Genomic DNA, 138,881 nt, shown 5'->3' with positions numbered 1-138,881 from the left:
TGTAGAATGCCTGAATTTGGCAGCAGCATCAAGGTGATGAAAGATAATGTCTTTATTCTTAGGAAACACACATGCAAGCATTTAGTCCCCAACTCACTTTCACGTGGTTCAGGAAAGAAAGAATTTGCACTCCCAGTCCTACCGGGGTGCTGGACGTAGAGGGATGCAAGATGATAAGGTTTTCGTTCATTTGGGGTCTGGCCCTTGGAGAGAAAGGAATGTTCCTTACCACACTACCCAGTCTTTTCTTGCTCTGGACTCTGCGATGTCTCCTGAGATGACAGCTCAGAGACCACGTTCAGGAGAAGGATGGGGAGTTCAGTTCCCAGATCACTGGGATCCTATCTTGGAGTTAAGATCAGCCATGATGCCAACCAACGTGGCCACCACGCAAGGAAGAGCAAAAAAGCTGAACGTGTGAGAAAGGAACCATGGAAACAAGGTGGGGCTCACTAGGTTCTGCAGAAAACACCCAGGGCTGGCCAGGCTGCTGTAGCCAACCTTCTGTTCTTTTAGATGACCTGAAAGCACCCAGGGTTGGCCGGGGTGCCCTGGGATCCCCTGTGGGGCAGTTTATGAGCTGCTGATTGCTTGGAGCATCAAGTACCAGCATGCAGTGTGGAAGTGTGACACACACAACAGCTGCTTGTCACTGCCGTCCACCCCAGAGGCCGCCTCCAGGAGCACCTAACAGAGCATGCAGCCCCGGATCCCTGGGCTCCACGCAGCTCATCAAAACTTACCTGGACAGGACAATGCAAAGGGAAGGCTATGGATGTCGCAAAAGCGGGTTAGACTTTTGGAAGATGGAAACACAAAGAGGGCTTATGGTGGTTTCCAGGAACATGGCAAATTAAGAGCAAGGAGACCACTGGGGATCCTGGGAGACATGGGTCATTCCAGGTCCCAGGGCAGGAAAGGACCAGTATGAGCCCGGAGCATCTGGTCCGACAGAGAAGCGCTCAGAGCTTAACGGGTGGGCCAGTGAGACATGGGGGCTACTGTTGGCCACAGAGGACACCCCTAGAGGCTCCAAAAGAATAATGATGTCATGCGGTGTCCTGGATGGGATTCTGGAACATGAAAACGGACGTTAAGTGAAAACTAAGAAAATCTGGATGAAGTGTGGACTGTGTTGGATAATAACGCATCAGATGAGTTTATTAATTATAATAAGTGTATCCCCTAATACAGAATGTTCATGAGAGGAGACCCTTGGTGTCGGGTATCTGGGAACCCTGTCCCATCGCCTCAATTTCTCTGCAAATCTGAAACTATCCTAGAAATAACAACAAAAAAAGTAAATACACAGAGGGGCACCTGGGTGGCTCGGTGGGTTAAAGCCTCTGCCTTCGGCTCAGGTCATGATCTCAGGGTCCTGGGATCGAGCCCCGCATCGGGCTCTCTGCTCAGCAGGGAACCTGCTTTCCTTCCTCTCTCTCTGCCTGCCTCTCTGCCTGCTTGTGATCTCGCTCTGTCAAATAAATTTTTTTTTAAACCTTTAAAAAAATAAATACGCAGAAACACAAGAATGCTGGCCACGGTGGATGGAGACACATCCAAGACGCAGGAACCATTGAGCAGTGAGAAAGGGAGAGAACGCTTAGCGGGGGAGGAGGCCAGGATGTCACAGCAGACACAGAAGGCAGGAAAACAGACAAAAGATCTTCTTGGTACTTAGAGGACAGAGAAAAGTGAACCAAAGAAAGACTTTCCAATAAGAATAACTTTTGTTTACCTGTTGGGTCTCTGAAGACTTTCTTCTCCCCTAAAAACAGAGAGAGAAGACAGCATTTGCTGTCCAGTTGTTGGAATTGTCATGAACCTTCCTTGTAATTCAGCATTCCCCTGACACTCTTTAAAATGATTTTGACGACTGCGTGTGACGTCGTCGTCATAAACACAAGCCGCAGGAAAAACTGGGCTATCGTGGCGGGTAGGGGGCAGTTACAAGACCCTGTAGGTGTGAGGACCAAGCCAGCATTGCCTGTTTCCACCTGCGCTGTGACAGCTGAAGGAGAGGGAGCCTTTCCCGCCCAGGGAGGGAGTCCCTGGGATTTTACAAGCAATGCGTTTACAGGCGGTTTCTGGCTGGTATGACACTTTCTGAGATAAATTGTATCTTTGTGGAATGAATGTTTTAAATAATAACCAAAGCCGGTTTCCAGATACTCCAGTTCCCAGGAACCAACTGAAAACCTCCCCAGCAGAAGTTACATTGAATCTAGGTATCCGAATTAAAAATAAAATAGCTTTTCCAAATATTTTGGTGAAAATAGAAACTTTCCGTTTTATGAGCTATTATTTTTGTCTTCCATCTGTACTCAAAGTAAAACAAAATATTAACGCTTAATTCCATTTTATTTCAACTGTTTAACTTTGCCCCTGAACTTTTAGATAAACATTTACCCGATGGACGAACTGGTGGACTTGAATTTTTGAGACATAGTAAACATTTTCCTATTTAATAATCTATCTAGTTTCTATAAACTGAATCGATTTATTAGATGTTTTAGCTTCTTTTAAGGTTGAATAAAGTTTAAGGTTCATGCAGAATTTTTTTTTTTAAGATACCCATTGCTGTTTTCTTCCCCATCTTGCTTCCAAAATGGCCATGGGAGTGTGTATCTTGTGTCTAAAAAAAAAAAAAAAAAAAAAAATGTGTATAATCAAGTTTTCGAGGTGAAGCAATGAGCTGGGTGTGGCTTATTGATTACAGGTGAGATTAAAGGTCAGGAAATCCAAGACTGGAAATAAACTTTGCCCTTGGATCTGGTCCCCTCCCTCTCCTTCCCGCCCTCCGTCCCTCCCTCTCTTATCCTCTCCCCACCCCCAGAAGTGGGCACCAACAGGTGGCCCAGTCCCATCTCCCACTGCCAGGCGCTGTGTAGCCCCTGCTGGAGGTGACCTCCAAACTGGCCGTCAGTTCCTGCTCACCAGGAAATGATACACCCGGGGGCCTTGCTGCCACCAGAAAGTGGACGGACGGGATTCTGGGCACCATGCTTGCCAGTGGAAACAGGTTCTACTTGAATGTCGAGGGCTCTGCCTTGTTCCTTCGTGTTTTGATGTGTGTCCTGTGAACACTTGGGCATTCGCTTCCCGGGTGAGCAGGATGTTTTCTTCCTGAACCATGACTCTGCTTCACAGTCGTCGCCACTGGTCATGGCTTCTGACTGATTCCTGGTGGCTTATCTTGAGGATCGGCTATGACACCCGGGAGGTGGAAATCCTAGGTCCGAAAGGTGCCAAAAGTCCAGCTCAGCCGAGGAAGCCAGGACCTGGCATGAAATGAGATCGGGGAGGTCAGATCACTGCCTGCACCTTCCCAGGTCTCCCCATTGTCACCAGCGGAGGCAGCAGGCGTCTTGGGGGCCTCACACGTTGGAACTCTGGCTTGGCGGTTTCGTGCTTGGACACCTTGGCTCTTTACAGCTTGGCTGAGTCACTCTGCCTCCCTCCGCTTTGGTTTCCTCATCCATCAAATGGGGATAATAGTCCCTGCCTATAGGTTTTCTTGACGAGAACCAGAAGAGTGGGTGTGACACGCGACTCCTCTCACCTAGTTGGTGTTGAATGAATGGTGGTTTGTTCCTTCATTCAGTAGGTGGTGCTTGGAACACCTGCCATGTTCCAGGCACTGTTATGGGCACTGGGGATGGGTTTTAAATTATTTATGTTGAATGATCCTCACCGGACCAAAGCTAAAAGGGAGTGATGGGGATAGCTAGTCCAGGGAGTGAATGAATGAAAAAGGAATCGATGTGCCCACCTCGTCTTCTACAAATACCTACCTACCTGTGCTTTAAGCAACAGATGCGGCTCCTGGGCTATTTGAGGTGTGGCCCCTCCCTCTCTCCCTCCCTGCAGAGGACAGACCTGCTGGGGTGAAGTTGCATCATGACAGAACTAGCCCAAAGCTCGCATCTGTAGCAGGTGTGAGCACACAGCTGTTTCTGCACCTGGGACAGGATCAGAGTTGTGGTGGCTGACCCAGTAGGGCTGGTGACATCCGGGAGCATGGCTCCTTCTTGCCCCCACCCCCGGTCCCTAGTCAGCCCCGAGCCCAGCCCCATGTCTCCTTGTTCCGGGGCCTTCTTTGACCCTCCCCAGCCCTGGTGCTTCTCCCCTTTCTTGGTGACCTCCGCCCATGCCCCCCCACCCTCAGGGTGCAGTGGTCCCCTCCTTCCTGGGGAATTACTGCCCCACAGCTATGGGTCTGGGTCCTCTCTCTCCCAGGAAGCTCCTCAGGGTGAGGCCCACACTCTGCACCTTCTCCACCCATCTGGAACATTCCAGAACAACGCACCCGAAGGCGCCTTACAGATGACGAGTACTTACATGAGCATATGCCTGAGGTTCTTGGCTCTGCTTCCCCTCGGGGGTGGTTAAATTTGGAAGGCAGAAAGGACGTGGTGTTTGTAGGTAGGAGACCGGGGCTCGAATCCCCCTCTGCCATTCACCGCTGCGTGAGCCCCAGTGAGTTCATTGGCGCCTCTGACCTGGATCTCGTCTGTCACACGGGGATACTAGCAGGGTTAGGGGAAACTAGGAGGGGTGTCGGGAGGCTCTTAGGATGGAGAAGTACCACATAGCTAATTACCAGCACCGGCGTGCTGGTAATTCTCCGTTTTCTCCGTTCTCCTGCCTCTCATGGTGTCTTCTAGAAGCTTTGTCATTTTACTTCCCACATCTGGACTCCGCTTTGTGTGAAGCGGGAGATCATCGGCTCATCTCTCTTCCTGTGACAGTCCCCCCCCTTTGCTGGCTTCAGACCGTTTACTGGCAACATGGCCCTCTTCTCCAGCGGCGACTTCACAGTCAATCAAAGAACCGTGTACTGTAGGTCTGTCCCTGGATTCCCCTTTGCTCCGTGTGTGGCTGTGTCAGTGCTTCTAGCCTGAAGCCTTCCGGGCACAGAGAATACGTCCCCGGCCTGAACCCCAAATGGTTTTTACTGTTGTCGACTCTTTGCATTTCCAGATGGATGTTAGTATCTGCTCCCCAGTCTTCTCTGCCCTACACACACCTCCCAACTGTGGGATCTCACTGAACCTACAGATCAGTCGGGGAACAACCGATAGCTTCCCGTTGGAAACCGGACGTTTCCAGATTGGAGTCTTCCAATCCACGAACACAGACCGTTACCCACTCACGTACGATCCCCTGGTTTTCTTTGGTGAAAGTAAGTATGTCTTTTGCCTGTTCTTAACTGTCTAATTTTTTATGCTATTTCAAAAGGCCTAAGTTTTTCAGATTCTGTTTGTTCCTAGTTTACGGAAGAATGTTTGACTTTTTAACGTTAATCTCGTGTTCAGAGATCTTGCCCAGTTTATTTATTAATTCTGATCATCTGTATGTCTATACTTCTGGGTTTTCTCCATCCAAGTTACGTCGCCTGTGGGTGATGTCAGTCCTGTTTCTTCCTTTCCAAACCGTGGCTTCTTATTCACAGCTCTGGCCTCTCCGCACTCCCGGGACCTCCTGGACGACGCTGAGTCGGAGGGGAGGCAGACCTCCACGCTTCTGTTCCAGCCTCCGTTTTCCACCTGTTCTCATGCAAACTGTTGTGGTGGGTTCGGCCCTTTACCTTGAGTTTGCTACGAGCTTTTCTTGTAAACAGGTGTGACATTTTACCAAAGGCTTTTCCAACACCTGTGGGGAGGATCACTTGGTTCCCTCTTTATTTTGTTAATTTTTAAGTGTGACACCGCTCTTATGTGCCTGTGATAAATTTCATCTGGCTGTAATATATTAGCTTCGTGAGTGGAATTAGGGTGGTAAGATTTTTGCTTTGGGGTTTGCGTTTGTGCTTATGGGGGGTAAAGTCCCTTTTCATAATGCCTTTTTTTCTCAGTTAAAATGAATTGGACAAAAGCCCCTTTTTACTCCTGGTTGAGTTTGTGGAAGATGGGGATTGTTTCTTCCTGAAATGTTTAGAAAGTTTCACCAGTGGAGCCTCATGGATCTAGAATCGTCTTAGTGGACAGGATTCTAATCACACATCAAGTATAGATAAAAGACTGTTTGGATGATTTCTTCTTAGGAAAATTTTGGGAAGTTGCGTTCCTCTAGAAAACCATCTGTCTCATCTGAACTTTCCCATTTATTTGCATAAAGTTATTCGTGATGAGCTCATGTTAGCTTTCTAATGTCTACGGCAATAGGAGTGATGTTGCCTCCTCATTCCTGCGGCTGACAATTCGTGTCTCCTTCCTCCTCCCCACAAAGAAGGGCCCTGATCGCGACCCTCCCCTGACCTTCCTTTTTCTCATCTCTCCCCGTGGGTAAGATCTGTGGGGCCCAGGGGGCCGCCCACCTGAGCGCACACTTCCCTTCTGAGACCATGCTTGGACACTCAGCCTCCAAAGATGCCACATGGCCCCAGCTGACTTCCACAGCCTGCACAGCTGTCGTCCCGGGACTACCCTCTCAAAGGCAGACCTCGGGCACGCCTCGTGGGCCCCAGGGGCCACTGCAGGGCAGCTGTGTGTGGGAGCTGAGACAGGCAGGCTCCTCATGGCATGGGATGGTGTTGGGGTGGTGGGCAGGCACCGTGTCCCCATCACCCCATCTTCTGGCACCGATCTTCTGTATTTGAATCTCACCTTCTTTGTTGTGAGAAGGTACGTTTCTCAAAGGAGGGGAAGAGAATACACTTAAAAGTTAATAACTTAATAGTTAACTTAATAGTTAAGCTTGACTCTTAACATAGATACTAGATATTTGTCACACAGTCTACTCTCGTTAGGGGCAGGCCTGCGTCTTGAAAGAGGTTCATCAAAATCATCAGTCTTTCCCAAGAGCTGACTTTTAGGTTGGTTAATTTCTCCAATACATGTTAATTTTCTAAATCACCGATGTCCACGTTGATCAGCATTATTTGCCTCCTTCTGCATTATGCTGTCCTGTTGTTTTGTTCTGGTTTCTTGCTATGCACACTTAGATAATAGATTTTCAGCATTCTTTCCGATTGTGTGCATTTTAGGGCCGTCCAGCTGCCTTCACCTGACGGCCCAGCTGTGTATGATTATATGGGATAGCGTATCTTCATATCTCAGTCCTTACTCTGACGTCTTCTTTGGTCTGCAGATTATCTAGAAGAGTATCACTTGATTTCCAAACATTGGGGCATTTTTTTAGTTATGTTTTTGTTATCAGTCTCTGTTTGTTTCCACTGACCTCTGAGGACAAGAGCTCAAGAGCTCGGTACTCTAAAATGTGTCAAGACTATCTTTAAGGCCCAGCACAGGCCACAGGGCAGATGGTCTCCGAGCACTTGGGGAGTCCATACCCCGTAGTTCCAAGGATTCTTCTGTCTGTGGTCCTACCATTTGTGGAAGGTGTTAAAGTTCCACGGTGACTGAGGATTTATTCCTTATTTCAACTCTGTCGGGTTTGGTTTCACCTAGTAGGAGAAGAATATAATTGACAATGGTTCTGTCTTTCTGCTGAGTTGGTGTGCTGTTACGAAACCTCCATTTTCATCTCTAGGAAAGTTTCTTGCTTTGAAGTCTACAGTGTTCGATGTTAGGACAGCTGCACCAGCTTTCCTTAATTGTACTTCCGTGGTCTGCACTTTATCCATCGTTCAACATGTGAGCATTTGGGGTCTTTATATTAAAGTGTGTCCATTGCAGGTAGTAGAGAGCTGAAGTTAAAAAAAAAAAACTAGCATGATAATGTCATTTAATTGGAGTATTTGGCCCATTATACTTAATATAATTATTAATATACATCTGGATTTACACCCACCACTTACTCTTTCTTCTTTGTCTCATTTGGTTTTGGGACTTTTTTTTTTACCTCCTTCTTTTTGATTAATAAAATCTTGTTGGAGTCCACTTGCTTTTCGATTAGCTGGCTAGGTGTACATTCTTTTATTCTTCCTCTGGTGGTTGCATCAGAAATTGTGAAATGCATTCCTGGCTTTTTAGAGTCTGTCTTAAAATTGTGCTTTTGCCATTTTTGAACACAGTACAACCTTAAATGCCTTTCACTTCATTTATTCCTCTTCCCTTTTGTTTCTTTTTTGTCATGTATCAGTTCTATTTATAGCTTAATCCCACAGGACATTATTCTTGCTGGGTTAAGCGGAGGTTTGCTTACACATTTGCTCTTTCCGATGCCCATCCATGACGCTTCCGATGGGGATTACTTCCCTCCTGTCTGAAAAAAAATCCCTGTACTGTTTCTTTCAGTGTGGGCTGGCTGGCCGCAAATCCTTGTAGATGTTGTTCATCTGAAAACATCTTTATTTCACCTTCGTTTTTGAAAGGTATTTTCTCTCCACACAGAATCCTAAGTGGGTGGTTGTTTTTTCCAGCAATTTAAATATGCCCTTTTATTATCTCTGGCTTCCACCGTTTCTCGGGAAAGTCAGCTATTAGCCTTATGATTGATCTTTTCAAAACATGCTTTTTTTCCTCTGGCTGATTTTAAGGATTTTTTTCCTTGTCCTTCATTTTCACCAGTTTCCACGTGAGATGCCTACGTGTGGTTTTCTCTGTCCATCTCCACTTGAAGACTGGACTGCCCCTCGTGTCCATGAGGAAGGAGACCTCCCCTCCCTCTCTTCCTCCAGAACTCCGACCACACCTGTGGGAGGCATGGTCCCCAAAACTTGTGTGTCTCTGTTGGTCTTCTCTGCCCTCCAATTTGAGGATTGTCTACCGGCCTCTAAGTTCACTGACCTTGTCCACTCTCCAACTTGCTGATCTCCCCACCTTCTGAATTCTTGTTTGGGCTTTAGAATTCCCGTCCGATGCCCTCTGTGGATTCCAGCTCTCATACTGAAGTTCTCCTTGTTTTCATTTGGATCCTCTAGCGGTTTAGCGTACGAGTCTGAACCTCCAACACCTGGGTCTGCCGTTGGTCCATTTCTCTTGTCATTTGTTTGTTTCGCTTGAGTTTTGATTACTTGACCTGGCCTCCTGACACTTGCCGTGATTTTTCATGGAAATCTGGATGTGTACATGATAAAGGGGATGGCTCTGGCTGATGCCCACGTATTCCAAAGAAGATTTTTGTGCCTTTTGTGGGCAGAAATGGACAAACCTCGTTTCTCTAGGGGTTGGAGATGATTTGAGGCTAGACTTTGGATTTGGGGAGGCTGGGCTCCTGAAACATAGCCTTTCAGGGCTCTCATTTGAGAGCTGGCAAGTTTACAAGGACCCCCACCCCTCCCGAGGGGTCCCGGACCCCAGACTTAGTGTCATCAGGCGGGAGTGCGGCAGGGCGGACGGCCCGGGAGTGGCCATCTCTCTGCTGCCTTGTCCAGCATCCCTTCCTCAGGGCTTGCATGGACTCTGTGCCCTTATCAGTCAGGAGTTACTGGTCCAGCAGCGTCATGGTAAGCTGTGTGCACGTCTGTCCTCCTGAGATTAGGGGGCCCCAGACCCAGCTGCCCTCCCAGCCCCTCGGAACGGGAAATCTCTGAATGTGAGGACCTACACCTGTATTTTGTAAGGCTCCCAGGTGAAGCAGTGGCTGTGTAGACCTCCACTTTGTAAATATTGGCCAAGACACTGAACTTTGCTGAGGTAGGGAGGTGCGGGAGGCTGGAGTGCACCTGGGACTTGCTGTGCATTTGTTGAAAGAAAGAGGGGAGGGAAGCATTCCACAGGAAAGTGGATCCCAGCTCTTGGGGCCCAGCCCCTGATCCCATGGGAGCCAGCCCAGCAGCAGCCGAGCTCTGGTGACCAGCGGCCTTGCAGACATCCCTCTAGCTGAGTGATGTCTGCCTTTCTTCAAGATAAGAGCAAATTTATGTTAATGCCTGTCTTATCACTCAGGCATTACCCTCTGCCTGGAAGCCCAGCTTTCCCGACATCTCACCCTGTTTTCTCGGTGTCTCCTTACCCGTGATAAGGAGGCGGCCTTCACGCCATTGTGATTCCGTTACCCACCCACCCACTTCCCCAGAGCCCTGTTTGTTCTGGGGAAACACGACCGGGTCCTATCAGGTCATTTTCCCCGCTTTGGGTCATTTTTTTTTTAATCGAAATCGGGCCACTGCCAGGATGAAGGTGTGACCTTGGCTGGCTCTGGGCTGGCCCCTGCGCTTTCCCCAGCCTCCGGTCCCTCTGTGAGCCGGCTCCGGTTTCTCTCCTCCCTCTTCTTTCTTTCTCTTCTTTTCTGTTCCCTTCTTTGATTCCTCTTTTTTCTTAATCTGGAAGCAAAAGCCTTCCCACTTTGGAGGAGGATGGATGAAAGCGGTGGGCGTGGCCCTTTGGCGTCACCCCCCAGGGGTGTGACGTCAGAGGCTGTTTCTACGGTGGGCGTGGCCCAGAGGGGTCTCCGGCCACAAGGGCAGGTTCATGGCTCCTCCATAGCACCTGGGGTCCTCCCTGCTGCCTCGCAGGCTCCCTGCATCAGGTTAATGGGACTGAAGCCCCAGCCCCCAGCGGCAGGACTGAGCACTCAGCAGAGCCTGTGCCCGCGCAGCTGGAGCGGGGTTGCGGCGGGGGGGGGCGGTGGCGTGGTGCCGCGCTCAGGCACCGACTGTGGGGAAGGAGCCCACGACCCGCCCTCCCCACAGTGCTGGTTCCCTGGCCTCGGCCCACAGATGAGGATATCGTCTCCAAAGGCCAGATGCTTATCTGAGAAACAAGTTTCTCCATCCCTGTGTTGCCCGTTTTTGCTCTGAACCCTTTTTCCTCTTTTGTTCTCCGTTCTGTTTTTGCGTGGAGAAATTTTTCAGATGGACACCCTGGACTGAGATGAACTTTAAAATTGCCCCCAGGGATCAGCCAGATGCTGGCCCCTTCCCTGCTTGTGCTGGTGGCCAAAGTCAAGGCACTGGGCAGTGAAGGGCTGGCCTCGTTGCCGCCAGCCCAGTAGGCGATAAAGGTTTTCCTTGTCTCCTTCCCCTAAGCCCCTTCCTCCTTCCCTTTCCCTTTGCTGTAGGAAAGTTCTTTCCCTTTCTCCACATCCTTCATCCCCACCAGTCCGTGGGCTGGGGTGCCATTTGCCCAGTTTGCCTATTAAAATTATTTGGAAGAGAGTAGTCATTTACACCTTAGTATGAATTTGATCAGTAGTTTCCCTTTTCTCAGGATGTTTGCTTTCTGGGTCAGTGAAGAGCTTAGTGCCGCTGTGTAGACGTTCAGAGTAGTTACAGGAAACAAGGGTTAGGAACGGAGGGGCTCCCCGGAGGCCAGGCATTCACGCTCATGGACTGCTACCCCTGAGTCCTGGCTGAGGCAGCCTACTGCCCATGTTCCAGAACAAACGACACGGTGGAGAGGGATTTGCGATATAACCAAGGGCAGGGTGTGGAGAGAGCTGGGGCTGGGCCGGGCGAGGAGGGGATGTGCAGGACAGCTGACTCTCGTCTGCAGTGTGTTGCTGCGAAGGAGTCACCGTGTGGGGCCCAAAGCTGGAAGTGGCTGGTTTTGGGGAACAGGTTCCCTCTGAGACACGCAGGGCTGCCCCAGAGGCAATCAGCCGCCTCCGGAGTCCTCGAGAGCTCTGCGCTCGGCATTCTTAGAGGAGACCCTGCACATTGTTGGGGGTCCCTGGCGGAAATGCACAGCCTGCACCCCACTTCTAAGCTCCTCTCCAACCCAGCAGGCTCGGGGCCCCTGTAGCCCGGCCCGCCCCTCAAAGCTCCTCCCAGCCCCCCGGGGCTGTAGCCTCCATCTGGAATGTTCCTCCCTGAACCTTCTTTCTGAAGGCTGCTCCTCTCAGCCTGCGGGCCCCGGCTGGGCTGTACCTTCCCCAGAGGGGCCTTCCTGATCACCCCTACTCTCCGTGCCCTGTCACCACCACCACCGCCGGCCGATGTTCCTGTTTATTCTCTGTCTGCCTCCCCCGCTGTCGTGCAGGGCCAGCGGGAGCAGGGCTCCTCTGCCGGGTTCGCTCCACATCTCCAGCCTGGTGCTCAGAGACGCTCGGCGCATGAATGAATGTGCATCGTGTGAATGAGTGCGTGGTGAGAGACAGGGGCCCCAGATGGCTGAGCGCTGGTCCTGTTCAGCCCCGCGAGAATCTGGGACATCTGTGATGTTTAGTGGCTGTCACAGCAGACAGGCGCTGAGCTCCACACATGCCATCGCAGTGGTGACCAGTGGGGTCCAGGCACCGAGCTTGCGTTACCTGTGGGACCCATGCTGGGTGACCTTGGCCTACCCCACCACCCCAACAGCCTGCCTGTTGTTCAGCCCCCAGAGCCTGTGTGATTTGTCCAAGGTCACCCTGTAGGCATACAGGAACCTGGAGGGATTCTCTGGAAAGTTCCATTCCAATAGATGCGTGAACACTTCTAAAAGTCCCCTGGGAGGGTCTCTTCCATAGGCATTTACGGAGCACCTGCATCCTCCTGTCCTTGGGGATTCAAAGCGGGTCTGTCAGGGGCATCCTGACCTTGGCCTTGCCCCTGGTGGTGGCCCAGTGAAGGCTTCTGCCCTCCTGGGGAGTTTAAAATGCCTCTAGGTGCCGAGATGCAGGACAGGCCACCGTGGTGACATTTCTCTCCCCGGGGGGGGGGGTCAGGGGGCCCCAGGGGTCGCCCATGGCACAGTCTCACCCTGGTGAGGCATGAGGAGGTGCTGACACCCCAGGGGCCAGCCCAGCCCTGTCGTCCAGCATGGATGCACCTGCTCAGCCCGAGGAACGTGCAGAAGGACCCAGAGGCAAGGAAGGACCATCTGATGCCCAATGGGGGCTGGCCCGCTGCCCATGCCAGTCACCCCGGTCGTCCATCGGCAGGGGTGCCCCTTCCTTGTGAAAAGAGAGCACCAACGCACATCATTCCTGGGAGCTGGGAGCTGGGAGCAAGGTCTCTCCTGAGTGGCTCTAACACCGCCTCGCAGCGAGGCCCACGAAAGCCACCTGCGGGAAAGTGCCTGCCCCACTCTCTGGACGCTCCTGTGCCCCTGCAGCCTGCCCCAGGGCACCCCATTATCACCTCCCCTGCTCTGGGGCAGCCATGTCACACCTGGTCGTGGGTGGCAGTGCCCCAGAGGCAGCCATCTGATGGATGAAGCCACAGCCTTGCCCTCCCCTCCCGGGCCCTCCGGCTCCCCACCCCCTGCCCAGCCCCCTCACGCCTCCTCCTCCTGCGGTGTCCCCTCCCCTGCAGCTTCCTGGCTCCCGGGGACTTCCTGGGGCTCAGCTGAGAAGTCAGTCCCTCTGCAGAACCTTCAAGATCTTTCTTTCCCAGACCCTTCAGTACTTCCGTAGCCCAGGCCGCTGTGAGCTCTGTGTCTGTGTCCCTTTGTGTCTGTGGCTCACAGCTCAGTGGCAGCTCTTGGGAGGACCTTAGGAAACACACTGATGGCCCCAGCAGAGGGGGAGGGTGCCATCCCCCCCCCCACCCGGAGAGCCCGGCCCTGCAACTCTCCGGGCTGGGGCTTGTCCACGGTGCTTGGCCCTCAGTGCTTTTGTGGCAGCTGGACCAGTGGCCTCCCGAGCTTTCCCTAGTTGCTCCACCAGCTTGAAAATGTTAAGACAACAACTTTGTCCTCCCAGCTCCCAGGAAGAACCCTTGCATGGAGACCTCACAGCCCTCCTGTGACAAAGGCAGGCGGCGCAGGGGTTGTCTGAGTCTGACAGAAATTGGCCTGTCAGTACCAGTCCTCGCCCCTGCCCCCCGGGGCTTGGATCTGGGGACCCTGAGAAGTACACGTTCTTCATTCCTTCCTGTTTTTGACAAATACTTTTGCTAGGCTCCAGTAGGTGCTGAGAATGCTGCAGAAAGGAAGATGGACAGAAGTCCCCTCTCCTAGCACAGAGAGAAAAATGACAAGGTGACAGGGTGGCGAGGGACAGGTGACAAGGGACAGAAGCAAAAGAGGGGGCTTGGGAGCTAGGGCCAGGGAAGGCTCTCTGGAAAGACAACCTCACTCTTGTGAGGCCATTAGCCAATGTGTGCTCCGTGCTGAAGGAGCCCCCTGGACAGCAGGATGTACCCCCACCCCCCGACAGACTTGCCTTACGGAATGATTCATCACCGGACTGGTCCATCTCCGGGGCAACGATCCCGAGTTTCTCATTCCCTTTGTCTTCCTTTTGGAAGGAACTAGGCACTCTGATGGCCACCCCACCCCCCGCCCCGAGGAAGATAGGACGGGCTCTCTCTTCAGAGAGACGGCAGGAAGGAGCCCCCGGAGCAAGAAGGGGTCTTGGGCTTCAAACTCAGTGCTGAGGTCAGAGGTCAGGCTCGCCCCCAGCGGGGAGGAAAGCGGAGACGAGGAGCGGTGGTTAAGAAAGTTGCAAGGTGCTTGCCCTGAGAATCCAATCATGGAGTTAAAGACAAGCACATTCCCCGTCCAAGGGGTTCCCGTGCTGCTTAGGGGGTGGGTGGAAGGGACAAGGGGAAAAAACCAAAACGGAGACAGAGGGTTTTCCAGAAAGTCTGATTTCAGCTGTAGCAGTTCTCACACAGGAAACAGGGGAGCTGAGCAGTGCCGGGGGCGCGGGCACCCGGGGAGGCGCGGGGGAGGGGGTCTGACCCCAGGTCCTGGAGGGTCCGGGCCGCGCGGAGCCGTAGCTGTTGTAAGCCGCTTGCTGTGTGGATCAGAGTCACTCGTCATGTCTACGTGAGGGAGGGGGCCCCGCGCTCTGGGTCTGTCGCCCTGCGGGGACGCCTTGGTCCCTGCTTGTCTGTGTCCGGGTGCGAGGGTGAGTGCGTGTGTGTGCACGTGCGTGTGTCCTGCCTCACCGCCCACGAGGGGAGCTTAGAGCAGAAGGATGCACTGCCCTCCCGAAGGCATTCTGCGAGACAGACCTCGGTCCTAGAGGGGACGCTTTCGCTCGCTGTCCCCGGCTCCCAGCAGTTTGCTTCTTAAGGGAGAGTGCTGGGGGCCCACGCTCCTTGACTGACTGGCTCCGGGCTGTTCCTTGCTTCTAAATCCCGAGATTTTCAGGCAGGAAGAATAGAGCTGGTGACTCATGGCAGGTTAGCCTGAAGCTGACAGCCTAGGCAAGGGGTGATCTGTGCCGGTGACAGGGGACGATAACATCTGGGGAGGGAAACAAAGCTGGGAAAGGTATGAGCAGGGTAGAGGTACTAGGAGGTCGGGGGTGGGGCAGGGAGCGCGCGTGAACGTAAGTGAACAGACGCGTCTCCCTCTGCCTCTGCCCCTCACCCGTGCTCGTGCTCGCTCTCTCACTCTTTTGCACGTGCATGAGTGAATGAATGAGGGAGTGAATGAATCATGGGTAAACCAGCAGACGCGGGGCTCGCACAAAAGCGGCAGGCGCGAGCCCGAGACTCCTCCTCCGGGGTGCCCACCTCCTTGAGTGAGAAGATTCAAGAAGTTGGCCATTGGCCCTTGAACAACGGAGGAGCCCAGAGCGAGCCTGTGGGGTCTGGGTGCGTCCATGGGATCCGTGTAGGAGTCACGCTTCTCCTGCTGATGAGACTCGCTCGGGTTCATCGCAGAAACCTCGGGAAGATGTAGGGCAGAAAGGGGCAGCCGTGCAGCACGGGTTTTCTAAAGCCATCCTGGCAGGCTTTGGAGCTTCGCCGTCCAGTGCGCCGTCCCCGGCCCCACGCGGCTCTGAGCCCCGGGGGCCCGGCTTGTCTGAGCGCCGACGAGCTGTCAGTGCTAGCCTTACCCCAGATTGCAGCCACCTGGGAGGGCATGAAAGGTAACAGATCTTGGTAGTCATTTTGGAGCGGTGACACGCGGAAAACACAGTATTTTTGCACAAGAGGTGCCATTAAATATATTCAATAATTGGACCTCATTATGTTAGTCTTGCAATGCGGCTATGGGCACCGCCCAGGTTCCCTGCATGGCTCGCTTCGTGCTGCTCGTGGCCAGCGCTGTCCCATGGGGTCCAGGAGCCTCCTCCTTCTGGGCGGAGATGTTCCCGCAGGAGGATGAGGTCTGGAGACCTGCTGACTTCCTGGGGAGGCCCCTGCTTTGTTTGCTCATTTGTGTGTCCCACGAACGTCGTGCCATCGTGCCCGGCTGGGCAGGCCCTGGGTGCACGGTCCACCCCAGAGAAGCTTGCAGCCCAACAGCTCCACGGCGGGACAGAGACCCCAAACCAAGCATAGCCCCAGACACACACAGAATACAGCGCGGAGTCACGTGCCCTTGGAGGCACAACCAAATTGCACAGTTTCCTGGGAAAGGCCATTCCAAGACCCACGAAACCCCGGAAGAGCTTTCATTCCCGTCCGGGGTGCCGCCTCGCAGGACGGTAGCAGGATCAGTCCATCAAACAACTGAGCCCTGAGCTCCAGCTCATTTGGTCCTTGGGCGAACCATCGGCCACCACTTGTGCCCAAGAGGTAGCCAGAGCCCGGGACGTCGGGGTCCAGCCTCCCTACAGATGCAGGGCAGGTGCAACGCACTTACAGTCCCAACACACACACACACACACACACACACACACACACACTCACTCACTCATAGAGGACTCAGGGCTGTGGGGACACATGGGGGAGATGTTCACACTCTCCATGGCGTGGGGATCCTGATGCCCATCCCCGCCCCCCCAGCCTGGAGGCCTTGCCACCTTCACCCCGAGCACCCCGTCCTTGTCTGTCCGGGGGGGGACAGCCCTCGAGTTCACTGCAGGGAGATGGGCGTCCTTTGTTCTTGCTGGAGCTCTGGGGGAAGGGAATCCCTGCTGCTTGGAGCCAGGGCGGCGGGAGCTCTCCTCTCCTCTCCAGCCCCGGGAAGAAGAGTTAAAGCAGCAAAAGGAGGTTTTGAGACTTTCCTTTTGAGAAGCTGGAGCCATGACGTGGAGTTTCCACACAGCTGGGCAGGGTGGTCTGGCGGCTGGCTTGGCCTCCGCCTGCGGCGGGGTCGGGGGGGACCGTCTCCGTTTCAAGCCCCCAGAGCGGGCAGGGTTTCCGATGTCCGGGCATCTGTCGGGGGATTAATGCCGTGACGCCCAAAGGGGCGCTGGGGAGGGGGGAGCGGTTTGGGACTCGGGCTGGACCACCTCCCCACACACTTGCGCAGGCGGGAGCTGGGATGGAGGGACATCCGCGCGAGGCTGCTTTGCAGAGCGTTGTAATCACCAGAACTCGAGTCAATATTTGTACAGAGCTTAGCACGACGCTGGTTTATAGCAAGCGTCGTACCATTGCTTGTTAAATAAATAAACACAAACAGGGAAATCTGTGGTGTGCCAAGCACCGGAAGGGGGTGGAGGGTAGAAATAAAGCAGAAGATGGGACCGTAGAGCAGAAATGAGCCTGAGTGCCGGGACGGAGCCGGGAGCGGGGCCAGCGGAGCAGAGCTGGACCAGAGAGGCTTCCGGGAGGAGGTGGCGGCTGGCCGGGGTGGCCAGCTTCTAATCCTGCGGGGGTTGCTTTTCGGGTTCTTAGGAATTCTCAGAAGGCAAGCCTGGGTTAGCAAAACACATGAGGCATCTGAAAAAGCTGAGAAGGAAATAATGTCCAGGGATTCCGTTGGAGGGGGCTGGGGGGGGAGAAAGTCCCCAGACAGAACTTCATGCTTTGGCAGCGCTCCAGAACTTTGGGCTGGTGGTTTCCGTGCCCACGGAGTCTCCCTGCCTGCTGCTCAGGGTTCTGACGTCATGCGAGGGAAGGAAGTGACAGGAGTCCCGTCTTGGTTAGGACCCCCCTCCCCCAGGCGTGTCTTCCCCCCGGGGAAGTTACACCCCAAAGCGCTTTTAGCACATGAGCTCATGGACCTGTTTGGCTTCGTGTCTCCCCCACGCAGGATGCCCAGTGGACCCCCACGGGGGTGCAGAGGGAGCGCGGGAGCCGGACGGGCCGTTGAGCTCAGAACAGGCCTGAGTCATGAGTGCATCACTCCTTCCGTGCGGTCTCCCCCGTCCGGCTGCCCGCGTGAGTCAACAGCGTGCACTGAGCACCTCTGAGCGCACAGACCTGTGCTGGGGAGACAGCTGGCCTGTGGCGGGGATGGCCAGAGCCTGGGGACAGCACAGCTCACCCCTCCACCCAGGGCCAGAGTAGCCAGGGCCATCTACGCACTTTGTAAAGACCGAACGTCCTACCTCGTATCCCTCTGTGTGTGCGTGCGTGCACGCATGTGTGTGTTGAATTCATGGAACGAGCCTGTTTTGGACGGTCTGGAGACCCGGATGGAAAGCCAGATCTGCCTCTTGGCTATGCCTGAAGCCAAGCACATCACCTCTCCCGGCCTCTGCGCTCCCATCTGAGGACTCGAGATAAGATCAGCCTCCCAGCCTCCCGGGCCTCCCCGCTCTTCCTGGACGGTGTAGGCAGGGGCCGACGGTAAGCCGAGAACAGTGGCTTTCCCCTGGAGGCCATCTTGCCCTTGGGGACGTCTGATGGTGTCTGGAGATGTTTGTAGCTGTCACACTGGGAGGAGATGCCACTGGCTTCGAGTGGGTAGAGCCCAGGGAAGCCGCTGACCATCCTACAGGGCACGGCCTGGCCCCCAGGACAGACAGAGATCCAGCCCCAGACGGCAGCAGCACTGCGGAGAAGCCCAGCCGCAGGGCATTATTCAAGGCCGTGACTCGAATAATCCCTGACCCGGGGCTCACCCCACCTTGCTCTCTAAAGCTTGGTTTGTTCACCTTTTCCCTAAGGCTGAGAAGCCTGGGGAGTGCTCTGGCCCACGCAGCTGGGCAGGGCACAGAGCAAGACGTTCCTTCTTGTGGGCAGGGTCAAGGAGGGGAAACTGATGTTGTCTGCTAGGGTCCTCCAAGCCTCTTACAAGGGAGACTGTCTTGCGGCTCAGTCCCCTCTGGTGTCCCTTGTCACCCCGGTGCTCGTACTCCTGGAGATTATTACAACGTCAGCAGAGACACGAGAGCATGATGGCGGCTGACGTCACAACAGCACGAGAGGGCGGCACGGTGGCAAGTAGGGTGAGCTGAGAAGCCCAGAACTTCCCATAATAAAATGCCCCATTTAGACTAATGAGGCTGGGTTTTACTCATTCATGAGCGGGGAATTAATCCTGCCCGTGAGCTCTGTCCCTTTGGATTTTTAATGATGAGAATTACCGACTCCAAAAGAGAGAGCAAAGCTGATGGGAGAGTATTTCTAGAGGGCCAGTTCAGAAGCAATTAGCGACTCGGAGTGGAGACACGGTCCCGGCGGGCTGGCCCACAGGAGACGGTGTGAGGCAGGAAACCAGCTCAGCGCCAGGCAGGGAGGCTGCAGTGTCTCAACCTGGGGGAGAGCTCAGCGGAGTAGAACCCCACTTCCCTCCCTGGTTTGGGGAAATGTTGTTCTTACTTTTTGGTCCCTGAAATCCCAAGACCCATGCTGTCCCAGCCCAGGCCACTGTGGCCCTGGGGACAGGATCAGTCCCTACTGGTCCCCTCCGCCCGCCAAAAGCATTTCCATGCTGTTCACTGGGAGCCTGGGGGGCGGCAGGAGGATACACAATGCAGGGAGAGGGGCAGCGCAAGGAGATGTACTCATATGTAGCAGGAAACTGATGCTTTATGAGCAAGCAGGTGTGCGGACCGGTTAAGTCCTACATCACAGAAGTGGGTACAACCCGGCTTCTTGGGGAAAGCCAGAGCAGGGAGGCGGGCACCGCCCTGCCTGAGAGATTGTCCCCCTCTCTGCAGCAGCTCCCAGAGGGGCTCGGGCACCCCGCCCCCGAGCCCTCTCCGTCCACGGTCCAGGCATTGGGGAGTGTCAGGGCACCTGGAATGGAGGAATCATGGTTCTGCTCCCCTTTCACAGTCGTACCTGGTAGACTCTGCAAGATCTTTCGTCACTTGAAAATAAAGTCAGTGCTTTACGGTTACACAATCTTGGTTATTTACCAACAAGGGTAAGAGAATGAAGTTACATAATTCTGCGTGTGTGCGTGCGTGTGCGTGTGCGTGTGCGTGTCTGTGTGTGTGAAAGAGAGAGAGAGAGAGCGAGCTTCTTCCCAGGCTGGAAAGCTCGAATTCTTCTCAGCTCGAACTGTTCTCAGAGCCGTGGAGGGCTGTTTGTGGTGAGGACAGGTCCAGTCTGGCACACTTTCTCCAAACCTGTGCTCACCGTCCAAGATGCAAACCAAAGGTCCTGGAGGGCTGCTCGGCGCCCACAGGCAAGGCGCGCCCCAGGACAGACAGATCTTGCTACACAAGGGTCAAGAGGGTCACAAACTTGAGCCTACACGGAGGGGAGGGAGAAGGGGAGGTCATGAGAATGACGAGATGGCAGTAGTAACGGCAGCCCCCACTGCCCACCCCCCCCACCCCCACCGTGCTGAGCCCCAGCTTCACGCACACCAGACGCTCCTGGGAGGACATGCTGGCTCTGTGAGGCCAAGGACACCTGACCCAGGTCACGGGGCTGGAAGGTGTCAGAGCTGGAGCGAGACCCCACCCCACCTCCCCCAACCGCATCCTGATTCCAGAATCCACCCTTGGACCCAAGGCATGCCCAAAACGCCTTGCAAGGCAGCTTTATGATCCCTTCCGCAGGCCTGGAATGCTCCTCAGTGGCCCTTTGACAAGCAACCATTGGGCATCAAGTATATGAACATAGTGTAAAACGAGGTGGAGTAAAGGGAGGTCTGTGGCCAAGGTACAGACTGGTCCTTGGGCTTCTTGGGTGAGAGGCAATCCAGGATGACTGCCTGGAGAAGGCGGCTTTCAGGGCACACCCCAAAGAACTAACAAGATATAGGGAGGCAGAGGAAAAGGAGCTTGATTCCCACCGGGCAGGGTGGCCAGGGTGGACCCTGGGAGCTACACCTGGGCATGGCTACTCCTGGAGACCCATGTCATCCTCCATTAGGGATGGTTTAAAAACCCGTCCAGAGGAGCACCTACCACGTGCCAGGTCCATGGTCATCTGGGGTGAAAGCGATTCAAGTCACCGTCCCTCCCTCAGGGAGGCAGTAGAGGCTCGCACAAGGAGTGCAGGCAGCTCCGCCTGAACCCCAGGCCCCTTCCTCGCGCCCCCCTGCGAAGTGAGGCGCAGGCTCCCCTGTGAGGGGCTGCCCCTTCCCGGTCACAGAAGAGGAAGCCTTCCATACCCGGGACTCAGACAGCTGCAGAGGGAGCAGAGCCGGGGAGGGTGGGCCCTGGCAAGCAGGGGAGGCTCCCTGGAGGAGGTCAGGTCTGAAGGGCAGCAGAAGTCCCCCAGGGTGAGGAGGAGGAGGAGGAAGGGGCAGGGAGGGCATTCCCACGACGACCTCCGAAGCCTCTCTCCCCTGCAAGGTGGCCTGACAGACGTTTGGAGACTTTTCTTAGAGGTGGGAAGTTCCGCCCCTGGTAGGAAACCTTGGCCACCCCCAAAACTCCAAGGGGGCCCTTCCCCGGATAAATACACAGCTCGGAGGGGCGGCGGGCATGCGGCGCTTTCTTCCTGTGTTTAAATTTCCTCGGAAAGTCTGAGCGCGCGGCCGCCGCCCCTGCCCCAGCACGCAGCAGCGCGGGGCCGCCCCGGGCCGCAGGGGGGCGGCCGCAGCGCGCGGGGCGCAGGGCCGGGCGGGCGGGCGGGCGGGCGGGGCGGGAGGCCCGGCCCCCAGCGAGCGCGCCAACGCTGCCCCGTCCGCCCGCAGAGGCCGCCGCGGCCGTGGATGCGGAGGGCGCGCCGCCCCGCCTGCCCGGCGCCCAGGCGGCCGCGATGAGGGTCAACGAGAAGTACTCGACGCTCCCGGCGGAGGACCGCAGCGTCCACATCATCAACATCTGCGCCATCGAGGACATCGGCTACCTGCCGTCCGAGGGCACGGTGAGTGCGGGCGCCGCGCCCGGAGGGAGGCCGCTCACCTGCGCCGCGCGCGCTCGCGGGGAGGCCCGGGGCTCTCGGGGCTCGGAGCGCGCGGGGGGCGCCCACCCGCGGACGCGGCGTGTCCGCACCCTGGGGCCAGAGCCCGAGCCCGAGCGAGCGCCAGGCTGGGCCCCGGGTGGGACGCCCCCTTCCGTGGGTGCCGGGGGGCAGCGGGCTGGGGGTTGGGGGAGCCGCGGGAGGGTGGCAGCCTCGGGGCCCCACCGCGCTGCCACCGTCTGGCGACAGCCGCGCCCTTTTGGGGCTGGACCCGCCAGCGACTGCCTCACCTGCCCTGGGAGCACGGAGTTCCCGGGACTCCGTGTCCCCGCCCGGGAACGCCTAGCCCTCCCCGCCAACTCCGGGCAGCAGGGGGATGCTGGTGGGTCCGGACTTGTTTCTGGGCAGGTCCAGCCCCCAGCGGGCGCCCTGCCTGGTGCTAGTGGAAGAGGGAGGCAGCTGGCCACGTGGTTGGGGACCCCTGTATCCGGGGTCTGCTACCCCCACCATTCTCCTGGGGACCAGATCCAGAAGTCAGAGGGGTCCTTGGAGGGCAGAAGTCACCAGTGAGGGATTTGGCTCAGAGTTAGAACCAAGTTTGCCCCAAGAGGGAGGGGCTGAGAAGGGCCTTCTGCTGAAGCAGGGGGCACCCCAGGCTGCTCAGTCTTGACCAGAGAAAAGTCTCCTTTCTCTCCCCCACCCCCCCACAGCAGCTGCCTGAGGCCCCCGCCTTGTTTCTTTGCTCTGTCCCCCGGGATCCAGGCCTGCCGCTGCAGCCTCCCTAGGGCAGAGCCTGGCCTTTGTGGAGGTGTCTGGGGGATGGGCTCCTGGTGGGGCGGCTAGCTGCGTTCTGAGAAAGGTGAGGACCCTCAGGCCCTGCACCCCTTCTGCCGCTGAGCTCACGCAGAGATGCTGGGGTGGGGGGCACTGGGAGCCAGTGTGGATCAAAAGGGGTGTCTGCCTGTGATAAACCCCGTTGGCCTGAGCCGCTCAGAGCCATCGTTTCAGCAAAGGCTGTGTAAACGCTGTGTGCCTGCTGTGGGCCAGGCCGTGGGCATCCACGGCTAACGAGACAGGGAGGCGTGCCCATCTGGGGCTTGAGGAGTGGTGATGGAAGGGGGCCCGGGCCAGCCACTAGGGACACTTCCTTAGCAGCCTAGCAGCCGGCCTGAGGCTGAGGATAACCTCGCTTAATTTCCATGACCCGATAGGGTCGGTGCTGTTTCTTCTGGTGAGGATACTGAGGCGGAGAGGGGAGCCATCCATCGGCTGGGAGGAGAGGTAGCAAGGGGCCAAGACCGGAGCAGGTGACCACGGGCAGCCTGCAGAGGAACGGACATCCTGGACAAGGAGCTGGTTCTACCCATAGTGGAGGCTGGGTGGGGCGTCTCAGACAAGGAAATCTCCCATGGGAAGACCCAGAGGTGGGAATGCAGGGACACCAGTTAGAAGGCATAAGAGACAGTCACACCCAAGGAGATGGAGAGGAGTGGACATTCCAGAGGTAGCCGGCATTCAACGTGATGATGGGTTAGACCCGAAATAAGGATGGGAGCCCTTATCGGTGGTCTCTGGACCTGTAGTTCAGGGACCTGTTGTTTACGTGGACCCAGAAACTCTGCCTTCCCCAAACCCTGGTGAGGGCCACGAGGTCTGCCAAGACTTGGCCCTCCATTCGAGGTCTCCACAGTCTGGAAACACACAGACGAGACCTGACTGAGACGGCTGACTTTGATTTTGCACATAGCTTTTACTAGGGGCAGTTTTGGAGCTGTGAGTCGGGGGGCACTGACCGCAGGAGGGACGGGGGGCACTGACCGCAGGAGGGACAGGTGGCCAGGCAGTGTCCCGCCAGACAGACAGGAAGCAGCGGCCCTAGGAGCAGGGGGCCCTGGGAAAGCCTCCAAGGGCATCCCCAGCACGGTTCAAGCCAATAATTGTTGCACAGTCATTACCCTGAGTCACCGGGGGAAGGTGGCTCTGTGCAGGCAGAGGCCAGAGGGCGTGGGCTGCACTGCAAGGAGTTCCCAGACAGGCGTCCATACGTGCCGCTGCTGTGTCGATGGAGTCGCAGCCAGCCGTCCCGAGTCCCGTCCCAGGCAGGCTACACTAGCCAGCCAGCGCCAGGGGCCTCTCCTCATCCTGTCATTCCCAAGTTCAAGGATAAAAATCACCTCATTGTTTCTGCACAGCAGGGTGCAAGAAATGACTTCAAAGGCCAGGGGCCAGGTTGAACACAGTTTATTTCACTGAGTTTTCTTTGTGTTTATCTTTGAAAATTTCTACTTTCTTCCTGACGGTTGTCAGTGGCCCTGATCCGCACACTCCAGCAAGCTCAGACACCCCGGAGGGGAGGGCTGGGTGCTGGCTTCGGCCGGCCTGCAAAGGAAGAGCCCCTCTGTGTTGATCGGCAAGCGGGGGGGCGACCTGTCTATAGGATGTGGGGGGTGCCCGAGGATCCTACATTGACTTGTAGTGCCCATGATTTGATTTTAAAATTTGGGGGATGAGAGTGCAGTTCCCAAATGTTTTCAAAGAGTCCCCAAACCGAAAGAAACGTCGCAGGTTCCTGATTTCATTTTCCCCATTTTAGGAACAAGGGAATGTCACAGATTCTCTGAACGTGATCATGTAGACTTGTCCCGGCTCTGGCTATTTCATACACACGTGTGACTTCGGCTCCTGGAGCTCCAGCTCCAAGCGAGAAGCCAGATAAACAAGTGCTGGTCACAGTCCAGCATCCACGGTGTGGACACGGGGTTCCTTCCCCTCCCCTCTTCTGCCCTCTTCTCAGAGTTGGGGAAGGGAGTCTGGAGAGGCAGGTGTGGACCCGATGTAGACGGCCCTCTCGCTGCCTGTGAAGTGTTGGGGGCAGTCCCGCTGCGGCGTGGACCTCTGTCCCCGACGCCCTCCTCCAAGAGCCATTTCTCTTCTATCACCTTTACCGTCTTTCTCAGGGACGCTCCTCCTGGGAGTACATCCCACCAACACTCCGGGTGTGATCCTCAAAACACTTTCAGATCTCCCGTGACTCCCGTCCATGCGAGTCGAGGAGACGTTTTTGTCCCCACCTACCAGATGGAACAAGGGAGGCTCAGAGCCAGGGAACGCTGTGTTTAAGGTGCCAGCCGGGCTGCGTCTCGGCCCTGGTGTCCTTGATCGGGTGACCCCCGCCGGCCGCCGTGCAGAGCCCAAGCTCCTGTCGTTCATGCATGTGTACACGCCTTCATTCATTCCAAAGCTGCGTAAAAAGATGAGCGACAGGCCCCCTGCCTTCAGGAAGGATGCGCTGCGTAAGGGCGCGGAGAGGACGTTGTGAAGGTTTTCTCAAGCTTTTGAACAGTAAAGCTCTACATAGAGTCTAACTTGCATCTTCCCTGCTGTAAGTTAAATCTTGATCTCTTTTCCCCTCCTGCACAAGAACAGCACCCACTCCACTGCTCTGTGGAAGGGCCCCGGAGAGATACACGGCCACCGGGGAGACTGCCTCTCCAGCTGCCCCGAAACCTAGCCCAGACTCCCTCTCCAGACTCTGGGCTCCGCCTCGCCCGTGTACAGTATTGTAGAAACGGACCCCACTCTTTCTGCTTAAAGGTTGCTAGCCCCTTATGCTTACCGAGAGAGGATCACCCCCATTTTATAAAACTAAGACCCAGACGGAGAAGCACCTGGTCCGGAATCACAGAGCGAATCAGCGACAGGGCCAGGCCAGGGAGGGAAACGGGGGACTCTCACACTAGGGCAGCAGAGCTTTGCACTTCCTCCTGCTGGCCCCAGCCATGCCTCCAGCTCCCTTGGTAAATTAACAGTCTGGCTCCGGTGCTGCCACCCTCTTTCACTTGTGGTCCACTCTGGCCAGGAGATTGTCCTCCCCTAGTTCTTCATTTGTGTTTTCTCGATTCCCAGTTAGAGCAGACTTCTCCTGGGGGTTCATCACATGCCAGGCCCAGCTGTGAACTCCACATACAGGGCATGTTTTATCCTCCAGTAACCCTGGGAGGGAAGTCGCGTTGAACGGGGAGGTCGGTTATCCCCCCTGACCCTGACGTTACAAGAAGGGCTCCAGAAGAACCAAGAGATTGTGCTGTGCACCTGGGAGAGCACAGCGGGTCTTGGAAGGCAGGTGGAAGGACAGTCATTGCAGATGAGGCCTCTGGGCCACCTCCAGGCCTCCAGGTGGAGGGAGAGGTTTAGGGCATATGTCTGCTCTCCCCCAGGCTGTCAGGCCCCCAAGGTTCCCGATCAGGCCCCAGCAGACCAGTGGTTATTGTTCATTTTTGAACCTGGTAACCATTTTCCTATCTCACGATGGTGGAGGAGTTTCGGCTGTCCCCCGGAGTAACTGCCCTGCTCTCTGACCTGCTGGGCTCACTCTGAACTTCCTTCCCTCTACTGGGGGGCTTTTGCCCATTTTGTTCAATATCAGCCAATATTCCCGCCAACCAGGGGCACGTATGGGGCCCCCACCAGGTACCAAGTCCTCCGTGTGCATGTGTGTGTGGCAGGTTCTAGATGGAGGTGAGTTAGGGACAGTCCCTGGCCTGCCTGGGGACCCCCACACCCTGCTTCGAGGCCCCTGTGAGCAAGAGCTTGAGAACAGATGTTTTCAGGGTGGCCCTGGCCCAAGACACCTGCATGGCCGGAGGGCTCGGGAACCTCCAGAGCACGGAGGCTGGGGATCTGCTGCCCGCCTGGGAGGGCAGGTAGGGTTACAAAGCACAGAGAAGGGAGGCAAGGCACACAGGTAGGGAGTGGACCGTGTGCAAAGGCGGAGAGCAGGGGACAAGGATGTCCTGAGTCCAGGCAGCCCCAGGGCTGTGGGGAAAGGAAGCCGGCGAAGGTGGCTCAGGCAGGACCTATACGTGGCGCCTGGCTCGGCTCGCAAGGTCCCAGTTCCCCATTTGGAAACCGGGATGAGCCCCTCGCAGAGGCCGTGGGAGTCGGAGTGCCCGGGAGGCAGGCGTGCCCTTGCACCGCGCCCACCAGGAGACCCTGCGTCCGCCCCGTCTGACGGCCTCCTGAGGGCTTGCCCTGCCCTGCTGCGGCTTCTTTCCCTGCGCCTCACGCAGCCCCGGGTCCGGCTTTCCTGTCCACTCCCCCCGGAGGAGGGATACCTTAGCCAGCCCCCTTCTCTGACCCTCCTGTGGTCTTGAGGAGAACCAGCCCTTGTTGCTGCTGGGATTGGTTGCGGGGGTGGGGGGGGAGGGGCAGCATGGCCCCCAGGGGCTGGGCCTGCTAGTTAGAGGGAGAACCCATCCCACACGGGCGTCCTGTGCCTCCGACAGTCGTCCTGGCCACCAGAGGGACACGTATATCGCCCTCCCATCTTATAGAGGAGGATGGCGAGGCCCAGAGCAGGTGCAGAATCTCTCCCAGGCCTCGTAGCTGGAATGGGACCAAGCCCAGACTTATCTGAGGCGTCCCACTGCCCCACACGTCTCTTCCACCCTGACCCGACCTCCTGGCTCTGGGAACAGCTGGGGCAGGACCTCCCTCGCTGTGTCCTTGGGCACAAAGCTTGGAGACGGCTCCTGGGGTCAGCCGGAGGGCATCTGGCCCTGACAGCTCGGGCTGAGTGCTTTGCAGGTGTGAGCCCCGCTCTCTCGGGGTCAAGCAGACCCAAACCACCTCGCCCCCGCATCAGGTCAGGGCTCAGGGAGAGGACATGCCACCTGGAAGACTGTTACTCACGTCCCTGTTACTGTGGGGGGTTGGGCAGTGCCCTGGGTGTGCAGACAGGACTCAGGGCTGGGCTCAGCCTCCCACCTGTGCTGTGACCCCCCTCACCGACCCTCCGTGTCCTCGCTGACAAACAGAGGAGAACCCCTCTTTCCTGCCTTTCCTGCAACAGGATCCTGGAAAAGACGCTGGGGTATTCTGTAGACGCTCTCCTGGGCTAGGCTGGGCCTTCCTTTCCCCTCTCCCCTACCCTGCCTGCCCTTCTACACCCGGAGGCTCTGGACAGACACCTGTAAGAGCCGGCTAGTGGGGTGTCTACACCGTGGGGTCCCGTGAAGGCGGCCGAAGCGGCGCTGGATCCCGTGGTACCATGGGTGAGCGTGGACGGCATACATCCAGCCGCCTGCCGGCTCCGGGGACCTGTCAGGCTGTGCGCGTCCTGGGACCGACCAGGGACCCTGAGATTCAGGAGCGTGACTCTCCCTCCCCTGCCAGGGGTGAAGGAATCCAGACCCTACAAAAGGCCCAGCCCAGAAGCCCGTCTCCCTCCTTCCCTGGGCAGCTGCCATATTCTAGGCGCACTCACCCCCCCCCCCACTTTGCCTCTTTCCCTCTCCTCTCTTCCCCTGCCCCTGAGCTGGGCATTGGGAAAGACACCTGCCCCCATGGGGTCCGCCACCCTCCGGGCGTCCTGGCCCTGGAGTAGGGAACTCTTGCTGCTTCTCCCAACCGTCGCTACAGCCCTTAGGAGCCCCCCACAGTGGGTGCAGCCATTCCAGGGCTCCAGGCGACCTTGTGGGGAGACCCTCCAGGCACAGCTCTGTCCTCCAGCCGTGGGGCTCAGGGCCTGCCTTTAGCCACAGGCCAGCCTCACGCTCCGTGTGGGAGGGCCTCGTTCTCAGGCGACCGCGCGTGTCTCGGGCTGTTAGCGGGAGTGGGGTGGAAGCCAGGAGATCAGGGGCAGGACGGGTGAGGCTCGGCTCTGAGGACTGTCCCTGGTGCGGGGTTGCTCGTTGGAATACTTCCCGCACGATGTTACTTGTTTCTCTTACTGCCGCAGACCAGCTCGCCGACTAACCTCCGCCCTCGGTAACCAGCAAAATCCCACAGGAGTTCCAGCAACAGGTTTAGCGTTAGCAACAGCCGCGCAGGGGTCCCAAATTTTAATTCGCAGGCCCACATTTCTATCTCACTGCCCCCGCCAGAAGCCCCCAGGCAGATAAGGAGACCAGGCCCCACCCCACCTCTCCGCGCCCACCCCCAGGGCACCCTCTGGCGCAGGAGCAGGTGGAAGCCACGCCCAGGACAGGGAGCTCACATCCAGGTGTGGGTGGTTAGCCTTACCCAGCTTCCTCACCCTCTGGCACCAGCACCTGGGAGCCCAGCTGTCCAAGGCAGTGACCCTTTGTCAGCCCCTCCCTTGTGCTTGTCCGCCCCCCAATCCGGCCCCTGAGACCACCTCTCAGGTAAACCGCTGAACCCAGACGCTCAACTCGGGGACTGCTTTGGGGGGAACCCAAGCTAACAGGCAGCTAGCTAGTGGCCGAGCTGGAACCAGGCCAGGTGAGGGCCGTCGTGGGCCGTGGCCATTTCGACATGACCTTGCCCTGCACACTGCACGCTGGCCCTCAAAGGCTGGGAGTCGCTGGTGCAGACCGTGGGCTCGGCCCGCGCTGCCCCAGACCCTGCGGGAGAGAATAAGGAGCACTTCTGGTGGGGGGGCGGGGGTAGGTGTGGGGGGGAGTGGCCTGGCAGCCTTTCCCACTGTCTCTGCGAGCAGCTTGGCCCCTCCCGGGAAGCCTGCTCCGGCTCCACAGAACCGGGGGCCCGTCCGAGCTCTGAGGGCCCGGCTTGGCCTACCTGTGTGATTATGTGCATGTCTCCTTCTCAGGTGTCACCCCCACGAAGACAGGGCCACCGTGTGCGTGGCTGCCCCAGCTGCAGACGGCGCTCGCGTGGGACGGGCGTGCAGCGCAGCTCTGCTGAAGGCGGGCGGGCGGGTGGAGGAGGCCGTCCGGCTTGGTCCCTGCTCCCCCCGCGAGCCCAGCCTGACGGCCAGCGATCTCTCTTTCCCACGGCAGCTACTGAACTCGCTTTCTGTGGACCCCGACGCCGAGTGCAAACACGGCCTCTACTTCCGGGACGGCAGGCGCAAGGTGGACTACGTCCTGGTGTACCATCCCAAGAGGCCCTCGGGCGGCAGGACCCTGGCCAGGAGGGTGCAGCACGGCGATGTCACCCCGGCCGCCCGCGGCGCCCGCCAGGACCAGCCCCTGCCCGGCAAGGGGAGCGTGGGGGCGGCAGGGGGCCCCGAGCCCCCGATGGACTACCACGAGGACGACAAGCGATTCCGCAGGGAGGAGTACGAGGGGAACCTCCTGGAGGCCGGCCTGGAGTTGGAGCGAGACGAGGACGTAACTATCCCTGCATCTTGAGGGCTCGTGGGCTGGGCGCGCCGCCCGTTTCCAGAAGGTGGTGTGGGGAGGGGCCCTTCTGGCTCTAGCCCGGGCTCCCAGGACGGCGGGTGTGAAGGCCGCTTCTGTTGAGATTGCGGGAGCAATCGCGTGTTAAGTTTTGGGGTTTGGGGAGCCCCAAAGTAGCGCCCCCAACCCTGATGACATCTGCTCTGGGGGAGGGGTAAGGTCTTCTTGGCGATGACCTCCAGAGTCACGGCACTTCCTGCTCCGGTCAGTCCCTCTCCTGGGAAGACGCGCCCCTCCAGAGGGGCCAAGGACCGAGCTCTCCTTGGAGCCCTCCTGGTGCTGACCTTGGCTCTTCTTGGGGCCTCAGTTTCTCAATCTGTCAAGTGGGGAGGTGGGTCTGGCTCGATCCCTGGGGGGGCTCTGGTGCTCGGAAATCCCTGACCCTCACTGTTTCCCGGAGCAGCTGTCCCTGGCAAAGCCTGAGAATCTTTTGAAGGAAAGTTTTCTGGGGAGAGTAAAGGGCTGACTCACCGGCACACAGGGCGGCCCAGGTGGCAGGCGGGGGCCTGGATAGCCCATGGGACGGGGGTGCTTCTCTCAGCCTCTCAGCACGCTCGCTGTGTGCACCCCTGCCTGCTCCTTAACCTCTCTGGGCACAGGGCGGGGGGCGGGGCTTCCTCCCGTGAGCATTGCAGGGCTCACCCGCAGCCCGCCACAGGGTCCCTGTGTGGACTAACCGAGAATCCGGGAGTCTCTAAACTGCGGATACAGGGTCAGTGGGCTGCCTGGGGGAGCCGTGAGCCGGCGGGGGTGTTTAAAGGAAGCATTGGCCTGTTCGCCGTTTCATCCTTGAGAACCACGGTGCCCTTAAGTAATGAACACTTTGGGTCCGGTGGTAAGGATGCCCCGGGGTGCTTGGGCCGGCCAGCTGGTCCGCAGAGGAGCAGGTGTGAGCTCCCTTCTGCGCCACGTCGTTAGTGTCGGCCCTGAGTACCCCGGACCTGCTCCGTGGGGCCCCTCTCTCCGCAGACCTGGCGGCCAGGGGGCCTCGTGTTCTGTTGCACACACAGTGTTTCTCTGGGTGGCTGTCTCCTGCCAGGGTTCGGCTGTCTGGCAGGTGTGCACTTCTGCCGCAGGAGGGGTCGCCGTCGGAGTGGCGAGGGTGTGCAAGCGTCGAGTCCTGCTGCGGCTCTGGGGTCTCTCCCGGGCGGGGCAGCCACCTCGACTGCAGATGCGCTGGGCCTTTCGGGTTTTCCGTGACCAGAGCCCGGGCCCCTCGGGAGAGGGGAGCAGTCGGGTCGCTGACTTAGGGCATGGTTCTGGTTCCCTGTCCCTGCCAGCCCCCCGGCTTCTCATGTAAATGCTGTGGCCACTATGTAGACCTCGCCCTGATGTGGCCATTCACAGCTGGAGGGACAGACGGGCTCCGTTGGAGTCGGGAGAGCCCGCGGCGCCTGCGTGCAGAGCTGGGAGCTGGGGCTGCGGTCTGCACCTGCCCGGTCTGCACCTGCCCGGTCCGTTCCGTGAGCGACGCACTCTCCGCTCCCTCGTTTCTTCCCCACGACGGCTTCAGAGCCTTGTACTCGGAAGGCTCCCGGGAGTCTGGGAGGGAACACTGGCCCCGACAGATCCCAGAGCCTCTGCCTGTCCTTCCCGAGGCTCACTGGCTGCTCGGCCCGAGCTTCCCGTGCCACAGCACGGAGATAGCAGTAGTGTGATGCCAGTGGGTGATCCTGAGTCAAGGGCAAGGCGCTTGACGTGGCCGAGTCTCCTGGGCTGTTGTTAATACCACACCGAGAATCATGGTTCCTGCGGAGGGTGAGAGAAAGGGGCCTTTCCAAGTCCAGCCGACTGGGACATCCCACGTATCCTTCTTGAAACTCGATCTTCTCAATCGTGACTTTGAAATAAAAAGCCAACATAGAGACAGTGGTCACTGTCACCAAAGAAGACCCCCTTTTCCCCATAAGTGACCCACGAATTTCACTGATGGTTTGGCTCTGTAGCTACAGGAGGCTTTCCCACGGCTGACTGGGGCCATTTTAAAAATGAAAGATGTACACGGCACCACTGCAGTGTCCAAGGTGGCTGAAGCCAGGGCTGGGCCGTGCCCACCGGAGGCTCTTGCGTCAGGAACGGGGCTTTACGAGGGCCCCTGTGCTTCCTGACCTTTCCTGGGACACGAACAAGGCCCAAGGCTGTTGGAAAAACCCTCCGTCTGCGGCAGCCCGGTGCTCTCCCCCACCCTCCGAGAGGCAGGCAGGACCAGAACCCGGGTCAGAGGCGGCCTCCGAGGTCTGTGCGTGGACCGCTGCCAGTGCGATGAACAGCTCGTGGCCGTCTCCTTTATTCTGGGGAGAGACGCCCTGGCTAGTGAGTCATTCCCGGGGGTGTGCTGTGGTTACAAGGAGCGAAGGGCTTGCAGTTCAGGAAATAGGAGAGCCCCCAGGAGAGCCCCCAGGAGAATCCAGTTGTGTAGTCTTACCTGGTTTGCAGCGGGATCGGGGCTTATGTGCACATTCATGGGGAGAAAAATCCGTGCCTTCCATCAGATACGCCAACGCTGGGTGAGGCAAAGAATCGGCCTTTAAAGGGGCTGCTTCTCCCCGGTGCCATTGCTGTTGGAAAGTCCAGAGCAGCCCTTCCCAGAAGCGTCCCCAGGGGTGGGATAACCAAAAATGCTCCCAGATATTGCCAGCTGTCCCTGGGAGCCAAGCTCGCTCCTGATAGAGAAATCCTGTTTCAAAAGCAGGATGGGGAGGCAGGAGCAAAGAAGGAGGGAGAGGGAGCCTTATGGGGAGTTGGCAAATAAACCGTAAGACTTCCTGGGCCGAGGGGGGGCCCTCTTGAACTCTGCTGGCCCAGCCTTCTGCGACCATGGGCAGCTGCCCGCAGGCCACCAGGGCACAGAGATGACCCGCCTTCGCTCCTTGAGAGGCCAGTGGGTGCACGAGGCTGCGTGGCTCCTGGACACAGTTGGCCGCCAGCCCCACGCAGACGGGGCATCTGTGTGCTGGCCTCTGTCCTGGGTCCAGAGGTTTGCTGTGGTGAAGACGTCCTGTGATGACCCGTGGAAGACCTTCCAGTCTGAGGGCACAGGGAGACATGGAACGGGTAGTACCCCGGGGCAGCCATAACTAGAGACCACCAGCCGAGGGCTTAAAGCAACCCAGATGGGGTCTCGCATAGGTCTGGAGACCTGAAGTCCCAATTCCAGATCTCAGCGGGGCTGGGCTCCCTCTCAAGGTTTCCAGGCTGGATCCTTCCAGCTTCTCTCAGCTTCTGGGGGGCTCCAGGCGCCCCTCCACGCTCTGCCTCTGTCCCTATGCGGCCGCCTTCTGTATGTCCTTCTGCATCTCCCTTCTTCCTGCAAGGACGCCAGACATTGGACTTAGGGCCTGCCCTTCTACCATGTGACCTTGTCTTAATTTGGTTACACCTGCCAAGTCCCGTGTCCAAATAAGGTCTCGTTCTGAGGTTCTGGGGTTAGGACACGGATGTCTCTTTTGGGGAACCCCCTTCACCCCACCACAGCAGCTGAGAGTCCCCCAGAGTGGCTGGTTCCCTCAGGAGTGGGGTGGCTCACGCAGGGGCCCCTGGAGGCGCCCATAGGGGTCCAGGTGGTAACTCGTGGTTGGGGCACATCAGCACAGGTGGTCTGGAGGGTGGGGTCCAGCCTCGGGCCGGCTGTCCTGCTGCGGGGCCCGGATGTGTCCCGTAACCCACAGGGGTCCTGTCCAAGTGCAGGCTCTGACTCAGCGGGCCTGGGCTGGGCCTGAGCTGTGTTCCTAACCGGCTGGCAGGGTGTGTGGTGGCTGCTGAGCCCAGACCATCCTTGGAGGGGTGAGAAAGGTGCAGGTCTCTTCTCCCACGAGCCAGCAGAGGCACCTGCAGAGATGGGCCCACCAGTGTCCACGCAAGCCTTGATCCGCTGTTTGGTACCCCAGAGGTAGCCCCACATGGAGACTAGGCCAAGAGCCCACAGAGCCAGGGAGACCCACTCTCACTCATAACCCCAGTGTACAGGACAGACAGAGGATGAGCCTATGCCCGTGGGTCCTCCATCCTCCCTCCCTGCTCCCCTCCCCAGGCACTGTGGGCTCAGAGGAACCCAGTTTGAAAACTGCTTCCCACACTCCCCGAAGAGAGACCTTGAGGTGTCAAGACAGGCTTTGGTGCCTCCATCCAGGGGCTGGCCCTGAATGTCCATCTCACGCATGAGAGTCTAAGAGGGGTCCCGTGTCAGAGACCCCAGGACAGCATGACCGGAAGTGGCAGGAAGGGAGAGGAGCGTCTCTACTTCCGTCCCTCCTTCTGTCCGACAGCCGTGGGGTCAGCTGCCGGGCTCCCCATTAGAAGGAGGAGAGCACGCTTGCTTACAACTGAAACCCATCCGTATTTTTCAAGTCTGGCCTCAAAGCCTGCTGGACATTATTTATGTCCGTGGGTCACTGCCGAGAAGGCCACACACCAGAATCCCGGCCATGCCCCGAGGTTGAACTTGACCCCGGCTCTGGCGGAACTGTTGAGGTTCCGGACGCGGGAACCCTACAGTCTTCTTTGCTTTCATGCTGCCGCTCGGGGCTCACCCCTGCACGCAGGCTCCCCACATTCCTGCCCCGTGGCTGGCGTGGGCCTCGGGCAGCAAGAGTTTCCCATCTTTGTTAGAGTGGAGGCTGCTTTTCCAACGCCGAGGAGGAGCAGTTGTTTCCAGACCGAGCTTTGGGGTGCACAGTGGGGCCGTGAGGCCGGCCTCCGAGCCCCCTGTGTGCTTCAGACCCTCTGGGCCACTTCCTGGTGGGACGGCCTGGGCGCGAGTGGCTTCCTCTCTCTGGACCTCAGCTTCCCCGGCTGTGAAATGAACGTGATGGTACTTCTGTCCTCCGGAAGTGCTGGGAGAATCCAGGGGACGTGAATACAACCTCCCCTGTAGCTCTCCGGCATAGGCTGCTGTCCCCAGCTTCCCACCGGCTGGACGAGAATCAGAAGGCAAATCTGGGCGGGGCAGGGGCCCCCAGGGCATGGAGACCCTTCATCACCAGGCAGACGCCAGGTGACCGTGGCCGGTGGTGGGAGGGGTTGCCGTGGGCACGGAGAGGGCGGAGCCAGGCTTCCTGCCATCTCCAGCAGGTGTCCCAGGCGGGAGTCCGAGGCGGCTCTGGGGTTTGGCCAACTGTGACGACAGGCACGGCCCTGAGCATTGCAGGGGTGGGGGCAGACCCTCGTCAGCGCCCCGGGGCCTTATGGGTGGAGGTCCTCGACTTGAGAAGCCTGAGGTCCAATCCTGGCATCTCCACGTGTGAAAACAAACGATGGCAGATGGCCCCGGGGGCCTCACGGGTTTGGGAGCAAACCCCCACCCTGCGCTGTGTGGGCTCCCCTGCCCCCGCCGTGAGAAGGCGGTTGCAGCCCAGGAACGAGACCCCCTGCACAAGTGGCAGGAACGGGCCTGGGCTCTGAGCGGCCGAGCGCACAGACCAGGGCCGCGGGGCCCTGCGGGGGTGGTCCTGCCTCACGCGGTTCGCCCTGAAGCACGTGGCGTGAACCAGCCCCAGCCCCCGCCTCTGGGCTGAGCCCCTCTCCCGTGGGCCTTCCGCACAGTGGGGTGGCAGGGACCCTAGTCTAGTCCTGAAGGTATGATTTCTCCATTCATAATGGCACCATTTCACATTCCTTTCTTTGGCCTTAAAGGTACTATGTCTTCGTGCATGTTCTGTGGAGGCTTTTGCGTACCCTGCCCGGCTTCCCTTGGGCGTCCCTTGGGCGTCCCTTGGCTTTGCCGACGCACACTTTTAAAGGGAATTCTGGACATTCTTCTCAGAACTGCGTCTTTAAAGCACCCCCGAGACCATCACACGTTCCCCTTGGGTGCTGGGGTTTGGGGGTGAAAGCTTCGGCCCCAGGCTGCAGCTCTGATGTCCTCTCGTATCCCCAGGCCTGTGGTGCCCAAGTAGGCTCTTTCCGGCTCATCGAGAACTCTGCCAGCTGGCTGTTAACCCTTTGGGGGCTTGGCAGAGTGAACCCCAGAGGTCACAGAGGTCGACAGATGCTCCAGCAGCAGCTGGGGCCGGATTTGTTCCCTCCCCGGAGCCCCCGGGGCAAGGCTCACCAGCGTCCGCGGCCCCCTCCCTCGGAGGGGCGGAGGACCTTCAAACACCGCTCGTTGGGTTTTTAATGTTCCTTACGGTTCTTTTTTATTTCTGGAAGTTCTGTTTGGTCTTTTTCCAAAGTGGCTGTGTCATTTTCTTAGTGGCTTCCTGTCCTTGGCAGGACCTTTCTGTCCTGACGTTTCTTTCTTAAGAACAGTAAGCATCGCTGGTCTGTGATCCCAGTAACCCGCTCAGAGTCCCCCAGCGGAGGGGGCCCCTTGTGCAGGCTCTCCTCCCGGTGGGGCTGCCCTGCCCAGGGGTCCCTGAGGCCCGGGCAGAAGCCCTTGTCTGGAGAGGCTTGGGGCTTTGTCGGTCACACGTCCAAGGGCATTAGAGCCAGAACCACCTTGAAGCAAGGTCACAGGCTGTGGTTCCCAGACCTGCTGGGGCCGAGGAGTTTGGAGGCCAGGACCCTGCACGCAGGGGATAGAAGTCCCCTCCCTCCCCACCCTTGTCCAGCTCTGCTCGGCACTAGCAACCCAGGGTGGGGGGGGCCTTTCTGGGGGGATCCGGCTCCCCAGGGGCAGGTCTGGTGCTGCCCTGGAACGACCCCACCTTGGTCCCCGTTCTGAACGCAGCAGCGCCAGGCCCTTCCCTCTGGAGCCGCTCTGCCGCCGCGATCCTTATTTTCTTCTACTCTCTGTCCCACGCGCTGTACTGTTTCCCGTGGAGGGCGGGTGAGTCCTCCACCGGCTTGTCGCAGAGCAGGACCCTGAGTGACTGTTTTCGGTGACTCACCTGTCGTGTCTTCCTTCAGCACGCTGGGCTTGGGCCGGACCCGTGCCAGCACCGGGGCACAGATGCCCCTGCCCGGTCCTCCCACAGCTTCTCGGCCACCCGCAGGGGCAGCGTCGGCTGGTCCCACGCGTGCCTGAGCCTCGACCCCGGTGCATCGCCCCGATGATGCACGAGGCCCCGTCACCCCTGCGTACGATGGGACGGTCCCTGAGTGACTGAAGCCCCTCCTCCCGGGCGGCGTGGGTGGGGTCCACAGAAGCCGTGACAAGACGTGGGTCATGCGAGTCCGTGGGCCACCTCTCCACGCCAACACATGCCTGGTGCCGGGAACACGGGCCCTCCTCCCCCAGGGCAGCCCCAACATCCCGAGGCCAGGGTCCGGAGGGGGCTCTGGGCCCTCCTGCTCACGACTCCCACCGGGGGTGGCAGGGTCCCTGTCGGAAGCTGAGGACATCGAGGCCCCGTGGCCGTCAGGGTCGGGGCCCAAGCCCCTCGTGGGCTTCCCCTTCCAGAAGGAGCTCAGGCAAAGTCTCTGAGTCCCTGCTGGCACATGGCACCATGCCCGTGGCTCGGGCACACACACACCGGGCGTGGCTGCGGAGACTCCCCTGGTGGCAGTGGCAGCCAGGGGTCCCCTAGTTCCCTCTGTCTGCCCTGCGAGGTGCCCAGGGCAGGAAGCGGCCTGTGGGTCCGCAGGGCAGGAAGAGGAGACGGTACTGCCGGGAGCTCTCCGGGGATCTGAGGGCAAGCAGAACTGGCCGAGGGAGGTCCTCCCTGATGCGAACCTCCCAGCGATCCCCAGCCCGTGCCTCAGCCACCACGGGGGGCCGTGGCCAGATGGCGGAAACACGTGATCCGGCCCGCCGACTTGGAACGTCCAGGCCCGCAGGTGGCCATGGGGACGTGGGGGGAGCCCCAGGGGTGCTCAACCACCACCACTGTTATGTTGGCTTCGTTTGTGCCTTTCTTCTTGCTTTGGAAAGGAAAATGCCAGAAACAGTTCTGGTCAGGTCACAGTGTCTGCGAGCTGGGCTCTGAATGGAGGCTTGAACACACTCTGTTTGCGCCGGGAGAGCTCCCGGCCTGGTGGGCATGTCCAGTGGGCACCCGGGGGCCCTGCCCCTGCCTCAAGCTCGCCTGGTGCTCCCGGGCCGCACCCCGGCAGGTCTGTGGCCTCCCAGGTAATTCCACATCATTGGCCTGGCTGGGGCAAGGGGGACCCAGCCATCTCATGCTTTCTTCCCGCTGGGGCCGGGCGACGGTCAGGCTGGGCACCACGTTTGAGAACATCCCGTATGTGCTTTTCCCGAACTGGTCCCACGACCCCTTTCCCAAATCCCGCCAGATGTTTCCTGGGAGAGACCTCGTTGCTCACGTCAACAGAGGAGCACGTTTTCCCAGGCAGGCTGGCCGCAAGCACCAGCTCCGTGACCACTGGCGAGAGAACTCTCCATGGGACTGGGAAGAATATATTTTGGGTCTGTGTGTGGGTGAGCTGTGCCCAGAAATAGACCCGGGTCTGGAAGGGGAAAGACAGGCTCTGCCGTGCGCGGGCTCCCGACAGTCATTTCTCCCTGCTCCAGGCGCCCCATGAGATTGTCCCCACGTGCATGAGCCATCTGGGCCGGGGGCGCTGCTGCCTCTCAGGTTCTGTTGTCCTCCGGGTCTTCCCCGAGCTGGGGAGGCGGCCTCGAGCTTGTTGGACAAGGGTGAACGCACACGTAAGCCAGTGTGGCCTCGGCTGCCTGCTGGCCACGGAGAGATGGTCCAGAGCAGAAGCAGTAACCATTCACTGTATGGACCCTTCCCGCCAGCTGGGGGGCCGGGCCAGAATGCTAAGAACCCCAGGCTGCCTCTGACTGTGAAGCAAACTTTACGCTGCAGAGATTTGCAGATGAGGAAATGGGCTCAGAGAGGTCACGCCACTTGCCAGAGGCACACAGGGATGGAGCCAGATGCCAACTCAGGCCCCCGATCTCACGGGCTTATCTGGTGCCTGCTGGACTGGCCCCCCGAGGACAGCAGGAGGATCTGGGCTGCCCCCTCCCACGGCCCCCGGGCTGGGTCCTCCAGCTCTCGCTGACATAGGTCTGTTCACAAGCCTGTGCACTCTGTGCCCCGCCCTGGGCCATGCCAGGACTTCAGGCTCTTCCCAGGCTGTCCCGCACAGACCCACTTCTGAGCGCTCGCTCCTCGGGTCTCCGCACTCAGCACCCTGGTCCTGGCTGGTTCCTCAGAGGCAGCTCCAGGCCCCAGCTCCTGGGCCCGTGCTTCCTGGAAACGCCTCTCACTGTGTAGACAGGCTCCCTGCACAAAGCCCCGTGGGGCTCTCAGTGGCATATTCAGGGCCAGCACAGTCAGCGGGAAGCCATGTCTACCTGGCACCTGCAGACGTGCCCTTATTTGGAAGAAGCGTCCTTGCAGGTGTAAGTCAAGGATCTCTGGGCTGAGGAGGGCTCTCGGTGCACTAACAGGTGTCCTTAGCAGAGAAAGCAGAGAGAGATTGGAAACAGACCCACGGGAGAGGCCACATGGTAGCAGAGGTGGCCGGAGGGGTGTGGTCACAACCCAGGATACTCGGAGCCCCCAGCAGCAGGAAGATCCTCCAGAGGGAACGTGACCCCAAGGACACCTCGGTTTAGGACTTCCGGCTCCAGAGCCATGAAGGAATGAGTCTGCATTGTCTTAAGCCCGGTGGTCACTTGTTAGAGCCGAACTAGGACACGGAACCAGGACAGTCGTCTGATGAGCTGGCGGAGTGTGTCTCGGCGTCCTCGCTCTAGAACGAGGACAGCAGTAGGGCCCATTCCATAGGCTTGTGGTGAGGACTGAATGAGCAAACACACAGCAGGGCACGGAGGGGGACTGATGCGTCACAAGCTCCCATGGGTCTTGGCCTCCTCACCATCCCGGTTCCCGTGTGTGGCTTTCGTCCAGGTGTGGTGCACGTGCACCGTGCGGACAGACACGTGTGGGGCACACGCATGTGCTGCTGCGGGCAGTGGGGCTGGGGAGCGGAGGCCCTGAGCAGGACTGGGCCCAGGACAGGACAGCTCCCCTGGGCCCCAGCGGTGGTCCCCTTCCCCAGGTGGGGTGCTGCTGGGGTCCGTCTGTCGCTCTGTCTGCGGGCCTGACCCAGGGTATTCTGCCCGCTGCCCAGCTGCCTGCCTTCTCCTGGACGGCTGCGAGCTTCATCGTCACGGGCTGATGGGTGAATGTGTTTGGCCCACAAGGAGGTTTTTCTTAAAATTCACCCTCAAGTGACACTGGTTCCATTGCTTTCCCCCCCAAAACCTGCAGTGAATCCACGGGCCATACCCATTCCCGGACAAGTGACGTGACTTGGGGTCTGGAAGCCAGAGGCAGGCCCTGAGTCAGCCGACCCCAGTGCCCAGGGCCGGGCCCGCGCTGGCGACACCCTCCCTCCCGTAGCTTGATTCCCTTCCCCCGGGACTCCCGGCCAGTCCCTTACACCTCAGGATGGTGGAAGGGAGAGCTGGGTGGGCCCTCCATCTGGGGCAGCCTGGGCTCTAAGCCGTGGGTCCCCTTGAGGAGTCTGCTGGACCGCGGGCCCCTCCGCCGTGGACGGCTCTGGCTCAGGGACAAGCCCTGTTTCTTCACTTTTTGTTGTGTTGGCACTAATGCCATGGGGCACCCAGTTATCTTGGGGTGCTTAGAAAGTCTGCTGATGCTACGTGCCTCGTATCCCCTCCCTGCTGCTGTGGGCGCCTCCAGACAGTCTCCCCTAAACACGAAATTCGGGGAACGGGGGACAGAGAAGAATGGAGAGTCATCGGGGGCTCGTGCCTGTGGCCCACAAGCAGGAGCGTGGCCGGCGTTCTCTGGAGTGCGGTCCCCACTCCCGCCAGTACAACGCGCTGCGGGCCCCGCACCGCCCAGACCTTGTGCAGGAAAAATCAAGCACGGTCACAGCTCCCGTGGAAGGTCCCCACGCAGTGACCTGATGGGCCCGTGCATCGTGGAAACGTTACCAGGATGAGGTCGCAAACACAGCTACCGGGCCTCAGAGCCGACTCCCATTCTTTTGTTGCGGAGGGCACGCGTGAGGTGACACGGCAGTGCCTGGGCGGGAGGCCTGGGTCCATCCGCGTCACGGCACATGGCTGCGTTTCGTCCTTTCCCGCGGCTGGAGGGTACCCCATGCTGCACACACACATCTTTCCCTGTTCTCCTGTCTATCCAGACCCGCTGGCCCGGGGAGTGTGGGAGCGACTCCTCCAAGCTCCCAGCAGTTCCGGGGGTGGGGGGTTCCTGGCTTGAACAGGCCCACCCTCGAGCCCCTGCCCCGGGCTGCCCAGGGACCCCAGGGGATGGCTGGGTGCCTGACCCCACAGAGGGAAGGTGTCCAGAGGGGGTCACCTTCACTTCCTCAGCCCTGCCTGGGGACAAGGGGCACCGAGTGCACCCACTGGGGACAAGGGCCCGGGCTCTCGGTTGTGAAAGGTCCTCTTTCGTGGACGTGCTGCTTTGAGCTCCTCAAAGCTCCTCGGGAGTTTTGGACCCTGGGACCCCCTCCGGGCCCTGCTGGCCCCTCACCACGCACAAGGGGGAGATTCTGGGAGCAGATCGAGGCGGTGCCCGGAGGGGTGACCGAGGGGCCGCTGACCTCTCAACCCGGCTCATGCCGATGTTTTCCTGCCTGGAGCTGTCCATGCTCACGGAGGCTTTCTCTCCCCCCAGACCAAGATTCACGGGGTCGGATTCATAAAGATCCACGCGCCCTGGAACGTGCTGTGCAGGGAGGCCGAGTTCCTGAAGCTGAAGATGCCCACAAAGAAGGTGGGTGCTGGGGCGCGGCCCCCCAGGTCCGCAGGTGCCCGCGAGAACCTCATCGGGCGGGGCTCTGCGGCGGGAAACCGAGCGACCTTCGGTGACACCCAGGGGGCGGGCAGTGGGCGCCCACGTCCTGATTTCCAAGCCTGGGGCGGGGTGTTCGGAGACCCCAGACCACACCCACCAAGAGCTGGCGCGGGAGGGGCGTCGGGGGCATCTGTTACAGACACAGACGTGCTGAGCCTTCCCGCTCGGTGTTTCCTCCCCGTGGTGTCGTGGCCGACCCACCAGCCCCCTCTAATCACGCTGCCCAGCCTGCAGGGACTTTCTTTTTCATCTCTGGACACCAAGGGCTGAGGCGTGTCCGACAGCGGGCTCCTGAGCTCAACGAGGCGGCCGTGTTCTCCTTCCTGTGCAGAAAGGAAAGCGGGGGGTGGGGGTGAAGCTGTTCTCGGGGGTCCGTCAGCCCCTGGCCTCCCAAATCCACTGAGACCCTATGGGCTACCTCTTTCTAGACAAAGCAGAGACCAGAGGCAGGTTTTCTGGGATGTGTTGTGATTGTACTTTGCGGGGACAGTCTTCAAAGTCAGAGCTTGGAGGGTTTATCTGGAAACCGGGTGCAGTGGGGGCTACTCTGCCTCCCCGAGTTCTGTTCCCAGGACATGCCATCTCAGTGGGGTTGGGGGGGGACAGTCCTGTGACTGTCTGAGAATAGATTCCAAGGGTCACGGCCCACAGATGACGCGGACGCCCCCTCCCAATCCGGTCTGCAGCTCTACCACATTAACGAGCCCCGGGGCCTCCTGAAGAAGATCAGCTCCGTGCTCCAGAAAATCACGGACCCCATCCAGCCCAAGGTGGCCGAGCACAGACCCCAGACCACAAAGAGACTCTCCTACCCCTTCTCCCGGGAGAAGCAGCACCTGTAAGTGGGAATCTCCCCCCTCCCCCATCCCACCTATGTTGCCCCTTCCTGGGGGGCCCTGCTGTGTGGACCCCACAGCGTGGTACATGACAGGGGAGATGCAGGTTGTAGGACAGTCCCCTGAGGCCAGAGAAGCTCTCCGTCCTCCCAAAGCAGTGGGGTTTCAGCCCCTGAAGCACTTTCTCTGAACAGTTTATAGGTCTTGAGTACAGAAGAGATTCAAGGATGTTCTCCAAGATCACTGTTAACTAAGGAATGGAGGGGTGACGAGTCTTGTCCTCCTGTCGGGGGACATTCAGGAAAACACACGGGCTCAAGGGAGGGCGTGTATGCGGCTTGGCTCAAAGCCCCAAAGCAGGGACCTGGGCATCTCTCCGCTCCCCTACAGCCCCGTCCCTCTGGGGTCCATGTTCCTGTGAGAGGGTCTGGCTAACCAGGCCTCCCGAAGGGGCCAAGCTCTGGGAGGCAGGGACAAAGCCAGCCACAGCTGGAGGCTGGAGGCTCAGGGGACATGCTGCCAGCAGGGTTGCCTGGCAGGGCTGCACCTGTTCTGGAACCTTCCATCGTACCCTGCTCCCGAGGGGCAGTGGGGCATCGCCCTCTGGGTGGGTGGGGCCTCGATGCTTAGAGCTGGAGCGTGGGCAGTGGTGGGAACAGAGAGAACTTGGGCTCTAGGACCCACAGGGACGTGGATGACAAGCAGGGGCAGGGGGCTCTCCAGGATGCCACTGGTCTCATGGGACATGGAGAGCTGTTTCTCAGCTCAGAGCTGGGGCTTCAGCTCTGGCAAATGTGTGAGTCACGGGGAAGGGCCAAGCGGTGGCCTCCGCGGTTCTTTCTCCAACCTCCTGATCGTCCCTGGGATCCCAAATAAGACATTTGTAAAAAGTGGCCCCAAGCCCAGCTCCTTACACCGCCTGCAGGACGGGGGATCCCAGGGCGCCCTCCTTCTAGGACCCGCAGCGCCCCGGGCCCCCCTTGGCTCTGCCATGGCTGCCTCACTTGGAAACCCCTTGCCAGGCCCCGCTGAGCTCCAGGCTCTCTGGGGACAGAGTCCCCGTCCCTGGCTGTACCCTGAGTGCCTGGGGCAGTGGGCGACCTCTTCCAGAGGCTCCCCTCTGCCCTCGGGCAACCTTAGGAAATATGTGGGGGCCAAGACCTCAGGACTGACACTCTGGAGTACTGGGAGATTGTCTTCAGCATTGACAGCATCTGATGGTGGGACGGCCCCACTGTCTCATGGTGGGACGGCATGGTCCCCGCCGCTGGCAGTGTTGACACAGAGACTGAGGGCATTGTCAGAGGGAAGCAGATCCTTGGGTGGAGGTGTGGGTATCCAGGCCTCCCAGAGGGGCCTGGGGGAGTGACACGGACTGTTCCAGATGCCCAGGGTCGGGGCACACTGGCACACCTGCCCAGTGTCATGGTCATGGCTCACGGGGACTGTGTGCTTTCCCAGGGCCTTGGAAACCCGGAGAGCCGACTCCGGTGAACTGTGTGTCTTTTTCTTCTCGCTATTTCAACAGATTTGACCTGTCTGACAAGGATTCCTTTTTCGACAGCAAAACCCGGAGCACGATAGTAAGTACGGCCTGTGGGACTCGCTGGCTCCCCAGCAAGGCGGCCCCTGGGAGAAGCGGGTGATAATTTCATTTCAGCAAAGCTCCTCCAGGTGGAAGCCCGCTCTAATTGCCTGTGACAGCGATAATTAGAATCATAAAGCAGAGGGGGGCGGCTGGGGATGGGGGGAGCAGGGGAAGCCCCGCCCTTCCTGCTCCAGGTGGAGCCACAGGAAAGGGCAGGGGGACTCCAGACCCCCCAGCACCTGTCCCTGGCCTTCCTGTGCGGGGCCCTTAGCAGAGCTGGTGGGGCCCCAGAGACGTCGCAGGAGGGGTGGGGCGATGGAGGCAGATTTCTGGGGCTGGGCCAGAGGAGAGAATGAAGTTTGAAATCCGACCAGGCCGCCCTGCCCTCTTGAAGGTATTGGTTTAATGTTTATCCATCGGTCGCCAACTTGTCCACCGGCCAAGCTGGGCCATGCACGGCTCAGGACCCGGCTTTTCTCCGCACAAGAAATTAACGTGGCAGCCAAGCCTCCGGTGCTGCTGCTGCCGCCGCCCCCGCCCAAAAGCCCGGCCTGGGGGGCAGAGGTGCAGGACGGCCACTTGACCTTGAGCAGATGATGCCCCTCACGGCCACATCCCCAGGCCAGCAGGTGGCCCGACGAGGCTCGGTGCTGTGGGTTGCTTTGGTGAGTGGGGCTCGGGCCACTGCCAGGAAAACAGATCCGGGTCCCGTCTGCTGCTCTCTGTCCCCTCCCAGCCTCGTGACCTGGGGAGGCACGGAGCCTGCATCAGAATGAGAATGGTTCTGGCTTCCCGCTCAGAGCGCCGCGGTGCCCCTCCGTGCGGGGCGGCCTGGGCCACAGCGCGGTGGTTTACCTGACCCGTGTTACTAATTAATCTTAGCAATTAAATCTCATCGTAGTAAATAAGAAGGAACTTGTTGATGGGAAGACATCAGCCAGCTGGAGCGTCTCGGGGCTGACAGGTGTCCTGGGGGTGGGGAACAGCTCCCCCGGAGATCGACCCCTTGGGAGAAGCAGCCACTTTGACTTTTTTTGCATCTTTAGGAAATAGAGGATTGGCAGAATGACCGGCTGTGGAAACCGAGTCACGTGTGTGTTTCAACATGAATGTTGAAGTCACATGACCTGCGGCTGCCCAGATGCTCCCCAGAAGCATGGGGCAGGGTGCAAATTCGTGAATTCACTCTTGCTTTTGGGGGAGGGGCGCGGAATAGGTGGATGGAAAGCTCCAGACCCCGTCTCACGGGGAGTCTGCTATGAAACAGAGCTCCGTCCGTGATCCCAAGGTGCAGAAAGTGGTTCTGTCAGTGACTGGTCACTGAAGGGTCTGGTTTACTCTGGGGGGCTCGGGGGCTCTCTCCCGGAGACCTCAAAGGCTGGTTTGTAAACCGGCCAAGGCTCCAGAGAAACTGACAGTTCGAAACTTTGTCCTTGGGTAGTCAGGCCCCATGGCCTTGGAGACCCGACAGTATCCGGCGCTGGGACGAGGTCATTCTAGGCAAAGGTATGGAGACTGATGGCCTCCCTGCCTCTTTCCCCGTGCTCCTGGCATCGGGGTCACCCAGCACGCTAGTGGGTAGGCGTCAGGATCAGCAGGAAGGGCTGATCGCATTGGTCTTGGGACACAGACCTTCAGGCTGCAGGTGCCAGGGAGCCATAGACGGTTGCAGAGCGAGGTTGAGGATGTGGTCAGATCTGTTGGAGCAAGGTGAGGGCCAGTGGCCAGCTGTGGGAGGGCAGGTGGAGGCAGGTGCAGGCTTAGAGGTGCTCATGAATGAGGCCGTGACCCACTGAATGGGAGGCGGTAATTCCAGGAGAGTCAGCGAGGTCAGGACGGGGCCCCCAGTTGGATGCGGGGGTGCCGGGGATATGGCCTGAGTGGATCACTAACGTGTCATCGGCAGTTACTGGTGGGAGGGAGCGGGAGGGAGTGCTCCGGGACAAGAGCAGTGGGAGGCAGAGCGGGGGTGGCCACGGCCCTGCAGCCTCGTAGATCTTGGGGACCAAGTGCTTCTCGCAGAAAGACGTCAAGGGGGGAGGCCCTGGTTCTCGGGAGAGGGTTTGGAGACGGAGCAGAGCGCTGGGAGGCCAGGTTGCTAGGCCCGGGCTAAGATGGACGGAGATGGAAGAGGGCGGGACAGGGCCGGGGGTGGCCGCTGGCAGCCGGTGGGTGAGCTGAGGGCTTGGAGGGAGGAGTGCCACTCTCACTGTCACGTCGGAGCCGGAGGGCCCGTCACGGTCACCCCATTTTGCAGGTAGGGAAACTAAGGCACGGGATGGTGAGGTAGTTGCCGGAGACCACACATCTGCATGTGGTGAAGCCAGGGCCAGAGGCAGGCAGACTCCCGAGCTGGGGCTCCCGAGGCCACCAAGTGAGATGTCTTGTTAGTCAAGGGGGCACGGGGCTGGGGTGGCGTGGGACCTTGCAGGGGGCTTCTGCCGCCTCCTGATGCAGGGCGGGATGGGCTCCCAGAACCTGCCCCCACCTCGGGTTTCTAGAACATCGAGGGCTACACCTGGGAGGGGTCCTATGAGCCGGGTGCCCGTGGCTTGGAATCCCACCTGCCTTCCCAGCCGGAAAGGAGAGTAGCCCGTCCCATGGGGCACCGGGGACAATTCTCAACCCCGAAAAGCAGGACGCCGTCAGTGCCTCACAGAGGGAAGGAAGGGAGAGACAGGAGTCCTCCCGTCCCAGCAACTCCTCCCTCAGAACGGCACACCCTCGGCGCTAGGGACACGCGTCTGTCGAAAGCCCAGCCGTCTGTCCTCAGAGGAGAGCAGGTGGCAGTCGCTGGTCATGCGCGACCACGTCCCTTTCCGGCCATCGTGGGACAGTTTCCACGTGCCACGGCTGCCTCGAGTAACCATCCGCCCCTCCTTCTTGTCTCCGCAACAGGTCTATGAGATCCTGAAGAGAACAACGTGTACCAAGGCCAAGTACAGCATGGGTGAGGACATTGCTAGGGCCTGAGCTCAGCACCCCTCCCAGCCCTAATCTCGCCTCCCATCATCAACGTGGGAGGCGGGCAGCTGGTTTGGGGGCTTTTAGAAGGTTTTGATTTAAGCCCGTGTAGCTGCGTCAGACGGGAGAGCTGCTCCGGCCCGTGGGGCCGTTGTACGGGGCGTCCTTCTCTCCGGCTTGTGGCACTTGCAGGGGCGCCCGAGCCCCTCCCTGCAGGGGTGGTAAATGTGGCTGCTGGAAGCTGTAGGGGTGACCAAGGCGCCAGCCCCCTCTTTGACCCTCACAGTCCAGGGGCACGTCGCTGGGGTTCTGGCGGGGGGGCGATGGCCCAAAGCGGTGCCCGTGCCGGACGTGCTCCCAGCTTGGAGTGGAAGGCTCCCCACTGGGGACCCGCACAGCTCCACACCAGGCCTTGCTGGGAGGCCCGTCCTCGACACACAGCCCGAATCCAGAACCTGGCACAGATCCATCTGGCCAGGCACCTTCTGGAGCACCCCCAAGCCACAGGTGCAGAACTTTCCTGCCCGAAGTGCATCCCATTGACCCCACCCCCACCCCAGCAGGGGTCCCTTGCCGGCCACTATGGGCTGAGGTCGCCAAAACCAAACACTTCAGAGCAAAGGAAAACCTTTGCCAGGGTTCCTCCTTTGTAAGCTCGTGCATGCCCGCTGAGAGCTGTGCGTCACGCACGCCCTCTGGGGCCACAGGCCCGCGCTGGTGGGCAGGGGTCTGTGAGTCCGGGAGAGACTCCCTGCTCACTTGGCTTCCTGCAGAGGGGACAATGCCTGCCAGGACGTAAGTGGGGAGAGCAGTGTGGGGGCGCACCGGGGGCCGGGCCCAGGACACAGGGAGGAGACGACAGACCCTCAGGGTCAGGTGGGCTGCAGATGTCCTAGCCAGTATGGCCGATGGCCAGTCACAGGGACTCCTTCCAGACCTGCAATCTCTGAGCCTGTATCCTAGGTCAGTGGGAATGGGGGGCTCCCATCCAGGGGTCAGGAGGAGCCTGAGGAAAGTGTCCGTCGTAGGCCCAGCCCAACTTAGAAGCAGCGAGAGTGTCTGGAGTGGCCCCGGTCACCTGGGGTGGGAGGAAGTGTGGCTTCTGTCCTAGACCTAAGTGCTCCTGTAGGTCCCTGTAGGGTCCCCTCCAGAGCAAACCCACATGGTTGCACCAAAGGTTTGCTAAGAGCCCAGGGTCTGGGAACTTCCCAGCTATAGTTGATCCCTGCTCTGGGTCATCTCCGTTGGCCCGCATCTTGAGTGCTCCCCGTCGTTCTCTGGTGGACCTGGTAACGGGCCAATAGATCGGGGTCCTTGTCGGTACTCCCATTCCACCTCGCTGCCTCCTCTGAAAGCCCTACTCACCTCCAGATTCACTCATTCAACTTGCAGAAAGTACTGATGGGTTCTGTCCCCCTTAGGGGACTTAAGTTCTGGGGGAGGAAATAGATAATAATCAGAAAAGCCAGAACATCATCTTATAAGGGCTGGGAAGGCTGCCGCAGAGATTTAAGAACAATGATTAGAAAAGGCCTTTCCGAGGAGGAGATGCAGATGCTTGAGCAGAGATCCGAAGAAAATGAGGGATCCAGACCTGTTCAAAGGCCCTGTGGCATTCCTGTGTTGAGTGTTCTAGAACAGTGGGGAGGCAGTGAACCTGGATCAGACCCACGTCCGCTTTTTTTTTTTTTTTAAAGATTTTATTTATTTATTTGAAACAGAGAGAGATCACAAGTAGGCAGAGAGGCAGGCAGAGAGAGAGAGAGAGAGAGAGAGAGAGAGGGAAGCAGGCTCCCCGCTGAGCAGAGAGCGGGCGGGCGGGGCGGGAGGCCCGGCCCCCAGCGAGCGCGCCAACGCTGCCCCGTCCGCCCGCAGAGGCCGCCGCGGCCGTGGATGCGGAGGGCGCGCCGCCCCGCCTGCCCGGCGCCCAGGCGGCCGCGATGAGGGTCAACGAGAAGTACTCGACGCTCCCGGCGGAGGACCGCAGCGTCCACATCATCAACATCTGCGCCATCGAGGACATCGGCTACCTGCCGTCCGAGGGCACGGTGAGTGCGGGCGCCGCGCCCGGAGGGAGGCCGCTCACCTGCGCCGCGCGCGCTCGCGGGGAGGCCCGGGGCTCTCGGGGCTCGGAGCGCGCGGGGGGCGCCCACCCGCGGACGCGGCGTGTCCGCACCCTGGGGCCAGAGCCCGAGCCCGAGCGAGCGCCAGGCTGGGCCCCGGGTGGGACGCCCCCTTCCGTGGGTGCCGGGGGGCAGCGGGCTGGGGGTTGGGGGAGCCGCGGGAGGGTGGCAGCCTCGGGGCCCCACCGCGCTGCCACCGTCTGGCGACAGCCGCGCCCTTTTGGGGCTGGACCCGCCAGCGACTGCCTCACCTGCCCTGGGAGCACGGAGTTCCCGGGACTCCGTGTCCCCGCCCGGGAACGCCTAGCCCTCCCCGCCAACTCCGGGCAGCAGGGGGATGCTGGTGGGTCCGGACTTGTTTCTGGGCAGGTCCAGCCCCCAGCGGGCGCCCTGCCTGGTGCTAGTGGAAGAGGGAGGCAGCTGGCCACGTGGTTGGGGACCCCTGTATCCGGGGTCTGCTACCCCCACCATTCTCCTGGGGACCAGATCCAGAAGTCAGAGGGGTCCTTGGAGGGCAGAAGTCACCAGTGAGGGATTTGGCTCAGAGTTAGAACCAAGTTTGCCCCAAGAGGGAGGGGCTGAGAAGGGCCTTCTGCTGAAGCAGGGGGCACCCCAGGCTGCTCAGTCTTGACCAGAGAAAAGTCTCCTTTCTCTCCCCCACCCCCCCACAGCAGCTGCCTGAGGCCCCCGCCTTGTTTCTTTGCTCTGTCCCCCGGGATCCAGGCCTGCCGCTGCAGCCTCCCTAGGGCAGAGCCTGGCCTTTGTGGAGGTGTCTGGGGGATGGGCTCCTGGTGGGGCGGCTAGCTGCGTTCTGAGAAAGGTGAGGACCCTCAGGCCCTGCACCCCTTCTGCCGCTGAGCTCACGCAGAGATGCTGGGGTGGGGGGCACTGGGAGCCAGTGTGGATCAAAAGGGGTGTCTGCCTGTGATAAACCCCGTTGGCCTGAGCCGCTCAGAGCCATCGTTTCAGCAAAGGCTGTGTAAACGCTGTGTGCCTGCTGTGGGCCAGGCCGTGGGCATCCACGGCTAACGAGACAGGGAGGCGTGCCCATCTGGGGCTTGAGGAGTGGTGATGGAAGGGGGCCCGGGCCAGCCACTAGGGACACTTCCTTAGCAGCCTAGCAGCCGGCCTGAGGCTGAGGATAACCTCGCTTAATTTCCATGACCCGATAGGGTCGGTGCTGTTTCTTCTGGTGAGGATACTGAGGCGGAGAGGGGAGCCATCCATCGGCTGGGAGGAGAGGTAGCAAGGGGCCAAGACCGGAGCAGGTGACCACGGGCAGCCTGCAGAGGAACGGACATCCTGGACAAGGAGCTGGTTCTACCCATAGTGGAGGCTGGGTGGGGCGTCTCAGACAAGGAAATCTCCCATGGGAAGACCCAGAGGTGGGAATGCAGGGACACCAGTTAGAAGGCATAAGAGACAGTCACACCCAAGGAGATGGAGAGGAGTGGACATTCCAGAGGTAGCCGGCATTCAACGTGATGATGGGTTAGACCCGAAATAAGGATGGGAGCCCTTATCGGTGGTCTCTGGACCTGTAGTTCAGGGACCTGTTGTTTACGTGGACCCAGAAACTCTGCCTTCCCCAAACCCTGGTGAGGGCCACGAGGTCTGCCAAGACTTGGCCCTCCATTCGAGGTCTCCACAGTCTGGAAACACACAGACGAGACCTGACTGAGACGGCTGACTTTGATTTTGCACATAGCTTTTACTAGGGGCAGTTTTGGAGCTGTGAGTCGGGGGGCACTGACCGCAGGAGGGACGGGGGGCACTGACCGCAGGAGGGACAGGTGGCCAGGCAGTGTCCCGCCAGACAGACAGGAAGCAGCGGCCCTAGGAGCAGGGGGCCCTGGGAAAGCCTCCAAGGGCATCCCCAGCACGGTTCAAGCCAATAATTGTTGCACAGTCATTACCCTGAGTCACCGGGGGAAGGTGGCTCTGTGCAGGCAGAGGCCAGAGGGCGTGGGCTGCACTGCAAGGAGTTCCCAGACAGGCGTCCATACGTGCCGCTGCTGTGTCGATGGAGTCGCAGCCAGCCGTCCCGAGTCCCGTCCCAGGCAGGCTACACTAGCCAGCCAGCGCCAGGGGCCTCTCCTCATCCTGTCATTCCCAAGTTCAAGGATAAAAATCACCTCATTGTTTCTGCACAGCAGGGTGCAAGAAATGACTTCAAAGGCCAGGGGCCAGGTTGAACACAGTTTATTTCACTGAGTTTTCTTTGTGTTTATCTTTGAAAATTTCTACTTTCTTCCTGACGGTTGTCAGTGGCCCTGATCCGCACACTCCAGCAAGCTCAGACACCCCGGAGGGGAGGGCTGGGTGCTGGCTTCGGCCGGCCTGCAAAGGAAGAGCCCCTCTGTGTTGATCGGCAAGCGGGGGGGCGACCTGTCTATAGGATGTGGGGGGTGCCCGAGGATCCTACATTGACTTGTAGTGCCCATGATTTGATTTTAAAATTTGGGGGATGAGAGTGCAGTTCCCAAATGTTTTCAAAGAGTCCCCAAACCGAAAGAAACGTCGCAGGTTCCTGATTTCATTTTCCCCATTTTAGGAACAAGGGAATGTCACAGATTCTCTGAACGTGATCATGTAGACTTGTCCCGGCTCTGGCTATTTCATACACACGTGTGACTTCGGCTCCTGGAGCTCCAGCTCCAAGCGAGAAGCCAGATAAACAAGTGCTGGTCACAGTCCAGCATCCACGGTGTGGACACGGGGTTCCTTCCCCTCCCCTCTTCTGCCCTCTTCTCAGAGTTGGGGAAGGGAGTCTGGAGAGGCAGGTGTGGACCCGATGTAGACGGCCCTCTCGCTGCCTGTGAAGTGTTGGGGGCAGTCCCGCTGCGGCGTGGACCTCTGTCCCCGACGCCCTCCTCCAAGAGCCATTTCTCTTCTATCACCTTTACCGTCTTTCTCAGGGACGCTCCTCCTGGGAGTACATCCCACCAACACTCCGGGTGTGATCCTCAAAACACTTTCAGATCTCCCGTGACTCCCGTCCATGCGAGTCGAGGAGACGTTTTTGTCCCCACCTACCAGATGGAACAAGGGAGGCTCAGAGCCAGGGAACGCTGTGTTTAAGGTGCCAGCCGGGCTGCGTCTCGGCCCTGGTGTCCTTGATCGGGTGACCCCCGCCGGCCGCCGTGCAGAGCCCAAGCTCCTGTCGTTCATGCATGTGTACACGCCTTCATTCATTCCAAAGCTGCGTAAAAAGATGAGCGACAGGCCCCCTGCCTTCAGGAAGGATGCGCTGCGTAAGGGCGCGGAGAGGACGTTGTGAAGGTTTTCTCAAGCTTTTGAACAGTAAAGCTCTACATAGAGTCTAACTTGCATCTTCCCTGCTGTAAGTTAAATCTTGATCTCTTTTCCCCTCCTGCACAAGAACAGCACCCACTCCACTGCTCTGTGGAAGGGCCCCGGAGAGATACACGGCCACCGGGGAGACTGCCTCTCCAGCTGCCCCGAAACCTAGCCCAGACTCCCTCTCCAGACTCTGGGCTCCGCCTCGCCCGTGTACAGTATTGTAGAAACGGACCCCACTCTTTCTGCTTAAAGGTTGCTAGCCCCTTATGCTTACCGAGAGAGGATCACCCCCATTTTATAAAACTAAGACCCAGACGGAGAAGCACCTGGTCCGGAATCACAGAGCGAATCAGCGACAGGGCCAGGCCAGGGAGGGAAACGGGGGACTCTCACACTAGGGCAGCAGAGCTTTGCACTTCCTCCTGCTGGCCCCAGCCATGCCTCCAGCTCCCTTGGTAAATTAACAGTCTGGCTCCGGTGCTGCCACCCTCTTTCACTTGTGGTCCACTCTGGCCAGGAGATTGTCCTCCCCTAGTTCTTCATTTGTGTTTTCTCGATTCCCAGTTAGAGCAGACTTCTCCTGGGGGTTCATCACATGCCAGGCCCAGCTGTGAACTCCACATACAGGGCATGTTTTATCCTCCAGTAACCCTGGGAGGGAAGTCGCGTTGAACGGGGAGGTCGGTTATCCCCCCTGACCCTGACGTTACAAGAAGGGCTCCAGAAGAACCAAGAGATTGTGCTGTGCACCTGGGAGAGCACAGCGGGTCTTGGAAGGCAGGTGGAAGGACAGTCATTGCAGATGAGGCCTCTGGGCCACCTCCAGGCCTCCAGGTGGAGGGAGAGGTTTAGGGCATATGTCTGCTCTCCCCCAGGCTGTCAGGCCCCCAAGGTTCCCGATCAGGCCCCAGCAGACCAGTGGTTATTGTTCATTTTTGAACCTGGTAACCATTTTCCTATCTCACGATGGTGGAGGAGTTTCGGCTGTCCCCCGGAGTAACTGCCCTGCTCTCTGACCTGCTGGGCTCACTCTGAACTTCCTTCCCTCTACTGGGGGGCTTTTGCCCATTTTGTTCAATATCAGCCAATATTCCCGCCAACCAGGGGCACGTATGGGGCCCCCACCAGGTACCAAGTCCTCCGTGTGCATGTGTGTGTGGCAGGTTCTAGATGGAGGTGAGTTAGGGACAGTCCCTGGCCTGCCTGGGGACCCCCACACCCTGCTTCGAGGCCCCTGTGAGCAAGAGCTTGAGAACAGATGTTTTCAGGGTGGCCCTGGCCCAAGACACCTGCATGGCCGGAGGGCTCGGGAACCTCCAGAGCACGGAGGCTGGGGATCTGCTGCCCGCCTGGGAGGGCAGGTAGGGTTACAAAGCACAGAGAAGGGAGGCAAGGCACACAGGTAGGGAGTGGACCGTGTGCAAAGGCGGAGAGCAGGGGACAAGGATGTCCTGAGTCCAGGCAGCCCCAGGGCTGTGGGGAAAGGAAGCCGGCGAAGGTGGCTCAGGCAGGACCTATACGTGGCGCCTGGCTCGGCTCGCAAGGTCCCAGTTCCCCATTTGGAAACCGGGATGAGCCCCTCGCAGAGGCCGTGGGAGTCGGAGTGCCCGGGAGGCAGGCGTGCCCTTGCACCGCGCCCACCAGGAGACCCTGCGTCCGCCCCGTCTGACGGCCTCCTGAGGGCTTGCCCTGCCCTGCTGCGGCTTCTTTCCCTGCGCCTCACGCAGCCCCGGGTCCGGCTTTCCTGTCCACTCCCCCCGGAGGAGGGATACCTTAGCCAGCCCCCTTCTCTGACCCTCCTGTGGTCTTGAGGAGAACCAGCCCTTGTTGCTGCTGGGATTGGTTGCGGGGGTGGGGGGGGAGGGGCAGCATGGCCCCCAGGGGCTGGGCCTGCTAGTTAGAGGGAGAACCCATCCCACACGGGCGTCCTGTGCCTCCGACAGTCGTCCTGGCCACCAGAGGGACACGTATATCGCCCTCCCATCTTATAGAGGAGGATGGCGAGGCCCAGAGCAGGTGCAGAATCTCTCCCAGGCCTCGTAGCTGGAATGGGACCAAGCCCAGACTTATCTGAGGCGTCCCACTGCCCCACACGTCTCTTCCACCCTGACCCGACCTCCTGGCTCTGGGAACAGCTGGGGCAGGACCTCCCTCGCTGTGTCCTTGGGCACAAAGCTTGGAGACGGCTCCTGGGGTCAGCCGGAGGGCATCTGGCCCTGACAGCTCGGGCTGAGTGCTTTGCAGGTGTGAGCCCCGCTCTCTCGGGGTCAAGCAGACCCAAACCACCTCGCCCCCGCATCAGGTCAGGGCTCAGGGAGAGGACATGCCACCTGGAAGACTGTTACTCACGTCCCTGTTACTGTGGGGGGTTGGGCAGTGCCCTGGGTGTGCAGACAGGACTCAGGGCTGGGCTCAGCCTCCCACCTGTGCTGTGACCCCCCTCACCGACCCTCCGTGTCCTCGCTGACAAACAGAGGAGAACCCCTCTTTCCTGCCTTTCCTGCAACAGGATCCTGGAAAAGACGCTGGGGTATTCTGTAGACGCTCTCCTGGGCTAGGCTGGGCCTTCCTTTCCCCTCTCCCCTACCCTGCCTGCCCTTCTACACCCGGAGGCTCTGGACAGACACCTGTAAGAGCCGGCTAGTGGGGTGTCTACACCGTGGGGTCCCGTGAAGGCGGCCGAAGCGGCGCTGGATCCCGTGGTACCATGGGTGAGCGTGGACGGCATACATCCAGCCGCCTGCCGGCTCCGGGGACCTGTCAGGCTGTGCGCGTCCTGGGACCGACCAGGGACCCTGAGATTCAGGAGCGTGACTCTCCCTCCCCTGCCAGGGGTGAAGGAATCCAGACCCTACAAAAGGCCCAGCCCAGAAGCCCGTCTCCCTCCTTCCCTGGGCAGCTGCCATATTCTAGGCGCACTCACCCCCCCCCCCCACTTTGCCTCTTTCCCTCTCCTCTCTTCCCCTGCCCCTGAGCTGGGCATTGGGAAAGACACCTGCCCCCATGGGGTCCGCCACCCTCCGGGCGTCCTGGCCCTGGAGTAGGGAACTCTTGCTGCTTCTCCCAACCGTCGCTACAGCCCTTAGGAGCCCCCCACAGTGGGTGCAGCCATTCCAGGGCTCCAGGCGACCTTGTGGGGAGACCCTCCAGGCACAGCTCTGTCCTCCAGCCGTGGGGCTCAGGGCCTGCCTTTAGCCACAGGCCAGCCTCACGCTCCGTGTGGGAGGGCCTCGTTCTCAGGCGACCGCGCGTGTCTCGGGCTGTTAGCGGGAGTGGGGTGGAAGCCAGGAGATCAGGGGCAGGACGGGTGAGGCTCGGCTCTGAGGACTGTCCCTGGTGCGGGGTTGCTCGTTGGAATACTTCCCGCACGATGTTACTTGTTTCTCTTACTGCCGCAGACCAGCTCGCCGACTAACCTCCGCCCTCGGTAACCAGCAAAATCCCACAGGAGTTCCAGCAACAGGTTTAGCGTTAGCAACAGCCGCGCAGGGGTCCCAAATTTTAATTCGCAGGCCCACATTTCTATCTCACTGCCCCCGCCAGAAGCCCCCAGGCAGATAAGGAGACCAGGCCCCACCCCACCTCTCCGCGCCCACCCCCAGGGCACCCTCTGGCGCAGGAGCAGGTGGAAGCCACGCCCAGGACAGGGAGCTCACATCCAGGTGTGGGTGGTTAGCCTTACCCAGCTTCCTCACCCTCTGGCACCAGCACCTGGGAGCCCAGCTGTCCAAGGCAGTGACCCTTTGTCAGCCCCTCCCTTGTGCTTGTCCGCCCCCCAATCCGGCCCCTGAGACCACCTCTCAGGTAAACCGCTGAACCCAGACGCTCAACTCGGGGACTGCTTTGGGGGGAACCCAAGCTAACAGGCAGCTAGCTAGTGGCCGAGCTGGAACCAGGCCAGGTGAGGGCCGTCGTGGGCCGTGGCCATTTCGACATGACCTTGCCCTGCACACTGCACGCTGGCCCTCAAAGGCTGGGAGTCGCTGGTGCAGACCGTGGGCTCGGCCCGCGCTGCCCCAGACCCTGCGGGAGAGAATAAGGAGCACTTCTGGTGGGGGGGCGGGGGTAGGTGTGGGGGGGAGTGGCCTGGCAGCCTTTCCCACTGTCTCTGCGAGCAGCTTGGCCCCTCCCGGGAAGCCTGCTCCGGCTCCACAGAACCGGGGGCCCGTCCGAGCTCTGAGGGCCCGGCTTGGCCTACCTGTGTGATTATGTGCATGTCTCCTTCTCAGGTGTCACCCCCACGAAGACAGGGCCACCGTGTGCGTGGCTGCCCCAGCTGCAGACGGCGCTCGCGTGGGACGGGCGTGCAGCGCAGCTCTGCTGAAGGCGGGCGGGCGGGTGGAGGAGGCCGTCCGGCTTGGTCCCTGCTCCCCCCGCGAGCCCAGCCTGACGGCCAGCGATCTCTCTTTCCCACGGCAGCTACTGAACTCGCTTTCTGTGGACCCCGACGCCGAGTGCAAACACGGCCTCTACTTCCGGGACGGCAGGCGCAAGGTGGACTACGTCCTGGTGTACCATCCCAAGAGGCCCTCGGGCGGCAGGACCCTGGCCAGGAGGGTGCAGCACGGCGATGTCACCCCGGCCGCCCGCGGCGCCCGCCAGGACCAGCCCCTGCCCGGCAAGGGGAGCGTGGGGGCGGCAGGGGGCCCCGAGCCCCCGATGGACTACCACGAGGACGACAAGCGATTCCGCAGGGAGGAGTACGAGGGGAACCTCCTGGAGGCCGGCCTGGAGTTGGAGCGAGACGAGGACGTAACTATCCCTGCATCTTGAGGGCTCGTGGGCTGGGCGCGCCGCCCGTTTCCAGAAGGTGGTGTGGGGAGGGGCCCTTCTGGCTCTAGCCCGGGCTCCCAGGACGGCGGGTGTGAAGGCCGCTTCTGTTGAGATTGCGGGAGCAATCGCGTGTTAAGTTTTGGGGTTTGGGGAGCCCCAAAGTAGCGCCCCCAACCCTGATGACATCTGCTCTGGGGGAGGGGTAAGGTCTTCTTGGCGATGACCTCCAGAGTCACGGCACTTCCTGCTCCGGTCAGTCCCTCTCCTGGGAAGACGCGCCCCTCCAGAGGGGCCAAGGACCGAGCTCTCCTTGGAGCCCTCCTGGTGCTGACCTTGGCTCTTCTTGGGGCCTCAGTTTCTCAATCTGTCAAGTGGGGAGGTGGGTCTGGCTCGATCCCTGGGGGGGCTCTGGTGCTCGGAAATCCCTGACCCTCACTGTTTCCCGGAGCAGCTGTCCCTGGCAAAGCCTGAGAATCTTTTGAAGGAAAGTTTTCTGGGGAGAGTAAAGGGCTGACTCACCGGCACACAGGGCGGCCCAGGTGGCAGGCGGGGGCCTGGATAGCCCATGGGACGGGGGTGCTTCTCTCAGCCTCTCAGCACGCTCGCTGTGTGCACCCCTGCCTGCTCCTTAACCTCTCTGGGCACAGGGCGGGGGGCGGGGCTTCCTCCCGTGAGCATTGCAGGGCTCACCCGCAGCCCGCCACAGGGTCCCTGTGTGGACTAACCGAGAATCCGGGAGTCTCTAAACTGCGGATACAGGGTCAGTGGGCTGCCTGGGGGAGCCGTGAGCCGGCGGGGGTGTTTAAAGGAAGCATTGGCCTGTTCGCCGTTTCATCCTTGAGAACCACGGTGCCCTTAAGTAATGAACACTTTGGGTCCGGTGGTAAGGATGCCCCGGGGTGCTTGGGCCGGCCAGCTGGTCCGCAGAGGAGCAGGTGTGAGCTCCCTTCTGCGCCACGTCGTTAGTGTCGGCCCTGAGTACCCCGGACCTGCTCCGTGGGGCCCCTCTCTCCGCAGACCTGGCGGCCAGGGGGCCTCGTGTTCTGTTGCACACACAGTGTTTCTCTGGGTGGCTGTCTCCTGCCAGGGTTCGGCTGTCTGGCAGGTGTGCACTTCTGCCGCAGGAGGGGTCGCCGTCGGAGTGGCGAGGGTGTGCAAGCGTCGAGTCCTGCTGCGGCTCTGGGGTCTCTCCCGGGCGGGGCAGCCACCTCGACTGCAGATGCGCTGGGCCTTTCGGGTTTTCCGTGACCAGAGCCCGGGCCCCTCGGGAGAGGGGAGCAGTCGGGTCGCTGACTTAGGGCATGGTTCTGGTTCCCTGTCCCTGCCAGCCCCCCGGCTTCTCATGTAAATGCTGTGGCCACTATGTAGACCTCGCCCTGATGTGGCCATTCACAGCTGGAGGGACAGACGGGCTCCGTTGGAGTCGGGAGAGCCCGCGGCGCCTGCGTGCAGAGCTGGGAGCTGGGGCTGCGGTCTGCACCTGCCCGGTCTGCACCTGCCCGGTCCGTTCCGTGAGCGACGCACTCTCCGCTCCCTCGTTTCTTCCCCACGACGGCTTCAGAGCCTTGTACTCGGAAGGCTCCCGGGAGTCTGGGAGGGAACACTGGCCCCGACAGATCCCAGAGCCTCTGCCTGTCCTTCCCGAGGCTCACTGGCTGCTCGGCCCGAGCTTCCCGTGCCACAGCACGGAGATAGCAGTAGTGTGATGCCAGTGGGTGATCCTGAGTCAAGGGCAAGGCGCTTGACGTGGCCGAGTCTCCTGGGCTGTTGTTAATACCACACCGAGAATCATGGTTCCTGCGGAGGGTGAGAGAAAGGGGCCTTTCCAAGTCCAGCCGACTGGGACATCCCACGTATCCTTCTTGAAACTCGATCTTCTCAATCGTGACTTTGAAATAAAAAGCCAACATAGAGACAGTGGTCACTGTCACCAAAGAAGACCCCCTTTTCCCCATAAGTGACCCACGAATTTCACTGATGGTTTGGCTCTGTAGCTACAGGAGGCTTTCCCACGGCTGACTGGGGCCATTTTAAAAATGAAAGATGTACACGGCACCACTGCAGTGTCCAAGGTGGCTGAAGCCAGGGCTGGGCCGTGCCCACCGGAGGCTCTTGCGTCAGGAACGGGGCTTTACGAGGGCCCCTGTGCTTCCTGACCTTTCCTGGGACACGAACAAGGCCCAAGGCTGTTGGAAAAACCCTCCGTCTGCGGCAGCCCGGTGCTCTCCCCCACCCTCCGAGAGGCAGGCAGGACCAGAACCCGGGTCAGAGGCGGCCTCCGAGGTCTGTGCGTGGACCGCTGCCAGTGCGATGAACAGCTCGTGGCCGTCTCCTTTATTCTGGGGAGAGACGCCCTGGCTAGTGAGTCATTCCCGGGGGTGTGCTGTGGTTACAAGGAGCGAAGGGCTTGCAGTTCAGGAAATAGGAGAGCCCCCAGGAGAGCCCCCAGGAGAATCCAGTTGTGTAGTCTTACCTGGTTTGCAGCGGGATCGGGGCTTATGTGCACATTCATGGGGAGAAAAATCCGTGCCTTCCATCAGATACGCCAACGCTGGGTGAGGCAAAGAATCGGCCTTTAAAGGGGCTGCTTCTCCCCGGTGCCATTGCTGTTGGAAAGTCCAGAGCAGCCCTTCCCAGAAGCGTCCCCAGGGGTGGGATAACCAAAAATGCTCCCAGATATTGCCAGCTGTCCCTGGGAGCCAAGCTCGCTCCTGATAGAGAAATCCTGTTTCAAAAGCAGGATGGGGAGGCAGGAGCAAAGAAGGAGGGAGAGGGAGCCTTATGGGGAGTTGGCAAATAAACCGTAAGACTTCCTGGGCCGAGGGGGGGCCCTCTTGAACTCTGCTGGCCCAGCCTTCTGCGACCATGGGCAGCTGCCCGCAGGCCACCAGGGCACAGAGATGACCCGCCTTCGCTCCTTGAGAGGCCAGTGGGTGCACGAGGCTGCGTGGCTCCTGGACACAGTTGGCCGCCAGCCCCACGCAGACGGGGCATCTGTGTGCTGGCCTCTGTCCTGGGTCCAGAGGTTTGCTGTGGTGAAGACGTCCTGTGATGACCCGTGGAAGACCTTCCAGTCTGAGGGCACAGGGAGACATGGAACGGGTAGTACCCCGGGGCAGCCATAACTAGAGACCACCAGCCGAGGGCTTAAAGCAACCCAGATGGGGTCTCGCATAGGTCTGGAGACCTGAAGTCCCAATTCCAGATCTCAGCGGGGCTGGGCTCCCTCTCAAGGTTTCCAGGCTGGATCCTTCCAGCTTCTCTCAGCTTCTGGGGGGCTCCAGGCGCCCCTCCACGCTCTGCCTCTGTCCCTATGCGGCCGCCTTCTGTATGTCCTTCTGCATCTCCCTTCTTCCTGCAAGGACGCCAGACATTGGACTTAGGGCCTGCCCTTCTACCATGTGACCTTGTCTTAATTTGGTTACACCTGCCAAGTCCCGTGTCCAAATAAGGTCTCGTTCTGAGGTTCTGGGGTTAGGACACGGATGTCTCTTTTGGGGAACCCCCTTCACCCCACCACAGCAGCTGAGAGTCCCCCAGAGTGGCTGGTTCCCTCAGGAGTGGGGTGGCTCACGCAGGGGCCCCTGGAGGCGCCCATAGGGGTCCAGGTGGTAACTCGTGGTTGGGGCACATCAGCACAGGTGGTCTGGAGGGTGGGGTCCAGCCTCGGGCCGGCTGTCCTGCTGCGGGGCCCGGATGTGTCCCGTAACCCACAGGGGTCCTGTCCAAGTGCAGGCTCTGACTCAGCGGGCCTGGGCTGGGCCTGAGCTGTGTTCCTAACCGGCTGGCAGGGTGTGTGGTGGCTGCTGAGCCCAGACCATCCTTGGAGGGGTGAGAAAGGTGCAGGTCTCTTCTCCCACGAGCCAGCAGAGGCACCTGCAGAGATGGGCCCACCAGTGTCCACGCAAGCCTTGATCCGCTGTTTGGTACCCCAGAGGTAGCCCCACATGGAGACTAGGCCAAGAGCCCACAGAGCCAGGGAGACCCACTCTCACTCATAACCCCAGTGTACAGGACAGACAGAGGATGAGCCTATGCCCGTGGGTCCTCCATCCTCCCTCCCTGCTCCCCTCCCCAGGCACTGTGGGCTCAGAGGAACCCAGTTTGAAAACTGCTTCCCACACTCCCCGAAGAGAGACCTTGAGGTGTCAAGACAGGCTTTGGTGCCTCCATCCAGGGGCTGGCCCTGAATGTCCATCTCACGCATGAGAGTCTAAGAGGGGTCCCGTGTCAGAGACCCCAGGACAGCATGACCGGAAGTGGCAGGAAGGGAGAGGAGCGTCTCTACTTCCGTCCCTCCTTCTGTCCGACAGCCGTGGGGTCAGCTGCCGGGCTCCCCATTAGAAGGAGGAGAGCACGCTTGCTTACAACTGAAACCCATCCGTATTTTTCAAGTCTGGCCTCAAAGCCTGCTGGACATTATTTATGTCCGTGGGTCACTGCCGAGAAGGCCACACACCAGAATCCCGGCCATGCCCCGAGGTTGAACTTGACCCCGGCTCTGGCGGAACTGTTGAGGTTCCGGACGCGGGAACCCTACAGTCTTCTTTGCTTTCATGCTGCCGCTCGGGGCTCACCCCTGCACGCAGGCTCCCCACATTCCTGCCCCGTGGCTGGCGTGGGCCTCGGGCAGCAAGAGTTTCCCATCTTTGTTAGAGTGGAGGCTGCTTTTCCAACGCCGAGGAGGAGCAGTTGTTTCCAGACCGAGCTTTGGGGTGCACAGTGGGGCCGTGAGGCCGGCCTCCGAGCCCCCTGTGTGCTTCAGACCCTCTGGGCCACTTCCTGGTGGGACGGCCTGGGCGCGAGTGGCTTCCTCTCTCTGGACCTCAGCTTCCCCGGCTGTGAAATGAACGTGATGGTACTTCTGTCCTCCGGAAGTGCTGGGAGAATCCAGGGGACGTGAATACAACCTCCCCTGTAGCTCTCCGGCATAGGCTGCTGTCCCCAGCTTCCCACCGGCTGGACGAGAATCAGAAGGCAAATCTGGGCGGGGCAGGGGCCCCCAGGGCATGGAGACCCTTCATCACCAGGCAGACGCCAGGTGACCGTGGCCGGTGGTGGGAGGGGTTGCCGTGGGCACGGAGAGGGCGGAGCCAGGCTTCCTGCCATCTCCAGCAGGTGTCCCAGGCGGGAGTCCGAGGCGGCTCTGGGGTTTGGCCAACTGTGACGACAGGCACGGCCCTGAGCATTGCAGGGGTGGGGGCAGACCCTCGTCAGCGCCCCGGGGCCTTATGGGTGGAGGTCCTCGACTTGAGAAGCCTGAGGTCCAATCCTGGCATCTCCACGTGTGAAAACAAACGATGGCAGATGGCCCCGGGGGCCTCACGGGTTTGGGAGCAAACCCCCACCCTGCGCTGTGTGGGCTCCCCTGCCCCCGCCGTGAGAAGGCGGTTGCAGCCCAGGAACGAGACCCCCTGCACAAGTGGCAGGAACGGGCCTGGGCTCTGAGCGGCCGAGCGCACAGACCAGGGCCGCGGGGCCCTGCGGGGGTGGTCCTGCCTCACGCGGTTCGCCCTGAAGCACGTGGCGTGAACCAGCCCCAGCCCCCGCCTCTGGGCTGAGCCCCTCTCCCGTGGGCCTTCCGCACAGTGGGGTGGCAGGGACCCTAGTCTAGTCCTGAAGGTATGATTTCTCCATTCATAATGGCACCATTTCACATTCCTTTCTTTGGCCTTAAAGGTACTATGTCTTCGTGCATGTTCTGTGGAGGCTTTTGCGTACCCTGCCCGGCTTCCCTTGGGCGTCCCTTGGGCGTCCCTTGGCTTTGCCGACGCACACTTTTAAAGGGAATTCTGGACATTCTTCTCAGAACTGCGTCTTTAAAGCACCCCCGAGACCATCACACGTTCCCCTTGGGTGCTGGGGTTTGGGGGTGAAAGCTTCGGCCCCAGGCTGCAGCTCTGATGTCCTCTCGTATCCCCAGGCCTGTGGTGCCCAAGTAGGCTCTTTCCGGCTCATCGAGAACTCTGCCAGCTGGCTGTTAACCCTTTGGGGGCTTGGCAGAGTGAACCCCAGAGGTCACAGAGGTCGACAGATGCTCCAGCAGCAGCTGGGGCCGGATTTGTTCCCTCCCCGGAGCCCCCGGGGCAAGGCTCACCAGCGTCCGCGGCCCCCTCCCTCGGAGGGGCGGAGGACCTTCAAACACCGCTCGTTGGGTTTTTAATGTTCCTTACGGTTCTTTTTTATTTCTGGAAGTTCTGTTTGGTCTTTTTCCAAAGTGGCTGTGTCATTTTCTTAGTGGCTTCCTGTCCTTGGCAGGACCTTTCTGTCCTGACGTTTCTTTCTTAAGAACAGTAAGCATCGCTGGTCTGTGATCCCAGTAACCCGCTCAGAGTCCCCCAGCGGAGGGGGCCCCTTGTGCAGGCTCTCCTCCCGGTGGGGCTGCCCTGCCCAGGGGTCCCTGAGGCCCGGGCAGAAGCCCTTGTCTGGAGAGGCTTGGGGCTTTGTCGGTCACACGTCCAAGGGCATTAGAGCCAGAACCACCTTGAAGCAAGGTCACAGGCTGTGGTTCCCAGACCTGCTGGGGCCGAGGAGTTTGGAGGCCAGGACCCTGCACGCAGGGGATAGAAGTCCCCTCCCTCCCCACCCTTGTCCAGCTCTGCTCGGCACTAGCAACCCAGGGTGGGGGGGGCCTTTCTGGGGGGATCCGGCTCCCCAGGGGCAGGTCTGGTGCTGCCCTGGAACGACCCCACCTTGGTCCCCGTTCTGAACGCAGCAGCGCCAGGCCCTTCCCTCTGGAGCCGCTCTGCCGCCGCGATCCTTATTTTCTTCTACTCTCTGTCCCACGCGCTGTACTGTTTCCCGTGGAGGGCGGGTGAGTCCTCCACCGGCTTGTCGCAGAGCAGGACCCTGAGTGACTGTTTTCGGTGACTCACCTGTCGTGTCTTCCTTCAGCACGCTGGGCTTGGGCCGGACCCGTGCCAGCACCGGGGCACAGATGCCCCTGCCCGGTCCTCCCACAGCTTCTCGGCCACCCGCAGGGGCAGCGTCGGCTGGTCCCACGCGTGCCTGAGCCTCGACCCCGGTGCATCGCCCCGATGATGCACGAGGCCCCGTCACCCCTGCGTACGATGGGACGGTCCCTGAGTGACTGAAGCCCCTCCTCCCGGGCGGCGTGGGTGGGGTCCACAGAAGCCGTGACAAGACGTGGGTCATGCGAGTCCGTGGGCCACCTCTCCACGCCAACACATGCCTGGTGCCGGGAACACGGGCCCTCCTCCCCCAGGGCAGCCCCAACATCCCGAGGCCAGGGTCCGGAGGGGGCTCTGGGCCCTCCTGCTCACGACTCCCACCGGGGGTGGCAGGGTCCCTGTCGGAAGCTGAGGACATCGAGGCCCCGTGGCCGTCAGGGTCGGGGCCCAAGCCCCTCGTGGGCTTCCCCTTCCAGAAGGAGCTCAGGCAAAGTCTCTGAGTCCCTGCTGGCACATGGCACCATGCCCGTGGCTCGGGCACACACACACCGGGCGTGGCTGCGGAGACTCCCCTGGTGGCAGTGGCAGCCAGGGGTCCCCTAGTTCCCTCTGTCTGCCCTGCGAGGTGCCCAGGGCAGGAAGCGGCCTGTGGGTCCGCAGGGCAGGAAGAGGAGACGGTACTGCCGGGAGCTCTCCGGGGATCTGAGGGCAAGCAGAACTGGCCGAGGGAGGTCCTCCCTGATGCGAACCTCCCAGCGATCCCCAGCCCGTGCCTCAGCCACCACGGGGGGCCGTGGCCAGATGGCGGAAACACGTGATCCGGCCCGCCGACTTGGAACGTCCAGGCCCGCAGGTGGCCATGGGGACGTGGGGGGAGCCCCAGGGGTGCTCAACCACCACCACTGTTATGTTGGCTTCGTTTGTGCCTTTCTTCTTGCTTTGGAAAGGAAAATGCCAGAAACAGTTCTGGTCAGGTCACAGTGTCTGCGAGCTGGGCTCTGAATGGAGGCTTGAACACACTCTGTTTGCGCCGGGAGAGCTCCCGGCCTGGTGGGCATGTCCAGTGGGCACCCGGGGGCCCTGCCCCTGCCTCAAGCTCGCCTGGTGCTCCCGGGCCGCACCCCGGCAGGTCTGTGGCCTCCCAGGTAATTCCACATCATTGGCCTGGCTGGGGCAAGGGGGACCCAGCCATCTCATGCTTTCTTCCCGCTGGGGCCGGGCGACGGTCAGGCTGGGCACCACGTTTGAGAACATCCCGTATGTGCTTTTCCCGAACTGGTCCCACGACCCCTTTCCCAAATCCCGCCAGATGTTTCCTGGGAGAGACCTCGTTGCTCACGTCAACAGAGGAGCACGTTTTCCCAGGCAGGCTGGCCGCAAGCACCAGCTCCGTGACCACTGGCGAGAGAACTCTCCATGGGACTGGGAAGAATATATTTTGGGTCTGTGTGTGGGTGAGCTGTGCCCAGAAATAGACCCGGGTCTGGAAGGGGAAAGACAGGCTCTGCCGTGCGCGGGCTCCCGACAGTCATTTCTCCCTGCTCCAGGCGCCCCATGAGATTGTCCCCACGTGCATGAGCCATCTGGGCCGGGGGCGCTGCTGCCTCTCAGGTTCTGTTGTCCTCCGGGTCTTCCCCGAGCTGGGGAGGCGGCCTCGAGCTTGTTGGACAAGGGTGAACGCACACGTAAGCCAGTGTGGCCTCGGCTGCCTGCTGGCCACGGAGAGATGGTCCAGAGCAGAAGCAGTAACCATTCACTGTATGGACCCTTCCCGCCAGCTGGGGGGCCGGGCCAGAATGCTAAGAACCCCAGGCTGCCTCTGACTGTGAAGCAAACTTTACGCTGCAGAGATTTGCAGATGAGGAAATGGGCTCAGAGAGGTCACGCCACTTGCCAGAGGCACACAGGGATGGAGCCAGATGCCAACTCAGGCCCCCGATCTCACGGGCTTATCTGGTGCCTGCTGGACTGGCCCCCCGAGGACAGCAGGAGGATCTGGGCTGCCCCCTCCCACGGCCCCCGGGCTGGGTCCTCCAGCTCTCGCTGACATAGGTCTGTTCACAAGCCTGTGCACTCTGTGCCCCGCCCTGGGCCATGCCAGGACTTCAGGCTCTTCCCAGGCTGTCCCGCACAGACCCACTTCTGAGCGCTCGCTCCTCGGGTCTCCGCACTCAGCACCCTGGTCCTGGCTGGTTCCTCAGAGGCAGCTCCAGGCCCCAGCTCCTGGGCCCGTGCTTCCTGGAAACGCCTCTCACTGTGTAGACAGGCTCCCTGCACAAAGCCCCGTGGGGCTCTCAGTGGCATATTCAGGGCCAGCACAGTCAGCGGGAAGCCATGTCTACCTGGCACCTGCAGACGTGCCCTTATTTGGAAGAAGCGTCCTTGCAGGTGTAAGTCAAGGATCTCTGGGCTGAGGAGGGCTCTCGGTGCACTAACAGGTGTCCTTAGCAGAGAAAGCAGAGAGAGATTGGAAACAGACCCACGGGAGAGGCCACATGGTAGCAGAGGTGGCCGGAGGGGTGTGGTCACAACCCAGGATACTCGGAGCCCCCAGCAGCAGGAAGATCCTCCAGAGGGAACGTGACCCCAAGGACACCTCGGTTTAGGACTTCCGGCTCCAGAGCCATGAAGGAATGAGTCTGCATTGTCTTAAGCCCGGTGGTCACTTGTTAGAGCCGAACTAGGACACGGAACCAGGACAGTCGTCTGATGAGCTGGCGGAGTGTGTCTCGGCGTCCTCGCTCTAGAACGAGGACAGCAGTAGGGCCCATTCCATAGGCTTGTGGTGAGGACTGAATGAGCAAACACACAGCAGGGCACGGAGGGGGACTGATGCGTCACAAGCTCCCATGGGTCTTGGCCTCCTCACCATCCCGGTTCCCGTGTGTGGCTTTCGTCCAGGTGTGGTGCACGTGCACCGTGCGGACAGACACGTGTGGGGCACACGCATGTGCTGCTGCGGGCAGTGGGGCTGGGGAGCGGAGGCCCTGAGCAGGACTGGGCCCAGGACAGGACAGCTCCCCTGGGCCCCAGCGGTGGTCCCCTTCCCCAGGTGGGGTGCTGCTGGGGTCCGTCTGTCGCTCTGTCTGCGGGCCTGACCCAGGGTATTCTGCCCGCTGCCCAGCTGCCTGCCTTCTCCTGGACGGCTGCGAGCTTCATCGTCACGGGCTGATGGGTGAATGTGTTTGGCCCACAAGGAGGTTTTTCTTAAAATTCACCCTCAAGTGACACTGGTTCCATTGCTTTCCCCCCCAAAACCTGCAGTGAATCCACGGGCCATACCCATTCCCGGACAAGTGACGTGACTTGGGGTCTGGAAGCCAGAGGCAGGCCCTGAGTCAGCCGACCCCAGTGCCCAGGGCCGGGCCCGCGCTGGCGACACCCTCCCTCCCGTAGCTTGATTCCCTTCCCCCGGGACTCCCGGCCAGTCCCTTACACCTCAGGATGGTGGAAGGGAGAGCTGGGTGGGCCCTCCATCTGGGGCAGCCTGGGCTCTAAGCCGTGGGTCCCCTTGAGGAGTCTGCTGGACCGCGGGCCCCTCCGCCGTGGACGGCTCTGGCTCAGGGACAAGCCCTGTTTCTTCACTTTTTGTTGTGTTGGCACTAATGCCATGGGGCACCCAGTTATCTTGGGGTGCTTAGAAAGTCTGCTGATGCTACGTGCCTCGTATCCCCTCCCTGCTGCTGTGGGCGCCTCCAGACAGTCTCCCCTAAACACGAAATTCGGGGAACGGGGGACAGAGAAGAATGGAGAGTCATCGGGGGCTCGTGCCTGTGGCCCACAAGCAGGAGCGTGGCCGGCGTTCTCTGGAGTGCGGTCCCCACTCCCGCCAGTACAACGCGCTGCGGGCCCCGCACCGCCCAGACCTTGTGCAGGAAAAATCAAGCACGGTCACAGCTCCCGTGGAAGGTCCCCACGCAGTGACCTGATGGGCCCGTGCATCGTGGAAACGTTACCAGGATGAGGTCGCAAACACAGCTACCGGGCCTCAGAGCCGACTCCCATTCTTTTGTTGCGGAGGGCACGCGTGAGGTGACACGGCAGTGCCTGGGCGGGAGGCCTGGGTCCATCCGCGTCACGGCACATGGCTGCGTTTCGTCCTTTCCCGCGGCTGGAGGGTACCCCATGCTGCACACACACATCTTTCCCTGTTCTCCTGTCTATCCAGACCCGCTGGCCCGGGGAGTGTGGGAGCGACTCCTCCAAGCTCCCAGCAGTTCCGGGGGTGGGGGGTTCCTGGCTTGAACAGGCCCACCCTCGAGCCCCTGCCCCGGGCTGCCCAGGGACCCCAGGGGATGGCTGGGTGCCTGACCCCACAGAGGGAAGGTGTCCAGAGGGGGTCACCTTCACTTCCTCAGCCCTGCCTGGGGACAAGGGGCACCGAGTGCACCCACTGGGGACAAGGGCCCGGGCTCTCGGTTGTGAAAGGTCCTCTTTCGTGGACGTGCTGCTTTGAGCTCCTCAAAGCTCCTCGGGAGTTTTGGACCCTGGGACCCCCTCCGGGCCCTGCTGGCCCCTCACCACGCACAAGGGGGAGATTCTGGGAGCAGATCGAGGCGGTGCCCGGAGGGGTGACCGAGGGGCCGCTGACCTCTCAACCCGGCTCATGCCGATGTTTTCCTGCCTGGAGCTGTCCATGCTCACGGAGGCTTTCTCTCCCCCCAGACCAAGATTCACGGGGTCGGATTCATAAAGATCCACGCGCCCTGGAACGTGCTGTGCAGGGAGGCCGAGTTCCTGAAGCTGAAGATGCCCACAAAGAAGGTGGGTGCTGGGGCGCGGCCCCCCAGGTCCGCAGGTGCCCGCGAGAACCTCATCGGGCGGGGCTCTGCGGCGGGAAACCGAGCGACCTTCGGTGACACCCAGGGGGCGGGCAGTGGGCGCCCACGTCCTGATTTCCAAGCCTGGGGCGGGGTGTTCGGAGACCCCAGACCACACCCACCAAGAGCTGGCGCGGGAGGGGCGTCGGGGGCATCTGTTACAGACACAGACGTGCTGAGCCTTCCCGCTCGGTGTTTCCTCCCCGTGGTGTCGTGGCCGACCCACCAGCCCCCTCTAATCACGCTGCCCAGCCTGCAGGGACTTTCTTTTTCATCTCTGGACACCAAGGGCTGAGGCGTGTCCGACAGCGGGCTCCTGAGCTCAACGAGGCGGCCGTGTTCTCCTTCCTGTGCAGAAAGGAAAGCGGGGGGTGGGGGTGAAGCTGTTCTCGGGGGTCCGTCAGCCCCTGGCCTCCCAAATCCACTGAGACCCTATGGGCTACCTCTTTCTAGACAAAGCAGAGACCAGAGGCAGGTTTTCTGGGATGTGTTGTGATTGTACTTTGCGGGGACAGTCTTCAAAGTCAGAGCTTGGAGGGTTTATCTGGAAACCGGGTGCAGTGGGGGCTACTCTGCCTCCCCGAGTTCTGTTCCCAGGACATGCCATCTCAGTGGGGTTGGGGGGGGGACAGTCCTGTGACTGTCTGAGAATAGATTCCAAGGGTCACGGCCCACAGATGACGCGGACGCCCCCTCCCAATCCGGTCTGCAGCTCTACCACATTAACGAGCCCCGGGGCCTCCTGAAGAAGATCAGCTCCGTGCTCCAGAAAATCACGGACCCCATCCAGCCCAAGGTGGCCGAGCACAGACCCCAGACCACAAAGAGACTCTCCTACCCCTTCTCCCGGGAGAAGCAGCACCTGTAAGTGGGAATCTCCCCCCTCCCCCATCCCACCTATGTTGCCCCTTCCTGGGGGGCCCTGCTGTGTGGACCCCACAGCGTGGTACATGACAGGGGAGATGCAGGTTGTAGGACAGTCCCCTGAGGCCAGAGAAGCTCTCCGTCCTCCCAAAGCAGTGGGGTTTCAGCCCCTGAAGCACTTTCTCTGAACAGTTTATAGGTCTTGAGTACAGAAGAGATTCAAGGATGTTCTCCAAGATCACTGTTAACTAAGGAATGGAGGGGTGACGAGTCTTGTCCTCCTGTCGGGGGACATTCAGGAAAACACACGGGCTCAAGGGAGGGCGTGTATGCGGCTTGGCTCAAAGCCCCAAAGCAGGGACCTGGGCATCTCTCCGCTCCCCTACAGCCCCGTCCCTCTGGGGTCCATGTTCCTGTGAGAGGGTCTGGCTAACCAGGCCTCCCGAAGGGGCCAAGCTCTGGGAGGCAGGGACAAAGCCAGCCACAGCTGGAGGCTGGAGGCTCAGGGGACATGCTGCCAGCAGGGTTGCCTGGCAGGGCTGCACCTGTTCTGGAACCTTCCATCGTACCCTGCTCCCGAGGGGCAGTGGGGCATCGCCCTCTGGGTGGGTGGGGCCTCGATGCTTAGAGCTGGAGCGTGGGCAGTGGTGGGAACAGAGAGAACTTGGGCTCTAGGACCCACAGGGACGTGGATGACAAGCAGGGGCAGGGGGCTCTCCAGGATGCCACTGGTCTCATGGGACATGGAGAGCTGTTTCTCAGCTCAGAGCTGGGGCTTCAGCTCTGGCAAATGTGTGAGTCACGGGGAAGGGCCAAGCGGTGGCCTCCGCGGTTCTTTCTCCAACCTCCTGATCGTCCCTGGGATCCCAAATAAGACATTTGTAAAAAGTGGCCCCAAGCCCAGCTCCTTACACCGCCTGCAGGACGGGGGATCCCAGGGCGCCCTCCTTCTAGGACCCGCAGCGCCCCGGGCCCCCCTTGGCTCTGCCATGGCTGCCTCACTTGGAAACCCCTTGCCAGGCCCCGCTGAGCTCCAGGCTCTCTGGGGACAGAGTCCCCGTCCCTGGCTGTACCCTGAGTGCCTGGGGCAGTGGGCGACCTCTTCCAGAGGCTCCCCTCTGCCCTCGGGCAACCTTAGGAAATATGTGGGGGCCAAGACCTCAGGACTGACACTCTGGAGTACTGGGAGATTGTCTTCAGCATTGACAGCATCTGATGGTGGGACGGCCCCACTGTCTCATGGTGGGACGGCATGGTCCCCGCCGCTGGCAGTGTTGACACAGAGACTGAGGGCATTGTCAGAGGGAAGCAGATCCTTGGGTGGAGGTGTGGGTATCCAGGCCTCCCAGAGGGGCCTGGGGGAGTGACACGGACTGTTCCAGATGCCCAGGGTCGGGGCACACTGGCACACCTGCCCAGTGTCATGGTCATGGCTCACGGGGACTGTGTGCTTTCCCAGGGCCTTGGAAACCCGGAGAGCCGACTCCGGTGAACTGTGTGTCTTTTTCTTCTCGCTATTTCAACAGATTTGACCTGTCTGACAAGGATTCCTTTTTCGACAGCAAAACCCGGAGCACGATAGTAAGTACGGCCTGTGGGACTCGCTGGCTCCCCAGCAAGGCGGCCCCTGGGAGAAGCGGGTGATAATTTCATTTCAGCAAAGCTCCTCCAGGTGGAAGCCCGCTCTAATTGCCTGTGACAGCGATAATTAGAATCATAAAGCAGAGGGGGGCGGCTGGGGATGGGGGGAGCAGGGGAAGCCCCGCCCTTCCTGCTCCAGGTGGAGCCACAGGAAAGGGCAGGGGGACTCCAGACCCCCCAGCACCTGTCCCTGGCCTTCCTGTGCGGGGCCCTTAGCAGAGCTGGTGGGGCCCCAGAGACGTCGCAGGAGGGGTGGGGCGATGGAGGCAGATTTCTGGGGCTGGGCCAGAGGAGAGAATGAAGTTTGAAATCCGACCAGGCCGCCCTGCCCTCTTGAAGGTATTGGTTTAATGTTTATCCATCGGTCGCCAACTTGTCCACCGGCCAAGCTGGGCCATGCACGGCTCAGGACCCGGCTTTTCTCCGCACAAGAAATTAACGTGGCAGCCAAGCCTCCGGTGCTGCTGCTGCCGCCGCCCCCGCCCAAAAGCCCGGCCTGGGGGGCAGAGGTGCAGGACGGCCACTTGACCTTGAGCAGATGATGCCCCTCACGGCCACATCCCCAGGCCAGCAGGTGGCCCGACGAGGCTCGGTGCTGTGGGTTGCTTTGGTGAGTGGGGCTCGGGCCACTGCCAGGAAAACAGATCCGGGTCCCGTCTGCTGCTCTCTGTCCCCTCCCAGCCTCGTGACCTGGGGAGGCACGGAGCCTGCATCAGAATGAGAATGGTTCTGGCTTCCCGCTCAGAGCGCCGCGGTGCCCCTCCGTGCGGGGCGGCCTGGGCCACAGCGCGGTGGTTTACCTGACCCGTGTTACTAATTAATCTTAGCAATTAAATCTCATCGTAGTAAATAAGAAGGAACTTGTTGATGGGAAGACATCAGCCAGCTGGAGCGTCTCGGGGCTGACAGGTGTCCTGGGGGTGGGGAACAGCTCCCCCGGAGATCGACCCCTTGGGAGAAGCAGCCACTTTGACTTTTTTTGCATCTTTAGGAAATAGAGGATTGGCAGAATGACCGGCTGTGGAAACCGAGTCACGTGTGTGTTTCAACATGAATGTTGAAGTCACATGACCTGCGGCTGCCCAGATGCTCCCCAGAAGCATGGGGCAGGGTGCAAATTCGTGAATTCACTCTTGCTTTTGGGGGAGGGGCGCGGAATAGGTGGATGGAAAGCTCCAGACCCCGTCTCACGGGGAGTCTGCTATGAAACAGAGCTCCGTCCGTGATCCCAAGGTGCAGAAAGTGGTTCTGTCAGTGACTGGTCACTGAAGGGTCTGGTTTACTCTGGGGGGCTCGGGGGCTCTCTCCCGGAGACCTCAAAGGCTGGTTTGTAAACCGGCCAAGGCTCCAGAGAAACTGACAGTTCGAAACTTTGTCCTTGGGTAGTCAGGCCCCATGGCCTTGGAGACCCGACAGTATCCGGCGCTGGGACGAGGTCATTCTAGGCAAAGGTATGGAGACTGATGGCCTCCCTGCCTCTTTCCCCGTGCTCCTGGCATCGGGGTCACCCAGCACGCTAGTGGGTAGGCGTCAGGATCAGCAGGAAGGGCTGATCGCATTGGTCTTGGGACACAGACCTTCAGGCTGCAGGTGCCAGGGAGCCATAGACGGTTGCAGAGCGAGGTTGAGGATGTGGTCAGATCTGTTGGAGCAAGGTGAGGGCCAGTGGCCAGCTGTGGGAGGGCAGGTGGAGGCAGGTGCAGGCTTAGAGGTGCTCATGAATGAGGCCGTGACCCACTGAATGGGAGGCGGTAATTCCAGGAGAGTCAGCGAGGTCAGGACGGGGCCCCCAGTTGGATGCGGGGGTGCCGGGGATATGGCCTGAGTGGATCACTAACGTGTCATCGGCAGTTACTGGTGGGAGGGAGCGGGAGGGAGTGCTCCGGGACAAGAGCAGTGGGAGGCAGAGCGGGGGTGGCCACGGCCCTGCAGCCTCGTAGATCTTGGGGACCAAGTGCTTCTCGCAGAAAGACGTCAAGGGGGGAGGCCCTGGTTCTCGGGAGAGGGTTTGGAGACGGAGCAGAGCGCTGGGAGGCCAGGTTGCTAGGCCCGGGCTAAGATGGACGGAGATGGAAGAGGGCGGGACAGGGCCGGGGGTGGCCGCTGGCAGCCGGTGGGTGAGCTGAGGGCTTGGAGGGAGGAGTGCCACTCTCACTGTCACGTCGGAGCCGGAGGGCCCGTCACGGTCACCCCATTTTGCAGGTAGGGAAACTAAGGCACGGGATGGTGAGGTAGTTGCCGGAGACCACACATCTGCATGTGGTGAAGCCAGGGCCAGAGGCAGGCAGACTCCCGAGCTGGGGCTCCCGAGGCCACCAAGTGAGATGTCTTGTTAGTCAAGGGGGCACGGGGCTGGGGTGGCGTGGGACCTTGCAGGGGGCTTCTGCCGCCTCCTGATGCAGGGCGGGATGGGCTCCCAGAACCTGCCCCCACCTCGGGTTTCTAGAACATCGAGGGCTACACCTGGGAGGGGTCCTATGAGCCGGGTGCCCGTGGCTTGGAATCCCACCTGCCTTCCCAGCCGGAAAGGAGAGTAGCCCGTCCCATGGGGCACCGGGGACAATTCTCAACCCCGAAAAGCAGGACGCCGTCAGTGCCTCACAGAGGGAAGGAAGGGAGAGACAGGAGTCCTCCCGTCCCAGCAACTCCTCCCTCAGAACGGCACACCCTCGGCGCTAGGGACACGCGTCTGTCGAAAGCCCAGCCGTCTGTCCTCAGAGGAGAGCAGGTGGCAGTCGCTGGTCATGCGCGACCACGTCCCTTTCCGGCCATCGTGGGACAGTTTCCACGTGCCACGGCTGCCTCGAGTAACCATCCGCCCCTCCTTCTTGTCTCCGCAACAGGTCTATGAGATCCTGAAGAGAACAACGTGTACCAAGGCCAAGTACAGCATGGGTGAGGACATTGCTAGGGCCTGAGCTCAGCACCCCTCCCAGCCCTAATCTCGCCTCCCATCATCAACGTGGGAGGCGGGCAGCTGGTTTGGGGGCTTTTAGAAGGTTTTGATTTAAGCCCGTGTAGCTGCGTCAGACGGGAGAGCTGCTCCGGCCCGTGGGGCCGTTGTACGGGGCGTCCTTCTCTCCGGCTTGTGGCACTTGCAGGGGCGCCCGAGCCCCTCCCTGCAGGGGTGGTAAATGTGGCTGCTGGAAGCTGTAGGGGTGACCAAGGCGCCAGCCCCCTCTTTGACCCTCACAGTCCAGGGGCACGTCGCTGGGGTTCTGGCGGGGGGGCGATGGCCCAAAGCGGTGCCCGTGCCGGACGTGCTCCCAGCTTGGAGTGGAAGGCTCCCCACTGGGGACCCGCACAGCTCCACACCAGGCCTTGCTGGGAGGCCCGTCCTCGACACACAGCCCGAATCCAGAACCTGGCACAGATCCATCTGGCCAGGCACCTTCTGGAGCACCCCCAAGCCACAGGTGCAGAACTTTCCTGCCCGAAGTGCATCCCATTGACCCCACCCCCACCCCAGCAGGGGTCCCTTGCCGGCCACTATGGGCTGAGGTCGCCAAAACCAAACACTTCAGAGCAAAGGAAAACCTTTGCCAGGGTTCCTCCTTTGTAAGCTCGTGCATGCCCGCTGAGAGCTGTGCGTCACGCACGCCCTCTGGGGCCACAGGCCCGCGCTGGTGGGCAGGGGTCTGTGAGTCCGGGAGAGACTCCCTGCTCACTTGGCTTCCTGCAGAGGGGACAATGCCTGCCAGGACGTAAGTGGGGAGAGCAGTGTGGGGGCGCACCGGGGGCCGGGCCCAGGACACAGGGAGGAGACGACAGACCCTCAGGGTCAGGTGGGCTGCAGATGTCCTAGCCAGTATGGCCGATGGCCAGTCACAGGGACTCCTTCCAGACCTGCAATCTCTGAGCCTGTATCCTAGGTCAGTGGGAATGGGGGGCTCCCATCCAGGGGTCAGGAGGAGCCTGAGGAAAGTGTCCGTCGTAGGCCCAGCCCAACTTAGAAGCAGCGAGAGTGTCTGGAGTGGCCCCGGTCACCTGGGGTGGGAGGAAGTGTGGCTTCTGTCCTAGACCTAAGTGCTCCTGTAGGTCCCTGTAGGGTCCCCTCCAGAGCAAACCCACATGGTTGCACCAAAGGTTTGCTAAGAGCCCAGGGTCTGGGAACTTCCCAGCTATAGTTGATCCCTGCTCTGGGTCATCTCCGTTGGCCCGCATCTTGAGTGCTCCCCGTCGTTCTCTGGTGGACCTGGTAACGGGCCAATAGATCGGGGTCCTTGTCGGTACTCCCATTCCACCTCGCTGCCTCCTCTGAAAGCCCTACTCACCTCCAGATTCACTCATTCAACTTGCAGAAAGTACTGATGGGTTCTGTCCCCCTTAGGGGACTTAAGTTCTGGGGGAGGAAATAGATAATAATCAGAAAAGCCAGAACATCATCTTATAAGGGCTGGGAAGGCTGCCGCAGAGATTTAAGAACAATGATTAGAAAAGGCCTTTCCGAGGAGGAGATGCAGATGCTTGAGCAGAGATCCGAAGAAAATGAGGGATCCAGACCTGTTCAAAGGCCCTGTGGCATTCCTGTGTTGAGTGTTCTAGAACAGTGGGGAGGCAGTGAACCTGGATCAGACCCACGTCCGCTTTTTTTTTTTTTTTAAAGATTTTATTTATTTATTTGAAACAGAGAGAGATCACAAGTAGGCAGAGAGGCAGGCAGAGAGAGAGAGAGAGAGAGAGAGAGAGAGGGAAGCAGGCTCCCCGCTGAGCAGAGAGCCCGATGCGGGCCTCGATCCCAGGACCCTGAGATCATGACCTGAGCCGAAGGCAGAGGCTTAACCCACTGAGCCACCCAGGCGCCCCCACGTCCGCTTTTATCACAGATGAATTTTCACACATGTGGGCTTTAGCGGGATGCTCCCACCTGCCTCTGGCTTAGATTTCAAAGCATCCCTCAGGCCCCCTGATCATTCCAGATCACTGACAGAGGAGATGGTCTGTTTTTAGGTGGGCCTCAGGAAGACACTTCCCCCCATTTCCCAGCGGCGTCGTAAAGGGTGGGCCAGCTAGGCCACTGAGACCGCTGCCCCACTCACCGCCTCTCTGACCAGGCCGGGGGTTCCGTGACCAGCAAAGGGCTCCTGGAGACTCTGGGGCAGCACTGGCCCCCAAGGGTGTGCGTGAGATCAGGATTCCCGGAGCCCCCCTCTCTCCCATCTCCACGCGTGGCCGGCTCGGCCCTCCCTCCACAGCACGGCCTCCTGGGGCCGGGTGCTGAAGGCTCGCCTCCGGGTTCTGGGAGGCTCAGGTGTGGTGACTTGCCCAACGCATCCAGGGCAGGGTCTGGCCGCCGTCAAGGCCTCGGCCACCGCCTCGCCTCCCCCAGGCGTGTGGACTGCCGTGAGCGAATGCTTTCTCCCCCGAATGCAGCTTTGGTCCCCTGAGACATTTTCGTGTAACTAATAGCCCGATGTACAAACAGGGCAAGGAGAGGGAAGAAAGAAGGACTCTGCCCTTTTAAATAAAAGGCGAAAATGTAGTAAATATGGTAAGTGCCGCCCCGCTGCGGGGCCTGCAGGCCCCCCCCCCTTTTGGCTTTTCCAATCAACCTGAAATCTAATTCCAAATTGTATGTGTGTTTTCTGACACCATCAATTTCCCCCCGTATTTCCCTCGTGATTCAGCTTCTCTAACCCCTGGAAATCCACCTTCTTTCCTCTGCAGGCTCGCCTCGAGCAGGTGTGGGTAGTTGGAAAACCGCAGGCTTCGGGTGCCTCCCTCCTCCCAGGCGTGACTGTCTCTTGGGGTTTCCTCTGTGTCCTCCTGCCGATAGAGCATGTTTTACCGTCTCCTGGTGGAACCCGGGGAGGAGACGCCAGAGCAGTGGCCTGGCCCTCTGTGCCCCAGTGCAGCGGGCTTCGCGAAAATTCTCAGCACCTGACACGGTCCTGGGACTGCTCTGTTTGCAGGGAGAGCAGCGGGAGACGTACCTGGTCCGTAATTCTCTCTCTGCCTTTGTTTTTAAGGTATCACGAGCCTGCTGGCCAACGGCGTTTACTCGGCTGCCTACCCCCTGCACGACGTGAGTGACCTTGACATTGGGTTCGCGCCTGCGTCGTTGGACGCCCCAAATCCCCGCGGGCTCTAATTATCCTGCGGTCTCGGTCTCGGCTTCCTGCTTTGGTCCTCCTACAAATGTCAGCGGCTCGAAGGCCTTCCCGGCCAGGCGGGGGAGGGGGGGTGGAGCCTTTGCACCCCTGGCCTCCCTTCTTGAGGAGCGAGCCCCCCAAGGCAGGGACATTTGTGGCAGGAACCCTGTCCCGGTTCACCCAAGGGTGTGAACCTTGTGGCTGGCCTGTCCATGAAATGCCCCCCCTGCCTGGGTCTCCCCCGCCGCCCCGCCCCCGCTCTGGCAGAGGGACCGGGACTCTGCATGTATCCATTTCTGCAGAGCAAGTAGCCAGCTTCCTGAGCTGGATCTCCAAATCCCTCTGGTATCCCCCGACAAATATAGCCTGTGGCCACGGCCACGTGCTAGCTCAGTTGGGGTGGAGAGGGATGAGTCTCCTCTTGTTGTCGCTATGGAAACGGGGGCTAGGGGTCAGAGGGGCACGGGAATGTGCTGTGGGGCCCAAGCAGTGTGGGAACCCCGGCCTGGGGGCCTCTAGAACGTTCCAAAATGTGCTGCCCCAAGGACTAGGAGCCACAAAGCAGGAGAGAGCAGAGAGGGGTGGGGCTGGGCATCAGGGGACCCAGAGGCTCGTCTTGGCCACGCCCCTCCGCATCCGGGAGTAGAGGCAGCCCCTGTCCTCTCTGTGCCTTGTGTCCCCATCTGCGAGCGGGGAATGGTTCCCAGTGGGTGTCAGAGGGGGCAGGAGCGAGAGGGCTTCCAGTAAGACCCTGGATTGGAGGGACCTGATTGCCAGGACCGCAAAGGGCCATCCCTCCAGACCCCCGACTCTGACCTGCTCGTCCCCTATGGGGAGCTGGGCCCACAAACCGAGTGTCCCCACCTCTGTGCCTTCAGGAATGCTGTTCCTTCTGCCTGTGCGCACTTCCCCACAGTCACTGCCAGGCAGCTCCTCCCCCCGCAGGGCAGGCAAAGCCTCCACACAAAGCCCTCGTTTTCCCCCTCGCCCGGCCCTGCATCTGCCTCCCCCGCCATGATCCCTGCCCCACAGAAACACTCCTGTTTGGCCACCGTTCCTTGGGCATGTGTCTCACGAACGCTGTGACATTTGGCAAGTGCTCGACCAGTGCGGTATTGATGTGGGCGTGCGGAGTCAGCTGCCTCGGCCGGTGACCTGCTGTGTTTTCAAGGGCAGGGCTCCGACCCCGTGGGTCCCCGCCAGCGGTCCTGGCTGGAGGGGCCTCCGTCGCCCCCCATCACACTTCCACCAGTGGGTGCTCATCTGGCCCGCTGGCTCCCGAAATGCAGCTGTCCTCCAGCACCCCCAGCCCCGCTCACAAACTGCTGGGCCAGTGACCCCCACCCCGAGATGTCAGGGCCACTTGGCTTCTCTGAGCCTCAGCCTGGCCATGTGCGAAATGGGAGTGTGGGGTCACTGATTTCTGCGCGGTGACCAGAAAACTTCCTGCGCTTGGGAGTGAAAGGGAGGCCTGCCTGGTCGGGCCAGACTCCAGGGCCTCTGGGCAGGTGGAACACACGGTCCCCCCAGTGGAACAAGGCGGAGGCTCCCACCAGCCTTCCCTGAGCCGTGACCTGCTACTGTCTGGGGTCATCCTACCGTGCCCACAAGAGCCACCAGCGCTGACTGCGTTTGGAAGTGCTGGATTTGAACCCCTCACGACCACCGTTTGTACTGACGCTTTTCCTTTTCTCCCGAGCAGGGAGACTATGAAGGTGAAAACGTGGATTTCAACGACAGAAAAGTGAGTGGATGCGGAGCGGGCGGGGGCCGCGGGCTGGACGGGGCTACACGGCGACCCATGGGGCAACAACACTCCCACCGCACGTGTTGGGGGGACCGGGCGGAACCCCGGCCCACTGGAATGCGCCCCTCTCTCTGGGTCTGAGAGGTGCCCGGGCGGGTTGTGGGGAGCGTGTGAAGGCGATGGTGTGTTTCTCTACCGTGGCCTTCGTCGCCTGCCCCAAAGCCTGTATCTCCCCTGGGTGATCAACTTGCCCCTCACAGGCGTTTGGCCTAATCACACACGGCTCCCGGGCCGCCGGAGCCAGCCCCACAGAGAGCCACGGCCTCCTCTGCACACTGGGGAGAATTGTGGACGAGGTTCAGCCGAGTGTCTCTCAGCTTATCTGACCTGGGGCACTTTCTAATGGAAGCGGTACTGAGCCGGTGTTCCCTGGGTTATGCCTTTGGAGACACTGAGTGATCTGTTTGTTCAGTGCTCTCCCTGATCCTATGTGCCCAGGCTCCCTGTGTCCCCACCCCCACCACAGCCACTCCTTCTCTGTCCTCCCCACTCCGGAAAGTTCTTCCCTGCCGTCTTGCCGTCCCGCACACAAGCCAGTGCCTGGCTTCCAGGCTCCTCCCCGCGCCCGCCTTGCCGCCTCCCGCTTCCCAAACGAGCTGCAGACTTCCTTCAGCGTGGGGAACAGACCTCCGTGCCCATGTTTGCCCCTCAAGGGCAGATCCTTCGGAGGCGGCCGGTGGAGACGCTTCCCTGGGAAGCTCACAATGGTGGCCTTGTCCCAGATCTCAGGCTGGGAACCTCTGTGTATGGAATGTTCTCCGTTCCTGCCTCCCGCTGGCCCCCCATACGTGTTTTTAAGCCTTTGGTACTGGATACAACTTGCCCGCCCGGGAATCCAGCTGAAGATGCTATCTGATTTAGCTCAAAAAATGACATATTTGGTTATTTTTAGTGGAACATCTGGCATTCGTCTGAGACCCAGTGACTTGCAGAACCTCCCCCAATTCAATCCCGCTAGAGAAGCACCATCCCCTCCCCAGGCCTGCCTGGGCCAACTCTGGCCTCGGAGTCCGTCCTCCTTCATTCCTTTGTCCCCCTGCGCTGCATGTCTGGTGCCTTTCCTCCACCTACAGATGCTTCCTCCTTGGGCACAGTGACCTCATTTCAGGCCTAATTCAGTCCTCCTCGTCACAGGCCATTGTGGCCTCCTTCTCACCTGCCTCCCTAGGCACCAGCCACACTGGCTGCTTCACTAATCTGAGGCTACTCAGATCTCTGCCAAAATGATCTCATTCACTTACTCAGGAGCTACTTACTGGGCACCACTGGGCACCAGGTCCAGCAAACATGACTCTAGGTTTGTCCAGACCCACCTGTTCCCTCTGCCTGGAATGCTGCCCACCCTCTACTCCCCTCACCCCCACTGAATTTAATATCCCAGGTGTGAGTACCAGGCTGTCCCACAGGGGTAGTCCCAGGAGTATTGGATGGATGGATGGATGGATGGATGGATGGATGGTTGGATGATGGATGGATGGATGGAGAGAGGGATGGATGGAGAGAGGGATGGATGGATGGGTAGTTGGATGGATGGATAGGTGGATGATGGGGGGGGTCAGGTGGGTGGATAGATGGAAAGGAAGGAGAGAGAGAGGGAAAAATGTTACAAATAGGTGTTTGGGTCCTAACTCAGAGCCTTGGAGACCTCATTCTCCCATGCGGTTCCATATTAAGTGACCTGGTTGTGAGTATTTTGTCTTTCCAGTGACAAAATCTGTGGCTCCCCATTATTGGTCCCATCCGTGGCAGGGAAGCCCCCAGTGCCTGGCCCTGGATACCTCACAGGATGGAAAGCAGGGGCAGCCAAGCCAAGGCCCTTTTCCTGTGCTGAGCTGGAGGAGCACAAGTAGGAAGACTTAAGCAAAGAGTCAGGCCAGGGCCAAGGCTGAGCATGGTCAAAACAGTCCTGGACTCTCAGGGCCCTTGGGAGCGGGAGTGCTCCTTCGTGTGGGGACATGGAGTGGGGGAGTGACTCCAGGCATGGACTGAGCTGTCTCCATCCCCATGCTGGACTGAGAGCCACAGTACCCTGCCCTCCTTCCCCCTCTCCTTCCCTCTCCTTTCTTCCTTCCATAGGTACTTACTGGGACCCTGTTATCCTCCCCAGGCCTTGTACAGGGCTCTGGGGACCACGTGGACCAGAAACCTGGCCCTCATGGGCCTCCATTCTAGGGAGAGACAGCAAGGGGCAAGTCCGTACGCGGTAATGAAAGATAGTGTCGGTGCCATAATGGGTCTGCTCACCCGGGTGGGCCCACATGGGAGGTCTGGGCTCCCTCTGAGGTCCAGGGTCACTGTGACTGGAGCCACCAGCCCCCCATTGGCCCATCCCAGGGCCCTGACACCTCCCACCCTGTTTGCTAGCCTGGGGTGCACCCTCGGAGCTCTGCCAACCATAACAGGGAAATCTTGAGTTTGACTTCTCCGGTCTGCCAGCTGCGGGGGGATCGATGCTCCCTTCTTGTCAGGAAGAACGTTCCACTGAAGTAAAGTAATTGGGCAGAGACCCAGGGCATACCCCCAGCTGTCCCATGTACGCATGAACAGTGGCTGCCATGCCGCAGGCCAGTGTCCATGGGCAGGCCCGGGGATGTAGGGACCAGCGTGACGAGGCCATGCCTTTGAGAAGGGCCTCCCGTCCCCTCCATCCCTCCCTCCTCCCTCCTGCCCCCATCTCTTGGGCACCTCCCGGCCTGCATGGGGTCTACACCAGTGGCTTGATTTCATGGAGGGGAGGAAGCTGCCCAGGTCAGCGATGGCCGCTTTGCTTTTCCAGAGGTGGTCTGTGTGGTCATCTGAGTTTGCTGTTTGCAGAGTGACCCTGGGGCTTCTTGTCCATGTAACCAGGCCTGCCTAGACGTGGTGAGCCCCTGGGTTATGGCTTTCACGAGGCACAAGCCCCTGAGGTCCCCCTCTGACCCTGGAGGAAGGACAGTCTCTACCAGAATAATGGAAGCCACGGGCTCAGAGGGGAGGGTCTGCCCTGGATGCCCAGCAGGGCTGGGGGGGGGGCCTGACCGGACCCCTACCCAGGACCTGGGACTCAGACTCAGTGCCCAGGACGCCCACTGGAGGCCTAGCAGAGCCCACATCCCCACCCAGGAGTGGTGCCTTTAACTCCCACCTCTTTCTTCTGAGACAGAGGGGAGCTGCCCTGCACCCCACTCCCTCGGGAGGCTGCGGAGGCCCCTCCCAGCAGCTGGCCTTTCTGTTAGTCCTTCAGAACACAGACCTTGCCCAGTATATCTTGTTGTAGCCCTCACAGAAAGACATAAAACCGAAAGACCGCTCCCCTTAGGGAGATCAGAACAGACATGCGTGTGTTGACTTTTAAGGAAACGAGCACGTGCGTTGTGAGTGTTAGTTCTTGGAGCCGACTCCCTGGCATGTGGGAGTGGGACCCCTCCCAGCAAGCTTTCATGCACGCTGTTAATTTCTGGAAAATTACCCAAAGATACGTGTGTGCACAAAAAGCCATTAGCTCTGGACTCCGGGGAGGTGGAGGCAGGTTCATGCGTCCACGCCGGCCGCTACCTCGGAACACTCAGGCCAGGTCTTACGCTGCAGGGAGCTTGTGGCACCATCCCTCACCTGCCTCCCTCCCGTTCCCCATCTGGCACCGCAGGGGCAGGCAGCCAGGCACAGGGGGTCCCAGCCGTGTGACCTAGGCCTTGCATTAAGGCTGGGGAAGCAACAGTGACCCACGTGGGCGGGCTTTCTCTTAACACCACCAGTCCCAACCTGGCGTCTTTCTTAGGACACTCCCTGCGAGTTCATGCAAGGCTTTCCATCCGTCAAGCTCATTACCATCCCTGCCCGGAGCCTGGGGGCAATGGGGTGTGTGCAGATTGCATTTATCTCACCGAGCGTGTTAATCAGACGGCTCATCTCAGGGGAGAAGCGCCGAGCTCTCTTTGCATCCCAGGAGAGTTTTCAACATCTTGCCACTGGTGTTTCTTTGCTGCAGAGCGTGGCGGTCTCTGTCCTTTATAAAGAATGACACGGCATCGGACAGGGACCGCCGAGAACCCTGAGTGGACAAGTCTCACACGGTCGGGCCATTTTAGGTCAATTCCGGATCAGATAGTGAAGAGTGAGGCTTCCATAATGATTCCAGAAGCTTCTGTCCCTTCTAGCCCGTTCTTGCCCCATCCGGTCCCAGCTCAGCTCCCACCACTGGTGGGTTCTTTGGGACCCTTATCGGAGCTGAAAGTTTCGTGTGGGTCTCCCCTGCCAGGACGGGAGCCCCGGGGCTCGGGGCTGTGTCTGTCGTGCTCCCCTCCGAAAGCGCACTGCCCAGTGCAGCAGCGGGCACACGGCCGACTCCCAAGAAGGGTTTGTTGAATGAATGAACGATGTTCCCTGCAGCTGGGTACACCAGCTCTGGGAAGGGAAGCTCCATTTTCAGAAGCCCTCACCACTTGCTGTCCCGCAGCTCCTGTACCAAGAGTGGGCGAGCTACGGGGTCTTCTATAAATACCAGCCCATCGACCTGGTCAGGTGAGAGAGGACGCCGGGTAAGAAGGAGCGGCCCGGCTGCTCCGAGGCTGTGGGAGGCGAGTCCCTGGTTGGATGTCAGTTGGTCTTGACCATACTGAGTACTTATCACCTGGGAACCTGTCTGAACTTGAGAAGCTTGGGAAGGGGCCCCGGGTCCCCCGCAGGCCTGTAGACTCTCTGGGGGCTGGGCTTTTCCTGTCACGGTCATCCTCCTCAGCTGAATCCCCAGCCTGGCTCGACCCCGCTGGGTGGCCGCTGGGGCTCCCTACACGGCTGGTGGAGGGGGAGGAGGACGCTGTCCTGTCTCCCGGGGCAGGAAGGGGAGCAGATGTGTGTCCTGTGGGGACCTGCAGACCGGAGTCCGGCCATGGAAATTCTAAAGCCCCTCAAGGCGCCAGGGATGCGGAATGTGAAGAGGGCAGCTCTCTTGGCTTCTCCAGGCCGGAGCCCTCAGACGAAGCGGGACTTGGGACAGAGGCGGCAACCTCCCCGGCAGCCGGCCGCGCCTGCGCGCCCCAGCCTGGGCCTCACAAGCGGAACGCCCCGATTCCCGGGGCACAGAAGGGCAAGGGGCACCCCTGCCCCCGACGGCCAGCCCAGAGCACCCCCCACCCCACTCTCTAGGTCCTGCTCGGGGGCACGCGGTGCCAGGTCGAGCTGTTCCATGCCGGGCGGGGAGGTGCCACTTGTCCGCACCGGCGGGCCGTGAGCATAAGCTTGTCTCTGTCTGGCTTTGTCCTGTGGTGCAGGAAGTACTTCGGGGAGAAGATCGGCCTGTACTTCGCCTGGCTGGGCGTCTACACCCAGATGCTCATCCCGGCCTCCGTGGTCGGCATCATCGTCTTTCTGTACGGATGTGCCACTGTCGACGAGAACATCCCCAGGTAGGCGGGTCTCCTCCCCGCACACGCCCTCTGCTCCCGGAGGGGCCACCCTCCTCCCGCGGCGGCCGTGGCCCCCACAGGCCCTTGAACCCGCGGCCCTGGGTGGGGCGAGCGCTGAGAGCAGGGGCGGCCTTTCCCAGCACAGACACCCCGGGAGACGCACTCCAGTCCGGAGTGAGACGTAGAATAAGCATCCGGCAACTTTCCCTTCTTGGAAGGTGTTTTGCCCTGTTTTAAAGGAGTTTTCAGTCCTTCAGGGACTAGGAAATTCGCCGCTTCCTAGCGAGTTCAGGAGATGAGCCAAAGGGCCCTGTCGAGGTCTCGTGCGTGGACTCGGCCCCCTGACTCCCCACCCCCATCCCATCCCTTTGGCCCTGGGGGGTTCACAGAGCAGACAGTCCTGCTGCGGTCCCCCCCAAGGGTTACGCCAGGCAAGGGGAGCTCTTGGGAGAAGGCCGGGGCCCCCAAGACAGCCCTGTGCTGGGGAGCATATGAGCCAAGTGGTGGGAGCCCGGAGGCTGCGGTCCTCGGGGGGCTCGGGAGTGCCCTGTCTCTCCCTGCTGTGTGCCAGGGCCACAAGCCCTGAGCCAGGGGTGACTGTGTTGTGTCTTCCGGACTACAGGCCCCTCCTCAGTCAGGGACACCGCTGCCCGGCCTGTGGCCCTGCTTCCCACTAGCACGCAGGCTCGCCAGGGAAGCCCGGGGACATCCGTTCAGTTCTGTTGCTCACAACTCAGCCCTGTGGTTCCAAAGCAGAGCTGTGGCTTAGAACATTCATCTGTAGTTCCAGTCAGCGAAGATCAAACGAGTCCCTTACCTGGCCAGGCGGCTGGCTCGTCACAGCTCTGCCCACAGAAAGGCCATATCCGGCAAATTTTGGTGTAAATGGTGCTTTGAGGCATGAGTAACACCTAAAATATTTCCACCCACCTGGGATCAAAACGTTAAAGGAATCTGGCTTACGTACCCTCCAGGGCTATTCTGGGTACAGACAGACCAGAGGAAGCTTGTCCCTTTGTTGGCTAATGTGACATGAGGCCACTGTGCTTGGGTCCGACAGTGGCTGTTGGGAACCCAGGTGTGATGTGGCTTTAGCTCCAGAGCCCCAAGGGACGCAGCAAGTGGCAGCCCCGGGGGCTTCTCCTCCCTCCCCTCCTCCCGAGCGTAGCCGGGGAGTCTCAGCCAGGGGGCTCTGCCCGGGCACGCCTGTACCACTAGGGCACCGAGGTCCCCAAGGCCAGGCCGGCACTGCCTCCTCTCGACACACGGCCAGGGACGCGCACCAGCCTCACGGCGGGTTCTGGACGCCCGTCCTCTTTCGGCCTTGGCCGCTGCCCGGTTGGTGCCTTGGGTGAAGGAAGAGGTGTGTGTCCCCCGGAGTGTGATCTGCCCACGTGTGTAGGGAAGGCAGAGGCCCTGCCCTTCGAGGTTCCAGCTGCCCCCCCAAACGGCCCATCCCCTCCAAAGAACAGACCTTCCCATTCCTTGTCTTTATTTTGGCTGTGGCTGAGGAAGGGCGAGGCAGAGGGTTTAAAACCGGCAGAAAATGGCTTTCTGTCTGGCCTCGTTTATGCCGACGGGTGAGAGGGCTGGCGGCAGGCAGAACCGCACGGCCTTGCCCCGTCCCCCCTGGGGCTCTGGGCCACCCCATCCTCCAGCCAGGGCACCGGGGCCCTGGGCAGTGCAGTGACAGTGGGGGCCTTTATCAGCCTCCCCAGCACCTGCCCCCTGGAAGGTCCCTTGGAGGAGAGGGAGCTCAGCGAGGGGCAGGAGACGGACGCTCATAGCCGCTGTCCGTGCTCGGTTACCCCCAGGGTAGTAACGGCAATCACCACTGTTCCCGCTGTTCCAGGGCCTTCGTGGGCTTTCCCCAGTTTCCCCAGTGTCCCAACAGCACTCTCATTCCCAGCAACCCCTTCTACAGATGGAGAGACTGAGGCCCAAGGAATCTGAGTCACCCACCCCAGGCCACACAGATTACGAAAGGTAGAGCCGAGCCCTAAAGCCAGAGCTGGCTGGCTCTGAGGTCCACGCGGCCACGCCACCCACGTGTGCCGGCCCCTCTCGCGCACACACGCACGCACGCACGCACACACGTACACTCACTTCCCCAGGGGCTCCAAGGCAGCAGCTCCTTGTCACAACCATCTTTCCACGTCCATGCCTGACACAGTGCCTGGTACATGGGGTTTTCACAGCATGACTGAGAAGAAATCCAGGACGCCCACCATGCTGGCACAGGGGGTCCCCACAGCCTCTCAGCAGGACACCTGAGAGGCTGTGGGCCAAGCATGGTTGTGCACCTGAGTTCATGTGCACAGAAATAAGAAAGAAACACTCCCCTCCACACTCTTCAGCATCTGGGAAAGCGCGCTCCTGCCTGGGGTCTACAGCTCAGAGTCTTGTCCGAGTTAGCAGGGAGGGGAAAATTCAGGGAAGGCTAGAGCCCAGGGCGGGGAACACCTTACTCTGACTCCTCTCCTCATCTCCCAGAAGGAGAAACTGAGTCTGAGGCTAAAGGGACACGGGGCAGGAAGAGCCAAGGGAGGACCCAGGGGCAGGAGGTGAGAGCCCGCGGTCTGTGGGCCGCAGACGAGAACCACGAAGACCAGGGCTCAAACCCCACTCTGTTGTGTGACCCTTGGCACGTTACTTCCCCTCTTTGGGCTTATTTCTTCATCAATGATGGTGGGATTGTAGGGGTCCCCGCAGCTGGTCTGGGCCAGGTGGGTGCCCGTGGGGGCTCCTGCCTTTGAGTATCAGTGACTTGCCTATTAGCGGGAGAGAGCCTGAGTGCCAGGGAGCTGGGGGGGGTGGGGAGGCTCAGCTCCCCTCCCGTCCCTCCGCAGCAGCTGGGCTCCAGCCCCAGACTCCATGTCAGCCCAGAGGATAAGAACCTTGTTGAGCAGGACCCACTGTCCCAGCCAGGCACCCTCAGCTCCAAGCGAGCCCTGCATGGTGGATGTCCCCCCCCACCCCCCGCCCCGGGCTGCCTTTCGATGTGTTCCTTCCTGCCCACCTACCTGTCTCCCCTGTGTGTCCAGAGCCCCCCTGAGGCTGATGCCTGGGTGGCCCCTGAGGCCCGCTGCCCCACGGCATCCCCACCAGGACAGCTGAGCCGACGTGCGCTCTGCCTGGGACGTGCAAGGGCACGGGAGGGCACAGCCTTCTTGTGGCCTCACCTGTTCTTCTTGCTGTCTCCCTCACATCATGAACCCCTGGGCAGCTCCCGCTACTAGAACAAGCCTGGCCAGAACCCAGCTGTTAGAGGACACTGGCTGCTGTCTCTCCGCTTCTCCAAGAGGCGGCTCCCACATGGGCCATGGGTCCTGCTGCCTCTGGTCCACCCCGACCCCGAGACGTGAGCACTCAGACGCCCCTCTCGAGTCACCCAGCAGGTCTGGACAGGCCTGCATCCGGGGTGGGCTGCAGAAATTGCAGGCCTTATGCAAAACAAAAATGCAGGAGCCCTGTCTAAAGTCGTGGAGAATCGTAAAGTGGTACCAGGCACGAAAGCAACCCGGAGCTTTCGGAGCACAGGTTCCCCAGGACCGCCCATGTCACCGGTGTCTGCAGGCAGCCCTAGAGAGCATGTGGGGGACGCGGGCGTTGGCTGTAGCCGGCTAGCAGGCCTTATGGGGGTCACTTCACCGACCCCCACCCCGGCACGGCTCCCAGCGGGGAGTGCCTGCGTGTCCCGGCCCCGGGGACTTACTGGCAGCCCCCGTCTTGCAGCATGGAGATGTGTGACCACAGACAGAACATCACCATGTGCCCGCTGTGCGACAAGACCTGCAGCTACTGGAAGATGAGCTCGGCGTGCGCCACCGCCCGGGCCAGCCACCTCTTCGACAACCCCGCCACCGTCTTCTTCTCCGTCTTCATGGCCCTCTGGGGTAAGCAGAACCTGGCTGCCTGGGGTCTACGGGGCAGGGGTGACTTTGCCTCGGTCCCTCCATGGCCTTTGTTCCACCTTGACATTTTGCACAGGCTGTGCTGGCCTAGAATGAGCATGGGAGGGAGGCTCAGTGGGGGGACGGTGCCCCGTTGTGCCTGCAGGTGGGGAGGGTCTGGGCTGCGTCCCGGATACAGACTGTTTCTTCTGACCCACGCCTTACGGAAGGTGGAGGGGGGGTCTGCTCTTAGAAACGGGCCGTCTTTCCTGGGACCAGGTCCCCGCAGCACCCCTGCAGGTTCCACGTGCCCACTTTTCGGAGAAGGATACCAAGGCCCAGAGATAGTTAGTGTGAGTTTCCCAAGGTCACTCAGCTCCTGAGTGTCCAAGGCAAGGAAGGAATGTGGGGTTTCCAGAGCCGGTGCCCTTACCTCCGCCTGCCACCCCGAGTCCAAGGCACGGGGCTCATCCTTCAGGATGCTTCTCTGCTCTGGTACCCGACAGATGCCGGGGGCGTGGGCAGTGGGCGGTGGGTGAGTGCTGTCTGGTTGCGTTTCTTCAGATGTTTTTCGATTAGCAAACTGACCTGTTCCCTCCTCTGTGGTCCTGAGTTACCCCCTCTCCAGGGGAGGATTCAGAATCCGGGCCCTGGGCAGCTGTGTGCAGAGCTGTCCCCTGGATACCAGAGCCCCAGTCCTTGTCCCCAGGGACTCCCATATAGTAGGAGATGGAACTGGGCACAGGAGCTAAGGGTCAGGATGCCTGTGGGAGGAAGTCAGGACAGACTTCCCGGAAGAGGTGTGAGCCCCTTGAGCGGAGTTCTGAAGATGCGGTGGGTGGGGGTGCCACGTGTTTGCAGTGTGGGGACTCAGTGCAGAAGCGGAAGGGCCGGGAAGAGCCCTGTCGGCACGTCCCAGAGCGGCACGTAGCTGCATCGGCCCCGTGCACAGTGGGTGTGTGGGGGGCAGTGGGGGGCTGAGAAGCTGCTCGTTGTACAAATGGGGATGGAGACTGCCCCCGGCCAGCCAGATGCGTGGCTCTTACGGGCCCGTGTGACCTAGATGTGTGAGGATCCGGCCACGGAGCATTCGGTCGCGGCACCGCAGTGCTGAGCGGAACGGGTTGTTAGCGTCACGGCAGAAGCCTCGACTCAGGAGCATTTTTCAGAATTGCAGAATCCGTGAAGTTGGGGCCTGGGCTTCCCAGCTTGGCCGCTGCCCCTGGGAGGCTGGAGGCTCAGGAAGGTCTGCCAACGCAGGAAGAAACCACAGAGCAGAACCAGCTTCGTGATATGTCGGGGCTGACCCCGGGGTCCTCACCGGGCCTGAACCGGCTTCTGCCCAGCCGGGCAGCCTCCCTCCCCGCCCGAGGTGGTCCATTCAGACCTGAGGTGGTGTTTGAGAGAGCTGTCAGTGAGGTAGGGGAGCATCCAGCGTCCCCGGGGGGCTGAGGTTGCTGCCTAGCCTGGTCTCCCTGGAGCGGCGGCCAGAGCTCAGAGTGGGCTGAACCCGTGTGGTTTGGAGGCGGGGGGTGCAGAGGAGCTGCGCGGTGTCTCCGGAGAACTGGGAGGAGCACAGAAGGCTGAGTAGTGGGGCTGGTTCCTCAGTCACATTGCTGGAAACCGCGTGGGGGGATGGGGCGGCAGGCAGCAGCCGCGGGCTCTGGGATGGTCCTGCTGAGGATGTGAGCCGCAGCCCCTCCCCTTAGATGCACCCACCACCACGCCCAGCCCGCCACCCTCCAGTCTGGAGAGCAGCGTGGTCCTTAGCAGATCCCTGCCTGTGGGTCTCCCACCCCAAGGCCTCATGCCCCGGGCCCGGCGCTGCAGCCACCCACCCCTGCCTGCTTGGCTGGGGCGTGGCTCTCCACAAGCACCCTCAGTGGGCCCCTGGCCAGCTGCACTGGCTCCTGCAGGATCTCTGGGCCCGGGTGGCCCATGCCAAGCTTGCAACCACCAGTGGTCCATAGGGCGATCCGTGAGGGTCAGAGGGGCGGATGCAGAGCCTCAGCCCGGCCCGGGGGCGCAGCTGACTCTCTAGGGCTCCCACACTGTCGTCACACCCACTGGGGGTACCACCTGCCATGTGAGGTGGCATGAGAAGTACAAGTGTGCGTGACTGTCCTGGCCGTTGCGGGGTGGGGGGGCGGTGATCAACCACTTTTATGATGTGCTTATGCTCAGGGAAGCCTGGGAGGCAAACTGATGATTCCGCCGCCCTTGCAAGATTACAGTCCTGGATTCAAACAGGAGCAGCATGTGCAAAGGCCCAGTGGTAGGGATGCAGGGCCTGGTGAAGGAGCCTGCTGGGGGCAGGGAGCGGGGGCGGGGAAGAGTGCAGGGGATCCCAGAGACCAAGTAAGGGCCCGCGGGGAAGAACTCAGTGTTCTCACCAGAAGGAATCAGGAACCAGTGCAGTCGGCTTGCGGCATCAAAGGTGTTTTGTGTCTTATCCTTGAGTCAGAGACAGCAAGTGTAAGAGGCAGCTTGGGAGGAAGTGGAGGGAAGGCTGACCCAGCTCCGACGGGGGCAGTGGCCAGGGGGCTCTCAGTCGAGACTGAAGTGACAGGTGCTTGGGCCAATGGTAAGAAGCCAGGTTAATCCAAGGGGGCTCTGGGGCGGCCAGACCGGAAAGGGGGCTGGTGGGAAGGGCCAGAGCAGCGGTCAAGAGAATTTGACACCTCCCTCCCGGCCTCCGGGCTCCCCGATTTTGTCCCACCCATTCCCACTTTCCCCACGGGAAGCTCAAAGAGGAACCCAGCCCCCAGACTCCAGGTTACTGCCCCTCCAAACAAAGGGATCCGGACAGAGAAAAGACATTTTGATCATTACAAAGGACTCGGGTGCCTCGTTTCCACTCTCACGCGGGCCATCCCCAGGGTTGAGGAGAAGTGGCAGTCCTGGCTGAGCCGGCTTCGGGTGAAGCGTGGGGGGTAGAGTTACAGCCCTGCCCCACTGTGGATGGGGGGTATCAGCCTGGGGGTGCAGCCCGCCCGGGGCCTGGCCTCAGGGCGGGGAGGAAGCAGGCCCACTGCGTCCCTGGCGCACACGTGTCCTCCGCAGCCAGCCTCTCTGGACGGAACGTAGCTTATAGGTGCGCGGCCTGTCTCCTCGGGCGACAGGGCCCACCCTCTCCTGCCGGGCGACAGAAGCCAGCGGCGGCTGGAGCTCGGCACGGAGCCGTCTGAGGCGGTCATCGCCGTGCCTCCAGCTGAAAGCCGCCCCTGGCGAGTCTTTGGCACCAGGCGCCGGGCACGGTTCTGGCCACAGAGCCCTGCACGCTCCCTTGGCACCCGGCCGTGGCCAGTTTTGTCTTGTAAGGGCAGCAGCTGCGCTGGCCCCTGAGGGACGTGCACCGGACACGCGTGGGGCGCCGCACTTCCTCCTTGGGCCGTCACCCCCGGGTGGACGCAAGCCGTGCCCGATCTGACAGGGGCGGGTCTGTCCCCTTCCCCACCCAGCGGTCAGGAGGAGGCCGGCCAGGCTTGTCCCTTGCTCGCTGGGCTCGGAACGGCCCTGACTGCCCGCAGCCTGTGCACCACGGATGATGGAGAGTATCCAGGACTGTCCATCCAGCCCGGCTCCAGGGAGCTCCTGCCCAAACCCAGCCTGGCCCTGCCCTCCCCACCGAGTAGCGGTGGCTCTGGGCTCATCTGTCCCCACTTGTCGGAGCAAAGGGTCTATGCCCTAAATGTTTAAAACCCAACAGTCTCCCCGTAGGGCCTCACACTGGGTTCCCACCCGACAGGATGTACCCCCGGGACGAGGGTACAGTGAGGGAAGAGCCTGGACGCGGCGCCCATCGGCGGCCCAGCCCACGCTCGCGCCCCGCCCGCCCCCCCAGCCGGTCCCCAGGTTTTGCATGATCCACGCCTCCCCTGTCTCTCCCAGTCCTGGCTTCACTTTGAAATGGTAGCAGCCCTTTTACTGATTTTTCCATTTGAGGGTTCGTCTGCGGGATTTGGGGGATACGGGAGTTCTGCCGAGGAGGTGTGAGACCTCTTTGCTGCAGCAGGGACTGGGCAGCCAGGAGACGGGCTTTGCAGTCGGCACCCCGGAGAGTGTTAGCGGCATCAGCGCGCACATGTCGGCCAACACGGGAGCTCGGGAGCCGTGGACTGTGCTAGACTCTGCCTTGTGCAGTGCGGCCGCTGAGCGAGGAGGCGGCCCCTGCGTTCCAGTACGTGTGCTCAGAGCGGGAGGCAGACGCAGGCAGACATAAGCAGAGCCTCACGATAAATGCCGTCTGTTAGGTCTCTTAGCGGGCAAAGGCAGTCTTCCGAAGGAGGCCACATGAAACCCTAGGGCGCCAGCTCAGCACGGGGAAAGATTTCCAGCAGTGAGCCCTGTGTCGCATTAGGTGGTGAGCACCCTGCTCCGAGGGGCATTCAAGCTGTGTTGGAGGACCCCTTGCTGGGGCTGCTGCACAGCATAGGGAGGCAGTAGCTCTGTGCGGTTCTACTGCCCACCCTCGCCTCTCTGGACCCTGGGTCCACCGGGAATTACCTCTGTGCCCCCCACTGCCCTCTGCGCCTCATTCTCAGCCTCCCTGGCTTCCTCAAGACCTCAGTGCTGCTAAGCTGTCCCCAGCTGGTCTGGGCCCAGGAAGCTCCAAGCAGAAGCCGGAACACCTGCTGGGCGGGTGCACAGCCTCCTGGGTCCCTGCCCTGAGCTGGGAAGGCCCACCAGGCAGCACATTCGAGCCCCCAGGGGAGCTCAGCTTGCGCAAGCCTCCATCGGACGCTTGGGTCCGAGCCACTACTCAGCTGGGTGGACTCTGTGCCAGGATGGGTGGACGCAGGGAAGCAGTCACCGGAGCCGCTGGGTCCTGGGCGGGACTCAGGTTCAGATCTCTTAGCTCGTCCCCTAGCGGCTGTGTGACCTCAGGCAAGTGGCTTCTGCTCTCTGGACCCCAGGTTCCCCATTTATAAAATGGGGGGGATAACACAAGCCACCTGGAGCCGTGCCGGGAGCCTCGAGCGCGCCGTTCCTTGTGACATACTCGGGGCCGTGGCTGGTGCCAGCTCTCACATCGGCTCTGCGAGCGCTTGCTTATTGGACATGTGTGAACAGCCTGGAGCATAGGAGGCCGGGGCTCAAACCCTGCACTTGGGGGCCTCTGGAGGTCGTGTCCCTTCACCTGCTCTGGAGGAACACCCGCTTCCGCGAGCCGGGCCCTGCGCTCTGCCGGGCACCATGCTGAGTGTCGTAGGTGCAGTGACTCACGCGTGTCCCCGGTGACCACAGGAGGTGGACAGCTTTATTGCCCGTTTGACAGATGAGCAAATCGAGGCAACTTTCCCGAGCTTACACCAGAACTGCTAGGCGGAGGCAAGACTCCCGAGGCCCTGTGCTCCGCCACTCGGCCGCTGGGCCCCCCCCCGTCGGCCCGCACAGTTAACCGCTGCCCCTGCTCCACAGAAGCCGTTCTTACTCCTGACCTGGATGGCTTCCCCATCTGTCCCCAAACATACCTCCCTCCCCCGCAACCCCGCGCTGCGGGATGACTGTGCACCAGACCCTGGGCTGGAGCCCTGCCTAGGTGACCTCTGTCTCAGTAGCCCTGGAGGGAGGGTGGGGTGTTTCTCTCCACTGAGGACACTGCGGCACAGAGAGGCTGTGGCTTGGGCAAGGTCACACAGCGATGGCATCTATCACTGACCTGATGGACCCTGCCCCAGCCCCGGCTTCCCAGATCTACACTAGTGCTCTGGTCACCCCTCTTCCTGCAGATGTGTTCCCAGCTCTGTTCCGCACCCTTCTGAGGGAGCAGAGAGTTTCCCGGAGCTGGTCATGGGGGGCAGGCAGGCAGGCACCGCTCAGCCGGGCAAGCCCACAGGGATCCCATCAAATGCTGTGCTCCTGCTCCGGGAAGCCAGCGTGCTGGGTTCCCCCTTTATTGAGCACCTACTGTATGCAGAGAGCCTCAAAGGTGTTGGCAGGCCCTTCCCAGCAGCCCGTCCTTGAGAGACAGACGTGACTCCGCCCCCCGGGATGGAGGGAAAGGGGCAGATCTGCCTCTGCTGCTTGCCACCCCCCACTGCGCCCAGCTTCACTTCCGCCCGGGGTGGGGTGGGGGACAACAATGCGCCTGTCTGTCAAGTGCGAGTTCCGTCCACACACTCTCATTTGGGGAAAAAAATAACAAAAAAGCCAAACTGCTCCCAGGAGGCACTTCCCTTAGGAAAAAAGGAGCATATTGCAAATCAAGACAAAAGCCACAGGAACGAGCCTGTGGGGCTCCGGAGGTGGCCGTGCGGTCCAGCCCCATCCGGTGGGCGGAGGCAGAGGGGGCGCCCCCTCGGTCCTGCAGCTCCACAATCGCCGTCAAGCGTAATTAGCAGAGACCTCGCGGCCGGTTTCCTTTAAATCCCTTATTCAGTGACTTGTTCACTGCCTTCTGGGGGATCCTTCTCCCACTGGTCGGTCTTCCTCCCCATGTCCTTTCTTCTCCTACCCTCCGGCTGCTAACGTTTACGCGGGCACAGTGACAGGGCCTCACGTCCGCTCCTCCGTGGGGTCCGCTGGCCCCGGGCGCGGACACGCTGGCCCCAGAGACTCCAGCTCGCTGCCACCTGCGATGTGTGACATTTCAAAGCCTCCAACAAGGTGTCCCACAAAGCAACTTTGAGCCCCATTTAGCTCTTTGCTGTGATCAATTTTCTGAAATTATGGCATAATAATGGGGTTTCAACAGCTTGTCGGTTCCGTGCGGAACAAAGGAGTTTGTTTGATCTGAGCCCGGCTGCGAGAAGCTTGGGAAGGTGGCTTGGACCTGAAGGAGATCCGGCGGGTGGTGAAGCCCCTGGGGCGTGCCCCGCCCAGCACCCCGAGCCAAGTGGGGGTGCAGCGGGAGCTAGTGCGGGCTTCTCACTGGAATTCCACAGCCGGGGCAGCTCAGGAGGGAGGCCTGCTCGGAGGGTACATAAGGAGGGTACGCGAGCCGCATGTCTTCCGAGAGCCCCTGCCGGCCCTGCAGCTCTGGGCAGAGGCACCCCCGGTGCCCCCTCGGAGGAGGAGATGTGTGCGGCGAGTGGACCCTCGGAGTGTTGGGAGCCAGAGGGTCGGAGCAGGTCTCTCCTCTCGAGGATGGCCTGTCAGGGTAGGCACACCCCTGGGCTGGTGCAGAGGGAGCAGCTGAGGCCTGCCTGCCCCTAGGGCTCTGGGGTCGGGCGAGGGAGAGGACGGCAGAGGTGAGACAAGATGAGAGGTGGATGGAGGGAAGCAGGACAGACGATGGATGGGTCGGTGCTTCCGGACCCTGGCGTGCTTAAGGTTCCGTGCTGGCCGGCTGCCAGTCTGCCGCCTCCTGCCCCCCGGCCCTTGGTACCCCACAGTCTGCTTCCTGTCTCGGGATCTACAGGAAACATTCTGGGGAACCCACACCCCATGTGGCCCTTGAACCTACGATCAGCCTCTTGGCCAGACCCGAAGCGATGCTCCCGTGGGAGCCAGGTCCCAGGAACGCACCCCCGTGGGCCCCCACGCGCCGCGGCGGGCTGCCTCCTAACGGCCTCTAGCAGGCTCTGTCGTCGAGCCGCCCGATGGACGGGGAACCGGGGGCTGAGGAGGCCGGTGGTCACGTGCCCGAGCTCCCGCCTGGATGTGGTCCAGGCTCGACCCAGGGTCCTGCGCTCACCTGATGCCTCCGGGCTGCCCCACAAGAAGGTGTTTGTCTAGCATTGTGTCGCGGGACGGATGTTTGAGGAAAGATGAATTACGGCTCCACCACCTGCTTCCGCCCTCGCCCGGACTCGCTCTAGGTGTCTGTCTGTGTGCTCTTCTGCCCTCGGGACTCTGGACTCGGGCACCCGGGCCTTGTCCCTGGGCCCCCCTTGTGTGGTCATCGAGGCCATGTCTTCTGCATGCTGACCAGGCTCGGCATACAGCTTGCCCTCAGGCCGGGGGAGCCACCACGCCAGCCCCAGCCCGTCTTAGCACCAGAAGGCGTGGGTCCAGGCCTTGTCCGCCGGCCCCTGATCACTCAGAGCCTCTGTTTGTGCACCCGTAGGAAGGAGTGCGTTACCCCTGCGTGGAGGGCCAGACGGTGCGGCGGAAAGAGAGGGGGCGGAAGCCACCCACTAGCCGGACCTCTGAGGGAAGCGAGCGGACCCAGCAGCACCCACCACCACCCATGCAGTCGGAATGGGGGCACGGGCACAGGAGCGCAGTTGCGAAGGATGGACGCCCGAGCGTCCCCCTGCCTTTGCCCGGGTCTGGCCCTGTTGTTCACAATACCCTTTGAGCTGAGACGCCGGGCCTGCCCCTTGGGCTCAGCATGAGCCTCCGCATCTCCGCTTCACTGGCCAAGCCTGAGCTCCATGACTATACCCCTTTGTTCCAGAGCAAAACGTGCAAACTCGGGGCCGCGGAGTCCGGCCGTGGGGCGTGGTGGGGTCTGTGGCCAAGTGGAGAAGACGCACCTGAACTAGAACGCACAGAAGGTCTCTCCTCCGCTCCAGCCTTCTGGTCCCAGTGCTTTAGGTTTTTAAAGAAGCAGAACATTATTCACTTTATATAACAGGTCTTTATTTCTTAAACATAATCAAGCCAAATGAGGCTGGGCCGTGTACCATCTCCACACCCAGCCACCAGGCTCCAGTCTTGGTCCTTGGCTGGGATACCTTTGGGAGACGTCCCGGTATCTGTCTTAAGATTCACAGCACATGCCCTAAGCAAGCGTGCCTTGGTCAAAGAGCGGCTGCCCAGCTGTGTGACCTTGGGCCAAGCAGTCAGACTCTCTGTGCCTTGCTTTCCTCTCATCCATACGATGGCAATCCAGGTTTGCTCTAACCAGACTACTCAGTATGGCTGTGGTCATTACTCCCTTCACATAAGGCTGGATGGTACAGTGCTTCAGTGTAGACTCTGTGCCCAAATAGAATTCGGTTCAGACCCCAGTCCTGCCCGTAACCTCTACTTAACCTCAGGCATGGCATTTAACCCTCCAAGTCTCTGGGTCGCTTGTAAATCCTTGGACAGAAATCATCCTACCGCATAGCGTGGCGGCGACGGTCAGGTTCCCGACGTCAGTGAATCTCGAGAGTAGAGCATGGCCCGTGGCGAGGCCCCTGCGAGGTAGCTCCGTTATTAGCACACCGCGGGCTGGAGACGGGAGGGCAGGGGGCCTGAGAGACGGAGGTGGGGATGGGCCAGCCAGCGAGTGGGGAGGACATGGGGAGGACACAGGAGGCAGGGACGGGGCGGGTAAACAGGCCAACCCCTGGGTGTCTACAATCACCCTCCCGCACGTTCCAGCTCTCCCTCAGCCCAGGACCGAGAGGAGGGGCTGCCCGGGTGGGCCAGATCGGGACAGAGAAGGCACGAAACGCCTTCCAGAACGGGTCAGTGTGAGGCAGGCCGGACCTCCACCTCCCTCCACAGCAGCTAGAGGACGTGTGGGAAGAGGCGGAGGAAACTGCCTCGTGTCCTGTTTCTTGGGAGGTGGCGCAGCCGCGGTCGGGTCTGCTCCCCGGCCTGCTCCCAGGGCGGCTTCCTCGCAGCCGGCGTCTGGCTTCCGCTGCCGGGCTCCCCACAGCACTGCTGCTCGGGGTCTCTCTGCTGAGTGCACCTGTACCCCGTGGGGCTACCTCCCTGTCCCCTTGCTGTCCCATTTCCCCGTAGGCTCTGCCAATGGGAAGGCCAGGGAGAGGTCAGAGGGCGGCCAAGGGGAGGGCCAGGGTACTTCTCCCCACCCCACCCCAGCTTCCCGGCCTCTCTGGCAGAGGCTTTGCCGTGCCCACGGCTCTGACACCCCCAGGAAGGCGCTCCCTCCGTGACACTGGCTGTTTCTAGCTCTAGCATGTCCGTGTCCCAGCAGCCTGCACCGGCCTCCTGCTGTCCCTAATGCCCGACCCTCTCTCCATCCACCGCCTGTCTTCTGCGCTGCTGCACGGCCTGTGCGGCCGGTCCCCAGGTCTGAATCATGCCCCCTTGAAAGACCGCGAGAGGCGGCTGATTCCTGGCCGGCCCGGCTGCTTGGGTGGCTCAGGATCCAGGTGCGCCCACTGTGCCCAAAACTGGCCGTCGAGGGGGCTCTGTTGTGACCTGCTCACACGGACAGACGTGAACGCGGACAGAGACATGCGGCTCACCGGCAGAAGCTCTCCGAGCCCGGAGACGGGCCAGACTCAGCCCCACTTCTTGCCCATTCCAAAGCTGCACCCCCACTGACGACGGACCCCGCTGCCAGGCGAGCGCCAGACCTCGTTCCGTTCCATCTCGGTGCCCCTGCTTGTCAGACAAGCCGTGCGATTCCTCCTCCCGGGACGACTGGGGTTTAAGGAGGGTCAGGTGCGGCTCTCCCAACGGTGCCGGCAGCTACCCCTGGGGGCCCCGAGCGCTCATTAACCATAGGACCACACCCGTCCTGACCCCCACCCTCGGCCTCTGACAGAGCGTTAAGTCACGGACTCGGCCAGGGGCATCTCCGTGGTTCTGCGCTCCCGAGAGCCGTTTGTTCATCTGCGAGCACGGCTGGCACCTGTCCGTGCTGGGCTGTGGGCTGGGAATCCAGACGGACGAGGCGGCATCCCCGCCTCACACACCAGAAGGACCCCTGTACTGGGAGAGGGGACACTGTGAGCAAGCGAGGTCCCAAGAGGAGTTGGGTTTTTTCCCGATACTGAGAGGGATGATTGAGGGCTTCCTGGAGGAGGCAGCGTTTGAACTATGTGGAGTCCGTTGGGAATATGAAGTAGAACAAGGCAGCTAAGAGTACAGCTCAGCAGCAGACTGTCCGCAGAGATGTGAAACTTGAGTGAGCAGCCTTGGCCTCGCCTCACCCCAGCCTCGCCTTTGTGACCTCAGCACCCCTGCCTGTGACCGGGGGTCCTCAGGATCAATGGAGCAGGGTGTTAGGAGCAGGGGCTCTGGGACCAGCCTGCCTGGCCCCTCGCTGGCTGGCTGAGTAACCTTGGCTGGGACTTGATGGCTCTGGGCCTCAGTTTCTTCATCTGTAAAATGGACGGTGAATGTCCGTGTCCCGTGGGGTCCGCAGGAGGGCAGAACGGGTGACTGGTGTGAAGTGCTTGGTCTGGCGCGCCGGTACCTGGATGACCGGACGGCACCGGGGACGAGGGTGCTCTTGTGTCCTGGGTGACTTGGCTCTTCCTCCCACCCGCAGCGGCCACTTTCATGGAGCACTGGAAGCGGAAACAGATGCGGCTCCGGTACCACTGGGACCTCACGGGCTTCGAGGAGGAGGAGGTGAGCAGTCTGGTCCCCGCGCTCCCCGGCCCCGCCCCGTCTCCCTGGGGCTAAGTCGCCAACAGCTAGCGGGGAGACGTTTTGGGGTCTCCTGCAGTCTTAGATCTCGAAGCTCCTGTGAACGTGTGCCTGGATTCCCTGGCGGACCCCACGCGTCGGGCACAGCCTGGGCGGTCTGGGAGGGGACTGCTGCCACCCTCAAGGCCGAGGGCCCAATGTGGCCTCAGCCTTGGCCCCCAGGGCCCGCTCTCCACCTGCGGTCGGACCCGGCGGGGGAGTGGGAGCGAGGCCCTTCCTAAAAGGAGGGCAGCCAGGCGCTGCATGTCTCTGGGCACCAAGGAGAGGGCGTTCAGGAGCGAGTGGCCACTGGGCTGGCGGAGGGTCCCTGCCCGAGGCCTCCTCAGGAGAAGCCTTGCCACTACCCCATCCCTGAATCACCAGCTCCAGCCAGAATGCCCCAGGGGGTGAGAGGGAATAAGGAGGAGAACGGCACCCACACACAGCCAGGCCACGGAGCAGAGCCCACAGGAGCGCCCCCGACCTCTCCTTAACTTTATAAAGCACATGTCTATTTTTTATTTTTTTAAGTAAACTCTACCCCCAGTGCGGGGCTCGAACGCCCAACCCTGAGATCAGGAGCCGCACACTCCACAGACGGCCGGTCAGATGCCCCTCGTGCTTTTTTTTTTTTTTAAAAGAGCTCTCAGGCACCTTCATCATGACGTGGAAATTTCTTCCACTGATTTTTTTTTTTCCCGCGTTCCTCGTGTATGCCCCCCATGACGCGCTCCCTCCTGGGATGAAGGGCCGGTCTGCCCAGGATGCGGCGTGTGGGCTCTGTCCTGACAATGTCATTCATAGCCGAGGAGACGAGGGTCTGCCAGGAGAGGTGCAGCGGCTTGGCGACGACAGATCTCGGGGTCCAGGCTGCAGGGTCCCATCCCAGACTGCCCCCACCCTCGCCGTGTGAGCTAGAGCAAGCCCTGGGCCTCCATGCCCTTGCCTCTCCTCATCCTCCCTCGATGGGTCTTGAGGGGGTCTTAAAGGGTCAGTAGGCCTGGAGCAGGGCCCAACAGGTGTGAATGCCCCAGAACGGGTCACCTGGGTCGCCACCGCCGGACACAGCCCTCATCCACAGCAGGTCCTGTCACCCCATTCCACAAGTGGCCGCATCCGCCCTGGTCCACCGCCAGGCCATTCCTTGGGGGTCTGGCCGTGCATGGACCTCAGCGCTCTGCCCCCGCGGCCCGTTCTGGGTCAGGCATCCCCCTGGCTAAGCCACCTTCCCTGTAACTGTTTCTATTAGGAAGATCCGAGTAGAACAAAAAGCAGTCATTTTATTATTTGAGAAGATTTAGAATGTCCTTTCCGCCATATGGTCAGGGGAAGGTGGGGGGACGGTCTCCTTTGTTCAACCCCAGGGGACCCATCCCATGATCACCTCGCCCTGACGGCTCAGGTACTTGGTTTTGGGGTGGTGATCAGAGCCAGCAAGCACAGGTCCCCAGCAGGCTCCAGTGAGTCCCCTGAGGGATGCTCCCGCCCGCCATGGCTGGCCAGGGCCCCCTTGGGGAGCTGGAACTCAGGGGAAGCCTCACGGAGTCTGACCTGGGGGTTGGGGCCCAGTGCAGAGGGAAGCCCGTGTCCAGTTGGCCGGCCTGTGGGCCCTTTCCCTGAGTCTCACCCATCACACCCTTTGGGGCCTCCAAAGCCCCACGAGCCACAAACGTGACCCGCTCAGGGGTGACTTCAGCTGGTCCCAGCCCCCCATATCCGCCTCGTTCCCTGTGTCCATCCACTTTCTTCCCAGTTCTTCAGAAAACGATCTCTAGAGGGTGCGGCCTCTTACAGAACAACAGAAAGTAATGAACTCTTTTTGTTTTTGTTTTGAACGTCCTGGTTCCCCGAAGGAGGCTGTCAAGGTTTGGATTTTTTGTCACTCCTCTCTCTTCCCATAGCCTGTCTCCCTGGGAGAGGGGCCTTCTCGCACACTGACCCACCTGTCTGTGCCGCGCAGCTCCTCACCGCGGGCAGGGCTCTCTGCTTCCTCCCCCACCGCTGGGCCTCTCATACCCCTCGTTCTTCTCTTCCAGCGCCCTTTGCTGACCTGCTCTGGGCTCCCCCGAGGCCTGGCACCTCTGGTCTGCCCGTGCTCGCTGACACTTATTGCCGTCTCTTCGATCCCCACAGCTCCTGATGGAACATTCTCAGGGGCCAGTTCATGGCTGGGTGTTCACCATGAGAAAGCGGGAGGCAGGGCGGGGGGCAGCCTCACACAGACTACCCGCCCCCGGGACATGGACACCAGTAGGCTGGGGTTCTCACCCAGAGAGAGAATCCTGGGTGGGCCACGGACGGGGAGTTCTAACGGAAATAGTACAAGCAGCCAGCTACGAACTGCCCCCAGAGGGTGCCCACGGCCAATGTAGGGCCTGAATCTGTCATGTGTGCTCACGTCGAGGGTCTCAGACCCAATTAACAAGGCTTCCCGTTGACTTGGTTTCTTTCACAGGACCATCCCAGAGCTGAATACGAAGCCAGAGTTTTGGAAAAGTCGCTTAGGAAAGAATCCAAAAAAAAAGAGGTATGGTGGCCTTGCCAGTTGGCTTTCCCGGCAATAAAACATTGTGTGCACCCAACAGTATAGACCAGGGGTTCAGCAAACACCGTATGCACACAACAGTATAGACCAGGATTTGGTAAACAGCATGTGCACCCAACAGTATAGACCAGGGGCTCAGCAAACAGCGTATGCACACAACAGTATAGACCAGGATTTGGTAAACAGCATGGGCACACAACAGTATAGGCCAGAGGCTCAGCAAACACCATGGGCACACAACAGTATAGACCAGGGGCTCAGCAAACACTGTGTGCATGCAACAGTGTGGACCAGGGTTTGGTAAACACCATGTGCACACAACAGTATAGACCATGGGTCGGCAAACACCATGTGCGCATGCAGTGGTATAGACCAAGGGCTCAGCAAACACCGTGTCCTCATCAATAGTATAGACCAGGGTCCAGCCTCCCGGACAGGGTCCAGAGCATTTATATCTGACTCTGCAGACCTCTGTCACAACTACTCAATTCTTTCTGTAGCTTGAGAGCAGCCATAGACAGCAGGTAAACAAGTGGCCCTGCTTGTGTTCCTATAAAACTTTATCTATAAAAACAAATAAGGGGCCAGATCTGGTCCACAGGCTGAAGTTTGTCCGACTCTGCCATGGGGCTCCCTCCTTGATCTACCCTGAGGGTATCTCAAGCGTCAGCCAACATTTCAGCATCAAGAACCAGGTAGTTTGCAGCTATTCCACAGGACACCTGCCATTTTCTTATGTCACCCCTTGTGTTTGATGTCAAATTGTGGAACGGGAGGATTTGTCCCACCGCCCCCCCCCCCCCCCCCCCCCCCCCCCGGCCAAATGGCCCCCCCCTGGTTTCCCTCAGAGATGCGGGAATGAGATGGAAGTGTTTTGTGATGTTCTGAAGATCACCATCTTTTTATAATAAGTGACTTATCCCCAAACCTCTCGTTCGAGTCGGCTGTCTTATGTTCACGGCCTAAACGCTGGCAATCCTCTAGAGGTTCCTAACGAGGGGGTTTTATATGCCCTGGGACAAGCACAGAGTGCCCCGGCCCCCGGCAGCCTCTGCCTGCGGCTGGGGGAGGTTTGTGTCAGTCCTTAAAGGGTGGGAAGCAGACGCTCCCTGAGCAGCACCCCCCCCTTGCCCCCGTGCACGCCTCAGCCTCTGGGGCTGATCAGGAGAGCCCCTGGGTTTATCGTTCCTATCGCCGTGGCACCCGAACAGGGTTTGCTGGATCCACGCGGCCAAGGGTTGCGATTCCTCTGGAAACTGCAGCCTCCGAAGTCCTACGGCCTCCCCCTGGGTCACTAAGGCCTGTGTCCAGGGCAGGACCCCCCACCCCCAGCCCTAAGCCCAATCCACCCCGTGGTTTTTCTTTATGGCGGCTCCCCTTAGCACGAGCCCGGATGAGTATGTCATTCTCCCCTAAGGAGAAGAAGGCTCTGTGACGTGTGTCAGTCCTTTCAAGTCCAGACCATGACCAAGCACAGGCGTGCCCCCCAGACTCCGCCACCTGCCCCTTGGCTACGATCACCAGCAACGAGGGCACAGGGTTCCTCTCACATCTGCGTCTGGCAGGCCATACCCCTTATCTCTTCCTCTGTGTCACTTGGCTCCCAGCTTTACTTTGGGGCTTTAATTTCCCCTCCCCCTGGGTATGGCACCCAATTCAGTTGCCAAAGAGGAGAGTCACCCTTCAGCGACAAGGGAACTGGCGTCTTCCCGTGATACACACCCTTGAAATCACAGGGACCGCCTCCCGGGGGAGCAGTTCGGAGCCCCCCAAAGCCGTTCCTGGGGCAGTCCGCCCGAAAGCCCCATCTCCCGTCCCCACACCCTTGCAGCCCCCCGTTTTCTTTAGAACGTGGGCGTCTGCCCTCTCCCACCGGTTCCAGACGCCCGGGACCCACGTCGGCCTTGGCAGCCAGGGCAGCGAGGGCGGGCCCACGGCCACGGGGACACGGTGGGGGGCCCGGGCCTCGTCCCGCTTCACCCCACGTGCTCTCTTGTTCCCTCCACCCGCCTCAGAAGCGCCGGTGTATTCCAGAGGAGTCAACAAACAAATGGAGGCAGAGGGTTAAGACCGCCATGGCAGGGGTGAAATTGGTACTTCCCTCTTGCGGGGGCAGCGCGAGTCTTGACTGTTTGCAGACCATCCGAGTCCGTCGTGTTTTCTCCTTGACGAAGTCTGACTGTTGTATTTTTTTTAACATCCACGTCCACGCTTCGTCTTCCCGCCCCACCCGCGGAGCTGCGTGCGACGTGTGTCGTGATGTCCCTGCATGGCTTCCGTGGATCCGGTGGGGGTGCGGGGGGAGCCCGTGGTGCGTGCTTGTCACGGCTGCCCGTGCCTGGTTCCCCGCCTTGCCGCTAACACGCATGCCGGCCGTGGGAGGTGGCCTCCGGGCTCCCGCCCGCATCCGCATTCTCTGTCCTAATACGTGCATCTCTCCGTTTTGAACATCCACCTCCATTCGTTCTGGAAAGATCACGGGTTAGTGACAAGCCGCTTGCTATTCAAGGTCCCCACCAGCCCGGGGCCGTCCCCGAGCCAGAGAGCCTGCAGGCCCCGTGTCACCACGGCGCACCGTTGCTACGCGGCAATCGGCGTTTTAACTTGTAATGCTCGTGGCCTGTTTCAGCTTGCCCCGTGCAGGGAAAATAACTATTATGGTTTGGGTGGCGGAGGGCAAAATCATCTCCGACCTTCCAGCCTTAAAGTGAGGCTTGGGCCGGACGCAGGTGTCCCCCAGACGCGGGGCCGACAGTCTGATGTAGGAAAGCGTTTGGCGCTGGGATGCCGGGGACGCAGAGGGGTCTCGTGGTCTAACACGGGTATCACTGCTGTTCCCCGGCATCATCTGATAGGTGAGGAAACCCCAGACCCTTCCTTGGACGCTAGGGGGGTGCTTTCACTCGTCACCTGCGGGCGTGTTTTCATAAAGGTGTTTCTGAGTGTTTCTGTCGTCGAGTTGTTCACACACACTCCCGTGCGCGCGCACAGCATCTTTCTGCCAGGACGGGTCCCACCGGGTGACCCGACGTTGTTTCGTGTTGCAGACGGATAAGGTGAAACTGACCTGGAGAGACCGGTTCCCAGCCTACTTCACCAACTTGGTGTCCATTGTCTTCATGGTAAGTTCCAGAAGGCTGCGGTGGGAGAGATCCGTGCCGCCCACGGGGACACAATGTGGTGTTCAGCTGGACTGGAACCCAGTGTCAACATGGCATTGGCTCTCGTCCCAGGCTCCACCACTGCCCCTAAAGTGGGAAGGGGCCAAGGGGTCTGCAGGGACCCCAGGATCCCTGTAAAAATGACCGGCCTCTTGTCCAGCCTGGAGCTTTAAGTTAGAGCCCTGCATGTGCCCCAGTCCTGTGGCCTGGGTACTCAGGGCCTGGAATGGCCATGAACCAGGGCCCGAGCGTGTGTCCAGCAGCCCAGGAGCCATGCAGGGAGTCTCCTCGAGTCCTCACAGTCCCAATGTGTCCCCCTCCTCCTGATGAGGAAACAGGCCGCAGGTGTGGCCCCCTTGCCGACCACTGGGCTGGAGGCGGTAGGCCCCTTGCCGGTCAAGCCTTCTGCCCCAAGGGCCCCACAGCCCTGTGCAAACTTCACTGGAAGCAGGGGCTGGTCTTGGATTTCCCTCAGGGATGAATCAGTCACAGCTCTGCCCACCCCACCCCCCCGCCCAGGAACTTCATTCATTGAGCAAATCCTGTCTGAGAGCCTGCAATGCCCCCCTCCACATTCCTTGTCCCGGGAACACCAAGGTGAACCCAGACCCCCATGGCTCATTTAGTCCAGAGAGGGCATGGCCCACAGGGGTTAAGACTGCTGGAGGGCTCGCCTGTCGTGGGGGCTCACGCTCTCTGGCAGGAAGCAAGGGACACCCTCCTTCCTGAGTCACCCTGCAGGCCAGCCGCCTGTCTGTCCCTCCACATGCTGGCACAAGGCCACCTCTGAGGCCGGGGTGGTGCCTTCCCCTGGGAGGGGCCCCTTGGCAGGAGCCAGGGAGTTTCCAAGGAAAGCCCTCATTCCCGGAGCCAGCCTGGGAGTGTGGTCAGGGTGTGGCTGGGCTGCCCAGGCTTCCTGAGCGGGGTGTGGCCGCCGTCAGGCACCCACAGATGTGTGCAGAAGCAGAGAGACAGACCCAAAGTCTCAAATAGGAGCTTTCCTAGATTTCTGATGGCTGCCGTCTGCCCCCTTCCAAGCTGAGCCCCAGACACAGTGCAGGCCCACGCCCCAGCGGGGCATCCCAGGGGCCGTGAGGGAACATCTTCGCAGGACAGGGCCTGCCCTCCGCACCCCAATCGGGAGGAGGTGACACAGGTCACAGGGGGAGCAGGATCACAGAGCCTGGCCCGCTGCTGGAGTCGGGTGTGACAGGCACAGCTAATCCCTGTCCTCAGTGCGTCCTGGGGTTGGAATCTGCCCACATCCACACCCCAGTGCGGGGCCACATGAGGACCGGGTTGTCTCCAGCGAGTTAGGGCCTTTGAGGAAAAGTAAGAGAAACCCAGGCAGACAGACTGCTCCACACGGAATAAACTCACCCGCCTAGGCAGGGCCCACCCCCCTCCCAGGCAGCCACCCGCCTGAGCTTTATGGAATGTTCTGGTCCACCAGTGGATTTGGCCAGGCGAGCAATGAGCCAGGTGTGCGGGTGGCTTGTGGAGAGGTGGAGAGAAGGGTCCCAAACGGTTTGTCCCAGCCAGGCCCGTGGCCCTACCCCATGCCCACCCAGCTCTGGGACAGTCCTCCTCCCACTCAGGACCACCCATGTTTTGGGGAGACCCCCCTCCCCCAGAGTCAGCCTGCCTCTCACAGTCCAGGCCAGCTGGGTTTCGGCCACCTGGTGCCCTGCTGGGGTCAGTGGGCAGGAGGGAAGGCGTGGAGCCCCGCGGCAGGTGCTGGCGGAGATCCCGGGAGTGTCCGGCTCGGCAGACTCACCTGGCCGGTCCAGAGCCCATCCACGTTGAAGCCGGCCCTCCTCCCTCTGCAGATCGCGGTGACCTTTGCCATTGTCCTGGGAGTCATCATCTACAGGATCTCCATGGCCGCCGCCTTGGCCATGAACTCCTCCCCATCCGTGCGGTCCAACATCCGGGTCACGGTCACAGCCACCGCGGTCATCATCAACCTGGTGGTCATCATCCTGCTGGACGAGGTCTACGGCTGCATAGCCCGCTGGCTCACCAAGATTGGTGAGTGCGCCTCCCGGGGCGACCACGGTCCCTCCCTGCTGTGCGCCCTCGGGCTCGTCACTTAGCCTCTCTGAGCTCCGTGCCCATGAGAGCTGAGTACCTGACCACATGCCTCTCCCTCCTTCTAGAGGTTCCAAAGACAGAGAAGAGTTTTGAGGACAGGCTGATCTTCAAGGCTTTCCTGCTGAAGTTCGTGAATTCCTACACCCCCATCTTCTACGTGGCTTTCTTCAAGGGCAGGTAGGGACAGCCGTTACTAAAACTTGCTCATGTCCCCACCTTGTTCCTACTGGGGCGGCCGGAGGCTCTCCTCCCCATCTCCCTGCAGGGTGGAGGCCCTGGGCCCGGGGCAGAGCATTCAGAATGGCTCCTAAGGCCACTGAGCTCCTGGAGAGGCCTGGCTCCTACAGCGGGCCCAGAGCCTCGGAGACCCTGGGCAGAGAGCTCCCTCTGCTCCCACAGTAGGCCAGGATGTCTGAGGGGATTAGGGCCCCAGAAGTGGGTTAAAAAACACAGCCATGGCCATCTTGGTGTTCTAAGCTAGTGCCCAGACCCCCCGAGCCACTCCAGGCTTGGAGAGGCTTGTGGCCCACCCACCAAGACTCCCCATCACCCTTTCTGCCTGGAGCTAGCAGGTCTGATCCCAGAACTCCTCCAAAGGCTTCTTCCCCAGCATCATGGGTCCCAGGGCCCAGCCAAAGGGTCCAGGCTCCCTGAGATCATCCGTGACCACAGAGCAGCCCCTCAGAGGTCCCCACCCTTCCCCAGCCTGACAAGGCCATGGCTGGTGGTGTTGCCTATGCCGGGCAGCTTTGCCTCTGTCCTTACACCTGCCACCGCCACCCTGGCCCCCTTCCCTCTTGGCTTCCTGCTGACGTCCTGCCTGGTCACGCATCCCTGGCTTTGGGAGCCCCCGGAACATGCAGCCACAGCACACCACGGTGGTCGTGTCTCAGGTGCCAGAAGCCCGTGGGCACGTCGAGCCGGCTGCAGCCCCCACCTCGGGGTCTCCCCGCCCTGCCCCTCCCCTCCCACTGCCGCTACTCGTTGCAGGTTCGTCGGGCGTCCGGGAGACTACGTGTACATTTTCCGTTCTTTCCGGATGGAAGAGGTAAGCTTGTGCTCCGTCCTGCTTTCCCAGGTCCGTCCACACAGCGGACTCGGGGGAAGCAGACGTTCTGGACTAGTGTCTCCCTCCTCCCAGCGGGGGAGGGCAGGGGGCCCCTGCCGTTGACCTGCGGCTGGGACGGGGCTCTGATCTTATTGGGCCCGTCCATGTAGAATTACCTGAAAAGGGGAAAGTCTCTTCGGAGTCACCAAAAGAATGACACCTGTTTGATTTTTTCCTTTTTCTATGTAAGATCTTAAGTGTGCCTTCTCTTTTTTGTTAAGATGGATTAGAGGGGATGAGACAGAACTCAACTTCAGTCTTTTACTGTGACGGAGAAATGCCCACCTCTCTCCCTCTAAATCAGTGCTGCTGACCTTTGGCTTCTGCTCGGCCACTGCAGCCACCATGGGTCTGGTTAGTGCCCTGGCCACTGGACTTGTTCCAGCAGTCTCCCCCAAACCAAGCCGGGGCTCCGGGGCCATAGGGCATCAGGTGCTGGGGAACTGGTCAGCATTTCCAACGCCCGACATAATTCGGCTTACTGGAAGACAATCCGTGGGTCTTTTGATAAAGATCTTGTGAAATGGGGTAGAGAAGATTGGGGTGGGCTTCAGGTACAGGGTGATCTGGCTGCCTGGGGCACAGCCAAGAGGTTCAAGCCCCTGAGTGCCAGGCCCGGAACATCCCAAGATGTAAGCCTCACCCACAGGAACAGATGTTTGCAAAAAAAACCCATGAAGTGCTCTCTCATTATATGATCCCAGCCTTTCCATAAATGATACCATATCAAATTCTTTAACGGTTGGAGAGATTGGGGAAATGTCTTTGTAAAATAGAATAAAACAAAAGGCGGTTTTTTTTTTTAAATGAAACGGTGGCTTTCTGATATGAAATCTGTGATAACAGTATAAAAAGTTTTGTTCCGGGCACATAGAGGGGTCAGCTGGGCACATAGAGGGGTCAGCTGCGCCTCAGAGGGTCACGCGGTATCCCTTGAGCTCCCATCACTCGGGCAAGTGAAGCCTCTGGCCCATCCCGTGCCTGCCCACACCCAGCCTCAGGCAAGGCAAGCCCACCAAGGACAGGGACATTAGGTTCCAGAAGGGTGACCAGCCTCACTGGCCCCAGGCTGCCACAGCCGTGCAGGGCCCGTGGCTAGGCCACAGTGCGTGGGACTGGACAGTAGCCCTGGCGGGGAGGAGGAGCCCTCTAGATCCAGCCCCAGCCCTGCCCACTCCCTGGCAATGAGCTCCCCTCTCTGAGCCTCGTCCCAGCCCTGACAGATGTAGACGAGATGCACTGGCTTCCGGGGACAAAGTACCACAGAGCAGGAGGCCTACAACAACGGAAATGTATTCTTATGGTTCTAGAGGCTGGAAGTCCCAAATCAAGGAGCCAGGGCTGCGCTCCCTCTGAGAACCAGGGGCAGGTTCCTCGGGCCTCACCCCTGGCTTCTGGGGGCTGCGGCCTCCTGGGCCTGCCTTGCTTCTGGCCAGAGCACTCCAGTCCCTGCCTCCGTCTTCACATGGCCTTCATTTCTCTGTGTTTCCTTTTCTTATAAGGACACTGTTCACTGCCTTAGGGTCCCCCCACTCCAGGATGACTGTGTCTTAACTTGGTCACGTCCACAAAGACCCTTTTCCAACCAAGGCCACGTTCTGTGGTTCTGGGGGTTAGCATGGCGTTTGTGGAGAACACATGCGACCCACAGCAGCAGGGCTGAGCTCCCCTCGCAGCGGGGGGCTACAGTCCTCTCTCCGGGTGTCCACGACGGGCGGGGGTGGCTGTGACGCACCTGCCCTCTGTCCCACAGTGTGCCCCGGGGGGCTGCCTGATGGAGCTCTGTATCCAGCTCAGCATTATCATGCTGGGCAAACAGCTCATCCAGAACAATCTGTTTGAGATCGGCATCCCGTGAGTAACGTCCGACCTCGGGTGCGAGCAGAGTGGGGTCGGCGGGGAGGCCCTGGGGTCCCCTGAAGGCTCCCGTGGTGGTCGGAGGGGCACGTGAGGTGGGACCTGGGCCAGGACAGGGTGGGGACGGGGTTGAAGGTGAGGACAGGAGGGGAGGCGGGGCACAGCCACCCCATGGTGGGCGAGAAGAGGGGTCCTGACAGGCACCCTCAGACTCGTGGTCCGGCCCCCTGGGCTTGGCTGTCAGAGCGCCTCGAGGCCCTGCTTCCTGACCTTCGAGAAGTGTGTCCCATGTGCCTCCAGGGCAGCCAGCCCGCTGGAATCAGGGAGTTTGGGATGATTCTCCACACTCCCTCCCCTCCCCCACCCATGGCGTCTGCTTGGGCATCGCGGACCCCTGACCCCGTGGTCCCCCCTGCACCTGCTTCCTTATATCGAAAACCAAACGATGGCCCTTGACCCCGCCTCCGGGGTAGGGACGGCCCAGGAAGTCCTCGACCGAGGGGTCCTGGCTCCGGGAACAGGAGACCCAGCTTGCGGGTGACGGGCCCCAGCACCCGTGTCGCCGGGCCCGCGGCTGAAGCGACGCTGTGTCTCCCTCAGGAAAATGAAGAAGTTCATCCGGTACCTGCGGCTGAGACGCCAGAGTCCCCCCGACCACGACCCGTACGTGAAGCGGAGGCAGCGCTACGAGGAGGACTACACACTGGAGCCCTTCGCGGGCCTCACGCCCGAGTATATGGAGATGAGTGAGTGCGGCGCGGGGCTCCGTCCTCGGGGGGCACAAGCGGGCCTCACCCCCGAGTACATGGAGATGAGTGAATGCGGCACGGGGCTCCCGTCCTCGGGGGGGCACCGAGCCAGAGCACAGGAGATACCCATGGATGGAGCCCTGGCACCAGCAATGGTGTCCCGGGACAGGACGATGCCCAGAGCTGGCCCTAACTCCCAGCGGGGGGCACCAGGGAGGGGGAGAGAGGGCAGACGCAGCTCGCACGGCCACCTGGAGCCCCCCAATCCCACCTGTGCCTTTTCCTTGCCTCCTCCCACCATTCCAGCCCCACTGGCCTCCTTGCTGTTACCCAAACATCCAGAGCTCATGCCTACCACAGGGCCTTTGCACTAGCCATGCCCTGTCAAATGCTCTCCTCTTAATACCTGCATGATTCATGCTCTCCCTTTCTCCAGGGCTGTAGTCAGGATGTCCTCCACTAGAGGGGTCCTCCTGACTGCAGGGTTCAGAAGGGGCAGCCCCTCCCCTGCACCGCTGTGGCCCTCTGCCTCTCCCCATGCTCTGGTTCTTGTCACCAGCATGCACTCTAGCTTTACCTCCACCTCCCAGCAGAATGATGGAAGTTCTGCTCTCTCCCCTGCCAAACCCCCGACACGGGAACAGATGAGCTGTACGGCTGGCACTCAGTGCATGTTCGCTGAGTGAACAGACCGGTAAAGGCCAGGACGGCCCCTGCAGAGGGGTCCCAAGTGTAGGCCCCCAGCCACCATGGACAGCACATTGTAAATGCTAGTTTTGGGGCCCACCCCTGGTCTGTGCAGGGTGTGACCTGGGACCTTGCACTTCTTCCAAGTACTTGAGCAAACCCCAGACCTGCTCCCAGTTTTGAGGGTTAGGCTGCCCCAAGAGACTTCTCTCCTGCTGGCCCAGTGGGTCCATAAAAGTCACACCCAGTGTCCCTATGATCATTCAAGAAGCACCTTGCGTTGACTCAGAAGGAAAAGAATCTTCAGACTTTAAAAACTGGAAATAACGTCGTGTTTAGATGACTTGTCTATTTTCTCTTGGAATGAAATCCAAGGTGAACCGGAGGCTGGCAGGCAGCTCCCTCACCCCGTGGGCCGCCGTGGACCCCCGTGGGCCTGCTCCTTCCCTGGCTGTCAGGTCTCAGCCCTGGGGTCCAGGAGCAAGGCCACCCCTGCCTGCCTGAGGCCAGTGGGAAGGCGGACACCAGGAAGAACAGCCTGGGATCGGCTGGCAGACAGGCTCCCCCAGAGTTTAATTTCTACAGTGGCTAGAAGTTGCATCCTGCGTCCCTGTTGGGCATGGTGGGACTCCTGGGATGGGCCCCTGCCCACCCAGGGAGCCGCCCACCCTGGGACCCATGTAGTACCCCGCCACTCAGAACGCTCTGCCTCAGCCACTGCTGGCCTCCTCCTCGCGGACCGACTCTTCTGGGCACCTGGAGCACACAGTGCCTGAGACTGGACAGGGGGCAGCGGGGAGGGCCCCAGGCCCAGGCCATCTCCAGCTCCCCTCCCTGCTTCTCGGCCGTCCAAGCAGCAGCAGGCAGCATCACTCGGGAGCAAGGACCCCACAGCCTCAGGCTCGGCGGCCCACCTGGAGCCCACAGCCCAGCTGATCCGAAGCCTCCATCCCGCCAGAGCCACCTACAGACACGACTGTCCACGGAAGGATCCCATGGAGGCCCACGGAGCAAACGAGAAGCCCGCGACCCTACTCCCAGACGGAGGCTCCCGTGGAGCCCCCCACCAGTGGCTCTAACAATGGCCACTCTCAGCCTGCCAGGCACACAGTGACATTCTGCCGGCTTCCTTGTTTACCACCTGGCAGGCCACAAGAGCCCTGGGACAGGCTGTATGGTTCCTGAGCCAGCCTCCCCCATGCTGCAACCTTTCCCTGATCTCTCCCGGGAGCCCGGCTCTGTGCCGGCCATGGCATCCAAGGTCCAAGCCCCAGGGCCAGCGACGAGGATGGGCCAAGAGGGGCCAGACTGTCCTGGACAGTGGGCCCCGCCGAGCTCCCCAAGGCCTGACGAAAGGAGACAGTGGGGGCTCTTGGACACTCGGTGATACTGCCAAGGCCCCCAGGTCCCAGGAACCCCCAGCCACCAGGCCCTTGCCAGCCCCACCTGGGTGACCGAGGCCGGGTTTTCGTGCTCACGGGGGCCTTTTCCCCATCACTGATGATTGTCTGAGCTTAGACGTGTGATGGTGACTGCAGGCTCCTTACACACGAGCCCACTTCTTACACACGAGCCCACACAGGGGGCCAGAGCAAAATTTGGAATGCTCCCCACAGCCCCCTCCTGGCCCGGGGTCGCCTGGGGCTGTGGCAGGAGTGTTCCCAGGTCCCCCCGTATGCAGGTACGGGGGCATGTCAGAGGCAGGGAGCCAGCCAGACCCCGCCCTCCCCGTATGTCCAGCTGTGATACCTGCCGTGGGGGCCCGCCGTGGGGGGTGGGGGCCCGCCGTGGGAGCGTGGGGCCCGCCGTGGCACACGCGGCGCGCTGACCGTCCCTCTCCCCTTGCAGTCATCCAGTTTGGTTTTGTCACCTTATTCGTGGCATCCTTCCCCCTGGCCCCACTGTTCGCACTGCTGAATAACATCATCGAGATCCGCCTGGACGCCAAAAAGTTCATCACTGAGCTGCGAAGGCCGGTGGCTGTCAGAGCCAAAGACATTGGTGAGTGATTCTCGGGAGCTGGTTCTGGGCACGTGCTGGGTTGGGGGAGGGGGTCCTGCTCCCCAGAGCGGGCAGACTGGGGTCTGGCCACAGGGTCCCCACGGGCTCCAGGATGGAGACTCGGGGGCTCAGCATGGGGGACAGGGGACCTCCTCTGCACGCCCACCCCAACGTCTCAGCTCCTGGGAGAACATTCCGGAAAGCGTCAGTGCCTTGGGTGTCTGAATATCTCGACACCCAGCTGCACTAGGAGGTCCCCCAAGTGCGTGCACTGAGGTCCTCAGCACCCCACCCTCCTGCTCATGGCCCCAGAGCACAGACGGAGCAGACAGACAGGAAGCTCGTGTTCGGGGCTGAATGTGCCTTTCCACGAAGGGTGTCATGTAGCCATTCAAGGTGCACAAACAGGAAAGGGAGGAGGAAGGGGCCCTTCCAGCAGCGCAGAAATTGCTCTGTAGGGCTTGCCCGGAGGATCAGGCCAGAGGAAGCTCTACCCCCGAGCCAGCGAGAGCTTCCTCCTCATGGTGGGGAGGCAGGGGTGGAGGGATAGTGCACTTTTGGGGAGCATGACACCTATCGCTCGGGGACTCAGAGGGGTCACCAGTGAAAGAGATCATCTCAAAATGAGTCAACTTCATTCAACCAGGACCCAGTTTTCAAGGGGCATGCAAAAAAGTTCCTATTTAATCTTGAAATGAAAAGGAAACGTGACAGAAATACGTTGAAGGCCTATCTGACGTGGTTTTTGTTGGAACGGCACATCTGGGCTCGTCAGTAGAAGACACCAAGATTGAAGGACGTGTTTGATGTGTCCTCTGTTGTTTTACCAAGATGAGGACAGGATGCCAGAGTGACAGGACAACAGCGGGGCAGGCGTCCTCTTGCTGGAAGGTGGCGGCGGCTTCTCCAGCCTTTGGCACTGGGCTCGTCCCCGTCAGAAAGGCCCCTCGGCCATCCCATCCTGCCTGGGTCTGTGGGGCTCCTCGGTCCGTGCCCGCCCTGGCCCCTGGTGGCACTGGCGGCGTGGCCGGGCCTGCCGCTCTCCCAGGTCGAACTGTCCCCAAGTGCCATTCATGCCCTCAACGCGTGGTCACGTGTCACATGTGTCGGTCATTCTGTCTGGTTCACTGCAGCCCACGTTGGCACCGTGACATCCGTGGGGACTCCTTCAGGGCCCAGCTTTCGGACGGGCCGGGGAACCGTGGTGTTCTGTAGGGAGGGGTGCCGGCCAGAGCCGGGGCTCAGATCTTGCGGAGCGTCTGTCACCGTCTGTCTGTCACCTGTCTGGACGACCCAGGCAATGGGCAGAGACTCTGCAAACAGATGCTCTCGGAGCTGCACTCTCCTGGAAGATTTCACTTGTGATTTTAAGAGGCTTTGAGAGAACTAACTGCCCTTCTGAAGTCCCATCTGGCTTCCAGGCACCTGATTCTGCCGCAGCCCTGGCTGTGGGGTGAGTCCCTTGTCCCGCACGCCACAGCCCTGAGCTTGCTGCTCCTCCGGGTCCGAGCTCTGCTTGGGGGTTCTGTACGTGGCCAGAATAAAGGCCGTGGTCTCCGTGGACCACGAGGGCACCGTTCTCGCCCCAGGCTGAGTGCACTGAATTTGGGCCCCAGGCCGCGTTCAGATGAAGGTGACATTGTCCCCAGGGTTCCCGTGAGCTTGTCATGCCCTGCTCTGAGGGGGAACCCCAGAGGCAGTGCGTGGACTTGATCACTTCTTGGGGCTTTCGGCATCGGGTCCTCCCGGCAACCTCTAGAGGAGGCCTGGGCAGATCCTCGGTCCCATTTTCCCAATGGGGAGACCAAGGCCAGGTGGTCACCAATGCTGAGCTGGAACTGGAGACCCTGCGCCCCCAGCCCCCCACCCACGGGCCGCCCACTCCTGCAGCACCTCCGCGAGCAGACGGTTTGCCCGGGAAAGCTTACGTTGCAACCCAAGGCCCCAAAGGAAAGGGTGGACGGGGCAGCTGGCCGAGGCGCTCCCTGGACAGCCCTTGGGGATTCTGGAGCCCTGTGCCCAGTGTTAGTAAAGACGGGAGTGCGGCCTCCCGGCTGTCACTTCTCCCTGACAAAGGCCTGATTCTCAGGCGCCCAGAGGCCCCAGGCGAGGCCGGGGTGGCCGTGTTTGCGTTGGCAGAGCTCCACTTCCCCTGCGGCCTCGTCCTCAAGCCTGCAAACCTAGCAGGGTGAACGGGAGCACCCCGGCCACCTCCTGGCCGCTCCCTGCCTGTCCCTGGCGTGGTCCTTCCCACCACCCCCCCGAGGCTGGGAGGCGGGTGTCTGCCTTTTTTATGCCCGCGGCCCCCCTTCTCTCCCTGTTCTCATGGACCGGCCTCTCACTTCCTGGTTCCTGTCTGCTCGGTTGGAGGCATAATCTGCCCTTCTTCCCCTGTAACCTTTCCCTGAACAAGCCTTTGTATTCCTCCTATGATCCGTGTGGGCCCCGAGGGGACGCCGGGCCCGGTGGCCCCCACGGCCTGCTCCCAGGGCTCCAGGGGTAGCCGGGGGAGGCTCTGGCTGGGAGGGGAGGCTGGGTGAGTCACGGTGGGGACCCAGCTCCCTGCCAGTGGGAACCCAGCTCCAGCCTCCTGGCCCTGACCTTTGACAGCAGACGATCGTGCTTCCTGCTCCCACGTGTTCTCTTCGAGCCTTTCCCGTGAGAGGCCCCTGCCTGCGTTGGGCTCCGGCGCATGGTCCGGGGAGTCGGAATACCTCCCTGTCTCATCCTTGGAAATGGGCTGTGGCGTCCCTGGACAGCAGGGACACCTTGGAGTGTCTCCCTTCCCCCTTGGAGATTCTCCTACAGGGAGCCTGAAGGTTTTCATTCTGTACCTGGAGATCACTGGAGCGTGGTGTGCTCTGCGGCATGCGTCCCGATCACACAGAAGGGGAGGGCCAAGACCCCCAGAAGGGCTGAGCCCAAGGCCTGGGGCGGGCATCCTGGTTTGGCATTTTTTGTACAAGACCCTAGGATTCTGGTGTGGGGTCCAACAGGATCTCGGGCCTGGACATAGAGATGCCCTGGGGCCTGTACGTTGGGCTCCGTCCTGGGCTCCGAGAAGCTCTCCGGCCCACCCCGCATCCCAACCTGGTCACTCCCACTCCCCACACTCCCCTCCTTCCACCCACTGGCCTGTCCCTGGGCAGTGAGTCCAAAACCCATTTCCCTTCCTGGGGTCGCCGCCTCCCCTAGGAGCCTCTGCCCCAGACGCTTCACCTTCACCGGGCTCTCACCCAGGCCCCAGCTCCCGGTCTTGGAGGTTGCAAACCCAGACCCCACAGGGCCAGGAGGCCCGGTGGGTGAGTGAGTGCAGGGTGGGGAGAACAGAGCCGCAGTGCATGGCCCAGCCTGGAGAGGGCGCCACCGTAGCCATCGAAACAGGCCGCCCGTTTGGGACGGAGGCTCTTTCAGAAGCAGCGGCAAGTCCAGACTTTTCAAAAAACGTACCATCATGGTCTGTAAACACCAGTCAGCGTCGCCAAGCAGCACGCACGTGAGCAGGACGAAACAGCCATGAGCCCAGCTGTGGCCCAAGGACCGCCATCCTGTGGCCTCGGGCCAGGGACCAGCAGCCCTGGGGGGAAGGGCTGTCTACGCTCTTGCAGTCACTCAGCAAACGTCCGCCCAGCAGTGCCGAGCGCCAGCGGCCAGACAGCGCACGCGAGGCCCGGGAGAGAAGCAGGGATGTGCGGTGCACAGCCTCCCCGGGCGCTGTGCAGAGGGGCTCCCAGTGCCGAGCGGCCGGGCGGGAAGCCCAGGAAGCCTGGCCTCGTCCAGAAGCGTCTCCCCCGCGAGGACCATCCCCTCCCCTGCATCCCCACTGGCACTCCTGAGGGGAGCCCGACGGGGCAGCCTGGTACCAGCGCGTGGGCCGCGTGCTCCAGCAGGAAGGAGACTTGAGAACCACTGCTCTCGTGGGGAGACGGACAGAACCCGGGACATCTCCTCGCAGCTCCGGTGGCGCTCCGTGGGGCGGGAGGCAGGCCCCCCTCGCTTCCCGCAGGGGCCCTCAGATAAGGCCCTCGCCCGGCCCCGCTGGCCTCATTCTGCTGGGGAGGCCAGTGGAGGACCGTGCGTCTGTCTGGGGAGCCCCCTGCTCCCCGGGGAATTAGGGGCAGTGCTAGGCACCACGGTGGCAGAAACGGGGGGCACACAGACAGGAGTTGTCCTGCGCCTCACGGCCGTCGAATCATTATGCTCAGGTCATGACCCCAGCGTCCCCCACCCAGGGCCCTGGCATTGCTCTTGGATCTGGGACATACATTTAGGGACCCATCCCTGAATTCGGTCTCCCGGTCCCAGAGCAACGGTGCAGGACACGGAAGCCTCCCGGGCTTGGTCTCCGCTCCTATGTGGACCGTTTTGGGCAGGAACCACATCCAAATGGAATCTTTGTCCCTCTGGGGACTTCGTCTAAGGTTTCGGGTTCAGGAACCGCTCAGGGAGCGGCTGATTCGAAGCACCCCTTGGAGAAGTGACAGTTTGGCTCTGAACACCTGCGGAGCCAGGAGTGGACGAGGCGCTGTCACCAGCCGGGGTCCCCTCCCCCCGAGCCCTTCAACATCTGCTCGTTCCACGCATCTGACCACCGGGGAGGGGACCAAGCCGGCCCCTCTCACCTGCTAGCCGGGGGTCCTGACAGCCCGGGGCTGAGCCGGCCCGACACTGTGCTCCTCTTTCCCCAGGAATCTGGTACAATATCCTCAGAGGCGTCGGGAAACTGGCTGTTATCATCAATGTAAGTGACGCGGGGGCCTCTGCTGCCCAGGAGCGCCCACCGGGTGGCCGCGGGGGCCTCTGCTGCCCAGGAGCGCCCACCGGGTGGCCGCGGGGGCCTCTGCTGCCCAGGAGCACCCACCGGGTGGCTGCGGGGGCCTCTGCTGCCCAGGAGCGCCCACTGGGTGGCCACGGAGCTGGACGCCCCTCCCGGGGAAGCCACGTGGGGTCTCTGTCTCCTGCTTCAGTGCCGCCCAGACTGGTGGAAGCATCTCCTGTTCAGACACGTCCCTTGGTCATACGGAGGGGTTGGGACGAACTGTGGGTGGGAACGACACATTGTCCTTGACCTTCTTCTATAACCTTGAGCAGACTTCTCTGCCACGCCCACCCTGGCCCCTAAGTCCGCTCCCTCCCCAGAGTCCTGAGGATACAAGAGAGAGAGAGAAAGAAACTCCTCTTTAGCAATCATTCTGCTCTTATTTTTAGAGGTTACCTTTATCGCTTTGTATGAAATACGTGCCTGTTCTTTAAAGGTTCAGGAAATGCAGAAACATGGAGATGAGGGGCAGAAGCCCTCCGGCCTCCTCTTGCACACACGTAGTTTGCTGAGGACTTTGCTTCCCTGCTCAGCTTCGCCCGGGCAGCCCTCCTCCTCAGCCCCTCGTCCACACACTCCTGCCACAGCCTCTCCTGCCCCTGCCCCTGTCCCTGCAGGTTAGGAGGGCAGGGGCCTGTCACGAGAACCAGCCCACTGCCTTCCCTGCGGCCACCCATCCAGGTCCGCGTGGCTCTTCCGAGTCCTGGATGTCCCTGGGCTTAGTGGTCCAGTGGTCCCTCACACACGCTTCAAAGCCAAGGCTGATCCCCAGCCGTGCGAACAAATGTCAGACAGCCTCGGAGGTCCACAGTGCCCCCAGCCTGTGACCCTCACCCCTCCGCCTGCAGGCTGAGCCCCAGCCCCCAGAAGCTGACTTCCGCACACAGGCTGCCGCTCCCAGGAGCAGACACAGCCTGGGGCCTGTGGGTCTGGGGACTCAGCCCCACAGCACAAGAGGTGACGCTCGGCCCCAGAGAAGAGACTCTCAGAGCCCTGGGACACTGCCTCCCCTGCTGGGGGCAGCCCCCTGCCCAATCCAGGCTCTGGAACCCCTGTTAAAGGGCCGCGATGGGCAGAGCGTGCACACTAGGCAGCGACAGCTCCTTCTCCTGACCTGGGCTGGTGGGCGCAAAGCTCCAAGGCAGTAGCACACATTTTGATGGGGGAGGGGGTGAGCTGGGAACGGGGTACAGCCAGCTGGAGCACAGGGGTGATGTGAGCAGCTGGAAACCAGCTGGACCTCTCATGGGAACAGCCAGCAACAGCAGTAATGGCAGCTAGCCTTTATCGAGCCTCTAGAATATTCCAGGCCCTTCTACACTCTTTACACACATCCACCCCTTGTGCACACACAGCCTTCAGGGAAGGGACTGTCCTTGCCCGTCGTACAGGACGGCCGAGGCACAGAGAGGTCAGCCGACCTACCCAACAACCACACTGCCAGAAAGCAGCCCGGCTGGACCTTACCCCAGGCGGCCAGGCCCCCGGTCCCTGCTCTTGTTGACAGCACGCTGGATGTCCCCAGAGATGGCTCTGGGATAGGATGATTGGAGTCCGAACCTCACTGTTCACTAAGTTCTTTCCACTCCCGCATACCCTCTCAAGTAGGCCAGGGAGGGGAGGCACACAGAGCACAGAGAGGTTAGGTGACGTGGCCGAGGCCACACAGCCAGTGAGAGGCTGCATTTGCCCCCCTGCCTTCCTGCTCAGGGATGTCCTGTTCCCTGCACCCAGGCCCCCTTGCCGACTCATAGGCAAAGTGTCACATGGCACCACCCCAGGGCCAAGGCCACCCTGGCTCCCTCGGGGCATGTCCCCCTCCTGCACCCAGCCGGGGGTCTGCACTCACCGCCCTGTCCCCGGCCCAGGCATTCGTCATCTCCTTCACGTCCGACTTCATCCCTCGTCTGGTGTACCTCTACATGTACAGCGAGAATGGGACCATGCACGGCTTCGTCAACCACACCCTCTCCTCCTTCAACGTCAGCGACTTCCAGAACGGCACGGCCCCCAATGACCCCCTGGACCTGGGCTACGAGGTACAGATCTGCAGGTATGGCTCTCAGCGTTTCTTTCCGAAAGACACATGTGGTGGGTTTCTGGGAAAAGCCTAGTTCAAGCAAGGATTCTTTTAGGGGCAAGTCACAGAATATCTCAAACTTGCTTCAAGGGGAAAAAAAAAAAGCCAGGGTAGCCACTGGCAAGTCTTAAGAAGGCAAGGACGGCTTCAGGCATGGCTGGATCCAGGCCTATAGTTTGCCGTCAGGCCCTGCTCTGGTGCAGCCTCCCAGCTTTGCCTTCCTCCATGGTTGTGTTGTTTGGCTAGACAGTGAAGACGCTCTGTCACCTCAGCCATCCCAGTGGCGGAACGTCTTTCTCAGTAGTCAGCAGAAGTTGCCGTTCTCACTGGCCTGCCGTGGATCACATGCCCATCCCTAAATAAAACGCTGTTGGCAGGGGGTAGGGGCTAGAGCTGGGGCGTGTGCCAGGATGTGGGGTCATGCGTAGAGAATGAAGAGGTCCCTCAGGAAACTGGGATGCTCTGACTCGGGGGTGGGTACTGGATGCTGGGCAGGCCAGCAGAGATGGCCAGACCTGTGGGGCCCCACCTGCTGGCCAGATGCATGGGGTACACAGGAAGCCCCCCAGGAAAGATGGAGGCGAGGCCGGACGTGGGGGGCAGAGCTGAGACCTGGCCATTCCCTGGGCCACTACCACATGCACCAGCCTAGGTTGGGATCCGGGGACCTGTGCCTGGCACGGTCCCTGCTGTCTGGGGACCTTGGCACAGGTCAGCGTAAAGGAGGGAATTGTAGTTGGAAGCCCGGGTGAAGGGTAGACGCAGTGGGGTCACTCCGGTGACAGGACAGCGTGGGCAAAAGCACCAAGGAGGGAATCCGCGGGAGCTGTTCCAGCCCAGCTGAGGTTCAGGACACAGAAGAGCTCAGGGACAAAATACGCCTCCCAGAGCCCGTGCGGTAAAACGCGGTCCCTCCGGCTCCGGGAGGCCTGCTGGCTCCTTGGCACGTGGTTCCCTGAGGCTGGCTGGTAGATCTCTGTCACCTTGACCGAGGAAAGGGGAGAGGGGGCACCTGCTAGTGTCTAGGGTACTGAGCAACAAGAAGCAGCTTGCAGTGGCAAGACGTTCCCAAGAAATGGAAAACGCCCCGCCTCCCGGAGCCATGGGGAAAAGGGAAGCAGGCGTCCCGGCTCCGGTGCTCCCCGCAGCACTGCACACAGCAGGCATCCCTGCGGGGCCCGGAGCCACTCCGGTGCAAGGACACGGTGTTCTCTTCTGTGTCAGGGCGGGGGCGGCACCTGCTCTGGGCCCAGGTGCAGCCGGGGGAAGGAACGAGTTAGAGCCGCGTCTGCCAGCTAGATAGGGTGCGTGACACCGCAAGGCCCGCACCCCAACCCGGCTCCAGCTTCCCGAATCCCACCCGCCCACACACTTCCACATGCACCTAAATGGGCCCAAAAATCACTCCGGTGTGGTCATCTCAGAGAGGGGACAGCCTGGGAGCCGGAAGTGCAGAGAAGGGACCCACAGACACCCGCCCCCATCCTTCAGCAGACGCACACTCCAGGCTGGCGCAGACAGGCGACCCCTCACCCCTGGGCTTCTGCGCCAGACCCCTCTCCTTCCGCGGCCCCGACGCTCTCCCTGCATCATCTCGACGGTTCAGGCTAAATGTACACACTTGACCTACTTTGCTAAAAATCCATTTTGGAGGATGAATAATTACAAGCAAAGAAGACAGGAGATGTGTGGTCATCTTACTAGAAATTTCCTCTGGAATGTCAGCGTTGGTATTTACACGGTTAGCCTTGGTTTCCAAGAGCCGGACGTTGGGTCCCAGACGTTGGCTAAGGAAGCAGCTCCATCTCTGTCCCATGCATCAGCCCAGGGTCCTGGCCATGTGGGGGAGAGGCCAGGCTCACAGCCAAGACCCATTTATAAGCGTCTTGTAGCTTTCACCCCCGCGGAGTCGGAAGACCGCGGATCAGACCAGCCCACTCCCTGGGATTCGGGCTCCAGCCAGGCCCTCCCCGCTCCACTGGCCAAGATCCAGCAGCGCAGGTCTGGGAGCTCCGGGCCCTCACCAGCTGCGCCCAGGCAAGGTGCCTCTCGCAGAAATTGGTGGCAGGAGGCACAGCACCCAGCCCAGCCTGGGGCGATGGGTGTGGGGAGAGGCAGAGCACTGCTCAGAGCTCCAGTTGTGGCTGGCTACCATTTACATCTATGCTGAGGCAGGCCTTCTCTCCTCTAATCCCCGGAGCCACCCCCAGAGAGGTCATTATGACCCTCCCCAGGGGCACAGGCAGGCTGGGTACCAGAGCTAAGCAAGGAAAACGTTAGATCGTCTCTGATCGAGGTCAGTGCAGGTGGTGGGAGGTGGCCTCTGGACAGGCCTAAGCGGGCTTTGAGGGATGCCTAGGAGTCTGCCAGGTGACCCACGCATATTTCCTTGCATCCCAGTGCAGCTGGCCATAAGCACAGAAAGAAAAGGAAGGAACGCGTGTACATGGCATCTGACGCTGGGAGAGCAGGGGCTGCCTGTTCCCATCACAGAGCAGGTTGGACAAGTCCTATGTCACTCTGCCGCTGGTACCCAGATAGGATCGTTCCCAGAGAGATCGATCCTATCTCTGGCCTGGCAGCTTAGCACCCAGCAGCTCCTTAGAGGCTCCCATCCAGCTCCCTCCACAAGTAAGGTTCTGTGGGCGAAGGGCCCTCTCTGTTGTGTGTTCCTGAATGTGCTCCCTTGAAATGGGAGCTGGAAGATAATAGCGACTCACTAAATGCTTCTCCTGTGACTGAGAGGACGCCGGACCGAGGCCCAGAGAGGCTGAGCCACTGCACGAGAACACACAGCAAGGTGGTCACTGTTCTGGGGTCAGGCCAGGGCTGTGCCCCCAGAGCCAGATGACCCCTCTTCTGGTCCCCCCACCACTGGACCTCAGCGACCAGCGGGGATGAACTGCCACCCCAACCCCAGAAACTGCCCCTGCCTCAAGCTTATTCTGGCGGCTTTGGGGAGCTTTCTGCTGTGTAACACAGGTCAGCCCCAGTAAAGCCAACAGCGTCCCCAGAATTCAGGGCACAGTCAGAGGGCCTGTGAAGTGACAGGACCCTGGTTGTCATCCTTGCCCTGCTCCCACAGATTGGTCATCTCAGGACCTCTGAGAAGGGGACAGGGACGGGGCACTCTGGAGGGGGACAGTGTATGCTGGCAGGCAGTGGACAGGCAAGCAAGGAAGCCGCTTTCCATAGAGCGAGGGTCAGTGGGAGGTCCCCACGGGGAGGGTGTCTGCCCCGGCGGGAAGTCAATGGGCAGCGTCCATGATGCTACATCAGGGAGCGGCGCGGACAGGTGTCGTGTGTGGATAAGGAGGGAAGAGCCGGGAAGCTGCAGCGGGAAGAGGGGAAGGAGGCCAGGGTGGGCTTTCTTGCTGCTAGCTCAGGGACGTGGGGCACCAGGAATGATCCCTGGTTCTGCTTGAAGACCCCCCAACCCCCGGCTGATTCCTGTCCATCTCTGCAGGTACAAAGATTACCGGGAGCCCCCATGGTCAGAGCACAAGTACGACATCTCCAAGGACTTCTGGGCCGTGCTGGCGGCCCGGCTGGCTTTCGTCATTGTCTTCCAGGTGCGGCAGGCCCTCGTTTCCTGGAGGTTTGGGAAGCGGGCATTGAGGAAGCGCTCTGAGCCCAGAACGGGGTCAGAAGGCAGGAGGTGGCCCGTGTTGGGGGCGTTGGGAGGCCTAGAGGCCTGGCGGACAGGTCCCAGGAGGGCAGAGGGAAGCCTGGGCCAGTACCAGCGGTGGGATTTGGACCTCTCTGGGGAAGGCAGGCCTAGTTAGATACGAGTGGTCTTTACTGAAGGAGACAGGGAGGAAGGGAGACCCAGCTCGGGTTCTCACCACCTCTGTAGCTGGAGACAACCCGAGGACAGGACCAGTACAGGCAGGAGGAGGGGAGTGGGTTCCGGGCTGACTCCAGCCCCCAGCCAGGGAACAGAGCACCCAGCCTTGCCTGGTCTCTGGGGAGGGGACAACAAATAACTCAGAGGCCAAAGTGATTCCCAGGGGACAGGACCCAAGACTGGGGACCAGGCTGCTGTCTGCAGCAGCTGTAGTCCCAGAGCTGGGGGAGCATCCCTTAACCACATGGGCCCAGTCAAAGTCCCTTTTACTCAGGTACCTCTTGCACCTGGAATCCTAGGGACTGAGTTCAAGCCCCAGCACTGCCCTTTACAGAGAGTGTGGCTGCTGGTGGGACCTCCACCCCTCTGTTGCCTCACCTGTCAGCTTTCCATAACACTCTGCAAACAAGTGTTTGGAAACAAGTGTCTGAGGCTGAGTTTACCAGAAGCAGAGCCTGAGGCAAGGATTTGGTGCAAGTGGGTTATCCCAGCACACACCCAGGCCCACCTGGATGCAAGAGAACCCCTTTGGTCTGCCCATGTTGGTTGGGCATGGGCCGTAGTCTGTTCAGACCAAGAGCCAGGCGGGAGGGGGTTCCCTAGAAAGAAGGCAGCTGTGAGCCTCAGTAGCCACAGCTGGGGGCTGGGAGGCACCAGCACAGTCCACCAGGTAACGAACAGCCAGATATGCTGACAAGGGATCACGGGACAGAAGTTTTAAAAATAGATTTCAGTTCTTCTGTAAAAGCCGACCATTTGCTCTCCATGCACTAGAAATTTCTCCAGGGAGGGAGCAGACTTGCGGGGTGGCCCTGGGAGCCCTTGCAAACTGGAGAAGGGCCTGTGGCATCATCAGACACCAAGTTCCACCCGGCTTTCATGCTATTTCTATTCTATTTTCCTTAAAGCCCGGTACTTACTGTATTTGGTGATGCGTGACCAATCCAATCATCGCTTAAGCTTCCCAGACCAGTGAGTCAGAATTATTCAGAAACTGCCATTTACTGAGCTCCGGTTCATAATAGAAGTGAGCAAAGGTTTCTGGAGGGCTAGCTGGCCACTTTCCTGCCTCATTTATACCTTGGGGGAAACCGAGGCCAAGGGAGTCCAAACTGTGTGTCTCGGGTCGCAGGCTGGGAGTGATGGGGTGGGCACAGTGGAGGGGGGTGGTAGGGAGGTCGGGGGTGGGGGACAGCAGAGACAGGTGTGGTGAAAGGCAGGTGGGAGTGGAGGCAGGTGCAGGGAAGGTGGGGAGCACCTCCTGCTGTCCTCCTCCCCACCCTCACACACTGACTCTCCTTCCAGAACCTGGTCATGTTCATGAGCGACTTCGTGGACTGGGTCATCCCAGACATCCCCAAGGACATCAGCCAGCAGGTGCACAAGGAGAAGGTGCTGATGGTGGAGCTGTTCATGCGGGAGGAGCAGGGCAAGCAGCAGCTGCTCGACACCTGGATGGAGAAGGACCGGAAGAAGGACGAGCCGTGCAACAACCACGGCCCCAAAGCCTGCCTGGACAGCCCCGAGTACCCTGGGGGTGCCCTGTAGCTGCCCCTGGCCTCCCGGCCACTGGGCACCCTCCCCCAGCCGGTGGAAGACCACCTTCCGATAGGACAACATTCTTCTGTCATTTTCCTGTTTCTCTTCTCCTCGTTTTGCACAAAACCATATGCAGGGAATTTTTTTATCTTTAGTATTCAAGTTTAATCAAAATGATCGCTGGGGATAGGGTGAGAACGCGCAGGAATACGGTCGCTTTGCAGAAACAATCCTTGGGAACCTTGGGTCTCCTTTGCCGTGGAAGGTGAGCAGAGGCCTCCAGAAAGCATCTTTTCTAATCTGCCCGATGCCTTTAGAGAGAGTCGAGATGGTGTTGCAAAGCATTGGATAAACATCGTGCAGTCTTAGAGGGAGAACGGAACAACGAGGTTGACACCGGTTCCAGAAGGCTCACCTACCGCAGGTCGGAGAAGTCAGCTGGCTTTTCATCTTCTGTTTTCCATTAGTTCAGAAACTGAGAGACCCTCTGGCCAGAAGGAGAGGGCCTGTGAGCTCAGAATTTACTGTTGGAGAACCTTGGGGCGCAGGTGTCCCTCGGGACAGTGGGTGGCCCGCACCGTCAGGGTCCCCACTGTCAGCCCCACACCTGCCCCTCCACCATGAGCCAGCCTCAGAACTGGCCATCTGCTTGGTGGGACAGAAAAAAAGAAGAAGAAAGAAAAGCAGGTGGGCAGAAAATGAGCAGAGAGAGAGAGGACCCCAGAGGCATTTCTAAAGACGGCTTCAGGTTCCACGAAATCTTAAGGCATCGGGAAAACAGTCACAGCTTTAGAATATTTATTGGGATTTTTTTTAAAAAATCAGTTCTAGGGTGGACTTGAGGGTTTTTCTCTGTCGCTCCAAGGTGGAAGGAGTTTATTTTATTAGTTAACCAAATATCATCGCGAGGAATTTAAAAAACACTGTTACTACCAAAGATTTTTATTAATAAAGGCTTCTATTTTGGTAATACTTCTCTATATTTTTACTTACAGGAATGTGACTGTGGGACAGTTACCATTTTAAAGCTTGTAAAAACGAGTCTCACAGATGACAAGAGTGGTCTAAATTTGCAGCCATTATACTAACCAATTGTCTGAAATTTCTCGAGCTCCAAGAGAAACCTAAAAAGAAATGTCTCATCGAAGGGAGGGGAGAAACAGATGCGTTTGCCGTGAACGTGCGCTCGGCGTGAGGCCATCCCCTCCGGCCGCCAGCCCAGACCGCCGTCCATAGGCATTGCTATAGTCATGGGGTCTGACGCTTCTAGTTTCTCTTGTACAGTAAGAAGTTGGAAGTGGGGTTTTTTGTATATAAATACTGCATTAAAAATTAGGTGATGACCAAAAATCCTTTTATGGAAACTACTCTTTTTTTGAAAAAAAAAAAAAAAAGTGAATGTACGCCAGTTCACCAAGACCGTGGCTGAAACTTCATGCAACTAAATAAATTTGGATACACAACCCCGTCTTCACTCGAACGCCGTCCCTGTGACCTTCACCCCGGGAAGCTCAAGAGGCTGTCCCCAGAGCCTCCTGGCTGAGCTGCAAATTCGGGAGGGATCACAGGCATCCACGTCTCTCTGTGAGTGTGTGTATGCATGCGCCTGTCTGTGCTTGCGTGTGTGCACGTGTGCGTACGCATGGGCTGTGTTTCCTTGGACACCTGCGTGTGTGTGTGTACGTGCATGTGCCTGCGTTTATGCTGGGGTGGGCGTCGTGCTCACCCCTTCCCACCATCTTCCTCCATCCTCCAGTTCCCGCCCCGGTCCCACCAACCCAGCACGGTGGCACTTAGGAATCCATGGACCTAAAACATCCCCAGTCCTCCTGGATACACACCTAGGGTTGCCAGTGTTTTCGTTTGGGCCAGTGGGGACACGTTTTCAAACTGCCACTTCTAATCAGCACTATTTCACGAAAGAAAGATACTTTTCACACCCAACGCCTGCAAAGCCTCACAGCCCTGCTAGCTGGGGTCGGTCCCTAGAAACCCCTCCGGGCGGTTCTGCTTCTCACACTCCGGGCCGAGGGAGAGCTTTGGCGTCCCCTAGTGCCCGCGTTCCTGCGTCCCCAGGAACATCTCCGCGGATCTCAAACTCCCAACGTCCTAGTTACCTGCCGCCTAGATGTCCTCCCAAAGTTTTGGAACCACTTCCTTAGTCCAGACATGAAGGCAGAACCCGGAGGCAGCATTGCGGGGACCGCCCCTCTCCATGAGCCCTCCCAGAAGCCCACGAGGGCCCATCTGACAGATGAGCAGCTCAGCGTGGGGAGGTAACTTCCCCGCGGGCACAGGGCTCCTGAGCACCTATGCCAAGACGGGCACCCAGACCGTGTAGACATTCGCTCATGCAGTGTTCAAGCACGTAGCAGTGGACAGAGCAGACCGTTCCCTCCTCCCCACGGGCAGAGGCTTCCTGCAGAGGGTATGAGATGCCTAACCAGAAAACGGACCCAGAACCAGATAGTTTCAGAGGCAGAAAGAGATGCTGATAAAGTAGAACAGAGTGTGACATGATTGGCCCAGGAGGCCCATGGAGGCTTGAGCAACAAGGAGCCAGGATGTCAAATCATGGAAGAAGGCAGGACAGATCAGGCAGCAGAAGGGCAGTGCAAAGGCCCTGAGGCAGCAGTGCGCAGAGAGCTGAGTGGAGGGGAGAGGGCGTGGAAGGAGGCAGGAGACCGGGTGGACCTTTCTGCCTTTGAGCTGAGTGGACCTCAGAGTCAAGCTGGCAGGCGTAGTGGTGGAGGAGGTAAGGGGGCATGTGGAAGGTAAGCTCTCATGCATTCTGGACCACAGATATGTCCACGGCAGGCGCCCACCCACTGCTCACTGACACGGCTCTTGGCAGAGGAGTGGTTGGCGCCTGAAACACTGCCTTGGACCCGCCCTGGCATTCTAACCTGGCCTCCTCAGATGGGCTGGTGTCTGCTGCCCCCACCAGGAGGCTGCCAGGGATGCATCCCCGGGAAAAAGGCAACCTTGTAGATGCTGAGGTCTGATGACTCCCCTCTGCCAAGTAATTGATTTGCTGTGTTCCATTCTCGTCCCCCTTCTCTTCACCCCCAACCCTGGCCCCCTCCCAGCTCTCCCCGTCCCCCAAGCACATTTTCACTGCAGTATGACATCCAGAAAACTGTACATCCTACGTGTGCAATTGACTTTCACACACACCTGTAGCCAAGACTCAGAATGTCACGAGCCCTCAGCAGCCTCTGGTCACCCCTCCTCACCGGGTGGTGACCAGTCCTGAGCAAGGGTCCTGGCTTCCAGCCACTGACCAGGGAGCGGAGTTCTGCTCGTCGGCGGCTGCTGCCCTCTGCTGGCTGCCTGCTGGAGCTGCACTGGGGAAGAAAAAGCGGTGGCCTGAGGGGTCTGTGTTAATGTTCTGGTTGCTTTGGGGGCAAACGGCCACAAACTTAAGGGCTTAAAACAACACAGTGTATTATCTTATGTTTCCGTAAGTCCAACATCTAACACAGGCCTCGCTGGGCTACAATCAAGGTGTGCACAGGTGCAAGGTGTTTGCCCCTCCACTGTCTCCAAACCAGCCCTGGGGGCATCTCCTTCCCTATTGATGAGGCTGGTGAGAATGTAGCATGGTGCAGCGTCTCAAACACTTAAAAACAGATTGACCATATGACCCAGCAATGCCAATTCTAGATATTCATACAGAAAATCGGAATCAGGGACTCAACAAGATATTTGTATATTCATGTATGTCTGTGGGGCCCCCTTCCGGTCAGCTGACAGGGGAGAGGAGGCTCGGGCCCGGCTGTCCGATGGGTCTGGCCCATGCTCAGGAGCTGCCACCTGGCGTGGACAGCTGTCACTCTCCAGCCCCTGCCCCCTGGACGTCCCCGGAGAATGTGGTGGAGGGGAGTCCCCTGGGGGGCAGGACTTGGGTCGTGTGCCTGCTTGTGTACCGTGCTCGGAAGGAGAAACGGCCAGAAGTGATATTACATGGCTGATTCGTGGCTGTGGCCAGTGGTTCGGCTGGACAATCAGGGACTCGGAAGGACCATGACTGGGAAAATGATGACATGGGAATTTAGGGAAGAGGTGTGTGGACAGGTAAAATGTAGGTATCTGTGCCCCATGTGAATGCCCACCACGGGGGGAGGTCGCCAGCGGTCTTTCATCATCAGGCGGGTAGATGGCCCATTCTGGGGGTACCAGGCAGCCCCTTCCCCAGCCACCCCGGCCATGGCCCCCTGGGCTCTGGCATAAAGTGGCTGTGCTGGCAGAGGTGGAGGCCACATGTGGCTCAGCAGCAGGGACTTCACGCTCCAACGCCCACCCAGCTCTGGCCCCCACTGTGTGCCCCATGTGCCAGCGGTGGATGCCCACACCAAGCCCTCACCTGGAGCCCTTCCTATAGCGACCAGCCAGCCACCTGCTGGCGGGCTGACGTCCCTGGGCGGCCTCCATCGTGGGAAGGGCCGGGCTCTGTTCCTACTGGAACAGACACACATTCGGGATACAGATTTGCCTCCCCCACAAGTGGACTCCCGCCAAAACGACATCATGGACTTCCAGAATGCCTCATCTGCTGTCCCCGTGTCCCACCAGGAGCTCGCTCCATGGCAAATGAGGTGGGGCCATAGGTCCACGCTCACGGCTCTCACTGGTCTCAGTGAGACCCGTGGCCCACCACCCTGCAGCAGCTGGCAGACAGGACAGCGGAAGGGCCTTTTGAAGGCTGGTTCCAGCCCCAGTGAGGGGGCGGTACCCTGTAGCACCAGGACAGCGTCCCCCCCGAAGGCCCTATGTGCTCTGAGTGAGCGTCCCATGTTTGGGGCCGTGGCTTCCAGAGCTGGGATTCATGGGCCCAGGAATCAGGGGGTGGAAATGGCCCGGGCACCCTCACTATCACCCCTAGTGCCCCACTAGCAGAACCTTCTCTTCCCGCCCCCACGACCTTGAGCTCTGCTGCGCTGAGGTCTCCGTGGCAGAGGGAGGAGGCTTCTGTCAGAGACACGGCCGTGACTCCAGCAAACGGGAAGCCAGACTGCTCACCCCGGCACCCGAACCAGCAGGCAGAGAAGGGAGGTCCAGTGTTGGCGGGGGGGAGGGGCTGACCCTGTTGCCACGGGACATGGGACCACTGCTCCCATGTGGGGAGTGGGGGAAGGAAGGAAGAGTGTCTGGACCAGAGCAGGTCCTGTGGGCGTCACACAGTTGCAGCACCCTAGGGTGGAGGTCGACGGGAAACCACAACGACCCCTGCCAGGCAGGACTACGAATGGTCCAGACCCTCCAGGAAGGAAGGGGTTAAGTCACTCCACCAGGTTAAGACCCACAAGCAGCTGGGGTGATTGCTGAAGGCAAAGGTCAGGTGGGTGGGGAGTGGAAGGAGATGGTTACAAACACCAAACACCAGCTCTGACCCCGGGCCTCCTGCCACTACAAAAATAAGGGGTGTGTTTGTGTAGTGTTTCCTCCTGATTTTCCTGTGAGTCTGCACGTGTGTTTTGTTTTCTTTCCTCGCGCATCCCCTTATCATGTGCATAAGATATATGGACTTGATATCCTGAGAGCGCAGGACTGTTCCTTTCACGTCACAGTATTTACCTGTGTGATGTCAGGAGACGAGTATACATCCTCCCGCCCTTTGCTTCCTGTTCTGGGGAAGGCGTTAGCATGATTTTCAGGTGGACTCACGATGCATTTTATCGTGTGAGGTGGAATTATGACCTCATCGTCTTTATTTGGAGATTAAGTATGGTTTAAGCAAATGTGCGTGGGTGCCCACACTAAGACATGTAACAAGGCAATGGTACAAGTGACTTTGTGCTCATGGATTTCTACAGTTTAGGGGGAAAAAGAAGCAATTCTTCATAAAGCTACACCAACTACCGAAACGCAAACAAGATAAAACAGACAACTTAAATGCCCTTATAACCATGCAAGAAATTGAATTCATAATTTAAAATTTCAAAAAAAAAAAATCTTCAGGCCTAGATAGTTCCGCTGGAGAAATCCACCAAACATCTGAAGAATTAACGTCAATTTTTATGATCTCCTCCAGAAAAGAGAAGAGGAGGGAACGTTTCGCAACTTATTTTATGAGGCCAGGATTACTGTGACACCAGAAACAAACCAAAAACAATGGAGGGGGAAACTACTCTTATGAACTGAAATGGAAAAATCCACAACAAAATATTAACAAGAAGATCCAACAACATATAGAAAAAGAATTATATGCCACAAACAAGTGGGATTTATTCCAGGTATAAGCGGCTGGTTAGACATGCAAAGGTAAATCCTTACAGGGGCTCCTGGGTGGCTCAGTCCTTTAAGCATCTGACTCTTTTATTTTTATTTTTTTTAAGATTTTATTTATTTATTTGACAGAGATCACAAGTAGGCAGAGAGGCAGGCAGAGAGAGAGGAGGAAGCAGGCTCCCTACCCACCGGGTGGCTGCGGGGGCCTCTGCTGCCCAGGAGCGCCCACTGGGTGGCCACGGAGCTGGACGCCCCTCCCGGGGAAGCCACGTGGGGTCTCTGTCTCCTGCTTCAGTGCCGCCCAGACTGGTGGAAGCATCTCCTGTTCAGACACGTCCCTTGGTCATACGGAGGGGTTGGGACGAACTGTGGGTGGGAACGACACATTGTCCTTGACCTTCTTCTATAACCTTGAGCAGACTTCTCTGCCACGCCCACCCTGGCCCCTAAGTCCGCTCCCTCCCCAGAGTCCTGAGGATACAAGAGAGAGAGAGAAAGAAACTCCTCTTTAGCAATCATTCTGCTCTTATTTTTAGAGGTTACCTTTATCGCTTTGTATGAAATACGTGCCTGTTCTTTAAAGGTTCAGGAAATGCAGAAACATGGAGATGAGGGGCAGAAGCCCTCCGGCCTCCTCTTGCACACACGTAGTTTGCTGAGGACTTTGCTTCCCTGCTCAGCTTCGCCCGGGCAGCCCTCCTCCTCAGCCCCTCGTCCACACACTCCTGCCACAGCCTCTCCTGCCCCTGCCCCTGTCCCTGCAGGTTAGGAGGGCAGGGGCCTGTCACGAGAACCAGCCCACTGCCTTCCCTGCGGCCACCCATCCAGGTCCGCGTGGCTCTTCCGAGTCCTGGATGTCCCTGGGCTTAGTGGTCCAGTGGTCCCTCACACACGCTTCAAAGCCAAGGCTGATCCCCAGCCGTGCGAACAAATGTCAGACAGCCTCGGAGGTCCACAGTGCCCCCAGCCTGTGACCCTCACCCCTCCGCCTGCAGGCTGAGCCCCAGCCCCCAGAAGCTGACTTCCGCACACAGGCTGCCGCTCCCAGGAGCAGACACAGCCTGGGGCCTGTGGGTCTGGGGACTCAGCCCCACAGCACAAGAGGTGACGCTCGGCCCCAGAGAAGAGACTCTCAGAGCCCTGGGACACTGCCTCCCCTGCTGGGGGCAGCCCCCTGCCCAATCCAGGCTCTGGAACCCCTGTTAAAGGGCCGCGATGGGCAGAGCGTGCACACTAGGCAGCGACAGCTCCTTCTCCTGACCTGGGCTGGTGGGCGCAAAGCTCCAAGGCAGTAGCACACATTTTGATGGGGGAGGGGGTGAGCTGGGAACGGGGTACAGCCAGCTGGAGCACAGGGGTGATGTGAGCAGCTGGAAACCAGCTGGACCTCTCATGGGAACAGCCAGCAACAGCAGTAATGGCAGCTAGCCTTTATCGAGCCTCTAGAATATTCCAGGCCCTTCTACACTCTTTACACACATCCACCCCTTGTGCACACACAGCCTTCAGGGAAGGGACTGTCCTTGCCCGTCGTACAGGACGGCCGAGGCACAGAGAGGTCAGCCGACCTACCCAACAACCACACTGCCAGAAAGCAGCCCGGCTGGACCTTACCCCAGGCGGCCAGGCCCCCGGTCCCTGCTCTTGTTGACAGCACGCTGGATGTCCCCAGAGATGGCTCTGGGATAGGATGATTGGAGTCCGAACCTCACTGTTCACTAAGTTCTTTCCACTCCCGCATACCCTCTCAAGTAGGCCAGGGAGGGGAGGCACACAGAGCACAGAGAGGTTAGGTGACGTGGCCGAGGCCACACAGCCAGTGAGAGGCTGCATTTGCCCCCCTGCCTTCCTGCTCAGGGATGTCCTGTTCCCTGCACCCAGGCCCCCTTGCCGACTCATAGGCAAAGTGTCACATGGCACCACCCCAGGGCCAAGGCCACCCTGGCTCCCTCGGGGCATGTCCCCCTCCTGCACCCAGCCGGGGGTCTGCACTCACCGCCCTGTCCCCGGCCCAGGCATTCGTCATCTCCTTCACGTCCGACTTCATCCCTCGTCTGGTGTACCTCTACATGTACAGCGAGAATGGGACCATGCACGGCTTCGTCAACCACACCCTCTCCTCCTTCAACGTCAGCGACTTCCAGAACGGCACGGCCCCCAATGACCCCCTGGACCTGGGCTACGAGGTACAGATCTGCAGGTATGGCTCTCAGCGTTTCTTTCCGAAAGACACATGTGGTGGGTTTCTGGGAAAAGCCTAGTTCAAGCAAGGATTCTTTTAGGGGCAAGTCACAGAATATCTCAAACTTGCTTCAAGGGGAAAAAAAAAAAGCCAGGGTAGCCACTGGCAAGTCTTAAGAAGGCAAGGACGGCTTCAGGCATGGCTGGATCCAGGCCTATAGTTTGCCGTCAGGCCCTGCTCTGGTGCAGCCTCCCAGCTTTGCCTTCCTCCATGGTTGTGTTGTTTGGCTAGACAGTGAAGACGCTCTGTCACCTCAGCCATCCCAGTGGCGGAACGTCTTTCTCAGTAGTCAGCAGAAGTTGCCGTTCTCACTGGCCTGCCGTGGATCACATGCCCATCCCTAAATAAAACGCTGTTGGCAGGGGGTAGGGGCTAGAGCTGGGGCGTGTGCCAGGATGTGGGGTCATGCGTAGAGAATGAAGAGGTCCCTCAGGAAACTGGGATGCTCTGACTCGGGGGTGGGTACTGGATGCTGGGCAGGCCAGCAGAGATGGCCAGACCTGTGGGGCCCCACCTGCTGGCCAGATGCATGGGGTACACAGGAAGCCCCCCAGGAAAGATGGAGGCGAGGCCGGACGTGGGGGGCAGAGCTGAGACCTGGCCATTCCCTGGGCCACTACCACATGCACCAGCCTAGGTTGGGATCCGGGGACCTGTGCCTGGCACGGTCCCTGCTGTCTGGGGACCTTGGCACAGGTCAGCGTAAAGGAGGGAATTGTAGTTGGAAGCCCGGGTGAAGGGTAGACGCAGTGGGGTCACTCCGGTGACAGGACAGCGTGGGCAAAAGCACCAAGGAGGGAATCCGCGGGAGCTGTTCCAGCCCAGCTGAGGTTCAGGACACAGAAGAGCTCAGGGACAAAATACGCCTCCCAGAGCCCGTGCGGTAAAACGCGGTCCCTCCGGCTCCGGGAGGCCTGCTGGCTCCTTGGCACGTGGTTCCCTGAGGCTGGCTGGTAGATCTCTGTCACCTTGACCGAGGAAAGGGGAGAGGGGGCACCTGCTAGTGTCTAGGGTACTGAGCAACAAGAAGCAGCTTGCAGTGGCAAGACGTTCCCAAGAAATGGAAAACGCCCCGCCTCCCGGAGCCATGGGGAAAAGGGAAGCAGGCGTCCCGGCTCCGGTGCTCCCCGCAGCACTGCACACAGCAGGCATCCCTGCGGGGCCCGGAGCCACTCCGGTGCAAGGACACGGTGTTCTCTTCTGTGTCAGGGCGGGGGCGGCACCTGCTCTGGGCCCAGGTGCAGCCGGGGGAAGGAACGAGTTAGAGCCGCGTCTGCCAGCTAGATAGGGTGCGTGACACCGCAAGGCCCGCACCCCAACCCGGCTCCAGCTTCCCGAATCCCACCCGCCCACACACTTCCACATGCACCTAAATGGGCCCAAAAATCACTCCGGTGTGGTCATCTCAGAGAGGGGACAGCCTGGGAGCCGGAAGTGCAGAGAAGGGACCCACAGACACCCGCCCCCATCCTTCAGCAGACGCACACTCCAGGCTGGCGCAGACAGGCGACCCCTCACCCCTGGGCTTCTGCGCCAGACCCCTCTCCTTCCGCGGCCCCGACGCTCTCCCTGCATCATCTCGACGGTTCAGGCTAAATGTACACACTTGACCTACTTTGCTAAAAATCCATTTTGGAGGATGAATAATTACAAGCAAAGAAGACAGGAGATGTGTGGTCATCTTACTAGAAATTTCCTCTGGAATGTCAGCGTTGGTATTTACACGGTTAGCCTTGGTTTCCAAGAGCCGGACGTTGGGTCCCAGACGTTGGCTAAGGAAGCAGCTCCATCTCTGTCCCATGCATCAGCCCAGGGTCCTGGCCATGTGGGGGAGAGGCCAGGCTCACAGCCAAGACCCATTTATAAGCGTCTTGTAGCTTTCACCCCCGCGGAGTCGGAAGACCGCGGATCAGACCAGCCCACTCCCTGGGATTCGGGCTCCAGCCAGGCCCTCCCCGCTCCACTGGCCAAGATCCAGCAGCGCAGGTCTGGGAGCTCCGGGCCCTCACCAGCTGCGCCCAGGCAAGGTGCCTCTCGCAGAAATTGGTGGCAGGAGGCACAGCACCCAGCCCAGCCTGGGGCGATGGGTGTGGGGAGAGGCAGAGCACTGCTCAGAGCTCCAGTTGTGGCTGGCTACCATTTACATCTATGCTGAGGCAGGCCTTCTCTCCTCTAATCCCCGGAGCCACCCCCAGAGAGGTCATTATGACCCTCCCCAGGGGCACAGGCAGGCTGGGTACCAGAGCTAAGCAAGGAAAACGTTAGATCGTCTCTGATCGAGGTCAGTGCAGGTGGTGGGAGGTGGCCTCTGGACAGGCCTAAGCGGGCTTTGAGGGATGCCTAGGAGTCTGCCAGGTGACCCACGCATATTTCCTTGCATCCCAGTGCAGCTGGCCATAAGCACAGAAAGAAAAGGAAGGAACGCGTGTACATGGCATCTGACGCTGGGAGAGCAGGGGCTGCCTGTTCCCATCACAGAGCAGGTTGGACAAGTCCTATGTCACTCTGCCGCTGGTACCCAGATAGGATCGTTCCCAGAGAGATCGATCCTATCTCTGGCCTGGCAGCTTAGCACCCAGCAGCTCCTTAGAGGCTCCCATCCAGCTCCCTCCACAAGTAAGGTTCTGTGGGCGAAGGGCCCTCTCTGTTGTGTGTTCCTGAATGTGCTCCCTTGAAATGGGAGCTGGAAGATAATAGCGACTCACTAAATGCTTCTCCTGTGACTGAGAGGACGCCGGACCGAGGCCCAGAGAGGCTGAGCCACTGCACGAGAACACACAGCAAGGTGGTCACTGTTCTGGGGTCAGGCCAGGGCTGTGCCCCCAGAGCCAGATGACCCCTCTTCTGGTCCCCCCACCACTGGACCTCAGCGACCAGCGGGGATGAACTGCCACCCCAACCCCAGAAACTGCCCCTGCCTCAAGCTTATTCTGGCGGCTTTGGGGAGCTTTCTGCTGTGTAACACAGGTCAGCCCCAGTAAAGCCAACAGCGTCCCCAGAATTCAGGGCACAGTCAGAGGGCCTGTGAAGTGACAGGACCCTGGTTGTCATCCTTGCCCTGCTCCCACAGATTGGTCATCTCAGGACCTCTGAGAAGGGGACAGGGACGGGGCACTCTGGAGGGGGACAGTGTATGCTGGCAGGCAGTGGACAGGCAAGCAAGGAAGCCGCTTTCCATAGAGCGAGGGTCAGTGGGAGGTCCCCACGGGGAGGGTGTCTGCCCCGGCGGGAAGTCAATGGGCAGCGTCCATGATGCTACATCAGGGAGCGGCGCGGACAGGTGTCGTGTGTGGATAAGGAGGGAAGAGCCGGGAAGCTGCAGCGGGAAGAGGGGAAGGAGGCCAGGGTGGGCTTTCTTGCTGCTAGCTCAGGGACGTGGGGCACCAGGAATGATCCCTGGTTCTGCTTGAAGACCCCCCAACCCCCGGCTGATTCCTGTCCATCTCTGCAGGTACAAAGATTACCGGGAGCCCCCATGGTCAGAGCACAAGTACGACATCTCCAAGGACTTCTGGGCCGTGCTGGCGGCCCGGCTGGCTTTCGTCATTGTCTTCCAGGTGCGGCAGGCCCTCGTTTCCTGGAGGTTTGGGAAGCGGGCATTGAGGAAGCGCTCTGAGCCCAGAACGGGGTCAGAAGGCAGGAGGTGGCCCGTGTTGGGGGCGTTGGGAGGCCTAGAGGCCTGGCGGACAGGTCCCAGGAGGGCAGAGGGAAGCCTGGGCCAGTACCAGCGGTGGGATTTGGACCTCTCTGGGGAAGGCAGGCCTAGTTAGATACGAGTGGTCTTTACTGAAGGAGACAGGGAGGAAGGGAGACCCAGCTCGGGTTCTCACCACCTCTGTAGCTGGAGACAACCCGAGGACAGGACCAGTACAGGCAGGAGGAGGGGAGTGGGTTCCGGGCTGACTCCAGCCCCCAGCCAGGGAACAGAGCACCCAGCCTTGCCTGGTCTCTGGGGAGGGGACAACAAATAACTCAGAGGCCAAAGTGATTCCCAGGGGACAGGACCCAAGACTGGGGACCAGGCTGCTGTCTGCAGCAGCTGTAGTCCCAGAGCTGGGGGAGCATCCCTTAACCACATGGGCCCAGTCAAAGTCCCTTTTACTCAGGTACCTCTTGCACCTGGAATCCTAGG

The 138,881-nt window shown here is 60.2% G+C and overlaps 2 protein-coding genes across 3 annotated transcripts in view; both read left to right on the top strand.

Moving 5' to 3' along the window:
• Nucleotides 1–46,922, top strand: part of LOC111149485 (anoctamin-1-like) — an 82,418-nt gene extending 35,496 nt beyond the window's left edge. Inside the window, exons 2-7 of the mRNA XM_022506579.1 lie at nt 21,447–21,619; nt 29,416–29,748; nt 41,346–41,444; nt 42,212–42,363; nt 43,890–43,944; nt 46,848–46,922. Coding sequence (XP_022362287.1) covers nt 21,447–21,619; nt 29,416–29,748; nt 41,346–41,444; nt 42,212–42,363; nt 43,890–43,944; nt 46,848–46,922 — 887 coding nt within the window. The remainder of the gene's footprint in view (nt 1–21,446; nt 21,620–29,415; nt 29,749–41,345; nt 41,445–42,211; nt 42,364–43,889; nt 43,945–46,847) is intronic.
• A 1,899-nt stretch (nt 46,923–48,821) lies between these two features.
• On the top strand, nt 48,822–127,598 carry LOC111150126 (anoctamin 1). 2 transcript variants are annotated; one of them, XM_022507499.1, is made up of 26 exons: nt 48,822–48,961; nt 56,759–57,091; nt 68,689–68,787; nt 69,556–69,707; nt 71,234–71,288; nt 74,192–74,243; nt 77,318–77,373; nt 79,143–79,184; nt 83,683–83,747; nt 84,497–84,631; nt 88,367–88,527; nt 99,650–99,732; nt 101,643–101,654; nt 102,245–102,316; nt 104,350–104,427; nt 105,382–105,456; nt 107,325–107,526; nt 107,655–107,766; nt 108,580–108,637; nt 110,451–110,551; nt 111,155–111,300; nt 113,839–113,991; nt 118,680–118,732; nt 120,679–120,863; nt 124,357–124,462; nt 126,043–127,598. In XM_022507499.1, the coding sequence occupies exons 1-26, from the start codon at nt 48,854–48,856 to the stop codon at nt 126,283–126,285; spliced, it is 2,937 nt and encodes a 978-aa protein (XP_022363207.1). In that variant the 5' UTR covers nt 48,822–48,853; the 3' UTR covers nt 126,286–127,598. The 2 variants fall into 2 exon arrangements, with proteins under 2 accessions (XP_022363207.1, XP_022363209.1); XM_022507501.1 differs by lacking the exon at nt 104,350–104,427.
• The last annotated feature ends 11,283 nt before the right edge of the window (nt 127,599–138,881 follow it).

Source organism: Enhydra lutris, unplaced genomic scaffold (assembly GCF_002288905.1).
Source record: "Enhydra lutris kenyoni isolate GAN:26980312 unplaced genomic scaffold, ASM228890v2 scaffoldscaffold22, whole genome shotgun sequence".
Lineage (NCBI taxonomy): Eukaryota > Metazoa > Chordata > Mammalia > Carnivora > Mustelidae > Enhydra > Enhydra lutris.
Note: the sequence above shows the minus strand (reverse complement) of the source record. Positions and strands in the feature narration are given on the sequence as shown.

Bases quoted from the DNA above. Each gene is read 5' to 3' on its own strand.
- LOC111150126 (XM_022507499.1), top strand. From the start codon at position 48,854: ATGAGGGTCAACGAGAAGTACTCGACGCTCCCGGCGGAGGACCGCAGC. The intron at 79,185-83,682 runs GTGAGTGGATGC...GCTGTCCCGCAG, and splicing joins TGGATTTCAACGACAGAAAA to CTCCTGTACCAAGAGTGGGC. The intron at 118,733-120,678 runs GTAAGTGACGCG...TCCCCGGCCCAG, and splicing joins AACTGGCTGTTATCATCAAT to GCATTCGTCATCTCCTTCAC.